The sequence below is a fragment of the Stenella coeruleoalba genome, assembly GCF_951394435.1.
Source record: "Stenella coeruleoalba genome assembly, chromosome: 2".
Taxonomy (NCBI): Eukaryota; Metazoa; Chordata; class Mammalia; order Artiodactyla; family Delphinidae; genus Stenella; species Stenella coeruleoalba.
In genome coordinates, this window is record NC_137147.1 from 10,079,550 (window position 1) to 10,209,115 (window position 129,566).

Genomic DNA, 129,566 nt, shown 5'->3' on the forward strand with positions numbered 1-129,566 from the left:
TAGGTCAATTTGTAGAGTATTGACAACTTAAAATTCAGTCTTCCAACCCATGAATATGGTTTATCTTTCCATTTTTTAGGTCCCCTTTCATTTCTCTCAGCAATATTTTCTAGTTTCAATGTACATGTCTTGCACATATTTTGTTAATATATCCCTAACTGTTTTACAATTTTGACGCTATTGTGTCATTTTGAAGATCCTTTGATGCTACTGAAGTGTCATTTTTACTTTTCTTTTTAGTATTTATAAATACAATTGATTTTTGCAATATTTTAAGTTCACTTGTTAGTTCTAGCGTTTTTTGTGTGTGCGGATTTCTTAGGACTTGCTACATAAACAATCATGTTCTGCATGAAAAAGGTTTACTTCTTCCTTTTCAATCTTCATGCCTTTCTCCCCACTCCCCCTTTTCTTCATTGCACTGGCTAGGACGTCCAAGGGCAATACTGAATAGAAGTGGTGAAAGTGGACATCCTTTCCTCCTCCCAATGAGAAGGGGAATGCACCCAGTACAGCAGCATTAAGAATGATATTTGTTGCTGATTTTTTCATAGAAAACGTTTGTAAGATTGCAAAAGTTTCTTTTTATTTCTAAATTGCTTAGAATTTTTAATCAAAGCACCTATTGAGATGAGTATGATTATTTTTTTTCCTTTATTCTGTATATGTGGTAAATTCCTTGATTAATTTTCAAATGTTGAACTAACCTTATTTGCCGGGATAAACCTCACTAGGTCATGATACAGTCTCTCTTATATATTGGTAGATTTCATTTGCTAATATTTTGTTCAGGGTATTTTCATCTAATTTTTAAGAAATATTGGTCTGTAGTTTTCTATTTCTGAAATGCTTTTGTTAGATTTTGATATTGAGGCTATACTGATCTCAGGAAGTGAGTTAGAAATATTCTCTTTTCCATTTTCTGAAAGTGTTTGTGCAAAACTGGTAGCTTTTCTTCCTTTAAACATCTGATAGACTTCATCAGTGAAGCTATCTGGGCTGGGAGTTTTCTTTGTGGGAATAATTTCAGTTATGAATTAAATTAATTTACTGTATAGAGTTTTTCAGGTTTTCTATCTCTTCTTGGGTCCGCTTGTTAATTTCTCCGGGAATGTGTCCGTCTTATTTATATTGTCAGATTTATAGGCATAAAGTTGGTTTTAGTATTTCCTTCTTATCCTTTTAATGTCGTGATAACTATTCTTTCATTCTTGATGATCGCAGTTTTTGTTTCCTCTCCTTTTTTTCTTGATCAAGGAAAACGCTAGATAGAGTTTTAAAAAATGTTTTACTAAAAAAAAGTTGGGTTTGTGCATTTTTTTCCCACTGTTTGTTTTCTATTTCATCGGTTTCTGCTATATTTCTTTCCTTCCACTTACTCTGGATTTAATTTGCTGTTATTTTAAATCTTTTTTTTCTAATATGAACATTTAAAGCTGTACAAAAAATATTTCTATGTACTAATCAGTTGCATCCCACACATTTTAGTGTTTTATCTTCATTCAATTCAAAATATTTTCTAATTTTATTTGTGATTTTTTAAATCTGTTCCATAGATTACTTAGAATTGTGTTGCTCTTTTCCCATATATTTGAGAAATTTCTAGATATCTTATTGTTATTCATTAATAATTTAACACCTTCATGGTCAGATAATGTGCTCTGAAGGTTTTCATATTTATTTTATTCATTTATTTATTTGGTTGCACTGGGTCTTAGTTGCGGCAGGCGGGCTCCTTGGTTGCAAGACGTGGGCTCCTTAGTTGCAGCACATGGGCTCCTTAGTTGTGACATGTGAACTCTTAGTTGCAGCATGCATGTGGGATCTAGTTCCCTGACGAGGGATAGAAACTGGGCCCCCTGCATTGGGAGCTCAGAGTCTTAAACACTGCACCACCAGGGAAGTCCCAGTAGGTTTTCAGTCTTTTGAAATTTATTAATATTTGCTTTATGGCCCAGTATATGGTCTATCTTGGTGAATATTCTATATGCCTTTTTATATAGTCTGACAATCTCTGTTTTTTTACATGAAGTATTTATTTCATTGATATTTAAATAATTATCAGTATGGTTGGGTTTAAGACTACCACCTTGATTTAGTTTTCCATTTGTCCCATATATTCCTTTTCCCTTCACTCATCCTTCTCTGGCTTACTTTGGATAAATTAAGTATTACTTAGGATGTCATTTTGTTATTCAATTAATTTTTAGCTAAGCCTCTGTATTGTGTCTAGGGTTTTTTCCAGAAACTAAAAATTTATTTTAGATATCTTTGTCCACAGCTCTTTGATGACTTTAAAGCAGGGGTTGGTTAACAGTCCAAATCCAGCTCACAACCTGTTTTTGTACAGATCATGAGATATAAATGGCTTTTATATTTTTAAAGTATTGTCTTAAAGAAGAAGAAGAATATGGGGCTTCCCTGGTGGCGCAGTGGTTGAGAGTCCGCCTGCCGATGCAGAGGACACGGGTTCGTGCCCCGGTCCGGGAAGATCCCACATGCCGCGGAGCGGCTGGGCCCGTGAGCCATGGTCGCTGAGCCTGCACATCCAGAGCCTGTGCTCTGCAACGGGAGAGGCCACAACAGTGAGAGGCCCGCGTACCACAAAAAAACAAAAAAAAGAAAAGAAGAAGAATATGCAACAGAGACCGTGTATAACCTAAAGTATATTCTCTCTGGCCCATTAAAGAATATTTGTGAACACCTACTTAAAAAAATATATATATATATATAGTTGTTGTTGTTGCTGTTTATCCATTGACTTCTTGTTTTTCAGCACTAGCAAAGGCTTTTCACATCCTACATCTTAGCCAGAAACAGAACTCCTTTTATTGTGGTTGTAATTTGTATTTCCTGGATTTGGGATGATGCTGCACGTCTTCTCACATATTTGCTTATTTGAACAGCCTCATTTTGTGGATTCTTTTGAAGCATCTTGCATGTGTTTCTATTTGATTGTCTGCCTTTTTATTGGTTTGTAGGTGTCACTTATCTATTCTGGATATCAGTTATTTGTTATATGTGTGGCAAATATTTTCTCCCACTGTGTGACTTGACTTCTTATTCTTCCAGTGGTGCCTTTTGTTGAATAAAGACTTTTAATTTTAATGTATTCAAATTAATAACCTATCCTATATGGTTAAGTGCTTTTAGTGTTTGGTTTAAACTATAGTCTTTTTTTTTTTCAATTTTATTTAATTTATTTTTTTATACAGCAGGTCCTTATTAGTCATCCATTTTATACACATCAGTGTATACATGTCAATCCCAATCCCCCAATTCATCCCACCTCCACCCCCACCCCCCTGTGTTTTTCCTGCCTTGGTGTCCATACGTTTGTCCTCTATATCTGTGTCTCCATTTCTGCCCTGAAAACTGGTTCATCTGTACCATTTTTCTAGGTTCCACATATATGCGTTAATATACGATATTTGTTTTTCTCTTTCTGACTTCCTTCACTCTGTATGACAGTCTCTAGATCCATCCACATCCCTACAAATGACTCAATTTCGTTCCTTTTTATGTCTGAGTAATATCCCATTGTATATATGTACCACATCTTCTTTATCCATTCATCTGTCGATGGGCATTTAGGTTGCTTCCATGTCCTGGCTATTGTAAATAGTGCTGCAATGAACAATGGGGTCCATGTGTCTTTTTGAATTATGGTTTTCTCAGGGTATATGCCCAGTAGTGGGATCGCTGGATCATATGGTAATTCTATTTTTAGTTTTTTAAGGAACCTCCATACTGTTCTCCATAGTGGCTGTATCAATTTACATTCCCACCAACAGTGCAAGAGGGTTCCCTTTTCTCCACACCCTCTCCAGCATTTGGTTAAACTATAGTCTTTTTAAACTACAGTCTTTATTTGCAAATTCCAGGAACTCAGAGAAGACCCAGTTGGCACTACTCAAAGGAGACTAAGAGGGTGACTGGTATACATTTGAGTTTTAGGTTATCCTTGAAAGCAGCTTTTGTAAACAGTAAGACTATTTGTGGCTTGGGTTTTTTAATTAATATTGAATTTATTAAAATAACAAAATTAAAAGCGAATATTCCTGTTTTTAAGGTTAATTAAAACCTTAATATTCTGTTTATGAATCTAAGAGGACCTTTACAACTTATTGATCAAATTCCCCTAAATATTTTATGTTGCCTATATACTAACATAACCAAGTTTCTTTCTAAGTTTGTGTATATTATGTAATCAATTTTCTTTTTAAACACTGCATTTGTCTCTAACAAGCATAGCTATCCCATGAACTTTGGTGAATCTTATAAATTTAATAAAATAAATTTTTACAATTTTGAACTTTAAGTTTTCCTTATAAAATTGGTTTAAAATAGAATAATTTTCATCGTTATAATCACAAGATTAAATCTCTTGCTGAAGCACACCATTAAAATTGGGATCATGGGCTTCCCTGGTGGCGCAGTGGTTGAGAGTCCGCCTGCCGATGCAGGGGACACGGGTTCGTGCCCCGGTCCGGGAAGATCCCACATGCCACCGAGCGGCTGGGCTCGTGAGCCATGGCTGCTGAGCCTGCGCGTCCGGAGCCTGTGCTCCGCAGCGGGAGAGGCCACAACAGTGAGAAGCCCACGTACTGCAAAAAAAAAAAAAAAAAAAAAACTTGGGATCATAACTCTAAAATGGCACATATACCAAATTCTTATGCACAAGTTAAATGTTCAATATGCACTAATTATTCTTAAAATGAATGCCCAAAATATGAATAACATTGGTTGTATTTATTTTATTTTCTCTTTAAATAGTTATAAACATTCCAGGTTTTTTAAGCTACTGCCTAAGATGTTAGTTTTTAACTGGGATGGTACTGCCGCCTAGGGGACATTTTGGAAAATTGCTGGCATGTTTTTAATAGTCACAGTGATGGAGGGATGTTCTAGTATTTAGCCTACCCGGACCAAGGATGCCTGACATCTGAAATACACAGGACGGAAATGCACAACTAAAAGTTATCCTTTAAAAATTTCAAAGGTCCCTTCACATAAGCAAAAAACTCGTAAGTATCTAAGCCTAGAACTTCACCATGTTTTACCTGCAAGTATTTTTTGCATAATTTTAATACAGATTGAATTTTCTAGGAATTGCAATTATCTTGCAAATCGGGGAGACATTGTACTTTGATTTGTTCTGGACTTTACCGAGAGTTATTAACCACTTCAAAAAGTTGTATCATAGTAGCAATGTCACTTCTTGACATGGTACTTGAATCAGTCTGTATGTGCAGCTGTCACATGCATGGTGATTAGATATGGATCTATGAATGTATAGGTATATGTCTTAAGCCCTTGCTTCAAAGTATCAGCTATAAAAAAAGTGTTAATAATTTTTAGTTGATTAATTATATTAACCTAAATCTAAACTTAAATGGATGCAAACAACTGATTCATTTTATCTTCTGGTATAATTGTGCTTGGTCACATACATATTGAAATATACACTTTTTAATTATAAATAGATTCCTTTTACTTCTCTTTCCTATTACTTTTTTGGCAATGTATTGTGTGTAGCTAGATGATGTTACCTATGAATTCCATTTCAGGACAGTAGAGATCATTACAAAGTATTTTTAAATGTTTACAAAAAATACATAGCACTGGTTTAACGATTCTGATACTGCTATGCTATACACTGGAACTGAACAATTAAGTAAGTGGATGACAGGTGGAGAGAGCAATGTTTTTCCCCATTGGAGTGGGAATTAAGATAAAGGAAGAGAGGTTAGAATGACCCATGAAGTGATGGATTAGACTTGGAGATATCAGTGTGAACTCATGTCTGACTCAACATCAGTACACATAGAAATATTTACGGATGTGTGTACATATATGGGTTAGTATACATACCTATATTTCTTTGACCTGCAGCTGAGAGGACGTAGAGGCAATGATACCCCAGCAGCAATGAGCACACCTAGCTTGCAGAAGTTGCTGTCTAATACCATGCTCCAATGAAAGAAACCAGGGCTCCAGTTCTAGGACTGGGCCAAGGACTATGCAAAATATTTCCTGGAGCATCTTATAGTGGCAGAAAGTAATGAAGTGCTACACACACACACACACACACACACACACACACACACACACAATGGTGAGGGCATGTCAAAGAGACACAGAAGTCAACTGAGAGACACCCAGTGGCCAAAGCTGGAAAAACTTGAGCAACCAAATAATTAAGGTAGTATTGGATTATGCACCAAAGTATAAAATAAATATTAATGAGTCCATACTGATATAAACAAATGATGAAATTAATAAGTAGGGGAGAAGAGCCAAATCTCCTGGGCATAATTCCAAATAATTCATGAAGATATGCCATCCTCAAAGAGGTGAGGCGTCAACTCCCATTCCTGAGATGTCGGCTGCAGTGATTTCCTTCCTTAGAGGATGGTTTGGAAAGGAATGGGGGAAAGTAGCTTTGTGGCGGAGACACCTGACAAACACTACCTCAGCCAGGTGATCAAACTCAACATTGTCAGTGGAAATAATCAAGAAGCAGTCTATAGTAGGAACAGAAAAGAGTTCTATTCAAGCCAAACGAAGGACTATAGTGCGGGAAATACAGATTCAAGAAGCACTTGAGTTGTGTTCTGCCGGACTACAAAATGGGGGAGGCCTATCTAGGCAAAAAGCACGACGTGACGTAAGCTGTTTGTCGAGAATTAGGATTGGGATGGACCTAGAGTCTGTCATACAGAGTGAAGTAAGTCAGAAAGAGAAAGACAAATACCGTATGCTAACACATATATATGGAATCTAAAAAAAAAAAATGGTCATGAAGAACCTAGGGGCAAGACGGGAATAAAGACACAGACCTACTAGAGAATGGACTTGAGGATATGGGGAGGAGGAAGGGTAAGTTGGGACAAAGTGAGAGAGTGACATGGACATATATACACTACCAAACATAAAATAGATAGCTAGTGGGAAGCAGCCGCATAGCACAGGGAGATCAGCTCGGTGCTTTGTGACCACCTAGAAGGGTGGGATAGGGAGGGTGGGAGGGAGGGGGACACAGGAGGGAGGAGATATGAGAACATATGTATATATATGGCTGATTCACTTTGTTATAAAGCAGAAACTAACACACCATTGTAAAGCAATTATACTCCAATAAAGATGTTAAAAAAAGAAAGAATTATGATTGGAACTGGCAAGAAGTAAGGGTGTTTCTTAAGCAAGAATTGGTTGGGGTCCAACCAATTGCATAGTTACCAGGAGAGACCTTGAGACCACAAGGTGGCAGCTGTTAGCTGTTAGCAGATACTGTTTTGAGAATGACTAGTGGTGTCCTTGAGTTGGATACACTTCAGAAAATTCAAGTTCTCAGTGATGCAGGAATGTGTCTGGAACCACATCCACAATGGCCAGCCGGATCCATGTTGGATGCCTGAACCACAGTTCAACATCTTGTCAGAACAAAGACCGAACATGAAACATGACAGGGGTGCATTCCGTCAAGGTTTCAAAAGAGACAGTCTAGCACGTGCACATGACCTTGGTGTCTAGTTGGGGGAATCTCATCTTCAAAGGAGTACTAGCATTGATGTCACGGGAAGGGGGTAGGCATCCATCCATATCTTCAAGGTGGACATTCTAAACAATCGGGTATAACTGCATTCTTTTTGTTGTGGTGGTTAAGGCAGATGTACAATGGATATTTGACAGGCCGTCCTAGTTATCATCATAAAGTTCAAGCCAAATCACATATAAGCCAAAATGACTTCCCCATACCTCAATATGTGAAAATGTCTCCCATCAACATCAACAGTTATAAGTCAAGCATGTACCTTTGATATGCTGCGATGAGAATCGCAATTTACCTCTGTGACCTTCCTCCCCAAAACTCATAACTCAACTAATCATGAGAGGGAAAATTCAGACAAATCCCAGTGAGGTAACATTCTCCAAGATACCTGACCAGTACTCCTCAAAATTATTAAGGTCATCAAAACAAAGGAAAGCATGAGAAATTGTCACAGCCAAGAAGAACCTAAGTAGACATGAAGACTAAATGTCATGTGTTATCCCGGATAGGATCCTGGAACAGAAGGACATTAGGTTAAAAATAAGGAAATCTGAATAAAGTATGACTTTGATAATAACATGCCAACATTGGTTCATTAATTGTAGCAAATGTACCCTATAATATAAGATGTTAATAATAGGGGAACTTGGGTGCAGGGTATATTTGAACTCTCTGTACTATCTTTGCAATTTTTCCTTAAATCTAAAATCTTCTTTAAAAATAAAGTTTAGGGCTTCCCTGGTGGCGCAGTGGTTGAGAGTCCGCCTGCCGATGCAGGGGACACGGGTTCGTGCCCCGGTCCGGGAGGATCCCACATGCGGCGGAGTGGCTGGGCCCGTGAGCCATGACCGCTGAGCCTGTGCGTCCGGAGCCTGTGCTCCGCAACGGGAGGGGCCACAACAGTGAGAGGCCCGCATACCGCAAAAAAAAAAAAAAAAAAATTAAAAAATAAAGTTTATTTAAAAATATGTAATCCTTGTACAAAGACAACTACAAAACCTTACACAAGGATATGGAAAAAGAATAAGTAGAAAGACTTATCATATACCTTGATAAAAAATCACTTTTGCAAAAATGTTTCTCCCGGAATATTTATTCAAAAATTTAGCTCAATTTCAATCAAAACAGCAAAAAAAATTTCATCTGAAGAACTAATAGGAAGGAAGAGCCAGAAGATTTTTTTAAACCTAAATGAAAATGAACACAGATATTAAATATTAATTATTATTATATATTATATTATATTATTTATTATATTATATTATAACATAATATAATTATATTATGTTATAATATATATAATATTATATATAATATTAATATTAAATTTATAAACATTAAAAGTGTGATCTTGTTGCCAGAAAAGATAGCTCATTGGAACAGAATACAATATTCCAAAACAGGTATACTGGCATATATACAAGTATATGAATATTGAATATAAGGTTGGAATTTCAAATCAAAGAGGAAATAGAAGATGATTTAATGAATAGTGTTGGAATTTAATAAATGGTGTTTATATCTGAGCTGGTTGTCTAAGACATACATAGATATGTAAAGTACCCTATATGTACCAAACTAGATTCCACATGGATTAAATAATTAATTTTAAAAAGTGAAAAAAAAAACCCAAAATACAGGTGATGATGTATCTGATAGCTAGCAGAAATAGCCTTTTTAGGCACACGAAGGAAAAAATAATAAAGTAAAATGTTGGCACATTTGCATAAATATTAAAAACTTTTCTGTGTTAAAAAAAAGTCCCCCTACCCCCTCAAAAAAAAAAGTGATGAACTGGAAACAAAACTTTGCAATGTCTATGAGAAAGGATTAAAGTAGTTAAATATAAATAAATTCCTATATATCTGTAAGGAAAAAAAGTAACACTGCAACGGAAGAAAGGTCCAAGAATACTAGAAGATAATTCACAAAATAAGACTGCATAAGCCTAAGTAACTTAAAAATGGTTTAGCCTGATTAGAAGTAAAAAAGAAATGTAAATTAAAGTGTCATCATCTTCCACCTTCCATCAGCAAAGGTCTTTTTTATTTTAATGACAAAGCTAACTGTTGGTTAGGAGTAGAGAAAAATAGATCCTCTCTCATACTTTTGGGGGGAGTGTAAACTGATGCAATATTTTTGGAGGACAACCTAACAATGAAGTATCAAGTGGCATAAGACTTGTACAGTTTCTGACCCAGCAATTCTTCCTCTAGGACTATATTATCAGAAAATACTTGTGAACCGTGATGTAAGCACTTCAAGCCAGGATAACTTATAGAGGAAAAATAAGAATTTAAACCCTTAAAAAGGGAGTCCTCCCTGGTGGTCCAGTGGTTAAGACCTGGCACTTCCAATGCAGGGGCACCAGTTGGATCCCTGGTAGGGGAACTAAGATCCCACATGCTGCGCTGCCAAGCCAAAACAAAAAGGCTGGGAGTGGGGGGAGGCGCGGACTGATACATTGAACTATAGTTTATCCCCAGGACAGAATGTTTGATGACAAGCAAAAATCGTGTTGAAATTATACAAAAAGGCAAATGTTTAGGGACGGAAAACTGATCATAGGCCGCTACGGCCGGAGCTCAGGGAGGGGTTGATGAGGAAGGAGCATGAGAGAATTGGGGGATGGGGGAGATGGGTGATGAAAACGTTGTGTATCTGAGCCGGTGTTTCACGACTGTGAAAGTTTGTCCAAACGCATAGAAAAGTACACTCAAAAGTTGAGCTTTGGGACTTCCGTGGCAGTCCAATGGTTAAGACTCCACCCTTCCATTGCAGGGCGTATGGGCTCCATCCCTGGTCCAGGGAAAGCAGGGCGGCCAAAAAACAGTTGAGTTTTTCTCTGTGTAAATTATACCTCAATAAATTTAACTTAAAAAAATTCTGTTGAAGGATATTAAACAGCCTGGGGAAACAAAAACGGCCGATTAAATAAAATGAGTAATTTACAAAGTAGTGTGCAAGTGTGATTGGAACTTGGAGGTGAGGTTACACATTCAGAGAGTGACGGAGATGGGGCGGTCCTAGCGAAATAGCCGGGAAATGCACCAAAATCTACGACTGTCTCCCTCCGGAAGTGAAATTAAATTTTCTTCTTACGTTCTGTTTTTTGTTTTGTTTTGTTTTGTGGCGAACAACTCTTCTGTCATCAGGGGGCAAAATGTTACAACTTGGAACCCCGGTCCGCTTGCAACGGCTTTCAGGTGCTTTAGGGCTCTTTTCCTTTCGGTGGAGCCACCAAACAAGAGAGAACCACCCGGGGGGAGCCAGCAGAGGCGGCGCCGGGAGGAGAAGGACTAGGGGGATGAAGGCGGGAGGCGGGTAAGACCGGCGAGTAGCGGTGGGAAGCGGGATGGGGGGCGGGCGAGCAGGCGCGCAGAACGTGCGTTCCTGCGTTTTGCTGAGGTCGAGATGCTGCGAGACGCCGGTCGCGTCCCTAGTGGTTCTCCAGGAAATAACAGCATCTCGTGGAGCTTAGTCATTTCCTGAGCTCAGCTGCTGCGAGGAGGGCGTCACCATGATAAGTAAGTTTCTCTTCCCCATCAGGCTGGTGGCCTGGGCAGGGGGCGGGCCTCCCAGACCCCAACCCACGGAGGGCCAGAGGACTCGCTTCTTTCCCTCACTCCCTCAATCAACTCTCTCTCTCTCTCTCTCTCTCTCTCAAGAACGGGCAGCTGCTGCTGCGATAGGAGGAGGTGACTTTCCTGGATCCCCACATCGCCAGGCCTTCAGCTGGCCTGGGTCCCAGGGTGGGAGGGAGTCCTTAGAGAGGTGGCGCTGCCGGGCGGGTGAGAGCTGGTCCGTCAGCCCCCCTCCGCTCCGGGAGCCACGCGGGTGAATCTTAGGGGCCGAGAGCCGTACTCGCTCGGAAAAGGTCACCGCGATCCCCGACGTAGCTGCAACTCTAGTCCTTATATGTAATGAGCATGTAGAGAAGATTTCATTTGAAACGGGGTTTGCTGCTAAAAACAGCAGTGGTTTGTTGGTTTATTTCACCTCTACATTTACACAGACACAAACCTGAAGCCCAGGGTGGGGTAGTGACTTCCCCGTAGTCACCCAGCAAGTTAGAGACCCAACCAGGGGCCTACTCTAACCTACTGTCCCAAGCTGGCTCCACAGCCCCATCTTCTTTACCTTGGGACCCCTCTCCAAGCGGCTGCCTCCCGTCTGCTCCCAGCAGACAGTCCCCAGAAACTGTCAAGGAATTCCTAAGGGAGTCCACTCCCCTGAGCCCACGCCCCGACCCAGCTCCTCTCCCCCTACAGCCCTGGCCGTGGGGGCTGTGCCCGTGGTGCTGGGCGCCATGGGCTTCACCGGGGCAGGAATCGCAGCCTCCTCCTTAGCGGCCAAGATGATGTCAGCGGCCGCCATTGCCAATGGGGGCGGAGTTGCCGCCGGCAGCCTGGTGGCCACTCTCCAGTCCGTGGGTAAGTGTCCGGGCGGGAGGAAGCGGGGAGGGTGTGACCCAGCAGCACAGGATTCAGGCCAGCGGCTAAGCCGGAGGGAGGGCCTGTCTGCTTCCTCCAGTTTCGTGGGCATCAATGTCCCTGGTCCTTTGCCTCTGCCGCAGTGTCCTCCCTGAGTCCTGGGTGAGGTTTGGGGTCAGGAGGGAAGCGGAGCGGTGAGGGTGTTCTGGAAAAGAGAAGGAGGGAAGGAGCCCAGGATATGTGATAGCTGGGCTCTGGGTCCAGCCCTACCCAAATCTGACACCTGGGTGGCCTAAGCAGGTCCCCTCCCCTCTCTAGGCCTCAGTGGGACCTGTAGCTCTTGGGGTCTGTGGCTGACTCTCCCTCTGTCTCTCACTTCCCATGAATTCACCCCCTCCCTCTGTCCAAAGCAGAGCCCTGGGGCATTCAGGACCCAGGGGAGGCATCCAGGTGGGATCTCTGGGCCTCAGGCCTCCTGAGGGGCCCCAGCACCCTTCCTGTGCTCACCCTCTGTCTCCCACAGGGGCAGCTGGACTCTCCACATCATCCAACATCCTCCTGGGCTCCGTCGGATCAGCTTTTGGGGCTTTGCTTGGAGGTGCAAAAGCGGCACCTTCTTCCTCTCCTCCAGGTGGGCCCAGAGCTGAAGGGGACCAGCCAGGAGAAAACGTACCCCAAGTCAAACCTCCAAAACTCCCACTCGGTTCCGAGAAGCATGAGAAATAAAGATCATCTGCAGATGCACCTGCCTGTCTTTGTTCCTTGCAGCCCTGGGGGGTTGTGAGTTGTGAATTGGAAGTTTGGAGTTCTCCCCATCCTCCCAACCTGCCTTGTGGTAGAGGGGCAGAGGGGGGTTGCAGGCTGATGGAACACAGACTCACTTGGCAAGAGGCTCCGGTTGGTCCCCATCCTACAGGGGATGGGCTGTATAACCCAGGGCCATTTGTGCACCATCGGTGGGTCTCAGTTTACCCCTCACTCAATGATGGGGTCGACAAAGCTTCCTAGGGAGGCAGAGGTGAGGGGTAGCCAGGATGCATATCGAGCCACTGACCCCAGAGCCCTCGGCCCTTGCTCATTAATGGGCACCAGACATCCAGAGGTGAGCAGGACCCTATACAAAGTGCTGTGGGGAGGCTGACATGCAGACCACCAGGGCAAGGACAGGACAGTGTGCCAGTGTTACAGTGGGGCTCTGGGCACCTCGAGAGGAGGAGATGGAATCAGGAATGGTCACTACGCTGTGTCTGGAAAATCGAAAGGCAACTGGCATTCACCAGTTCCTTCGCGGCCGACAGGCGTTCCTGGTGTCCCCTAAGACTCCATTCACCTTCAGAGTGAGGTCTCACTTCCTTCCAGAGCGGCCTCATTTTCTGGAGCCTTTCTAAAGGATGAGATATCAGTTCTAGCACTTCTGCTTACACCCCCAATAGATAGTCTTGAGGAGGCGTCCAGCGTGCAGGCGCTGCATTCTGTGGGCCACTCGCCGACCTATCAAGAAGGAAGAGCTGCTTAGGATACAGGAAGCTGGAGAGAGCGTTACTCCCACCCGACAATAAGAAAAAGCCGGAAAACCTACAAAAGTGTAACTTTCCTTGAACCCCTAAGAGAGCTGAAGAGGCAGGGCCACCAGATGGCCTGAATTCTCAGGGAAGTCAGGTGCCTCCAAGGAGAGCACTGAGCCACCTGGGGCAGAGCACAGGAGGGAGGTGCGGCCAGAGCAGGCAGTGCAAGTTCAGCTAAAAACCTTAACTGATCGCTCAAGGGCAAGGATGGGCTACCATGAGCGCAGGGAACTCTGGGAGCTACAGTCACAAGGATGGATGCTTCAGGCCAACCTTAAGGTTTTTCTCCAAGGACCCTCTGGTTGCTCCCGAGGAAGACTGGAGTCAGGAGAAACTTCCTTCACTGAGGCAAGACTGGCAGAGGGGAGCTGCAGCCCTACCCCCTAGGGAACAGAAGCCTCATGCTGCTGGGGGAAGGGCAGTAAACTCTGCAGCCTGCAGAGCACAGGTGAAGGTCAGTGTAGATGGGAAAGAAAAAGGGAAAAAAACCTCTACCTCTGAATTTGGGGTGTTAAACTTTCCGGGGCTCACACAGTAAGGATCAGTCCACTACTAGGGAAGCAGGGGGAGGGGAACGCTTCTGAGAAAATCCCGCCCCCAGGCCCAGGCCTACAGCGCCTGCGCAGACTGAGGCTGGGTGGGACCACAGAGAACCCTTTTGCCCTTGCCGCCAGGCTAGCTAGTGACAAGCAACAGATGTTTACACTGCGGGTGGAGCAGGCGTGCAGAGACCCTCTCCAAGATGCACAGACCAAACGGAAGCCTTTAGCCAAGGGTTGAGCAGACACTGAGAAAAATCAGCCTCCACCGCAAGCCCAGGGAACCCTAATTGGAAGCTGGTGGATCACAGACAGCAGCCATAGCAACAGCGAAGTCCAAACCCAGATGAACTCCTGATAAGATCGACCTCCCATGTGCAGGTCCTGGATAAATACTGTTCACCTCTGTCTCTACTGAACTTGGGCAACAGACACTGTCGGAGCCTAGCCCGTGTCCCCCGGGCATGTGTCTCCCAGTGTCCGCCTGCTGTTCCCACTGCCAGGCCCCACCCCTGAGGCCTACAAGGCTGGCTGGAGGTGTCAGGTGTTGGTCCCCCCCAGAATAGCCCTCAGCCAGTGATGGATTTTAGTTGGGGGATAAACCACCCCAGAGGTCTGCAGCAGGAGTCAGCCTCAGTTGCCCCCAGTGCAAACTTACTAATGGGCCATTTCTCAGCTGCCTGTCTTTCCCTGTCACCCCCCATTTCCCTGTTGGTGCTGTCTGGGGTCACCTCCCAAATTAACTACTTGCACTCAAATCCTTGTCTTGGGGTCTCAGCCTAAGACAGCTTCCTGCCTTCTGCTCAGGCCCCACTCAGGAGCCCAGGGGTCTGAACCCAGACAGCCACAGTGCTCTCAGATTACTCCTGAAACCTGCCTATTTTCAGCCTTCACCCATCTCCTTCCATCAGGATGAGGCACACACAGGAGGCTCCACAGTCTGTCTCATGGTGACCTACCAGGTCAGGACCCCAGACGGGCCCAGATCTGTTGGAATCCCAGCAGAGAACACAACTCAGCTTTGGGGCTGGTCCCCAGCTGGCCTACCCTGCACAAAGCCACAAGCCAAGGGCCTTGAGGGAGATCACTCAAACCAGTGGACAATCCCTAAGTCTCTGCAATTTGTCAGGGAAAGCCTGGCACAATTTCAGTTTGAAAAATGTTCCTTCTTAGTTTCCTTTTCTGCTGGAAAATCCCTGTTACCAAAGTCACTGATGCCAAAAAATATTGACTCTCTGTGCAGGACGCTGAAAAGAAATACGGAGACAGAGTTTTGGAGGAATGAGGAAAATGGCTTTAATCGTTGCCTGGCAAAGGGGGTAACATAACAGGCTAGCACCTCAAGAACTGTGCCCCCTTCCCTGGGGAATAGGGAAAGGTTATATAGCCCAGGGCTCGTGGTCTGGGGTAGGTGATAAGGCTCAAAGTAATGAAGGTCTTGCATTCCTTTTCTTCTGCAAATTCATGGCCAAAGCTGGTGTCAGCTCAGCAACCAGGTCTGGTGTCCCTGAAGTTATCGGCCCCGACCTTCTTTCTTTCTTTTTCCTTTAAATTTATTTATTTATGGCTGTGTTGGGTCTTTGTTGCTGCACGTGGGCTTTCTTTAGTTGTGGTGAGCGGGGGCTACTCTTTGTTGCGGTGTGCTGGCTTCTCATTGCTGTGGCTTCTCTTGTTGCAGAGCATGGGCTCTAGGCCCGCGGGCTTCAGTAGTTGTGGCATGTGGGCTCAGTAGTTGTGGCTCACGGGCTCTAGCGTGCAGGCTCAGTAGCCGTGGTGCACGGGCTTAGTTGCTCTGCAGCATGTGGGATCTTCCCGGACCAGGGCTCTAACCCATGTCCCCTGCATTGGCAGGAGAATTCTTAACCACTGCGCCACCAGGGAAGCCCCATGACCTTCTTTCTGATATGAAGAGTGCTTTGAGGGAGTGTAGGGGGAGAAGAAATGCCACGTGCAAAGCGTAATTCGTATGGAGTCAGAGAGTAATCAGCCTTGTGAAGGACACGTGTAGCTACAAGTGTGTGTTAGCAGTAACAGCTAAAGAATAACCAAGATTGCTTAACTCTTTCAGGCCTGTTTATGCTGTTTCCCAAGCCTGTTCACTGTTTCCTTATTTTCCTTGGCAGAAAAGCCTCTTTTCTATTTCTGCTGCAACAACATTCGAGAGAGTCTGTCCATGGCTGGCTGGACAAGAGTTGTAATTGTTGAACTACTCTATCCCCCACGCCAAATCTCATCAATTTGAAATTGATTCATTATGAAAATTATTTTATCTTCCTGAACACAGGCCGACTGCTTGAGAAGGCAGCTGGAACAGAGCGGGTGGGCAGCAAGCCAGGTAAAGACTCCAAACCTCCTGGAAATAACCCGCAAAGTAAATGCGAGTTATGGAAAGATGCCCGTCTTCAATAGCAGCAGGAGTTAGGGGCTTTGGATCATCTCTTATAGGTGCTTTCAACAACGTCTATGAAAACAGGGGCAGCAGTGTTGCCTGTCTTGAAATAGTGTGCGGATTTTATGTGGTGAGTCACGGGCAGTGTCTTAACCAGAGTAAATATATTTTTAATGTTATTTACTTTGATCCTCTTGTCCCAGGGCGTTCAGAATTGCTCTGTGGGTATTTAGGTTGCCCCAAAGGTGTCCCGGAAGTTGCTGTGGGGACTCAGGAGGACAGACGGTGGGGCTCCTGGGAAACAGAAGCCCTTTCCTCCCTCCCCCAGCCCAGGTGCCATGGATGTCCTGACACCTTGGTCTGCATCCCTTCTGGGCCCGCTGCACTCCCCCCACCTCTGTTTTCCAGCCTCAGACCAGCCATGTGGCCCCCTTGGTCCCTCGAGTCTTTCAGGGGGTGGCTAAGCCAGTGGTGAAGCTGCACTTCTGTCAGAGGGTGAGTGCCCCAGGGCCGAGGGTGAAAGGTGGGAGAGGGCCAGAGACGCGGGGGGTTAGTCTGCTTCCCATTTATGTCTGAGGTCGTCACAGATGTCCTATGACAGGCTCTGCTGCAGGAGCGGCTCTTGTCAACTTCGGGACCGTGTGTGGTCTGGATGGAACTTTCATTGGGCCTCCCCTTGCCAGGTGTCAGAACATGAGCATTTCTTTTCTTGGGCTGGTAAGATTCCCAAGAAGAATCTTCCTCCTTCTGTTTTGGATGTTATAACCTGGCTGCAGCGTTCTGGTGCCTATCAGTGAAGAAGACTGAGGGTCTCAGCGCTTGTGTGGAGACTGTCATTCTTACTGTGCAGCTCCTGGTGCCTCCTGGCCCAGAGACCAACCTCACCAAAAGTAAACCTCCAGGCGTCTGCTGGAGGGGGCTACCCGGGGGTCTGCCTGCTTCCTAAATAGACATCCAGCCAGCCCTCTTGCTGCCAGTCCACCTTAATGCCAACCTCCAGTAGCCACTCCAATGGCCGAGGTTCTGGTGGTCCTAAGGGCAAGGTTGCCTCTTTCTCCCCTTCCCCCCACTGACACCTTAAGATTCAGCTTTCTCGGGACTGCTAAGTGGAACCCCGTGTCCAGGTGATTTCTGGCTTCTAAATTGTGTTACTCTCATCTTCTCTTCCTGTCTCTTTGTTGTTGTGGATTTAAGCCTTTCTTTAGTCCTTTACTGTTATTTTAGTGGGATTTTGAGAAGGAACAGGTAAAAGCAACTCTCTTTGTTGGATTGATTCTTCTGCTGCTTGCAATCAAAAGATCCCCCCATGTTCATGAAAATCTACGTTTGCTTGTTGTAAAAGACGCCCTCTTGGCTTAAACAAGAGAAGTTTCTTCCTCTGTTACTTGGTTGTGTAAGTGTCTCAGCTGGAGGGGTGGTTCTGCTCAGGGAGGCCCAGGCTCCTGCAGTCTTGTTGCTCTGCTTCCTTAAGGTGCTGCTGTCATCTGCAGGGTGGAAGATGGTCACTCCCCCACCTGCAGCAGAGCCCATGGGAAAGGGCCAAGGGGCAAGGCGGACTCACCCACTCCCCTTACGTGCATACCCAGAGAGTTGCATACTTCAGTTCCACTCACATCCCACTGGCCAGAACCCAGTCTGGTGAGCACACCTTCCCACAAGAGGACTCGGAATGCAATCCTTGGCTGGGAATCATGCACCTGGCCAAAAATCAGGGCTCTCTTCATATGCACCAGAAGGAAAGGGTAGGCATCGGGTGACTGCTAGCAGCCTCTGCCACCCTGATGAAGACAGGAATCTATCCTAGGTTCCCCACAATGAGAATTTGCCTCTGCCTCCCCGTGTCCTACTGAAACTGCACAACTCAGATGGGACTCAAATCCAGCTACAACTGAGATTGGGACTTGAACCCACGGGCTGGGACTCTAATCCACACGATCTTAATTAAGATCGCACACCTGGTCTCAGGACTTAATGAAGCTGGGGTCCTTTATGTTTCAGCACAGAAGGAATTCAGCAAGAGGCAAAGTGATAGGCAAGAAGTGGATTTATTTAGAGAGAGACACATTCCATAGACAGAATGCGGTCTGTCTCAAAAGGCAAGAGCAGCCCTGGGAGAAGCACACTCCACAGACAGAGTGTGGGCCGTCTCAGAAGGCGAGAGGCCCGGAAATACGGGGTGGTTAGTCTTTATGGGCTGGGTAATTTCATAGTCTAATGAGTGGGAGGATCGCTCCAACTGTATTCCAACTGTTTTGAGGATTATTCCACCTATTTGGCCACTGCCCAGTATCTGCCCTTTAATGGCCTCAGAACTGTCACGGTGCCCGTATGTGTGTCACTCAGCGTGCTGATGTATCACAGCGAGCATGTAACGAGGCTCCAGGTCTACTGGAAGTCGGATCTTCCACCCTTTGGGACCTAGTAGGTGTTGGGGAAGTTAACAGGCTTGTTCAGGCTTCAGAGGCCATAATAGGCCTTTGACTAAAAGAAGACCCTGAAAGGAACTACATGCCGAACTGCTGGACTACGTGCAGGTCAACAGAAACAGCGCTAACAAGTCTTCAGAAACAACAGATAAGGAAGGGAGTAAGTCACGAAGCTCCCTCGGCCTAGGGAATCTGGCCAGTTCCCAAGGATCAGTGAATATTCTGAGACTTACACTAGAGAGCAAAACATTTCTGATAACAGCCAGAGCTGCATATTTGCACATAAGCTGGTGATTATCAGCTTGCGGCTTGGCATTAACAGCAGGACTCCTGGGCGTCCCTGGTGGTGCAGTGGTTAAGAATCCACCTGCCAATGCAGGGGACACGGGTTCGAGCCCCGGTCCGGGAAGATCCCACATGCCGCGGAGCAACTAAGCCCATGTGCCACAACTACTGATCCTGAGCTCTAGAGCCCGCGAGCCACAACTACTGAGCCTGCATGCCACAATTACTGAAGCCTGCGCGCCTAGAGCCCATGCTCTGCAGTAAGAGAAGCCACCACAATGGGAAGCCCGTGCACCGCAACGAAGTATAGCCCCTGCTCATTGCAACTAGAGAAAGCCTGTGCACAGCAACAAAGACCCAGTGCAGCCAAAAATAAATAAATAAATTTATTAAAAAAAGAAAAAAAGAGTACAGGATTCCTTTGAGCAGTACTCTGAAGCCTCACCCACGGGGTGGATGCGCTGCTTGGGACCTTCCAGCTGGGACTCCAGATCGCTGTTCCAGGGACTTCCCAGTGTTGCTTGGAGCTGGATGTAGGCGTTTCCCCACTTTGGTGATGTCTATACATTTATTTCTTGCTATGTTGCTTGTCCTTATGCTGTAACTTACTACTTCCAATCGGGACTCCGGATCGTTATTCAAGGGACTTCCCAGCCTTGCTTGGATCTAGATGTAGCTGTTTTCCCAATTTGGTGATTGTAAATTCATTTATTTCTTACTATTTTGCTTATCTTCATGCTACGATTTATAACTAGCCTAATAGACTTTCTTATCTCTTACTTAATTAAGGGTAGAGTGGTTATTTTGCCAACAATCCTCCGAACCTGAAACCTGAGAGTAAGTCTCTCAGCAAAACAGTAGGTTCTAACCAGTTTGTGTTGCATCCTCCATGGCTGTGTCATTCTTTTCAACGTTGTGCCCTGCCCCCTTCCCTCCTGTTTCACTGCCCTGCAGCACACTGGGCCCTTGTGTGCAGGAACATGGTGATCAGTGGATGTGCCTGGCTTCTGACACTGGGGACTCCTGAGAGCAGGCAGGAGTCCACAGGGGCAGGGTGGGAGCCAGCTGAAGCCAGAAGTTTCAGGAATCCTGGGGTGGCCAGAGTGTGTTCAGCCAGCTCCTGCGTGAACAACCTCAGCTGGGTAGAGAGAGAGGGGGAATCAAAGCTGTATTAATTTCCAGTCTTGTGTAATAAATTACCACGCAATCAGCAGCTTAAAATAACACGCTTTTATCATCTGATAGTTGTCAGTCAGAAGTTCAGATGGTCTTGACCTTCCAGGAAGGTGGTCTCCATCCTTCCAGATCCAAATCAGAGCAAGCGCCCTTCTTGTGGGAGACTCGGACTTGTAGCTAAGGCGGGGCTTTTGCCCTTAGCGCCAGGAGGACCCTCGGAGGCTCTAATGAAGGACTTGAAGTTAGAACATTATTTTGGGAATGTGTGCATTTTGGGGGGAAACGTTCACAGCTTTTCTTAGATTCTCCAAGACATCAAAAAAATGGCGGAAAGAAAAAGAATCAAGTGTTGAATTAATTACTCCCCTAAGGAGTTTACTCCTATGGTTGGGTACAACGATGCTTCACTGACCTCACTAGGAGCCACTTGAGCACACGGATGAGTTAACGTTTAAAAGGTCCATAAAACCAGACTCACAAGTTTGGTTCTTGTTGGAAACTGAGATCCTGCCAGGCTGCTGATGGCATCTAGGACAGGGTGTGCAGGGGTGTAGTGTTAGGGGAACCACGGACCAAAACTGCCCACCCTGGCCAGGCAAGATAGTAGCCACTTGCATGAGTTATCCTACAACAGGAGGTCCTGGTAAGGACACAGAACTAACAAGATATCACTAACCAGAAGAATTCAAGAAAGGTCAAAAGGAGAGAGGATTCGCCCGTCCATGTGTCCTGCCAACCTCCCAGAATCCTTCTCACTGGAATCCATCTTGGCTGAGCAATGCCCACGCCACCAGGAAGGACCCTGAGTCAGAATGATTGGCCAGAGACGATCCAGAAGCTAACCCCATTACCATAAAACCTGAGACTGCGAGCCACGTGGCAGAGCAGTTCTCCTGGGTTCCCTGACCCTGTTGCTCTCCACCAGGGCGCCCCTTCCCAATCAAGTCTCTTGCTTTGCCAGCACGTGTGTCTCCTTGGACAATTCATTTCCAAGTGTTAGACAAGAGCCCACTCTCGGGACCTGGAAGGGGTCCCCCTTCATGCAAAATAGGATCTGTGGTAGGGTCACGGTCATGTTGAAAACCCTTCAGTGTTTCTCCAAAACCCTCAGATAGAATCCAAGCTCTCCTTCCCCAATATGCTTGCTATGGTCTGAATGTCTGTGTCCCCCCAGAATTCAGAAGTTGAAATATTAACCCCCAAGGTGATGGTATAAGGAGGAGGAAACACTGGGAGGTGCTTAGATCATGAGGGTGGAGCCCTCATGAATGGGATTAGTGTCCTTCTAACAGAGGCCACAAAGAGCTCTCTTTCCCCTTCCATCATGTGAGGACACAGTGAAAAGACAGCCACCTAGGAACCTAAATGTGCTGCAGCCTTGATCTCTTGACTTCTCAGCCTCCAATACTGTGAGGAATAAATTTCTGTTGTTTATAAGTCACCCATTTTATGGTATTTTTGTTATAGCAGCCTGAACGGACTAAGACACTGCTGTGATGTGCCTTCCCTCTGGGCACCCCCAAAGCCCTGGTGTGGCCTCTGGTGTCATCAGAGGGCAACATCAATGGCTGTCTGCCTGTTGGTCCACCCACGCAGCAGACCAAGAGTGCTACCTAGGAAAGGCCAAGTTCCCTAGCGCACAGCCCAGTGCCTGACCCACAGCTCACGCTCAAAGAGTTCGTGGAAAGGAGGAGTGAATCAACATGTAAGCGAATTTTCTGATGTTCTGGGATAGATCCCATCCTGGCGATGAGAAGTTTCTACAAGACCTTGTACTGGGGGGAGAAGGATATTTAGGGACCATGGTCCTGAAGCAGAAAGATCAGAGCCCTTGACAAACTAGATTTTCTTTCTAGCTGTTGGGGGAAAAAGGCCAGGGCGCTGGACTTTGACTTTGGGAGGAAACAGTGACGTCCTGGGGCCGCTGCTTTCTGAGCCTCAGCCAGGCCACTTAGGAAATAGCCATTGCATATGCAGAGGGTAGGAGTGGGGTGCGTGCAAATGAGGCTCCAAACAGGATGCTCCCTCCCCTTCCATTCCTGACTCTGCACAGGAACTGAGCCAAAACACCCACCCTGGCTGGGACCTTTGAGGTCTTTCAGACCAACTCCCCATATAGAGAGGGCCGAATGCAGGCCCAGAGCGGAGGTGACCCACCCGGGGTCACACACAGAGTCTGAAGCTGGGCAAGGACAGGTTCCAGGCTTCACCGTTTGACTCAGTCCATCTCTGGGCACCCCGACACCATGTCGCTCTAAAAGAAGTGAGCCTTCCCCCACCCCGACTTCAGGCAAACAAGAAGGAAGGGATGCGGAGGGGTTGCAACAACTCATTTTTATTTCTTATTTTCCTCTGGGGGTGCAGCGTTTGGTCCCTTCCTGCATCAGGCTGGCGAGCCGGGCACTACCTGGTCCTCTTCTCTGCAAAGGGAGTGACAGGGAGCTGTCACAAGCCCACCACGAGGGACACAAGGGCAAACCCAGTGGATCCCAGGAGGACTTTGGGTGACAGGGAGAGTCCACCTGATCCTGGGGGAGAAGCAGAGGGTGAGTAGAATGGGACGGGCAGGCTGGGGCAGCTTGTGGGGCAGAACCATAGGGTCCGAGACTCCAGGGCCTGTCAGGAGAACCTCAGGCCCAGAGATCCCACCCAGAACCCTTCTCTGTTTCCCCAACCCCCAAGGATCTCTGTTTGGGCAAGGCTGCTGCAAGCAGGTACCCAAAGGCATGAACTCCGGTGGTGAAACCGAGTGCTGGGAGCTGCCTCTCTCTCTGGGGAAGAAGGCCGAACCCCAGGTGGGACAGAGACGACCCAGCTAACTCAGAAAGTCTGCTTTGGGCAGAGTCAGCCTGAGCCGAGCACACCCTAGGCCAGAGCACCTTCCCCGAGCAACGCACCTGCTTCAGAGACCCAGAGAGAGAGTGACCACGGAGGGTGAGACAAAGGCACAGGCAGACTGGGGCTCACCAGGGCTAAGGTCAGGGCTGGATGCTCTGAGGCTCTTGTCCTCCCTCACCTTCCACAGCAAGCCCCATCGGGGACACTCACCCACGGACTGGAGAGTGGCCGCCGGGCTGCTGGCGGCAACTCCGCCCCCATTGGCCATGGCGGCCGCTGACATCATCTTGGCCGCTAAGGAGGAGGCCGCGATTCCTGCCCCGGTGAAGCCCACGGCGCCCAGCACCACGGGCACAGCCCCCACGGCCAGGGCTGTAGTGGGCGAGGAGCTGGGTTGAGGGGGAGATGGACACGCTCCCACATCCCACACGCAGAGCACATCAAGCTTGGGGGACTTCAGGGAGCCTGGAGAAGGGGTAAAGCCTGAGCTTGGGAGAGATTCCAGGCCCGGCCCGCAGTCAGGAGTCGAGGGCAGCACAGCTGGTGGGGAAAGCGGAGGGGAGGGCCGCGGGGTCACCGGGGTCAGGCCTCTGATCCGCAGCAGGACCTTCCTCGGGAAAGGCCTCAGTTTCCGCCTTAGTAAAATCCTGGAACTAAGTTGGGGGCGGGGCGGAGGTTTGCAAGCTTCTTGTCTTCGCTGAGGACATCTTTAATACAAGCAAATCCTACCCAGGGCCCAGCATAAAGCAAGGAGCACGTTCTGAGCCCGGCTTGGATCCCAACTCTGGGTCTCCACGGCATCACCGCAGAGCAACTGGAAGCCAGAGTCGCTGAGCCAGTGGCTTCTCCTTAACACACCTCCTGGGTCCAGACTGTGCGCGTGTCTCATCCTACGTAACCCTCACAGTAACCCTGAATGGGCAGCCTTGGCCTGATTTTCACGAGGAAAGCTGAACCCAGAGGAGTTCAAAGCCACGGGGCGGAGGCTCGGCGAGGAGGTTGGGCCCCTGCTGGGGCTGCCTCTGCGCCACACGGAAGCTCGCCATTTCCTCACTGTAGCGCCTCCTCCGCTACAATGCACAGGAAGCCTGGGGCAGGTGCAAGGCCAGCGGCTCCCCAAGTCCCAGGGCCTGGGGATGGACGAGGCGCAGGTTTCCGCGGCAGAGACTTACCTCCTCCCGCCACAGCTGCAGCAGCCTTGGCTGGAAACCGAAAGAACATTCTGTGAGTGGATCCACACTGGCTGCCCTTCCACTCCCTGAGCCCACAGCCCACCTATGGGGGGCCTTCCCCAGGCTGGGAGACACAGGAAGGAAGGACCCCTGCCTGCTTCCTCCTGAGAAGGTGAGCCACAGCCCTGAGCTTGGCAAGGGCCGCTGGGTAAGCGGGTGACCTGTCCTGAGTGGACCTGCATGCGTTGGCCTAGAGTAATCTGGAGATGGGATTTGAGGGCCTTGTTCCAGAAAAATCCAATCATCAGACAGGGGTTTTGTTGCGTGTTTTTTAATGTCTGCGGACTGGTTGCTTGGGGGTTGTTTGTGGGAAGCACAGAAGTTCTTTTTTCTCTCTGCCTTCCTAGCCAGGTTTGGTCAAAAAAAACACAAAAAACCTTACAGATTTGGGAAGGAAGGTGTGCCGCTGCAGCCCCCTTCACAGTGAATGCGGGACTCTTGGCAAAGTAATTTAGGGCGTGGTGGTTTGACTGGGGCAGGAAGAGGCGAAGTGAGTGTCACGCCCTCTGAGCTAGGATGTTAGTTCATCTGAAATAGGGTTGGTGTTTTCGGAGTGCGTGTCTTGGGGGGTGGGGGCGGGGGCGCGTTATATAACCTTCTCCTTTCGTCCAGGGAAACCTCTTCGACAGCAGTAAATCCTTGTGGAGAGGTGTGTTTCATTTTGCAGGACCCGGCTGAAATCAGGGCAAGCACTGCTGAAGGCCTGAAGGCTGCTTGAGAACAGTGCTGGGACGCATTGAATGTTCCTGATTCTCCAAGGCCCCACCTGTTGCCCCTTCCTCTGGAAAGCTGACCCTGACCCTCCCAATCAGAACCATCCTTGATCCCCTGTGGCTGGAGCCGCTCACAACACTGGACCATAGTTGCCTGGCTCCCCAACGCTGAGAGTCCCTGGAACTCCCCGGCAGAGGTCTTGGTCTGCAGCAGCCAGTGGGGACCAGTAGTTCTAAAGCTAGCAGGGTGTGCAGGAGTGAGCTCAGCCAGCTCCCCAAGAAGAGAGCTTTGGGGTGGCAGGGAAGGAATTAAAGAGACTAAGGGGTATGAAAGCTAAGCCCTAAGTGACCAGTGGGCCACCTGGTTGGGGTATAGAACCAGAGACTCAAGAATCAGGAGCCCAGTTAAAGGGTATTTGAGGCTCAGCATTATTGTTTGGGAGGAGAGACGATGCCAGGCTGGCCAGCAGCTTGGCGCACCTGGGCCCCAACACACAGACGTCTGGCCCAGGGGAAAGGGTGCTGTCTGTCTGATGGCCTGCCTGCAGGGCTCCCCCAGTGGACATCTCCGGGTGGAGGAGCATGGCCCTTCTGGGCTGTTCAGAACCTGCCCTGCCCTGAGCCTTCCTCCCAGGCCCCGGCGCCTGCCTTTCTGTTCTACTTCCTGTCCCAGGCTCCAGAACAGCTACCCACCCCACCTCACCTCCCAGCCCAGGGCCCGTGGACAGCGCTCCCTTCATTTGTAAATAAGGGGCAATATCATCTTTCTCTGGGGTTGTTATGAGAATTAAATGAATTGATAAATGCCAACTGCTAAGCTTAGTGACTAGGATATCACAGGGTTTGATCAAATTCAGCTGTTCTGATTCTTTTCATCTTATGAATCGTTTCTCGTAAGCTGAGGAGTCCTCATATTTCTGACCATGAGGAAGACTGCCAGTTGTGGCCCAGGTCTTAACTTTCTTGTCATACTCCCATGTACTGGGTAGGCGTCCAAGGAGGGGTATCTATCACCCAGGGCCAGTTATCTCCTAGTGGGAAAGCGGTCAGGGCCGCAGCAGGGCATCCTAGCAGGTAGGAGCCATTCAGCGTCCCCAGCAAGGATCCCAGGGTAGATGTGGCCCCAGCCAGGGCAGCGTTGGATGACAGGGTGAGTCCTAAGAACAGAGGGTGATGCACAGGAGTCAGAGGTCAGAGGTTGGGCAGTGGTTGGAGGCTGTGTCACCGCCCACAGCCCCCAGCCAATTCCATCCTGTACAGTTTCTGTTGGCAGAGGTGGGAGGACCCCGGGGGTCCACCCTTGGGGCAGAAAGTTGAACGGTGGCGGATGCACACTGGAGCACTTTGCAGCGATTGAAAGCAAGGATTAGAAGCTCACCTATCGACCCTGAGGGATCTCAAAAACATAGCTGTCAAGTGTGGAATAAAAGAAATAAAATGAGATATACAGTACACTCTTCTGTATGTAAATTAAAACACATCCAAACAAACAGCGACATCCATTTTACAGAAATATATACGAAAAACAGATACACGTTCAACATGTTAGAAAGGCTGACTTTCTAATATGAGAGGGGGGAATTGCAGGCAAAAGGGAAGATAAACAGCGAGAATAAATAAATAAAGCCAGAAAGGGGGCTTTCAAGAACTAATTGAAGAAAATGGGCCTGAATTGAAGAATTTTGTTCAAATCAACGCTCTGGATCTGAGATCCATCAGGACAAACTTACGATAGGCTGGTTGACGCTTAGGTAAAAACCTAAAGGAGGAGAATTCTGGTGGTGAATCCCGGGGAAGTGAGAGCCAGAGAGTGGGCCTCAGCTGCAGGGTCCCCCCTCTCTAGGAAGGAGAGGGCAGGGGGCCCAGATCCCCTGTGCCCAGGGACCTGCCTCCCTCTGACCCCTCTCAGAAAGAAAGCCAGGGCGGACACCCAAGGGGAAGGACAGGGGAGGGAGAGAGACTGAAGGTGATGCTGTTGTCCCCTCCCATGGGTCCTTGGGCAGGACCCTGTGCCCTCCCTAGCCCCCAAGCCAGCTCCCACCAGTCCCTGCAGGAACACTTAGCCAAGGAAGTCCTGCCAAGACACCTCCAGAGGCTGCCCCGCCCACTTTGACCAGGCTCCCTGCAGACAGTATCTCGGAAGCCAGGTTAGAGGCTAAGAGGACGGCACTGGTAAATTCTATGGCATAGAAATTGACCGGCACCCAAACTGCTGAAACAGTGGAGCTTTGATGGGGAGATGAGGACACCAGAACTGGGGTCACACCCACTGCCCTTAAAAATCTCAAGGGGCTCCAAGGGGTAGAGAGGCTGCTCTAAGCTTGTGGAAGATGCAGGCCTGGGAAGGGTCCAAGATATGGTACGGGGGTTACAGAAGGACCTGTGTGAGGGGAAGGTGGGGAGGGGGCTGGAGGGAGATTTTACTTCCCGAGGTGGGCTGCTTCCCTCCTCCTGAAACATAGATTTCTAGAACTCCCTTAGATCTCCATGGAGTAATTTAAAATGTGCCAGAATTAGGAAATCAGAACGAATTACGTTTTTAAGGCCTATACCACGGTCGGGCTGTTCTGGGCTCCTGTTCTCATGCACTCTCCTCACTGACTCAGCGAGAAGGATGAGATTACTATCCCCATTTTACGATGAGGAAATACTGGCATAGAGAGGGTAAGAGATTCATCCAAGATCACAAAGCTTGGCTTGGCAAAGCGGGACTCGACCCAGGTCCAGCTGCGTCCAAAGCGTGGGCTTGAATGGCTCTGATTCGGTTCCTCCTAATGCTTGTCTCTTCCCCCTACCCAGGCTCACGGCTTGAGGGTCACCCGGGCACGGACTAGGCTCTTGGCTTCCAGAGTCCCAGAGCCCAGCTGGGGGCTTAAGTCACTTCCCTCCCAAGACCCAGCTTCTCTGCCTGCAGCCACCCAGATGAGAAACATGAGACAGTTCTTCCAGTGGCTGCAGACGGGTCTCCCCTCCACTCGCTGAGCCCCCCGCCCCCCGAGGGTAGGGGCGGCAGGAAGGAGCCGCCCCTGCCCACCCCTGCCTGTCTTACCCACAGGAGCAGACTTTCTGAAGATGTGGAACTGACCTGTGGGTCTTGAGCTTGTCTGTGTTCTGGGAGCCCTCGAGGCTAGCTGGGAGCTGTATGAGTGAACTGGGCAGCATCTGAGGGAGAGAGCCTGGTGGAGGAGGGGCCGTGAAGGAAGACGGGGGTGAAGGCCAGAGTGGGGACCTGGGCCGGGGTCCTGGAGCCAACAGGACGAGATCTGAGACTCCAGTCTAAAGTGGAAGCAGGGCTGCCAGGAACTGGGTATGGGTTATCTGCTTGGACAGACAGGCAGGTGGCAGAGGCCAGGTCAACACACATAGAATGCCCGCCACCTGACCCAGGGCCAGGCAGCCGGTGGGCCTTAGGAGACAGCTGAGCGTTCTGCACTGACGAGCCTCTTGGGAGCCCCACCAGGGGAGGGAGGCCCGTCTGTCCTTGCAGGTTCTGGCCAGTCTCCCTTGGAGCCCAAGGACCCTGAGCTCTACACCAACCGGGACAGAGCTCTCTGGAGAAATGCAAATTCTCTACCTACCTGAAGAGCTCCAAAGGCCACCAGGCCAGGCAGACAAGTGTTGCTGAGTTCCTAGACTCATGATACAGTCAGACCCAGAGTCTTGGGTGGGGAGGGGAGGGGTCAAGAATCCCTGAGGATAAAGTGTTTCATAACTGAGGGTCAATGGCTCAAACTGACCTCAGGGCCAAGCCATCCTATGTTGCTGCCTCTGGCTGACATCTTTGAAGACATGTGATCCATGATCCCATCCAAAGAGCAGCAAACTGAGGCTCAAAGGGGAGGCATGACCTTCCCAGGATCACAGCTGGGTGGCAGGACTGCAACAGACCTGGCTTCCTGTCGCAGACATCAGTGCCCATTCTTACAGACTTCCTGCTGCCCCCAACCCTGAAGCCATGACTCTGCAGATGCACTGCGCCCTGCCTGGTGGACAAGAATGCAGTGCAGACACTCGTGAAGGTCACAGCATTTCTTCTTTATTTCCTGTGCTTCTTTGAAGGATTTTAGGAGGCAGAGGACTTGTCATTTGGGGGACTGACATCCTGAGGCCCTGGAGGGTCATCTCCAGCCCGGGAGCCCCTCTCTGCTTCAGTACTGGATCCTGGTGGAGGAGAGGAAGGGGCTTTCTTTTTTCTACCCCACAGCCAGGCCCCAAGAGCTGACCCAGCCGAGCCCAGGATGATGTTGGATGACATGGAAAGTCCGGCTGCCCCTGGGAGAGAGGAGGGGGTTAGAGCACAAGGGGACAGGCAGCCCCGGCAGCTCCCGGCAAGACTGGGGAGGTCAGAGAACCCAGGACCCACAGGAGGCCCAAGACCCAGACATCCCAGTCCTGTTCCCTCCTCTACTTCCTGAAACCCCAGGAGGTCTGCTTTGGGGAGGGGCTGCTGCCCATGGCTGCCCGAAGAGGAGACACGCACTCTGGCGGTGACTCCACCAGCGACAGGACAGACCCTCTGAGAAATGGCACAGGGTCTCTGCCTCTCCCTCCCCAGCACGAGGCTGGGCCCAGCGAGGCGAGGGCCCTACGCAGGTTTGCAGGGCTGATGGGGAACGCGCACCTGCTGCGCTGCACGCCCCCAGTGCCCCCAAGCCCACCCCCAACCAGAAGAGGGGACAGTGCGGGAGACTCAAAGGACCAGGGACATTGATGCCCACGAAGCTGGAGGAAGCAGACAGGCCCTCCCTCCGGCTTAGCCTCTGGCCTGAATCCTGTGCTGCTGTGTCACACCCTCCCCGCTTCCTCCCGCCCAGACACTTACCCACGGACTGGAGAGTGGCCACGAGGCTGCCGGCGGCAACTCCGCCCCCATTGGCAATGGCGGCCGCTGACATCATCTTGGCCGCTAAGGAGGAGGCTGCGATTCCTGCCCCGGTGAAGCCCATGGCGCCCAGCACCACAGGCACAGCCCCCACGGCCACGGCTGTAGCGGGAGAGGAGCTTTAGGGTTGGCCACAGGGGACAGACTCCCCAGTTCTCCCTGATACCTTCCTGAGGGGGATGAGGTGAGGGGTGCACGTCGCTCTCGTGAGAGCCACGGGGCCTGAGGCAAAGGAAGGCTGTAGAAGTGGACACGAGTGCACGGGGCCCTGCCGAGAAGCTGGATCCCAGGCCTGTGCATTTCTCTGTTTTGCTGTGGTCCTGGAAGGCTCACCTGTCCTCCCTGTGCCTCAACCGCCCTTGTGTGAAATAAGATGAAAGGAGCAGTGGTCTTCAAGCGCCCCCTTTTGGCAGGGAAAATAGCGTCTTTCCCCCTATCACAGGGCCCACAGAATAAGGACAGAGCTGCTCTTCTGAAGAGGTGCTGGGGTGGCGGCTTCTGCCCTCTGCCCTGCAGCTGCCTGTGGGCGTCCCCCCAGGGGTCCCCTACATCTCCAGAGAGTGCAGTCATAGAACTTTCTGCAACCAGGAAACGTTCCGTATCTGCACTGTCCAACACGCTGGCCGCCTGTAGCCAATGAGCACCTGAGACTGTGGCTGGTGTGACAGAAATGTTTTCATTTTCTTGAATTCTGGCCACCGTGTTAGAGGATGCTGGCCAGGGGCACAGCTGGAAACCTCTGGGCTCACGGGATAAGCTAGAGGGTTTGTAAAGCAGTCCGAGGAATCCCTACAGCTCAGCTTACACATCCCCTACAACCCTCTGGAGGTCCCACTGGCCCTGCCTTCTGGGGAGGAATCATGGGTTGAGACAGATTTAACAACCTGCCTGGATCACACGGTTTGCACTTGGGAGAAGCTGAGATCGGACCTGGGTGCTTTGAATGGCTTTGCTTCGGTTCCTTCTTGGCAAGGTTCTTGTCACCTCGAGTGTTCCAACTCTGTCCCCTGCCCACTGCACCCTTACCCACCTATGTCCTGGGGCTCAAGGCAATCTTGGGCTTGGTCAAGGCCAGGTGGTCCCAGGGTCAGATGAGGGCTTGAGTTTCTTCCCAAAGAGACTCACCTCCTCCAATCACGGCTACAGAGGCCATACCTGGAGACAAAAAGCACCCCCATGAGTGCATGGCACTGGCCTCCCCCTGCACCCCCGCTGCTGCCACAGTGGGAGGGGGTTCCCTGGAGTTGGGATCAGAGAAGAGAGCAGCCCCTGCCTGGCCTCTTCCTGCTTTTCCTGAGAAGTCTGATTTTCTGAGAATGCAGAGGGGGATGGACGAGCGTCTGGAGCTCTGTTATGCTCCAGATGGCGAGGGGCACCTGCCTTGAAAAAGTTTCATGCTGCTCTGTGACGTCAATACATTTGGTATCATTTTCTCAAAACAAAACAAAATCAAGAAAAGCATGCTATTTTCATTTGCGATGGAATAAATTTGACTTTTCTGGTCTTTCCCTCTTCCAGACACCCTATACCCTTCTCAGGCTACAGTTGGAGTGAAAGCCCCCCGTCCTCCAGGGCTCAGCCTACTTGTCACTTTCTGCAGGAAGCATCTCTAATTCCCCCACCAGAAGGGACCCTGCTTCGGTTCCTTCTTGGCAAGGTTCTTGTCACCTCGAGTGACAAGAACCTTAAATAAGGTAAATAATTACCTTAAATGTAAATGGATTAAATGCTCCAACCAAAAGACACAGGCTCGCTGAATGGATACAAAAATAAGACCCACATATATCCTGTCTACAAGAGACCCACTTCAGACCTAGGGACACATACAGACTGAAAGTGAGGGGATGGAAAAAAATATTCCATGCAAATGAAAATGACTGCTTCCTGACAGTCATTGCCAGGAAGACACTGGAACTCACCAAAAAAGGTGCCCCACATCCAAAGACAAAGGAGAAGGTGCCCCACATCCAAAGACAAAGGAGAAGGTGCAACGAGACGGTAGGAGAGGCGCAATCACAATAAACTCAAATCCCATAACTGCTGGGTGGGTGACTCACAAACTGGAGAACAGTTGTACCACAGAAGTCCGCCCTCTGGAGTGAAGGTTCTGAACCCCACGTCAGGCTTCCCAACCTGGGGGTCTGGCAACGGGAGGAGGAATTCCTAGAGAATCACTCTGAAGGCTGGCGGGATTTCATTGCAGGACTTTGACAGGCCTGGGGGAAACAGAGACTTCGCTCTTTTTTCCTTTTTTATAAATTTATCTAGTTAGTTATTTTTGGCTGCGTTGGGTCTTCGTTGCTGCAGGCAGGCTTTCTCTAGTTGTGGCGAGCGGGGGCTACTCTTCGTTGCAGTGCGCAGGCTTCTCATTGCGGTGGCTTCTCTTGTTGTAGAGCGTGGGCTCTAGGCGTGGGCTTCAGTAGTTGTGGCACGCAGGCTCAGTAGTTGTGGCTCACAGGCTCCAGAGTGCAGGCTCAGTAGTTGTGGCACACGGGCTTGGGTGCTCCGCGGCATGTGGGATCTTCCCGGACCAGGGATGGAACCTGTGTCCCCTGCATTGGCAGGCGGATTCTTAACTGCTGCGCCACCAGGGAAGTCCCAGAGACTTCACTTTTGCAGGGCACACACAAAGTAGTGTGCATATCGGGACCCAGGGGAAGGAGCAGTGACCCCAGGGGAGACTGAACCAGACCTACCTGCAACTGTTGGAGAGTCTCCTGCAGAGGCAAGTGGTGGCTTTGGCTCACTAAGGGACAAGGACACTGGCAGCAGAAGTTCCGGGAAGTACTCCTTGGCGTGAGCCCTCCCAGAGTCTACCATTAGCCCCACCAAAGAGCCTGGGCAGGCTCCAGTTTTGGGTCACCTCAGGCCAAACAACTAACAGGGAGGGAACCCAGCCCCACCCATCAGCAGACAAGCAGAATAAAGTTTTACTGAGCCCTGCCCACCAGAGCAACACCCAGCTCTACCCACCACCAGTCCCTCCCATCAGGAACCACAATCACAGAAGCTAGACAAAATGAAAAGGCAGAGGACTTTGTACCAGATGAAGGAACAAGATAAAACCCCAGAAAAACAACTAAATGAAGTGCTTTCCAGAAAAAGAATTCGGAATAATGATAGTGAAGATATCCAGGACCCTGGAAAAAGAATAGAGGCAAAGATCGAGCAGATGCAAGAAATGTTTATCAAAGACTTAGAAGAATTAAAGAACAAACAAACAGAGATGAGCAATACAGTAACTGAAATGAAAACTACACTAGAAGGAATCAATAGCAGAATAACTGAGGCAGAAGAACGGATAAGTGACCTGGAAGACAGAATAGTGGGATTCACTGCCGCGGAACAGAATAAAGAAAAAAGAATGAAAAGAAATGAAGACAGCCTAAGAGACCTCTGGGACAACATTAAACGTGACAACATTCGCATTATAGGGGTCCCAGAAGGAGAAGACAGAGAGAAAGGACCCAAGAAAATATTCAAAGAGATTATAGTTGAAAACCTCCCTAAAATGGGAAAGGAAATAGCCACGCAAGTTCAGGAAGCACAGAGAGTCCAATACAGGATAAACCCAAGGAGAAACACGCCAAGACACATAGTAATCAAATTGGCAAAAATAAAGACAAAGAAAAATTATTGAAAGCAGCAAGGGAAGAACAACAAATAACATACAAGGGAACTCCCATAAGGTTAGCAGCTGATTTCTCAGCAGAAACTCTACAAGCCAGAAGGGAGTGGCATGATATACTTAAAATGATAAAAGGGAAGAACCTACAACCAAGATTACTCTACCTGGCAAAGATCTCATTCAGATTCGACGGAGAAATCAAAAGCTTTACAGACAAGCAAAAGCTAAGAGAATTCAGCACCACCAAACCAGCTATACAACAAATGCTAAAGGAACTTCTCTAAGTGGGAAACACAAGAGAAGGAAAAGACCTACAAAAACAAACCCAAAACAACTAAGAAAATGGTAATAGGAACATACATAGCGATAATTACCTTAAATGTAAATGGATTAAATGCTCCAACCAAAAGACACAGGCTTGCTGAATGGATACAAAAATAAGACCCACATATATCCTGTCTACAAGAGACCCACTTCAGACCTAGGGACACATACAGACTGAAAGTGAGGGGATGGAAAAAAATATTCCATGCAAATGAAAAGCAAAAGAAAGCTGGAGTAGCAATACTCATATCAGATAAAATAGACTTTAAAATAAAGAATGTTACAAGAGACAAGGAAGGACACTACATAATGATCAAGGGATCAATCCAAGAAGAAGATATAACAATTATAAATATACGTGCACCCAACATAGGAACACCTCAATTCATAAGGCAACTGCTAACAGCTATAAAACAGGAAATCGACAGTAACACAGTAATAGTGGGGGACTTTAACACCTCACTTACACCAATGGACAGATCATCCAGACAGAAAATTAATAAGGAAACACAAGCTTTAAATGATACAATAGACCAGATAGATTTAATTGATATTTATAGGACATTCCATCCAAAAACAGCAGATTACACTTTCTTCTCAAGTGCACATGGAACATTCTCCAGGATAGATCCCATCTTGGGTCACAAATCAAGCCTTGGTAAATTTAAGAAAACTGATATCATATCAAGCATCTCTTCCGACCACAATGCTATAAGATTAGAAATCAATTACAGGGAAAGAAAACGTAAGAAACACAAACACATGGAGGCTAAACAATACATTACTAAATCTCTTCACCAAGAGATCAGTGAAGAAATCAAAGAGGAAATTAAAAAATACCTAGAGACAAATTACAATGAAAACACGATGATCCAAAACCTACGGGATGTAGCAAAAGCAGTTCTAAGAGGGAAGTTAATAGAAATACAAGCCTACCTCAAGAAACAAGAAAAATATCAAATAAACAATCTAACCTTACACCTAAAGAAACTAGACAAAGAAGAACAAACAAAACCCAAAGTTAGTAGAAGTAAAGAAATCATAAAGATCAGAGCAGAAATAGATGAAATAGAAACAGAGAAAATAATAGCAAAGATCAATAAAACTAAAAGCTGGTTCTTTGAGAAGATAAACAAAATTGATTAACCTTTAGCCAGACTCATCAAGAAAAAGAGGGAGAGGACTCAAATCAATGAAATTAGAGATGAAAAAGGAGAAGTTACAACGGACACCACAGAAATACAAAGCATCATGAGAGACTACTATGAGCAACTCTATGCCAATAAAATGGACAACCTGGAAGAAATGGACAAATTCTTACGTATAACCTTCCAAGAGTGAACCAGGAAGAAACAGAAAATATGGACAGACCAATCACAAGTAATGAAATTGAAACGGTGATTAAAAATCTTCCAACAAACAAAAGTCCAGGACCAGACGGCTTCACAGATGAATTCTATTAAACATTTAGAGAAGAGCTAATACCCATCCTTCTCAAACTCTTCCAAAATATTGCAGAGGAAGGAACACTCCCAAATTCATTCTATGAGGCCACCATCACCCTGATACCAAAACCAGATAAAGATACTACAAAAAAAGAAAATTACAGACCAATATCACTGATGAATAGAGATGCAAAAATCCTCAACAAAATACTAGCAAACAGAATCCAAGAACACATTAAAAGGATCATACACCACGATCAAGTGGGATCTATCCCAGGGATGCAAGGATTCTTCAATATATCCAAATCAATCAATGTGATACACCATATTAACAAATTGAAGAAGAAAAACCATATGATCATCTCAATAGATGCAGAAAAAGCTTTTGACAAAATTCAACACCAATTTATGATAAAAACTCTCCAGAAAGTAGGCATAGAGGGAACCTACCTCAACATAATAAAGGCCATATATGACAAACCCACAGCAAACATCATTCTCAATGGTGAAAAACTGAAAGCATTTCCTCTAGGATCAGGAACAAGAAAAGGATGTCCACTCTCACCACTATTATTCAACACAGTTTTGGAAGTCCTAGCCATGGCAATCAGAGAAGAAAAAGAAATAAAAGCAATCCAAATTGGAAAAGAAGAAGTAAAACTGTTACTGTTTTCAGATGACATGACACTATACATAGAGAATCCTAAAGATGCCACCAGAAAACTACTACAGGTAATCAATGAATTTGGCAAAGTTGCAGGATACAAAATTAATGCACAGAAATTTCTTGCATTCCTATACACTAACAATGAAAGATCAGAAAGAGAAATTAAGGAAACAATCCCATTCACCATTTCAACAAAAAGAATAAAATACCTAGGAATAAACCTACCTAAGGAGGTAAAAGACCTGTACTCAGAAAACTATAAGACACTGATGAAAGAAATCAAAGATGACACAAACAGATGGAGAGATATACCATGCTCTTGGATTTGAAGAATCAATATTGTGAAAATGACTATACTACCCAAAGCAATCTACAGATTCAATGCAATCCCTGTCAAATTACCAGTGGCATTATTTACAGAACTAGAACAAAAAACCTTAAAATTTGTAGGAGACACAAAAGACCCCGAATAGCCAAAGCAGTCTTGAGGGAAAAAAAACAGAGCTGGAGGAATCAGACTCCCTGACTTCAGACTATACTACAAAGCTACAGTAATCAAGACAATATGGTACTGGCACAAAAACAGAAATATAGATCAGTGGAACAGGATAGAAAGCCCAGAGATAAACCCACATACCTATGGTCAACTAATCTATGACAAAGGAGGCAAGGATATAAAATGGAGAAAAGACAGTCTCTTCAATAAGTGGTGCTGGGAAAACTGGACAGCTACATGTAAAAGAATGAAATTAGAACACTCCCTAACACCATACACAAAAATAAACTCAAAATGGATTAGAGACCTAAATGTAAGACCGGACACTATAAAACTCTTAGAGGAGACATAGGAAGAACACTCTTTGACATAAATCACAGCAAGATCTTTTTTGATCCACCTTCTAGAGTAATGGAAATAAAAACAAAAATAAACTAATAGGACCTAATGAAAATTAAAAGCTTTTGCACAGCAAAGGAAACTACAAACAAGACGAAAAGACAACCCTCAGAATGGGAGAAAATATTTGCAAATGAATCAATGGACAAAGGATTAATCTCCAAAATATATGAACAGCTCACGCAGCTCAATATTAAAAAAACAAACAACCCAATCCAAAAATGGGCAGAAGACCTAAATAGACATTTCTCCAAAGAAGACATACAGATGGCCAAGAAGCACATGAAAAGCTGCTCAGCATCACTAATTATTAGAGACATGCAATCAAAACTACAGTGAGGTATCACCTTATGCCGGTCAGAATGGGCATCATCAGAAAATCTACAAACAACAAATGCTGGAGAGGGTGTGGAGAAAAGAGAACTCTCTTGCACTGTTGGTGGGAATGTAAACTGATACAGCCATTATGGAGAACAGTATGGAGGTTCCTTAAAAAACTAAAAATGGAATTACCACACGACCCAGCAATCCCACTACTCAGCATATACCCACAGAAAACCATAATTCAAAAAGACACATGCACCCCAATGTTCACTGCAGCAGTATTTACAATAGGCAGGATATGGAAGCAACCTAAATACCCATCAGCAGATGAATGGATAAAGAAGATGTGGCACATATATACAATGGAATATTACTCAGCCATAAAAAGGAACGAAATTGGGTCATTTGTAGTGATGTGGATGGATCTAGAGTCTATCATACAGAGTGAAGTAAGTCAGAAAGAGAAAAACAAATATCGTATATTCACGCATATATGTGGAACCTCGAAAAACCAGTTTACAGGGCAGAACTAGAGACACAGTTGTAGAGAACAAGGGGGGACAGTGGTGGGGGGTGTGCTGGTGGGATGAATTGCACGACTGGGATTGACATGTATACACTAATATGTATAAAATGGAGAACTAAGAAGAACCTGCTGTATAAAAAAATAATAAAAGAGAATTCAAAAATTCAAAAAAAAAAAAAGAGAGAAGTCACCCTGCTTCCTCTGTGTGTCCTGCCTTGTGGCTGGAGCCCCTGGCACCACGGGGCAGAGCATGCCTGGACCATGTCGAATTGCTGAGAGCTCTTGGGGCTGGCAGGGACATCTGACAGCGGCAGGGACTGGGGTGCTGGGGCAGCTGGGACAAGGAGTTCCGGAGATTTCAGGAGTTGCAGGAGTGAGCTCAGCCAGCTCCGCACGAAGAGGAGCCTTGGTCCCAGGCAAGGGAGAGAAGGTACGAAATCAGCCTCAGACCTCGTCATTTCTTGAAGGCTGCAGCTCATGGCTCACCATCACCTCTCCCTCCATCAGTACCCCTGACCTGTCTTGAGGGTTTCCGTTTCTGCACAGATGATATTTCCAACAAACTGGCCTTGAAGTTCTCACGCCTCACTTCCAAGGATCTTGAACTCTATGCCACACACACCCAAGGTCATACACTAGGCCCATGCTGCCCACTATAGGAACCACTAGCCATGTGTGCCATGTAAATCTTAATTAAAATGAAATAAAATTTAAAACTCAGTTCCTCAGTCCCACGGCCCACATTTCAGGGACATGTGGCTAGTCCACATGCGGTTCCTCTGATTCTAGAGCATCATTGATTTCATCTCTCATGTATACTGTGCCCTTTTTCTGACAATGTGAGTGTCAGAGAGATTCTATCAGGAAGGTGGGCCTGACACTGACAACTCAGAAGGCTGAACTGAGCAGTGGGGAGTTGGGTGAGGGCCCGTGGATTGATGCTCAGGGATCAGTTACCTGCGTAATGGGCGAAATTGCTTCCTCCAGCCTTGGGTGGGTCTCTGGGGTCAGAGCCAGATCCATCTGGCCCTTGGGGTGGCCCCTGTGGTGGCTTCCCAGGAGAACCATCAGAGGCCTGGTCGGTTGACTGGGAAGGTTCATCCTCCTCTGGAAAAAAAAAAAAAAAAAAGAGGAGGGGGAGCTCCCAGCGGGGTGGGCAGCTGAGGGACCAGAGGCCCCACACGGCGCCCTCGACCATCTCCCGAAACTCCCAAGAACTCTGACATTGGGAGGGGACCTCAACGGCAGCTGTGCTAAGAGGTGACAAAGATGCTTGGAGGTGAACCCAAGGAGAAGACAGAGAGAGCGAGACCCAGCACCAACGCGGAGCTGGCAGATTCCAGACTTCACAGAGCAGGAGTCTGAGGCCCACGAGGTTAACGACCTGATGGGGCACAGTGCACCTGGTGGCAGGTCCAGGCCAGAACCTAGAAGACCCCCTCTGCCCTTGTTAAGGCACCCCAAGCCCTGGGCCACCCCACCCTCTGGAGCTTCCCTAGAGCACTCACCATCAGAGGGATATTCCTGCGGGCTGAGCTCAGTGGCATCTCCTTCCCCGCTCTCTATGGCTTTAGCTGACATCTTGGAGGCAGTGTGGGAACACCAGGTGCAGAGCCAGGGACACCACTATCTTTCTGAGAAACAGAGTATGAAAATCGGAAGTGCTCTGCCTGATTTATGATGGACTGGTGGGGGGAGGGCAGGGGCACCTCTCTGTTGCCCCAGCCTTGCCCTCTGTCCTATAGGAGCCTGTGGGCACTTCCATCTCTGCCCATACTGCCTCCTTGGTTATCCATCTCTGCCCCACCCACTGCCCGGCCAGCCTAAGTCCTAGGGCTTCAGAGTGACCTGGGTTGATACAAGACTGGAGGTACCCAAAGTCTCCCGGTAAAGGTGGGCTCAAGGCCCTTCCCAGCACACTCACCTCTGGTCACAGTGACAGCTGCCCTGGATGGAAGCAGAGAAGTAAATGTAATGATAGCACCTATTTTGTGAGTGCCTATGTGCGTCCAAACTAAGGCACGTCAAGGGTAATTCACTTGCCAACGGTCACAACTAAGGATTCCAACCCACGCACTGGTCAGAAATCATGCTGTTAACCATCAACCCATACTGCCTCCTTGGTTATTACAGATATGAGATTAGGGCTCTGTGGCATTTGTCAGCCAAGGTAAAATGTTTTGGGCTATAAATTTGTAAATCATGGCAGGCAGGGGAAGGATGATCTCGTACAAAATAAAGTTCACAAGAATTGCAGTCGAGTTTTATAAAAAGGAGGACTATGGATTTCTCACATATCCAAGAAGGGATTTTGAGAGGGAAAATAATGCTCCCGCAGAATGACTCACCCACGCAGGCCTCATCCTTGCATTAGCATGCCGAGGTGAGTTCTACCTGGCACCAAACCTGGGAAGAGATAGACTCACTTCCTCCTTGGGCTTTTGGGCTTAGACGTCATGCAGCATGGAGGGGATGGAAAAAGATATTCCATGAAAATGGAAACCAAAAGAAAGCTGTAGTAGCAATTTTCATATCAGACAAAATAGATTTTAAAATAAAGACTCTTCCAAGAGACAAAGAAGGACACTACATAATGATCGAGGGATCAATCCAAGACGAAGATATAACAACTGTAAATATTTATGCACCCAACATAGGGACAACTCAATACATAAGGCAAATGCTAACAGCCATAAAAGGGGAAATTGACAGTTACACAATCATAGTAGGGGACTTTAACACCCAGCTGGTGTCCTCGGCAGCCTCACTACCTGCAGAACTTCTGACACTGCTCTTCCTTCCCAGACAGTGACCTCCCAGGGTAGGCAAGGGCATAGGAGGTGGGGAAGGGGAGAGCGCGACAGGACTCTGCTTCCAGATTAGTTCCCTAATCTCATATCTGTAATAACCAAGGAGGCAGTATGGGTTTTATTTTTTATTTTTATTATTTTATTTATTTATTTTATTTTTATTTATTTATTTATTTTACTTTTTATTTTTATTATTACATTTACTTCTTTCTGTTCTTTACCCCTAGTGGATTAAGTCTCATGAAAAGCGTAGATTTGTCTGTCTTATTCCCCTGGGTCAGGAGCTCAGTAAATATTTAAAAAAAAAATTTTTTTTGATGTGGACCATTTTTAAAGTCTTTAATGAATTTATTACAATATTTCTTGTTTTATGATTTGGTTTTCTGACCGCGAGGCATGTGGGATCTTATCTCCCCGACCAGGGATCAAACCCGCACTCCCTGCATTGGAAGGCGAAGTCCTAACCGGTGGACCGCCAGGGAAGTCCCAGTAAATGTGTTTGGAATGAAAGAATGAATAAGGAGAAAAAAGGGGGAAGTGAGAATCTCAGTGTGAAGCTGGGGGGAAAAGGAGGAGCAGGAGATGAAAGAAGGGGCAGAATCAGGGCTGGAAGAGGGCTCTGCTTGGAATATGCTTGAATGTCCTGGGAAATGAGGCTTTGTCCCTCGTGCAAGACAAGGACATGAGGGACCAGACCTAGGACCTGTCTGTTCCCCACCCCCACCCCTGCTTAGCTTTAGGACAACAGCCCCAAACAGCTCAGCAAAAACTGCTCCCGTTTTCCCTGGGATACTGGGTGGCACTGTCCATGGGACACAGAGGGGAGAGGTTTTCAGAGCAAGGTTGCAGGAGCCCCTCTTCTGTAGTGGAACAACTGAGGACATGGAAAGGAGACGTGACCCATGAGCCACCCCCCACCCCCCAGCAAACTGGGGGCTGGCGAATAAGCCAGAACTGCAAACAGTCCTGATTGCTTTGAGCCCCCCCGGCAAACCGGGGGCCTGCGAAGAAGCATTGAGTGCTTTGGGCACTGATCCATGAGATGTCCTCAGTCTAATCAGAGTGGTGGGAGCGCAAGGAAGTGTCCTTGTGCTACTTCAGTATAATCAGAATAATGGTGGGAACTCTGTGCTGCTTTGCGCTCAAGGACGAAGCACGGCAGGTTCTCACGAAAGCCAATTATTGCTTCTATAATTAATAAAAACATAGGTTGCTGCGTTGGCACTTCTGAAATGTTAAGAAAACAAGTCTTAAAGTGTAAACCTAGATAATGCTTTAATAAAAGCTACCACAGCAGGACAGACGGCGCTGTTTTGCCTGAGCGAGCGGCAGCCCTCTACTGCTGCGCTTCGGCACCATTCATCTCGTGTGATGAGCTTACTTTCGGCCCTGTCCTAAGATAAACTACAACATTCTTCCTCGTCACTTGGTATCCAATCTACTTTCCTGGCGGAATTCAAGGCATGAGAGGCAGCCCCCTCCTGGAGAAACAGGCCTGTTGGTTTCTGTGAATTTCCTGTCACTAGAAGACACATAGAAAGACAACCTATGGAACAGAAGAGACTGGTACCATCAGACCACATGTGACATTAAAAACACCACAAACAAGGGTAAGGGACACGTAATCTACTGAGGGGGGAAAATAACCCACAATACCCTTTGCATCATTAGAATCCCCAATGTAAAGAAAGTTCTTATGAAACAATTTTTCAGAAGAACTGTCTTTAAAAAGGAACTCAGACTAGAAGAGGTGGTTCCTAAAAAAAGAATTATACATGGCCAATAAATATTTGAAAATGTGTTCAATCTGCTAATACTAAAAATAATTTTTAAAAGAGAAAACTCTGTGTGTATGTGTGTGTGTGTGTTCCATGCACCTGCTAGTCAGGGTTTGGCTGCAGATAACAGAAGTCACTCCAGGTAACTTAAGCAGAACAGGTTTTTTGGGTTGTTTTGGTCGAACTCTTGGGGTTCTGGGCGCCTGGGTCCCTCAGTGATGACGGCTGGGCAGGGTTTGGGGACCTGGCCCAGAGGGCGCCACCAGCTGAGATCTGCCTCCTTAGCAGGGCCTGGGCACTCGCGGGAGAACCCTGACTGGGCGCTGGACTAAGGGTCCCGGGCAGGGTAACCTGTCTGCACAGAGACCCCCTCCTCTTAAGCACTGCCTGGACCTCGGAAGGTGAAAGTTGTGCCTTGGGACCTTGCCCTTCCTTGTCAGAACAGAGAATAACATTTGTTTGGTGGAGGTTTACAGGAACATGGTGACCGTGACCTGACCTCAAGAACAAAGGATGTGACACCCAGAAGTTTGCAAACACTAACCACGCCCCTCCCTCACCCTTCCTATAAAAGGGCTTTGCTGAAAGCTTGGGGAGTTCTGGGTTTTTAAGGCATGAGTCACCCGTCTCCTTGCAGGGCCCTGCAATATACCTTTCTCTGCTCCAAAATGACGTTTTGGTATTGTTTGGCCTCACTGTTCGTCAGGCACACAGACTTGCGTTCAGTTACATGACCTCTTCCTTGGGTTTGATAATTTGCCAAAAGGCTCACAGATCTCACGAAAGCACTTTACTCACCATTACTGATTTATTACAAAGAATATTAAAGGATACAAATGAACAGCCAGATGGTAAAGTACCTATGAGGAAGTCCGGAGCACAGGAAGTGCAGTCCCCGTGGACTTCAGGCGCCAGGTGGGCGCAGACTATGCCACCCAGGCTCTTGGGGACACACTGGCAAGTTCCTCCAAGAAATGAGTTGAGCTGTGTCCCATGGTGGCTCCGGGGTGGTGGGGAGGCTCACTCGACCTAAGCTTGGTGAATTCCCCCGTTGTCCTTTAGGACTTCCCAAAGTCACCGGACATAGAGACAGTGTATGGGAAAGGTTTCCCAGATGGTCTGGTGATGCCCACCTCGAAAAACAGAGTAACTACCGTGAAGCTGATTTCTCTGCATATAACAAAGGACCCAGTTTAGCTTGATTATTGGAGGCAGCCCGACCTTCCCCAACCATCAGTGAGCAACAGGCGAGGCATGAAAACCTAGCGAAAACAACACCTCCAATACAGGCTGGTTGAGTTGTAAATTAAATGCTAAAACTTTTGCGAGGCTCCAGGCATACAGCCAGTACGTAAACAGCCACTGCACTAAAACCGAAGCAAGAATACAAGAATTTACGTTCCCATACATGAGCTAGAACAGAGCCCCTTCAGAGGAAGTACGGCGGGCTCCACCTGTTGCTCCCGCTCCCTAAGCCCGAGAGGAGGACCTATCAGCGCGGCCCCTTGCACTCACCGTCTGCGCTCTTGGTACCCGCACTGCGGAAGCCCGCCGCGCGCAGCGAATTAAGTGCGGGGTCTAGAATGGGGGCGGGACTTCCTTCCCAATGCGCACGCGTGCGTGGGCGCAAGCCCCTCCCCGGAACTGCGGTGGACGCTGCCGAGGAGGGCTGGTGCGGCAGTGTCTGAGGCGGTTAGTCGGCGTCCCTACACGGTGAGTACCAAGGCCGGAGCCGGAGCGGGGCCGGGGCCGAACCCGGCACCCGAGAGGAGCTGGAGGCGGCCACCCAGCGCGGGTCTCTCCAGGCCGTTGGGTTCTCGGGACCAGAGAGGGCGGCCGCCGGCCTCGTCAAGCGGCCTGGCCGACCCTGCGCCGGGGTCCCCTCGGTTTCTCAGCTTCGTGAGCCGGTTCGTGCCTGACACGAGGCGCCAGCGCCGGGCGCCTGGCCGGGCGCCAGGAGGAGTGACCCCCTCCTGCTTGCTCTGCGGGTCGCAGTCCGCGTCCTCGCCCCCATGTGCCTCCCTCCTCCCCCCCCGTCGTTGATCCGGGTTGCTTGTGATCGCGGCGTAGCCGATGCTGGGGGTGAACCTTCGTTGCGCTCTGGCTTGCTTTGCCGTCGGGGTGCCATGCTGAGCGGTTCTGGACCTGCGTCATCTTTTTGTCTTCGCGTGACGTTCCAAGGAGACACAGACCCTCATCATCCCCATTTTCCAGACGAGGAACTGAGGCTCACAGTGATTAATACGTGCACCCCAGACCCAGAGCTGGCCAGTGACGGGTTCAGATTTGAACCAAGATTTCCCTTTGTCTTTCCACAGGATCTCGTTTTCTCGGCCTTTCTGAAAAGGGAGAACGTGGCTCGAGTTCCAGTCTGACGACTTGTGCATAGATCACTTGTTTTTAAATCACTTAAAAGGTAATGAAAAAGCTGGTTGGGTTTTAAGCCATTTGGCAAAGGCCAGAGTCGTGGCAAAGGCATCTGCCCTCTTGGGGCAAGGCTTAAGAAGGAAGAAAGCTCTGTGCACTCTTAATAAAGCTGCCCTCCTCACCCACCCTCCAGCGACCCCCCGCAGATACTTACTCAGCCTTCAAGATGGCTTGGGTGTGGCAGGCTTCACCCTCCGTGCTTTACATAATGTTATTTATTGCAGAGAACATTTTGGGACTTAGCTAGTAAACCCCTCCCCCCTTTTTAAAATACGAGAACACTGAGGTTCAGAGAGGATGAAGCAGGACCTGCCAAGGGCACACGAGCAGTCAGTGTTGAATCTGGAATCCAAACCAGATCTAGCTCATACGTCTTTGCTACACCTCCTGTGTCCCCTCTGTTGCAGACCAAGCTGCCCACTGTGTGAGTGCATTTCTTTCCTTCTTTGATCTTCTCTAGCTGGCGGCATCACCATTAGAGCCATCTTTGTGTGCAGGGCCTGATACTCTATAGGCTGCTTAGAAAATACTTGTTGCCTCAGAGCCCTGTGCTTCTCAGTTGCCAATCTAGTGGAACATTTCTCTCCTTTTCAGCAACCATGAAGTTGAAAGAGAAAAAATCGAGACCAAAGCCATCAAACTATGGCAGAATTCAGAGGAAGGGCATCAAAGTTGTGGGAAAATGGAAGCAGGTGAAGATTGACCCAAATATGTTTGCAGACGGACAGATGGATGACTTGGTGTGCTTTGAGGAACTGACGGATTATCAGTTGGTCTCCTCTGCGGAGAGTTCCTCCAGTCTCTTCTCAAAGGAGGAGCCCAAGAAGAGAAAGGCACAAGCTGTTTCGGAAGGAGAGTCTACCTCCTCAAAGAAAAAGATGAAGTTGAAGAAGAGTAAAGATGTGGAAACTGAAGGAACCAGTGCCCAGAAAGTGTTTGAGGGCAAAGATACTGAGCCAGGGCCCCAGGGAGATGGCACAGTTTGTCCTGATCTAGAGGTAGGGGAGATGGCATCAGAAAGCCCGGCCCAGACGGTTCCAAAAAAGAAGAACAAGAAAGGGAAAAAAACCTCAGAGCCTTCCCAGGGTACTACTCCAAAGGCGCCCAAAAAAGCAAAGACCTGGATGCCTGAAATGCATGATCACAAGGCAGATGTATCAGCTTGGAAGGATCTCTTTGTACCCAAGCCAGTTCTCCGAGCGCTCAGCTTCCTAGGCTTCTCTGCCCCCACACCAGTCCAAGCTCTGACCTTGGCACCTGCCATTCGTGACAAACTGGACATCCTTGGGGCTGCTGAGACAGGTAAGGGCATCCTTACCTGGCGGCCAGGGCAAGATTGCTTCTGGATTGAGCTTGTGGCTGCTAACAGGCTGGTTGGTTGGGAGCATGACCACAAAAGCACTGTTGAGTGAAGGTTTTTAGAAGTCAGCTAGCTCTGGGTTGAAATAGGCCATGTGCTGATTGGTGCCCTAGGCAGGTCACTTTATTTCTCTGAGCCCTGCAGACCCTATTATAAAATGGAGATAGACAACTGCAGTACCTCCTTCTTTTGCTATGTGGGTTAAATATAAATGCCTACTAAATTTCTACATTTACACAATAGTAAACTAGTAACAAAAACAATAGTAAACTAAAATTTACACATACATTGTAAGTGATCTGCGAATGGTAGTTTTTTTCCAGGTCTTGAGCCTTTTCTGAATGGCTCAGAGGTAAAGTAGGGCTAATAAGATCAGCCCTCTGGAGAGGTCGATCTTCATTAGTATCAGGAAGAAGTGCCTCGTTCGCAAGAGTTGTCCAAAGATAAAAAGGGCTGCGTTGGGAGTTGGTGGGTTTATTGGCATTGGAAGGATTTGAGTTTGTGTAACCATTGGGTGGATTTTGTAGGCAGATTGGGGCAGGAGGTGACTGTTGCGACTAGGCATTGCTTAAAGCTCCCTCATTCCTTGGGCCACCTGAGACTTTGTGAAGCAATGACAGGTACACTCACCCTGGGGAGACTAAACTACTGATGGGGGAAGGAGCAATACAAGCCTGGAGCTATTAGTCTAACTTGACCAGCAGTAGCCAATAGAAATATATACGTAACGTGAGCCACATATGTAACTTAAAATTTCCTAGGAGCCATATTAAAAAAGGTTTTTAAAAAGTGAAAATTAATTTTAACAATATATTTAACCAATTACATAACATATTTTAGTACGCAATGAACGTAAAATTATTGAGATATTTTACATTCTTATTTTTATACTGTTTTCAGACTCTGATGTGTATTTTCAAGTTGCCGCCCATCTCAGTTTAGAGTAACCACGTTTTAAGTGCTTGACAGCGGTATGTGGCTGGTAGCTACTATATTGTATGGCATAGAATTGTAACCAAAAGTGGGGTCCAGCTGCTCGCCGCTCAAAAGCCAGTAAAGAGGCCAGGTTGGTGAAAGGAAAGCTTGCTTTATTTTGGATGCCGGCAACGGAGGCGGGGGGTGGCGGGGCGGGGGGTGCTTCTGTCTGAAGGCCGACTCCCCCACCCCCCCCAACCAGTGGGCAAGAGCTTTTATAGATGGAGGGGAGGGGGCCGCAACAGAAACAGCACAGTCGGCTGTTGACAGTCACCTTGAAATTGGTCATTGATGGTCTGACCAGCATCGTCTTCATTGTTTTAAGTACAGTTGATCTTCAGTTCCAGGGTCGGTTTGTTTCCATTTTCTTGAGGCCAGTTCTCGGAATGGCAGCTTATGTCATGGCTACAGTCTGGTCATCATGTAGTTGACTTTTTCCACCTGGTGGGCGTTTTATCTGTAGATACACAGAGAGTATCTACAAGACAGCTCACAGGATATGGCTCAGAATATTATCTATAGCCCTTGAGAAGGAACTGAAGGTCCTTAGCTATGCTTATTGACTAAACTATTATTATTTAGTCTTGTCGGACTGCTTTCCTTTGCTTCTGCATTTTCTCACTTCTCTGATTAAACTTATTCTTTGGCTGAAGTTTTTCCACAGACAAAATGCAGGCAGAGGACATGGGCGGGAAGGACCATAGAGTCCTGCTCCATTTCAGAGCTGGACCATGTAGACCAGCGGTCCCCAACCATTTTGGCACAAGGGACTGGTTTTGTGGAAGACAGGTTTTCCACGGAAGGGGGTAGGTGGTGGTTTCAGGATGATTCAAGTGCATTACACTTATTGTGCACTTTATTTCTACTATTGTTAGTTACATTGTAATATATAATGAAATAATCATACAGTTCACCATAATGTTGACAGGAGGCCGAGCTCAGGGAGTAATTTGAGCGATGGGGAGCGGCTGTAAATACAGATGAAGCTTCGCTAACTGGCCGGGCCGCTCACCTCCTGCTGTGCGGCCTGGTTCCTAAGAGGCCACAGACCGCTACCGGTCCATGGCCTGGGGGTTGGGGACCCCTGATCTAGACACTTTGTGCCTTGGATTTCTGGAAGAGTGGTCAGGAAACTTGAGGTGAGGTCCTGTATAAGAGTCATGAAGATGGAAGAGGGAGGAATCCCCAGGAAAGGGGATGGAGGTAACAGTAATAGCTTAGAACATTTATTTAACATTTAAAATACGTCACGCCCTGTGTTACATGCATGAACTCAGTTTCTGAAAACCACCCTGAGGTAGATTCCTTTATTCCATCTTACTGAAGAGGAAACTAGGCCTCACAGAGGGTAGACAGTGTCCCTAAAACTGCCCCACTGAAAAGTGGTAGTGCTTGAATAGTTCTAGGCTAGGTCTATGTGCTGTTAAGCATTCTGCTACACTACTTTGGTCGGTGCAGAGAGGCCTGGAAGTCTGTTTCTGGAAGGCAGAGGAGAGACGTGAGCCACTTTGGCTAGAGATTGACATTTGGATTTATACCACAGCTCCTATCAGGCTATTTCTGTGGAATGCTGTGAATCCACAGGTCCAAGTCTCAAAGAGTTTTGGGGCTGTGGGCAAACTGCTGCCAATGCAGATAATGAATATCCATCACCCCCAAAAGATGTTTGGGCCCCTTAATAAATCCCTCCTTCCCTAGGCGCCCCTCCTTGTTCATCCCCAGGTAACCTCTGATAGTCTTCCTATCGCTATGAATTAGTTTGCATTTTCCAGAATTTTAAAATGGAATCATACAATATGTACTTTGGGGAGGGAGAGTGTCTGCTCTAGCTCAGCATACTTTGAGATTCAGCCATGTTACTGCAAATACCAATGGTCCATTTCTTTTTATTGATGAGTAGTATTCCACTGTATGGATATAGTGCAGTTTGTTTATCTTATCTATTGATGGATAGTTCTGTTCTTTTTAGTTTTTGGCATTTACAAGTAAAACTATCATAAATATTGGCGTAAAAGTCTTTGTATGGATATATGCTTTGATTTCTGTTGGGTAAATACCTAGGTGTGGAATGGCTAGGTCTTATGGTAAATGTAACTTTTTAGGAGTTTTCCAAAGTGATTGTACCATTTTACATAATCACCAGGTTATAAGAGTTCAGATTGGTCCATGTCCTTGCCAGTACTTGGTGTGGTCAGTCTTTAATTTGATTTAGACTTTAAAAATTTTAGTGATCTTTCCTTGTGGCTTTCATTGGTATTCCCCTAGTGACTCCTTGAGCAGCGTCTTTTTCCGTGCCTAATTGTATCCGTATTATCTTCTTTGGTGGTGTCTGTTTAGTTCTTTTGCCCATGTTTTAATTGGGTTGTGGTTTTCCTATTATTGAATTCATAATATATTCTAGATACACCTCCTTTATCAGATATGTGATGTGCATTTTTTTCTCCCAGTCTGTGGCTTATGTCTTCATTCTCTTTACAGTGTCTTTCGAAGAGCAGGAGTTATTTATTTTGATGAAGTTTAAATGATCATGTTTTCTTTTACAGATGTGCTTACCTAAGAATCCTTTGCCTAACACAAGATCACAAAGATTTTCTCCTGTATTTTCTTCTAAAAGTGTTACTAGTTTTAGGTTCTGTGTTTCAGTCTGATCCTTCCTGTGTTAACTTTTATGGGGAGAAATACAGATCAAAGGTTTTGTTTTGTTTTGCACGTGGCTATGTAATTATTCCAGCACCGTTTGTTGAAAAACTACTTTCTCCACTGAATTGCCTTTGCATCTTTTTTGAAAATCAGTGACCATATAGGTGTGGGTCTATTTCTGGAGTCTTTTCTTTTCCATTGATTTATTTGTCTATCTTTACTGTTTTCCCAGTACCTCACTATGCTGGATACAGTAGCTTTAAAATCAGGTAGTATAAGTCCTCCAATTTTGTTCTTTTCAAAAGTTATTTTGGCTGTTCTAGGCCCTTGGCATTTCAAGGTGAATTTTAGAGTCAGTTTTTCAATTTCAACCAAAAAGTCAGCTGGTATTTGGATTGGGATTGCCTTGGTCATAGAGCCAACTGAAGACATGACATCTGGACAATATAGAATCTTCCAGTCCATGAATGTGGTATAGCTCTTCTTTTTTTTGCGGTACACGGGCCTCTCACTGTTGTAGCCTCTCCGGTTGCGGAGCACAGGCTCCGGACGCGGCTCACGGACCCAGCTGCTCCGCGGCATGTGGGATCTTCGCGGACTGGGGCACGAACCCGTGTCCCCTGCTTCGGCAGGCGGACTCTCAAGCACTGCGCCACCAGGGAAGCCCTCCATTTTTTTTAGGTCTTCAGTTTTCCTTAGCAGCGCTTTGTAGTTTTCAGTGTATGCACATGTATTAGATTTATCCTTAAGTATTTCATATTTTTGATGCTTTTGTAAATGGTAATTTAAGATTTCCTATTTCTGATGCTAATAAATAGAAATCTGCATATTTGTATGTTGATCTTGTATCCTGCAACTTGGTACCATCAACTGGTTTCTTGAAGATTACATAGGATTTTCTTCAAAGATGATTATTCATCCAGTCTGGATGCCTTTCGTTTACTTTTGTCTTATTTATTGCACTGGCTAAAACTCCAGTACAATTGGAATTGAAGTGGTATAGTGGACATCATTGCCTCGTTCCTGATCTTTGGGGAAAGATATTCAGTGTTTCATCATTAAGTGTGATGTTAGCAGTAGGTTTTTTCCTATTTGTCCTCTATCAGGTTGAGAAAATTCTCTTCTGTTTCTAGTTTGCAGAAAGATTTGTATCAGGAATGGTTACTGTATTTTTTTAAACGCCTTTTCTGCATATATCGAGATATATGTTTTTTCCATTTTCAGTTTGTTGATAATGGTGATAAACTGAACTTAGTCGCAGTGTATTATTTGTACATTGTTGGATTTGATTTGCTAAAATTTTGTTGATGGTTTTTGAATTTCTGTTAATGGGATATTGGTTTGTAGTTTTGTCTTGTAATGTCTTTGACTGGTTTTGGAATCAGAGTAATGCAGGCCTCAGAGTGAGTTGAAGTATTCCCTTCACTTTTCTGAAAGAGTGTGTATAGAATTGGCATTTTTCTTCCTTAAGTATTTGGTAGAATTCATCTGTGCTTGCCCTTTTCTGTATAGGATGGTTTTTAATTATGAACTTAATTACTTTACCGTATTAGAAATATTTTTATTTTTTCTTGAGTGATAGTTTTCTACTTGCAGTTCAGTTAGTTTTTGTTTTGTGAATGTTGAAACCCTGTTATTAGATGCATAAATGTTTAGGACTATTGTATCCTCTAAATGAGTTCACTTTTTTCATTAAGAAATGGCCCTCTTTTTCCCTGAAGTATTCTGTGTTCTAAAATCTCCTTTGTCAGGTTATTAATGTAGCTTTTCCAGCTTTATTTTGACTAATGTTAGCATGGTGTGTCTTTTTCCATACTTTTTGTACTTTTGTCCTATTTATATCTTTATATTCAAAGTGAGTTTTTTATAGGCAGCATATAATTGGGTCTTGCTGTTTAATCCAACTATCTTGTCTTTTAATTGTGTTAAGGTCGTTTACATTTCATGTGATTATTGATAATGGTTGGGTTTTAATCTGTTTTGCTATTTGTTTTCTGTTTCTCCCAGCTATTCTTTATTCCTTTGTTCCTCTTCTACCTTCTTTTGGATTGAATATTTGTGATACCATTTTATCTTTTTTATAGTCTTATTAGCTATAACTCTTTGTTATGTCCTTTTGGAGGTTGCTTTTGGGTTCGCAGATGATGTCTTCAGTATATTATACTCTACCTTCAAATGATAATATACTACTTTATATATACTACAAGAATGTTAGAAGAGTATATTTCCATTTTTTCTTTGCTTTGTGCTTTTTGTTTTATACTTTATATGTGTTAGAAATCCCCAAACACATTTTCATTATTTTTCCTTTAAATAGTTATTTTTTAAAGAAGTTTTAATAAGAAAACGACTTTTTATATTTATCCATGTGACCGTTTCTGGTACTCTTCATTCCTTCGTGTTGATCCAGATTTTCAGCCAATATCATCTTTTCTTCTACACGAAAGACTTCCTTTACTATTTCTTGTATACCAGGTCTGCTGATGATAAATTCTTTCAGCTTTTGTATACCTACAAAAGTCTTTATTTTGCATTTTGTTTTGAAAGAGATTTTTGCTAAGTGTAGAGTTGTAGATTGTCAGATTTTTTTCCCCAGGTCTTCAGATAAAGATGTCATTGCACTATTTTATAGCATTTGTTGTTTCTGATGAAAAGTGCTGTTTTTCTTCTCTGAAGTTTTATGAGTTTGTTTTTGCTTTCTTTCTTTTTTTTTTTTTGTTATAGTTCTTGCTTATAGTACCTCGTTCCTGAGAGATGCTCATTTTCCTCTGAAAATTATCTGTGAGAGTTCTTTGAGGTCTGTGATAAAAGTTTCTTTATACAGAGATCACTTATTTGCTACTGCTTGGGGCATTTTAATTTTGGAACCACTTTAAATTCTCAGCTTGAAGTGGTTTGTTTTGTTTGTTTGTTTTTGTCCACACAGATGGTGTGAATACTTGGGCTCCATATACATTCAAAGGCTAGTTTGAAAATGTTCAAGCATAGACAAAAGTTTTAAAATTTTCTCGAAAACTACGAAAATTTTCTTTTACTCCCTCCTTCCCCACCAGAGAAAGGTTTTGGGAAAGTATTATACAGATTTCCATTCCTTACCCTTCAATTTTGTGTTCCTGTACAACAGCAACACACACACACACACGCGCGCACGCACGCACGCACGCACGCACAAAACTTGCCCATCTCTTTAGGGTTTCATTGTTTGGACATTTGTCTGTAGTTTATTGGTGACCTCAGCCCGCAATGCCAGTCTGTCAGACTTTTCCTCAGACTCCTAATTACAGGTGCCCTCTGGTTGCAGTGCTGTAGGGGTACCATACCTGTGTAGGGTAGAAGGAGCTTTGGATTGGTCAGGGTGGCACTTGGCTATTTCAGGGTCCCTTATTCGGTGTAAAGGATAGAATCAGGCAAAAGTATGTACATCTGTTGATTCACACTGTTTTTGTTTGTTTTTTGTTTTGCTTCTAAGGAAGTGGGAAAACTCTTGCCTTTGCCATTCCAGTGATTCATGCAGTGCTGCAGTGGCAGGTGAGGAAGAAGCCTATCCCAGCTCTAAGTAACACAGGAGCACCGCCTGGGGAGACCAGTAATGAGGCTGGAGTTGAGATGGGATCACCAGGCAGGGCTGGAACTGAGTCTGGAGCTCTGCCTGTTGAGATTGGAATTGAGGGTGAAGCACTGCCCAGTGAGGCTGGAGCGAAGGCTAGAGCACCACCCGGCCAGGCAAGAGCCACGATTGGAGCCACAGTCTCAAACCAGGTGCTGCCCTCCTGTGATGATGATGATGCCGGTGAAGGACCTTCTTCCCTGATCAGGGAGACGCCCATTCCCAAACAGGATGAAAACAAGGAGGAGAAGCTTGATGAAGAGCAGACTAGAAAGTTAAAACAAGAATTGGGTGGCAGAATTGCACATCCAAGGCGTCCTCTGCTTGGACTGGTTCTGACTCCCACTCGAGAGCTAGCCGTTCAAGTCAAACAACACATTGATGCTGTGGCCAAGTTTACAAGTGAGGTTTAATTCCGTTTAATAAATGTTGCCTGAAAGGATTCCAGTAGCTGGGGTGGCAGAGGTGAATCAGCTGTGCCCGCCCTCTAGAGGGAACCTTTCTCTTCTGCCAGAGAATTAAGCCCGACAGAAAACTGTTTGAGTGACACATTCTTTATTCTCCCAAGGATAACACATAGCGAATGCTATTCTAGCTGCGTAGGAAATTAGTTAACTTATTGGATACAGTAGATACTTGGGGCAGCGTTTGGCAAACCACTGTTTGGGTTTTTGTGGGTTTTTTTTTTTTTTAAATAAAGTGCTGCCACACCCACTTACTTACATACGTCTATGGTCACTTTTGCATCACCAGTGCAGAGTGGGATAGAGGTAGTAATTGTACAGAGACCATTTAGCCCACAGAGCCAGAAATGTTTACTGTTGGAAAAGTTTGCTGACTCTTGCCTTCGGGCATTAGAACTTAACTTTTTCAGGGAATTCTTTGGGAAAGGCTGCAGAGTCGGGGTTTCAATTTTATAGTAAAAGGAGCAGTTACTTGTCAAGCTCTGACTGTATCTTACAAGGCACTTTACTAAGCACTTTGCTTGCCTGACCCTTTGTGTTCCTTCCATACTGGCTACCTTGCAAAGTCCTCCACTAGAGAGGAGAAGAGAACACTAACCATCAGAGGAGATTCAGTTTAATTTTAATTGAGGGGCATGGGCAGGAACTCCTAGGGGAGGTGTGTCACAGCTACAAGTTACATCTTTCCCAGCACTGTGGTGCACCACTGCTCATTTTTTCCAGAGCTTTGGATGTCACCATGCCTGGGTTCAAATCCAGCCCTACTGGTGTGGTTGGAGGGGAAAGAGTAGAAAAAAATGAGGTTGGGGAAATAGTCAGGGCCTAGATCATAGAAGACCTGGTAAGCCCTCTAGCAATGGCATCAACAGGGCAGGCGAGCTCTTAGCACTCCCCTGGAGAGGGGAGCTGTGCTGGTGACTCGCAGCCTTTACTAATCTGGGGGCACCTGTGTCAGCGTTGGAAGAAATAAGCAATCAGTCTGAATAACAGTGTCCCTTATGTTTTGTGTACCACAGGCATTAAAACTGCTATTTTGGTTGGTGGAATGTCCACACAGAAACAGCAGAGGATGCTGAACCGTCAGCCTGAGATTGTGATTGCCACTCCAGGCCGGCTGTGGGAGCTAGTTAAAGAAAAGCACCCTCATTTGAGCAACCTTCGGCAGCTCAGGTGAGAAACAGTGCCTCCCCTTTCCCGCAGCCCCCGTTCTGAAGTGGACCTGAGGTGACATGGCACAGTGTGCAATGCCTTCTCCCTGTTACAAAGTGCCCTGGTGTGGCACTAGCCAGACTTGGGCCTTTTGAAAGCTGAGCATGTGTGAGGGGGGTTAGCTGAGGGCCCTGGGGGTGGTGGGGCGGTAGAGTATATGCCGTGGGGGACTCCTCTTACCTGCTGCTGACCAGGTGATGTGGGTCTGTCTGGATCTGTAGGTGCCTGGTGGTCGATGAGGCTGACCGCATGGTTGAGAAAGGCCACTTTGCTGAGCTCTCCCAGCTGCTAGAGATGCTCAGTGATGCCCAGTACAACCCGAAGAGACAGACGCTTGTTTTCTCGGCCACGCTGACCCTGGTACATCAAGCTCCTGCTCGAGTCCTTCACAAGAAGCACGCCAAGAAAATCGACAGGTCTGCCAAACTTGACCTCCTCATGCAGAAGATTGGCATGCGGGGCAAGCCCAAGGTCATCGACCTTACAAGAAAGGAGGCCACGGCAGAGACACTGACAGAGACCAAGATCCACTGTGAGACTGATGAGAAAGACTTATATCTGTACTACTTCCTGATGCAGTATCCAGGCCGCACCTTAGTGTTTGCCAACAGTATCTCCTGCATCAAACGCCTCTCTGGGCTCCTCAAAGTCCTGGATGTCATGCCGCTGACCCTACATGCCTGCATGCACCAGAAGCAGAGGCTCAGAAACCTGGAGCAGTTTGCCCGTCTGGAGGAGTAAGTCAGGCCTGTCCACAGATTAGCCATTGGGTCTATGTCGCCAGGATGGTGGGAAGCTACCTTCTCTCATGGGAGCCTTATCGTAGAAGGTAGCCTTTTTTTTTTTTTTTTTGCACAGCGTGAGGCAGGCTCACTCTCATCTAGTACATTTGGTTGCTGGTAATACCCAACAGAAACTTCTTTAATAATGAGTAATGGTGACAATAATACCTATTATTATTGAACACTTAACAATAGATTAAGTATTGTGCTTGCATTTTAGAGACATTATTACATTCATTCACTTCTAACATCCTCGAGAAGAATAGAATCATGGTTAAGAGCACAGACTGGAAGCGGACTGCTTGAGATCACATCCTGGCTGTGTCACTTCTAGCTGGTCAGATTACTTCTTCGTGTTTCAGTTTTCTCATAATCAGTATAATAATAAAAGTTATGGCAGAGGGTTGCTCTGAGGAGTAAGTGAATTTATGCATTTGAAGTGTTCAGAACAGTGCTTGGCACATGGTACGAGCTTGCTAAATGTTGGCTTTAATACTTAACCACTTGTCATTATTCTTATTTTATAGATAAAAAAAGTAAGGTCTAGAAAAGCACATAAGCTTGCCCAAGGTTTCTCAGCTTGGAAGTGGTAGAGCTGGGCCTCAGACCAGCCTGTCAGACTGTGGAGCTCATGCTGTCATGTCCATCTGCTTTTGGGCCAGACTGATGGTCAGGCAGGCAGCACGGTGCAGACTGTCAAAATGAGGGCCTGGGAAGCTGGACATTAAACTGGTTTCTGCCCGCATTGTTTGGTCAGGTTACCGGTTACAGATTAGTTTCAAGAACAAGTGGTTCACTTCCCTCTCAATGTTAGTAAGTAGAGTTAGTGGTTCATTGGATCAGGAGTTGGCAAACTATAGCCCATGGGCCAGATCTGGCTTGTTGCCTGTTTTTATTGGTAAAGTTTTATCGGAACACAGCGAGGCCTATTTATGTATCGTCTATAGCTGTTCTTGTGCTATAATGGCAGAGTTGAGTAGTTTCAACAGACATCACCCGTGAAGCCAAAAATAGTTTACTCTCTGGCCCTTTACAGAAGAAATTTGCTCACCTTGACTTAGAATGGTGGTTTAATATTTTACAAACTTTAGTTTGCATCATATTCCGCAGCCCTATCTCAGAGATGCAGGAAGTGGGGACCCTGAAGGGCCTAAAATCTTTAGTTTTTAAGACATACCTCAGGTGCTTTTGACTCCCCTCAAACTACACATACATTAAGAAACATCACCCAGTACATATTATTAAATGCTTGCGGTGAACCTGGCACTGTTCTAGGGGCTGGTAATAGAATAGTGAGTAGTGCAAAGTCCCTGCTCTCGTGGAGTTTACATCCCAGGGGACAGAGGTAATAAACTGAAAAGTAAGTATACAGTTTGTCAAGTGGTGCTAAGTGCTAAGAAGTAAAGTTGTATAGGGAGTTGTGCAGACTGTGGGTGTGTGGTCTGGGAGGCTTTTCTCATAAGGTGAGATTTGAGCAGAGAGTGGAAGAAAGTAAGGAGATGTGAATATCTGAGGAAGACCTTTATGGCCTAAGGTGCACTAAGTGCACAGGCTGGGAGGTAAGAGCAGGTTTGGCATGTTTGAGGAAGAGCGAGGAGAGCAAGGACGCCTGTGTGACTGGAGGGAATTAAGTGGGAGGGTGATAGGAGATGAGGTCACCGACCTAGAGTATGGCCCCATTTAATGCACTTGAGGTAGTCTTTATTATTGCGGAGTGTGGCCTGTCGATTGCGGCCAGTGAAACCCAGGTTTGGATCGTGGCTCCGCTACTGAGTAGCCATATATATACCTTGGGAAGTTAATCTCTGAGCCTCAGCTTCTTTGTCTGTCTAAGGGAGATGTGTAATAGTATCGTCTCGTAGAGTGTCCGTAAGCAGTCGTGTTTAGAGTACTCAGTTGGTGGTAAGAATTTGACTAATGACAGCCGTTAGTCGTTATTAATGAGCTTTCTCTCTCCGCCACAGTTGTGTTCTCCTGGCGACAGATGTGGCAGCTCGGGGCCTGGATATTCCTAAAGTCCAGCATGTCATCCATTACCAGGTAGGGACATTAGGGAATTTGTAGGCATCTCCCAACATTGAGTGGGGAATTTTTAAAGCAAGGGTTGAGGGAGGGAGGAGGAATTGTTGGTCCCAAGGCCTCATGCAACAGAGAATACCACGAGCGTCCGGTGACCAACTGGCTGCTGCCACTTTCAGAACACTGTGGTGAGAGTTATCCTCCAGAACCTCTCGACACTGTCTGACGTCAAATATCAGATAGCCCCTTTCTTTTTGACTTGGGCAGGCTACTTAATATGGGCAGGTTAGAGTCTTAGTTTCTTCCATGAAATGGACATAATAAGTTCAGCATGTAAAATGATTACCCTGCTTGTAGAGAATAGAAGAGTGTGGTAACTAAGTCCTGCCTGGGCTTAAATCCCAGCTGTGCAACCTTGAGCAAGTTACTTAGTCTCTTTGTGCCTCAGTTTCTTCATTTGTTAAACGGCGGTTATTACAGTATCGACTCCTCAAGTTCTTATTAAGGTGAAGTAAGTTATGCGTGAGGAGTTTCGAAAGCCAGGTGGCACTTCCTGAACGTTAGACGCTGTTGATACTGACATGAGGATCAGCGCGTGTGCCTGGTAAAGGTTAGCCTAGAGCAGCCGTCAGGCGTGCGGGCTGCAGAGCCGCGCTTCCAGCGCTCGAGTGCTTCTCGGCTGCTGCCTAGCGGGTTAGCTCTCGGCATGTTACTCCGTATCTCTGCTTTCAATGTCATCGTTTGTAAATTGGGAGTAATAATGCTACCTGCGCCATAGGGTTATCACAATTAAATGAGCTAACAAAATACCGTTCTAGCCCCCAAGAAGTATCACATCCACCAGAGGACGTGAGGTGACCTTGCCCAGAATTTAAGGCAGAAGATATTAGAAAGCTGCAGAATAAAATCGGAGAGAGAGATAACTGCTAGTTTGGGAGGTTAGGAGGTTGGAAAGTGCTTTCTAAAAGATGCTTGGCATTTACGGATGGAGAGGATTTGGGCATGTAGAGGTAGAGAAGGAAGGAGAAGGAGAAAACGTGGAAGGGGGCAGCTGACAGGGAGTGAGAAGAAGAGGATGTTATGTGTGTATGTATGTTAGAAGAGGAAAGTGAAGAAGGCATCATTTCCCACACCATTACGAACCACTGATAATCGTGCTTGGAGCACTGCATTGGAAAAGATACTGAGCCTTGTCGGGGCTCAGTGGAGGAGACTGCTCTTGGTTACTGGTGTGTGCCGTGGGTGTGGGAACGGAGGGGTTGTCGGCTGCCGTGCCACATTATCTGTGGATAATGTATCCAGATTTTATTGGAGTAGAGGCAGCAGAGCCCAGGCGTTAGCATGGTCTTTAGAGCTGGACTGCTTCATTTCGAATCCTGGCTCCACCATTTAGTTGGGTAACTTAGGGGAAATTGCTTAACATCTGTGTGTTTCAGTTTCCCGGTCTATAACATGGATAATCCTGAAAGCATCTATTTCACGTTATTGTTGTTGAGGGATAAATGGGGTAGTAATACATGCAGAGTGCTTAGAATTGCCTGGCACATTGTAATTATTTAATAAATGTTGCTTATGATTACCATCATCAACCATCCATGCAGAGTTAATGAAGAACCATTAGAGTTTCTTTAGGTAGAGGGGTTATGATGGTCAGAGCTTTGACTCAGGAAGATGACACTGGCAGCTTTGGGTTGGGTCAGGGGGGCAGTGGCAGGACTGGAGGCCAAATAAGAAGTGACTGCCATTGTCCAGTTGAATGGTCATGACGACCTGAACCAGGGCAGGGGGCACGGGAGGGCAGAGCCTGCACAGTGAATGGGCTAAACCTGGGACAGTTTGGATGTGAGACTTAGGGACAAGGGCTGGATCTGCCCACAGTGCTGGAGAGGTTTCTAGCTGCCTGGCTGAGAGGGGGGAGGGTCCAGCCTTGGGTTGTTGGCCTTGAGGGGAAGAGCCGTGCTTGGTGACAGCCACGATGACCTCCCAGTTCCTCCTTTGGCAGGTCCCTCGTACCTCGGAGATTTATGTCCACCGAAGCGGTCGAACTGCTCGTGCCACCAGTGAAGGCCTCAGCCTGATGCTGGTTGGGCCTGAGGACGTGATCAACTTTAAGAAGATCTACAGAACCCTTAAGAAAGATGAGGACATCCCGCTGTTCCCTGTGCAGACAAAGTACATGGATGCAGTCAAGGTAAAAAGAAAAGTTCGAAGCCTAGTGCTAATGAGGGGAGGGATTCGGCTGCTCCCTCACTTTGCTGTGAGATTCTTGCAGTACCACCCTTGGAAACTAGTTAGTAGTTCTGCCAACAGCTAAGCAGGGAGATTTGTAAAAAAAAAAAAAAAGAAATGGGTGGGGGGCACTGTGTCTGGCAGAAGGGGGGATAGGGCGAGTGGCCAGAGTGGGAGGAGTTTTCTTCATGAACCCTTCCTTCCCTCCGCCCCTGAAACCTCCACCACCACCACCACCCCCCCCCGCCCCCATGGACAAGGGCAGTGAGCATGGCTGTCTGGACATGCCTTTGGATGGAGGGTTATAGGGAAGTGAGGTCAGTGTGTCGTGCTGAGGCAGAAACTAAAGGTTTGTCACATCCCTGAAGCAGATGCCTGTAATTCCTACCTTCGGGGGTTTATTTTTAACTCAATAAACATTCCCTGAGTGGGTGCTGCTTATTATGGGCTGCAGCGTGTCAGGCACCAAAACAGGGTGGGTTCTCTTCCATAGAAATCCACTGGCTCGTGAGGCAGGTTGAGTCTGGCTGAAGTTCAGGTACAAATGGAGCACTGTGGACTGGTGGGTATATGGTAACATTGGTAGGAGATTTAGTTTCCTCCAAGCCTGCTGCAGGCAGAGATGTGAAGGGGTGAAGAAGGGATGGACTTCCAGGAATTGGGGGAGCAAAAAGCAAGGAATGGTTCAAGCTCTGCTGGCTCCTCTGGCTCGAAAGGACTGTTAGCTGTGCAGGGAAATAGGGCAGGAGGTGAGATGGAGCGGTGGGGAAAGCAGAGGGGATTAGGAGCCACCCTGGCTTCCCGTGGCTCTTTTCCCTATATCACAAGATCCTTCCCATTTTCCTGCTGTATCCTGTCGCTGCGGTCTGAACCCAGAACCCAGGAGAAGGAGAACGGAAATGTTTTTGGCAGAGGACAGTGTGGAAGAGGGGATGGAAGTTCTGTGACAGTTCTGTGTTGTCCCTGTGAGTGAGAGCGGGGCCCTAACTGAGGGCTCTCGGGGTGTCTCCAGGTCTCAGCTCAGCTATGGAAGCCAGCTGCGGTGTCTGCGGAAACAGTTCCCTTTGGCACGTGTAGCTCGGGAGTCTGACGGAGGTGGGCTGCCAAGAAGAGGGGCTGTTCGAGCAGGTCTGGAAAGCCAGCTCTTGTGGTTCGTGTGAACACGCTCACAAGGAGCAGTTGCCCTCTGTGCTTTCATCAGGAACCAAAGCAGATGCATTGTGATGGGAGCTGAGGTGCATCTCACTGAACACTGATCTCAAGAGCTTGTTTAAAAACACAACTTAAATGAGACTTTTCTTCCCAGAACCCTGAATCCTCTGTCAGATGAATACTTTCTGTTCCTTTCCTCTAGGAACGAATCCGTTTAGCTCGACAGATTGAAAAAGCTGAGTATCGCAACTTCCAGGCTTGTCTGCACAATTCTTGGATTGAGCAGGCGGCGGCTGCCCTTGAGATTGAGCTGGAAGAAGAAATGTATAAGGGTAAGGGGCGAGACGGACTTGAGGAAGGGTTCATTCAGCTTGTATCTTTCGTTTTTCCCTTCAGCTTCTGTCTGTTGGAACCTCCCCACCACCATGGGTCCTATCAAAATCGGCAGGGCCCCTTTTCCTTCTTCGTGACAGGCCCTAATCTCAGATGAGCCTAAAGCCCTCAGCCTTGGTCTGCTTCTGTCATCGTTTGTCCGGAGCCTATAGTTCCACCCCTCGTGTGGAGAGGCAGTGGAGTACAGTGATGTCAGGGCAGGCTCTGTGGCCAGGCTGCATGTGATTGACTGCTGCCTCATCCCTAACTAGCTGTGTGACCGGGTCAAGTTATTTAACCTCTCTGTCGTACCTAGGCTGTCCTCATTTATAAAACGCAGGTCGTAAAGTACCTACCTACCTCATGGGGTTGCAAAGATGGCTTGAGTTAATGAGTATAAAGTGCTTATAACCGTGCCTGGCAAATAGAAAGTGTTGGGTACATTTTAAGTTATTTATTGTCACCTGTCTTCCAAGCTGACAAAGCACTTCTGTCGTCATCTCATTTGATCTTCTCCAGCCTCATGATGTAAACAGAGCAGGAATTGTTATTACATTTGGGAACTAGAGGCTCACAGAAGCGATTTGTGCAGGGAAGCAGCTCCAGCACCGGGTGTTGACTGAGCCCCTGCTCCGAACCTAGGCCAGAGACTAAGGATTCAGGGATGAATCTGTGTGGTCCTTGCTCTGGGAAAGCTCCTGACTCTTAAGAAGTGGTAGAACCACATCTAGAACTAACACCAGAATTAGGTCCAGTGCCCTTTCCACCCCACAAGTGGGCAGCTCAGCTGAGGTGTTGGCATCTCGGTGCCAAAGCCAACAAATTCAGAGGCAGGCTTAACTGCTCTCTGCTCAGCATGGAAGCCAGGAACCAAATCACTAGGCTCGATGACAGTCAGTGGTCCTCCTGGTAGCTCAGGCTTGGGGCTAGGGCTGTGATGTGAGGCCCTGGCTTCCCTTCCTGAGGCCAGGCTGGCGTGGAGCCCTCTGGCCATGTCCGCCTCTGCAGGTGCAGTTACAGCGCTGGCGGGGAGATGCAGGGGGGCTGGGCTGCATAGGTGGCTTTCACTGTCTCCTGAGGGGTTTGTAGCCGTCCAGTCACCAAATTCCAGGCAACCAGTGGGTGGGTCATAGGAAGAAAAGTGATCTTCAGGTCAGGAGACTGGGGGAGTAATCTCAATTTGGCGGCTAGCTCTGTGACCTTCAGCAAGTGACCTGGATTTCCTCAACTGTAAAATAAAGGTAATTCCTGTCTTAGAGGGGTTTTTGGAGGAGTAAGGGACAGAGTGGCCCTGAGTGGTTCTCCTAAACTGTGTTGGAAGTTAGCCAACACTAGTTTCTGCAGAGAGCTTTCCTCCCCAAGAGTCCCAGAACATTTCTTATCACAAGTGTTATCCATCAGGGGACACAGAATGCTCCTACAGGTCATAGTAAACATGATCTATTTTGAATTGTGTTTCAAGGAGGAAAAGTTGACCAGCAAGAAGAGCGTCGGCGACAAAAGCAGACGAAAGTCCTGAAGAAGGAGCTGCGCCATTTACTCTCCCAACCGTTGTTTAAGGATGACCTGAAAACCAGGTATCCCACTCAGTCTGGCAAGCTGCCCGAGCTCGTGTCCGCCCCAAGAAACGGTGAGTCCGCGCTGAGCTGCCTCTCCAAACAGAAGAAGAAGAAGAAGAAGCAGCCGAAAGAGCAGCAGCAGGAACAGCCACGGCCAAGCACAAGTGCAGGCTAACTGCCCCCCAGGTCAGGGTCTGCTGGTGACCGCACGTTGTGTCTGTGTCCTCTGGTTGTACGGAAAACCTTCGCACCTTTGACTTCACGCCACTGTCAGCCCCAGTTACAAAAATCTCCCTCTTGAACACACCACCTCCCACAGCAGGAGAGACCTCATGCAGATCTGTGTTGTTTCACAGTACGAATTCTATGTACAGCAGCTTATATATTTCTGCGTTCCAGTGTTTACAGGCTCCTTGTATGGTTAACTTGATTTCCTCAATTAAAAACAGTGGTCAGAACCAGCGCATTTTCTTGAGTTTTTAGCCAGGATATGGGGACACAGTCATAGTCCTCTGGCTGCAGGATGCACGCGGGGTGTGTCTCACTCCGCTGCACGGTGTGGATAGAGCGAGAGGCTGGTGAGCTTCGCAGATCACTGTAAAGTCATTTCTGCCTGGGTCCGCAACGTGTGTTCCCGTTTTTCTCCACAGAAGAATCCTAACAGCTCCTTAGCTCTACCTCACAGCTGCTGTCTTGTCTTAGCCTCGCTGGGAGGTGGGCAGGGAAGAGATTGCCGGCTTCCAAGAGAACACAGCTTCCGTGACATCACAGAGCCACGTGTGGGGAAGCCAGGAGCAGTCTGCTGAGTCTGGCTGTGAGGCACCTGGGATCTGGCCCTGGCCAGTCTCTCCAGCCTCGTCTCTCTGCTTCCTTCCTCTGTGTGACAGAACCGGTTGCTGCCCACGGTCTCACGCCCCCATTCTTTTGCCCTGAGCCTTTGTCCAAGCTTTTCCTTGGCCTGTTTGCCTTTTCCTGCCCCTGAGCACTGCTGGCCCCTGAGACCCAGGAGGTGATGTGTTCCTCTCGTGAGCTCCCACAGTACCCAGGCTCACCCTCTTCACGGCACTTGCCACACTGGCCTCCGGCACCTTGCTGAGCTCCCTGCGGGCAGAAGCTGCTTATTACTCCTTGCAGCCCTTGCACTTAGATCAGGGCCTGGTGTAAATATGTGCTGAGGGAACCCGAGACCTCCCGGCGCCACCGCAGCTTCCTCCGGGTCAGCCTGGGTGAGTAGCCACAGTCATGGGAGAAGCACTGATTTCTGCACAGCTAAGTCTGGGCTTCTAAACAGACGTTCCCTTGGCCTCATGGTTGGCAGCTGTGTTCCCTCGGTCCCTGTGGGCAACTGCAACAGGGTAGTTGGCCTAAACTCAGATTCAGGTATCACTGAGTGTTGGTTAGGTATTTTTATCTACTTCGATTGTCATCTGGTTTTCCGTCAAGGCCCTGGGACATGAGTCTTAGAGTACCCTCTTTTGCAGTTGAGAAAGCTCACTGTGAGTGGCTAAGACTTGCTCAGGGTCACACGGCAGTCAAGTGGCAGAGCTGGGATAAGAACCTTGGGTATTTCCTTGTAGGCCCAAGGGAAGTTCAGAAAACTGCTTTGGTTTTAAAAGTCAGCAGTGTTGCCAGAGCCTGTCTCCCCAGTGTCACCAGTGACTGGGAGAGGAGAATGCAGAAGAAAACAGCCCTAGTCTGTGAAGCTCCTGAGTGACAGCTATCAGAGGATGGCAGGGGGGCTCTCCATTTTCCAAATGATACAGTGGAAGTATACGCAGGGTCAGGGTCCCTTAGCAGCACCTGGGCCATGAGAGGCCTGAGGATACTTGGCACAGGCCAAACAGAGCCACTAATGTCCTTGCCCTCTAACAGCAAATTCCTTTTTGTGGGGTAACATGTTAAAGAGCTAGGTTTTAAAAGATAGGGCCAGCCTCCCTGACAGTTTTGCTGTCTGACCTGATGAGGTGAAGCTTTGGTGAGGCCTGTGGTTCCTTTGGCACCTCCAGCCCAGCCCAAGGACAGAGTTTCCTGAGTGTCTGGACCTTTCACTAAACAAGGACACTCCTACCCGTGCTAGTCCACTCTCACGTACAAGCCCCATAGGATGGCAGTGTTGATTTTTGGTGCATACCAGGTACCAACTATTAAGAAGCCAGGACGAACAGTTGTCATGGAAACCATTTTAATGCTAGGAAAACGTTTTTACCCATTGCCCGAGGAAGCTGTGGGCCTGGCCTACGTCCCACGGGACAAGGGGCCCCTGGGGAACCATTTACTGAGCCACAGCCCCTGCCCCTATTTCCGCTCAGCACGGGAATGCGTTTGGTCCTTAGACTTCTTCCCTGTTTGGGAAACCACAGTGCCACTGCCAAGGTGGCGTGTTTTCCCATCTTGCAGTGTTCTGCCGCAGCCCGCTGGGAAGGGTCCGTGGGGGGAAGCATCCCACTTGTAGGGCGCTCGCTAGGCGCCAGGTCTTGCGATTGTTTTCACATGTAATCTTGTTCCACTTGAACCGATAATTCTGTGACGTGTTGTCTCCATTCCACTAATGTGGGAACTGGAACTTGGAGGTGAAGGGACTTGGCCAAGGTCATATAACTAGTTAGTGGCAAAGCTGAAGATCTGAACCCAGGCAGCCTGGCTGCAGAGCCACTCTGTGCTTAAAGTAGGAACCAAAAGCAAGGACAGTGGGTTTTGTTGCCAGATATTCGCACTGGTTTGTAAAGTTCCCTTTGGAAGGAAGGTAACACGTGCAGTTGTAAAGACAAACTCTGAAAGCAACCTTCCTTCCAGCTTTTGGTCTGCAAAGAGAAGGCTTTGTGGGGCGGGTGAAGAATTACCCAGGAAGTGTGATTGCGGGTGTGACTGGCTGCGGTACATAAGCAGGGCAGTGTCCACGGGTGACTGGGTTTTACATTTGTTACTTAAAGCTTCTCTGAATTCTGCCACTCCTTTCCTCCATAGTGCTTTCCCTTCAGAGACAAGATCTGAGGGCAGATGTGAAGGGAAGAGAGCAGTGGTTTGGGTTTGCCCAATGGTTTTATGAAAAACGGGAGAGCAGAGAGGAAGGTCATGAAAACAGCCTGCCTCTCTTGGGCATTCTGATTCTAAACTGATAGGATCTCTCTTGGGAAGAGGGTCCCACATGAGCACTGGCAGGCTCTCCGGCCTGGAAACACAGCACAGACACACCTCAGGGGGAATTTCTCCAGCCTGTCTGCCAAAGAGAAAGCTTTGCTTCTGTGAATGCTACACAAGCTACAAATGCAGTTAAGTGGCCGCCGGTGCTGGTTATACTGTGCTCGAGAGCCCAGCTGGAGGCCCAGGACCCATCTCACAGCTGCTCAGAGCAGCCGAGATTCAGCTCAGTGTCCTTCAGTTTGGAAACAAGGATCGTGATACTCACAAAACATGTAACATGTTACCCCACTCTTACAGTGTACTTGTCACAGCACTCCTGTCCAGTGATCAGAGATCAGGGTCAGCTTTACATTCCTGTGAAAAAGTGACAGTCACTTAGCTTGAGCCCTTGGGGTCCAAGTTCCAGCCAAGGGCAGTATGGGAACCTGGGTCCCTGCCTGGCATTAAAAGGACCCTGACATCAGTTTTCACAGAGGCGGAAGACTGATACCAATCTGACATTTGCATACAAGGGTTGGGAGCGGTCTGTCACCCAGTCCTCCTGGTGCACAGTTTGCCTGTCGGCAGACACCACAGCCTGGCACTGCAGCACCAACAGGTTCTAACAAACCCCTGCAGAATGGAACCTGTGAGGCCTTCGGTTAAGGAAGGCAGTTCCACGCCCTTGCATTCTCCATTTCTTCCCAGAGGAAGAGAGCTTGCTGGCAGCGCCCCAGCCCAGCCAGGGCTCCTCGAGATCCTGAGGCAGCAAGGTGAGGAGGTTATTAAGGGGCATACGTCCAGGTGGATGAACAGGGAGACTGGCAAGCGCCAGGGCTCTTGGCTACCAGGCGGTTTCCCCAGAGGTGATCTCCCCACGGCCAGTCTCCTCGGCTTATCTCTGTCCTTTCCCACTAACCTCTAGCCAGCCCATAAGCCAAACAGAAGCGGGGGAAGGGGAGAGGAAGCCAAAGACAGCCTCAAAACACCTTGTGTGTGCTGCTCAGCTGGCGTCTACGGCTGCACGTGCTGATCGATGTCTCCACCTGGCTGAGGATCCATGTTCTACTTCCAGGATGTGTTGGGGACGATGAGACACCTTCTTGGCCCCAGACCTTAGGCTTTCTCAGTGTCTGTCCAGGTGGGGCTGGCGGCAGAACCCTGCAGGGCTGCCCGCCAGAAAGCAGGCAGTCCTGGCCCTGAGGGAGATAGAGGGGCCCGACAACTCGGGCTTCACGCTGATGGCTACAGGCCTCTTTCTAGACTTTGGCATAAAAGTATCTTTTTCCTCAAGTTAGGGGTAAGAAAACAGTCATGAATGCTTGGAAGTACACTGAAGCCCTCGCATTCAAATTGGCCTCAATTCACCGTGTGCCCAAGTCCAGTCCAACAGCTGACTGGACTTGATTTTTTATAGAACTGGTAAGTCACTCAAGACAGCTGATCTTGGGCTTTTCTTCTCCTACAGAGAGGCACTGCCCCTGGTGAAAATAAACCAGAGGACCCCATTTTTATACCACAATGGAATGTCAACACTGGCAGGAACCTCCTCCAGATGAAGAATTGGGCCCAGAGAGAGGAGGTGTCCTATGCAAGGTCTCAGAACTGGGGTAGAGCCAGGGCATATGGCTTCCTAGCCCAGAGTTAGAAAACATTTGATCCTCCATGAAGATAAATATTAAAAATATCGCCAAGTTACCACCAGTCCATAGTGAGCAGACCTTATTCCCAGTGACTTTGCCCAAAAGGCTGCACATTTTCTAACTATAGTCTAAATCGCTTAGAAAAATTGAAAAGCTGCAATGTTCCATTCAGAATGCAGTCCCGTAGGGCTTCCCTGGTGGCGCAGTGGTTGAGAGTCCGCCTGCCGATGCAGGGGACGTGGGTTCGTGCCCCGGTCCGGGAAGATCCCACATGCCGTGGAGCGGCTGGGCCCGTGAGCCATGGCCGCTGAGCCTGCGCGTGCGGAGCCTGTACTCCGCAGCGGGAGAGGCCACAGCAGTGAGAGGCCCGCATACCACAAAAAAAAAAAAAGGAAAAAAGAAAAAACGCAGTCCCTTTAGGTGACAGGCTCCACTGCATGGTCTAAAATTAATCAACGTTTATCGGCTGTATAAAGGATGTTGTAGTGGGACGTTTTATAGAGCAGGTAAACGGAAGGGACGGCACACTCGGGGAACACGTGGTGGTTCAGGGCCGTGTCCATTTCGTCCACATACTCCACCTGCAGGGCAATGTTCAGTGCCTGGGACAGGGCCGTGATCTGGATGTGGTCACACTCCGTGGCCATGGGCTCTACTTCCTGCAAAGGTCACAATGAAAAAACAACCCAGTTGAGGATGGAGGCCTGGCAGAGGACAAGTGAGAGGTCCAACCCTGGCTTTCGTGGTCCTAGGTCAAAACCTCTGCGCTGGGAAATAATCTCCACAACAACCTGTGAGGCAGATGTTGACATCTGCATTTTCCAGAGGAGGAAACGCAGGCTCGCTGAGGAGGTAACAGATAGACATTGCCACAGTTGCAAGGCTTGAATCTAGATCTTTTTGATTCTGGACCCCCTAGTTGTGAGAAGAGGACACTACTTGGAAGAATCTGGAAAGGGGGGCAGGAGTTTTTCAGCTTGGGCTTCCTAATGCACAAAGTCAATCTCAGCAGAAAGGGACTTTATCATAAAGGGATTTCAAGCTTACGTGCTTACAGAGGGCTGGGTGAGCGAGTGGCTGAGTCAGTGGAGACACAAGCTGCCTACTGAGTCCCAATAACCAGGGCAGCTGCCACTTAGCTCCTGCTGATGACTGCCGGGCAAGAAGAAGGCCTGGGAAGGACTTCCCTGGTGGCGCAGTGCTTAAGCTCTGGGGTTGCTACTCTGTAATTTTGTGAACAGTCTAGTCCAAAGCCCTTATTCCTCAGATGAGAAATCTGAGGCCCAGAGAGGGAAAGTGACTTGCCCAAAGCCACACAGTTTGGGCAGAAGGAGGATGTGTTCCGGCTTGCTAACCTAGTGCTCTTTGAATTGCAATGTAGACATGACATCCAGGTCCCCTGGTTAGGGAATGCTGGTGCTAAAGTCTCCTACGGAGAGAGGGATGAGAGCGGAGCCCAGGGCCAGAGGCCGAGTCCCCAAAGCCTGGGCCCCGAGGACCTACATGAGTGCAGAAGTCTTTGATGTCCATCTCCTCATCGATGAAATGTCGGAAGAAGTCTCCGCGGTTCCTGATGAAGGCTGACGTGAGCAGGCGCAGGAACTGCACGATTTGGTCCGAGGAGCTCTGGTCGTTGAACACCTTCAGCAGGCTGGACACGGAGCTGTCCTTCTCCACGAGCTCTACCACACTGTAAAACTGCAGCCCTTGGGCCCTCAGCCAGGGGACGGGCAAGCCCCGCCCCTCCCTCCACGGGCATTTCCATCTTCAAATCCTCAAGTTGAGGCGCCAAAATCAATCAATCAGATCCCGCCAAAGCTCGGTAACAGGGTTAGAGAGATTCTGTAGTGAGTCCCTCAGCCCGGAGTCACGTCTAAGGAGCAGCGGTTAGTCTCCCTCCTCATTGCCGTGGTTGCAATTCTTATTTACAGATTCAGAACTGACAGTCTTCCAACCCCACCGCCTTCACTAGTGGGGTCCGGGGAATGGGGTGGAGAGGGGAGGGGCGGAAGGAGGCTGGGGGAAGTTTCCAGCCTGAGAGCTAGTGCCCCAAAGGAGGTACCTCCTCCCAGAGAGACGGCAGGGCCCTGGGCTCCCTGTTCCCTCGATGTCCCCACAAGCAGGAAGCAACCCTCAGCCCTTCCCCAGCTGGGAGGAGCCAGAGGGGCGCAACCACAGAGCCCTGGGCGGTGAGGGGACTCCGGCCAGTGCCCGCTCCTGTCTGCTCTGCCAGCGAGGGAGGACCTGGCCCCTCAGCTGTCGTGCCCAGGTTAACTCACAGCATTAAAGAAGTTTTGGAACTTGTGCTCCTCGAAGCCAGCAGCCAGAAGGTCGTTTGGGGTCTGCAGTACACGCTCTTTGAACCTGGAGGGGAAAGACTGGTACTTACAAGGAACTGCAGGGGGCGCTGCTGTGACATCAGCTGTCATCCCACTCACCCACCAACCCCATACACACCTGAGAGGGTACGTGTCATTTTTCTACTAGGACTTTTTTTCTAGTAGGACTTTTCTACTTTTCAAAGCACTTCCACGTGGACCACACACTGATTTGTTCCGTCCTCCCCTGTACAGTCATGGGAGGTGGGTAGTATACCCATTTCACAGATGAGGAAATTGAGGTAATCACCACCCACTCCCAGATACATTGATTCTACCTTTCGAAGGTCTGTTGACTCTGTCCCTCCTTCCTGTCCCCATGGTTCCTGGTGTGTCAACACCATCTCTGGCCTGGGCCACACCCAGCCTTCCCTCACTCCTGGTCCCCTCTCCACAGGGACCTTAGAGTGACCTGCCACAGCCTTCTCCCTCAGGACACAGCTCCTCAGCACAGGTGTCCTGGAAGGGCCCCTGCCGAGCTCAGCAGCCTCATCTCTGGTCAAGTCTCACAGCTTCCCTCACACCCCACAGTCACTACCCACTTGCGTTTTCACCCCTTAGCCTCCACTGTCCCCTTAGCCAGGGATGCTCTTCTCAGAGGTGTGCTAGCGCTGGTTTGTACCTGCTCACAAGAGCTAGTTGTTAAATTTACGCATTTTGCCATCCAGGTGTTAAGCAGCCATTATTTAAGAATCAAGTTATGTAAACTTAAATAACTTTAAAACACAAATTATAATCTATGCTCTCGAGGTAATCTTTGTCTACTGGGCGTGGATGGTGGCAATATGATTTGGACTACAGCATGTGTTACGTATCTCTTCCCAACTCCCTGTTCAGTGACCCCATGATGGTAGCTTGGAAAAAAAAAATCATGACAAGAGTATTTATACTACAGAAATCAACTCGCACCACAAATCAGGCCTCCCGGCCAAACAGCCACTAAACTTCTGCCAGCACTGACCATCCCTCGAGACCTGGTCCAGGGACCCCTGCTTTGTTAGTGCTCCCACTGCAGGCCCCCCACTGGCACGGCCCCATCTGGGACCTGTCCTGGTCCCCTTGGGGATGGCGAGGAGCTGCCCCAGGACACAGAGTTCAGCAGCAGAGATGAGATACAGTCCAAGTGATTGGGCCACAGAAGGGGGTACATCCCCCGCAGGAAGGACCAAGTGGAGAGGCTCTGGGGGACCAGCTGGCACGGGCGTAACCGCAGCCTGTCCCCTGGGAGGGGAGACCAGACTCTAGGGTTTTCACGAGGGACTAAAGGCACAATGAGAAAGGCCTGGGAGGCTTAGGTGACTTGTGGGACAGGGGAGGTGAGGGGAGGGTGGTGTGTGTGAAGTGGAACCATCTACCTGGAAGGTGAGGTGCTTCTGCCGAAAGGCAAACCACCAAAGGCTGGGCCGGCCGGCGTATCTGAGCCCGGTTTGGCCAGGGCAGGTGTAGGAAGGAGTGCTGTGCTGGGAGCCGCAGCCCTGCTGCTAAGTCGCTCTCCGGCTTTGGGCCATAGGCTCCCCTTTCGCATGGCAAGGGTGACGGTAACAGGCCTCCACGAGGGGTGCTGGGAGGGCCCCTCTGGCCACTGTTCTGTGAGGCTGTGAATGTGCACAGCTCTGTTCCCAGCTTTCCTACCTTCACACCCTTCCCCTCCCTGGCCACACACTCCTGAGCCCCCGCCGCATCCCCCCACTCATTCCTCACCAACGACTGCTGGCCCCGCCGTGCCAGCCCTGGGGACACAGAGACGGCGACACACAGACCCAGTCAAGCGAGGGACGAACACCCAGGGCAGGACTCCCGCCCCGACGAGGTGAGGGAGGAGAAGGACGGAGTCAGGACTTGGAGCACAGGCCCTCTCAGCCACACGCCAGCTTTAGTGGGACCTTGGGCAAGTCACTTAACCTTTCCGAAGCTCGGTTTACTCATCTGTAAAATGGGGTAACACCCTCCTGGTACTTCCCACTGGACCCCACTTGGATGGCTCATGGGGATTTCAGACTTAGCAACATGGACCTCCTGCTTTTTTAACTCTCAGGCCAAACCCCAGGCACCCATCCTCGACTCCTCTCTCTGCTCACACACCCCGCTCCAGCCACGAGTGAATCCTGTTGGCGCCCCCCTGCAGGGCTCTGCGATCGACCTCCACCTGCTCAGGCCACCGTCACCACCCCTCCTCTGGGCTCTCCCGGAGCACGTCCCCTGCTGCTCCCTGGCTGCGCGCCGCTGCACTTATCCTGCGCGCAGCAGGCCGCACATCAGGCCCCTTGCTCCCTTGAACCCTCTGCGGCTCCATGTCATTCAGGCCGACATTCAAGGTCCTTAAAAAGGCCCGTGAGGCCCCACCCCGCCTGCCCCCGCCACCTCTCCAACCCCTACTTAAAACTGCAGCCTCTACCCCTGGACAACCTGGCCTCCTGTCCTGCCTGAGTTTTCTTCCCACAACGCTTATCACCGTCTGACACATCAAGTACGCTTCGTATCCACTGTCCCTCTTTTCCGGTCAGGATGCCAGCTCCACAGGCAGGGTGTTTTGTCTCTCGTTTGCTGCTGCATCCCCAGGGCCCACAACACAGTCTGCGTGTGGCACCCAGTTGGGCGATGGCTGCAGGAGCAAGGGGGCCCCGGACGGAAGGCAGGGCAGAAACCTGCCTCGGCGAAGGAGTTCTGGTGCCGGAGTCCACGGTGCAACCACAGGGGCTCTGTGACCTGTGGCCACTCTGCACTCTTTCCCAGGGTATGTGGGGAAGGGTGTCTGACAAGGAAGCCCGGGGTCCTCATCCAATCCTGTAAGGGCTGTGAGACCTCCAAGGGCAAGAAGCAGCTCTCAGCTCCTTGCTCCCCAGCATGGTCCGAGGCCCAGCGGCAGGGGCGGCTTCTCCGGGAGCTTGTGAGAAATGCGGAATCCCCCGCCCTAGAGCTACTGAACTGGAATCTGCATCTGAAGAAGATCCCAGGGGGGTTGCACAAATGATGAAGTATGAGAAGCCTTGAGCTAAGCCAAAACCCGAGGGTCTAAGGGAGGATCGCTACGGGCAGCAGCTGCGGGACAGAGGGACCTTGGACAGCATCAACTCTGGATCCAGGCTGACCAGGTGGACCCCTGGGTTACTCAAGGTCAGCGAGATCATCCAGAACAATGGGGCAACGCTTCTTTGTGTTCTCCTTGCAGTGAGTCTTCGAGAACGCACCCAACGCGACTTGCCTAAGCGCACTGAGACCGGAGGGCTGAGAGTGCCCGCTAGGTCACTGTCCCTCCCCAGCTGGCCCCTTGGCAGCCCACCCAGCATCCCCTGTGCCCCACTCACTTGAGTATCTCCCTGCTCTTCCCCAGCAGAGATTCCAGGTAGGAGTAGCCCAAGGCCCGGTAGAAGCAGTTCCCATCCCCCTTGGTCTTGCGGATCGCAGTGAACCTTTTGCTGAGTTCCTGCGGGGGGCAGAGGAAATGTGGGTGTCTGCACCAACAGCACCCCCGTCGTGTCCCGTCAGGGCCGGGGCCCCTGCCTCCCCCACGTAACACCTGCTCCCTCCTCTCAGACTGGCTGCCCTTCACGGTGTCCCAACTCTCATCCCACAAAAATAAAACTACTCAGAGTGTGTCCTATGTCAGACACTGAGCACGAACGGGGTTGGGGGGGGGGGGGTCCCACGGCCCTGCCCTCGGGAGCCTACAGTCTGAGGTGAGATGGACAGTCAGATGATCGTGACAGGAGGACAGGGGAAGCGCCGGGGTGCCACGGAGCAGTGGCATCCACATCAGACTTCAGCAGTCCAGGAAGTCTTCCTGGAGGAATAGCACTGAGAGGAGGTGCAGCGGCGTGCATGGTGGGGCAGTGAGGGTGGGCATGCCTGTGAGGTGGGCCAGGAGGCTGCAGAGTCGGTAGGAAGGGCCTCCCCAGCCTTCTCCAAGCAGTCTGGCCAGTCCTTCAAAGGGTTTCTTGGGAGGTGTGGCCTCCCCATGCCACCCGCTCCGGCTCTGCTCCTGGCTGTCAGCTTCCCTCTGAAACGGCCCGGAGTCCCCATGGCTGCCTCCCGGGCCTGCCTACCATCAGGGTTCTGACAGCAGAGCTGGTTTTCAAGGGGTCCCACCAGAGTGGAGCTGACAGGGCCCACCAGAGGCAGGCCGTAGGGAAGGATGCGCTCCTTGAAAACTCCATCTCAGCTCCCGAGGGGGTTCCAGGGGACACGAGAGTCAGTGTGCCGCCCAGCCTTTGCTCCTGTCCCGGCGGGAAGCCGAGAGGTGGAGAGGGGGCACCAGGGGAGCGCCCAGGCTCCTTCTTGTTCTGTGACTGTCCATGCATCCTTCCAGCAACCCTACCCCCACTTTTTCATAGCCCGGCTGGAGTGGGCTTTCCCTCCTGAGAGATGCCCTTGCAGGGCGGTTACAAAGACGACTTTTATGAGGTCAGCCTGCTGGTCTAAATGCCAGCTCCTCCACGCACTAGCAGTAGGGCCGTGTGCTTGCCATTTAACTTCTGTGCCTCGTTTCCCTCAGCTGTAAAACGTGGGTAATAGAAGTTCTGACCTTGCAATGTTGTACTGAGGTCTCAGGGAGAAAGGAAACACTTAGGAGAGTGCCTAGCTTTTTAAGAACAAAAGTGCTATTTTTTTTTCTCTTTGCAGCGAAAGGATTTCTCATTAAGGCAAATGCCCAACATCACAATATTCTGGGAGCCCTTTAATTTGCCCAGGAACCTGGTCCAAATGCGAAGCCTTTTTTACCCTCAAAGTGTCACCTCTTTCTCTGCTCCCAACTCCAGCCCATTTCATCTAGGCTCCCCTTCTTCTGACCCTCTGCCTTACCTGGATTTTCCTCTGGTAAATCCTGTTTTCAGGATGATCCCGAAGAATTGACAGAGTGTCACATTTTTCTGATATTAGGTTGAAAGATGCTTCACTCTGAAAGACAGAAAAAGGAGCGAAGCTGTAACAATTTTCAAAAGCAGCTGTTGGGCTTTCACCAACAGAAAGCCTCTGAACTGCTGGCTGCAGGACACAGTGAATGTTATCTCCCCCCGACAGAAGCACCTCCGGGTGTGTGACTAGTATCCCAGACGCCATGGCCCCCGGCGGGCAGGGAGCCAGGGTCAGGCCCACCATACAGGGGTATCAACTTGTAACTTCCAAACTGATTTGTTTTATAGAACATAATACCTCAGTGCACAAAAATAAATTCAAAATGGTTTAAAGATTTAAATGTAAGGCCTGAAACCATTAAACTTTGCTAGAATAAAACATAGGCAGTAGGCTGTTTGACATTGGTCTTAGTAACATTTTTTGGATATGTCTCCTCAGGCAAGGAAAACAAAAGCAGAAACAAACAAATGAGACTACATCAAACTAAAAAGCTTTTGCACAGCAAGGGAAACTTTCAACAAAAGGAAAAGGCCATCTACTGAATGGGAGAAGATATTTGCAAATAATATATCTGAACAAGGGGTTAATATCCAAAATATATAAAGAAGATATACAACTCAACATCAAAAACACAAACAACCCAATTAAAAAACGGGCAGAGGATCTGAATAGACATTTTTCCAAAGAAGACATACAGATGACCAACAGGCCCATGAAAAGATTTTCAGCATCACTAATCATCAGGGAAGTGCTAATCAAAACCACAGTGAGGGGCCTCCCTGGTGGCGCAGTGGTTGAGAGTCCGCCTGCCGATGCAGGGGACACGGGTTCGTGCCCCGGTCCGGGAAAGATCCTACATGCCACGGAGTGGCTGGGCCCGTGAGCCATGGCCGCTGAGCCTGTGCGTCCGGAGCCTGTGCTCCGCCATGGGAGAGGCCACAACAGTGAGAGGCCCGTGTACCGCAAAAAACAAAACAAAAAAACCACAGTGAGGTATCACCTCACATCTGTCAGAAAGGCTATTATCAAAAAGACAACAAATAACAAGTATCGGTGAGGGAAAGTGAACACTTGTGCACCATTGGTGGGAATGTAAATTGGTGTAGCCATTATGGAAAACAGTATGGAGATTCCTCAGAAAAATTAAAAATAGAACTACCATATGACCCAGCAATTCCACTTCTGGGTATTTATCCAAAGAAAACAAAAGCACTAATTAGAAAAGATATATGCACCCCTATGTTCCCTGCAGCATTATTTACAATAACCAAGATATGGAAGCAACCCAAGTGCCCATCAACAGATCAATGGATAAAGAAGATGTGGTATATATATGCAACAGAAGATGTGGTATATATATGCAGTGGAAAATTATTCGGCCATAGAAAAAGAATGAAATACTGCTGTTTGCAGCAACATGGATGGACCTAGAGATTATCAAACTAAGTGAAGTGAAAACAGAGAAAGACAAATATTACATGATATCACTTATGTGTGGAATCTAAAAAAACAAATGAACAAATATAGCAGAACAGAAACAGGGTCATAGATGCACAATGTACAATACGTATTTGTCCCCAAATGCACACACATTCATAGGAAAATGACTGTTTACCTTCTACCGGCAAATCTTACCCCATTTATCTTTAGTATAAAAATATGTCCATCCACTACAATAAGATAAAAAACGTGTAGGACTTCTTGATAAATTCCCTCACACTGATGTTCCTGGAAACCGCTGTTGTCTTTGCTCCAAAACTTGCTGAATTAGGAGTTGCTGCCGTTTCTGTGAAAACTGCACCACTTCTGGACTTCTTAGTAATGACCGTCTTTTCTGATTTAACACTTGTTCTAAAACAGCAGGTCTTGCAGGTCGATCCCCCAAAGATCCTGTTCTCTGTTTAACAGTGGAGAGTGTATTACCTGCACTTTCCTCGAGTTTGACGTTTCCTGCGCCACCAGGCTGGGCGGCCCCACCGCGGTTCGGGGCCTGGTGGCTTTTCTGCTTCTTGTACTTATCCTCGTCCATCTGGTTGCGGTGCTTCTTGCACATCCACGGCTTGTGCTGCTTGGCCACCTGGCTGGGGATCTGGCTGCAGCCCTCGTAGGTGCAGGTCTTGCTCACGCTGCCCCGTCTCCGGGCTCCACCGCTGCCGCCCTCTCCCCCAGAGTGGGTCCCCTCGTCCTCCAGATCCTCCAGACTAGCCGTGCTCTCGCCTCCCCCCGGGGGGGTCCGAAGTGTCCAGCAGGTCTGCCTCATCTTCTCCCGCCTCCCCCTCGCCATCCCCCCCGCCACTTGGCACAGGTACCGATCGGGTGGCCCGGGCGCTGCCCCCCAGGGCCGGAGCCTGCCGCAGGGCGCCCTCGGCCACAGCCTCGTCCTGCCCTCCACGGGGGCGCGTCACCAACAGGGTGAACTGCGAGGCCGCGGCCGGGCCGGGGGCAGGGGCGGGGGCCCCGGGGCGGAGCGCGGCCCTCGGCGACAGCCTGCACCTCCGCGCTGCTGAGACCTGGCGGGGGTCCACGACCCCGACCCTTCAGCACCTGCCGGGCCCAGCTGCACTTAGCAAACCAACGGCCGGGAACCCACTAGAGGAAAAGTCTCCGGCCATCATTTTTGACAGCTGTCACCGGGCGGCCTCTCAGCCTCCTCACTGACTAGACAGTGGCCTCCACCTAATACCGCAGTGCTTGAAAAGGAGCCTTCGGTGTTACAAACCCCTTCCCATCTGGAGAAATGGGGTGGATTTTGATGATGAGATTCTCCAGAGCTCACCACCGGAAGCAGAGAGCTGGCCCCCAGAATCGTACAATGAGGCGTAAGGGACTTCTAGGCTTACCTGGTCTCCAGCCTGGACAGACTCTAAACTTCTGTCTGACAATGAGCTTCTTTGGCTCTGATTCCTGTACTCGGCATCCAGGCTCTGTGACTGGGAAGCGGCATTTCTGGGGGGCCTGGAAGCTCTCAGCCCTCAAAGGCTCCAAAGTCACGCGGGCCTCCCTTGCCAGCGGGCAGCTGTCAAACCATCTGAGACCTTCCATTCACTTGATTCCCCAGGGCCCCTCACAGGGCCCGAAGCAGAGCAGGGGATGAGATGTTTGTTAAATGAATGAATAAAAGCCATCTCCCCGGTGAAGCCTCCCTGGTTGCCCCACCCCATCTGAATCAGGCTTGGGCCCTCCCTTGAACTCATGCTTTGTTCCTTTTTCTCCCTTTCTGGTGGCCCCAAACATGCCCTCCCGAGATGTGGGACGCCCGGGCATCTTCCCAGACGAAAGCCAAACAGTGAGAAGATGAATGTTATCCCTAAAAACAGCAGGAAAAGTATTTCTAAAAGAAGGAAGAGAGCGTGCAAATGCTTGTGGGTGGGCGAAGGGATTCTAGGTGTTGTTTCCGGAAGCTTCTCTTCTGTACCCAATCTTTGTTGCAAAATTCAGTCAGTCTCAGGCTCCTTCCTCACTTCTGCTCTGACACCACAGCGGCAGGCTGGCAGAGCAGGGGAGAGCCATCAGGAGGAATCAAATAACCATCCTGGGGCAGATGCTACGGGCTGCTTTCCCATCAGCCATTACCCATTTCTTCCCTACAGACAGGATTCCTGTTTTACTCTGGGCAAGGTGATGGAAAATGCCTGGGCTAAGTCATGACAACCCTAACCTCCTCCTTACTGATTTCCCTAGCCTCCCTTGCAGCTGTGGGCAGCCAAGTGACCGGGGCTGGCCAACTGGACTCACAAAAAATCTGCTGGGGGCTTTGGGGAAGGCTTTTGGTTTGGGATGTAAAGAACAGAGGCAGCGCGTCCGCCTCCTCCTTCTTCCTGACTTAATACTGATGCAACGTCTGCATTCCAGCAGACATCCTGTGACCATGAGGTTGAAAGCCAACGCGTGGAGGATGGTTTGATGATCTGCTGCTACCCTAAGCCCAAGATGTATGAAATAATAATGGATGCCATTACTGTACACCAGCTGTGTGGCCAAGCTCTGGGACTGAGGCTTACATATTCCCGCTATTTCATTTAATCCCGACTGACAATTACTAAACCCACTCTACTGACAAGGTTGGGTCCCTTGTGCCAGGAAGAGGTGTGCTGCAGATCTGCCTGACTCTGAAGCCCATGGAAATTCTACCAAGCCAAACTGCTGAGCAGACAGAGCTCAGAGTCCAGAAGCTCTAGAGGGACCAAGGCTGCTAGGCCTCAAAGGAACACTGTGTGCAGGGCAGCCTGGGGCCTTCTCACCTTCAGGTTGGGCCCCTGCAGTTCCCCCTCCATCCATTACAGGCAGAGTGCTCAGCCCCGGACCTTGGTGCCTACAGCAGGATCCCCCAGTCTGAGGGCTGCTCATCACAGGTGGAGTGAGAGATCATTTATAGGTGATGTCTGGACATGGGGGTTAGAAGACATTGGCGACATTGGGAGCAAAACTTAATCTCTTTTCAACTTTCTTCAAACCTTCTAATTGTACCAAGGAGAAAGCAGGCTTCCAGTGTACCTTTAACTCCTTTCCACTGTGCTAGCCTCTTTTGAAGGGTGAGAAGGCCTCTGACTTGGAGCATAAAATCTTCCATTTTCATTTGCAATTTTTTTAACTTAAAACAAAACTTGTTAACTTTTTAAAAACTTTTTGGCCATGCCTCGCACCATGCAGGATCTTCCCCGACCAGGGATCGAACCCGCGCCCCCTGCAGTAGGAAGCAGAGTCTTAACCACTGCACCGCCAGGGAAGTCCAAAACTTATTAACTTACTAACTTCATTGGCATAGTTATAAAAAGTGAACATGTTTGGACCTATTCTAAATCATGGAAGACTCACATTATTGGCATAATAAATACCAATGGCTGGTGTACAGTTAATTTTGCACTCATACGGTGTGCTCATAAAGCGAATAGCCACGGGATCCCATGAGTTTCAGAATTTACAAATCCACCTCTGCTGACCTGAGGGTAAGGCGGGATGACAAACAGGTGCTATCCAGAAACAGCACGTGTCCCCACTCGACAATGCCCATCTCACGCACTCACCCACCCGCCGTCTCCTTTCACTCCAAAGTCCCATTATTTACCTATCTCACCAACAAAAAGTCTTGTTTTCACCCACAGCAGACTTAAAATTATGGTTTGGGTCTTTTTAAACAATGGGTGATTAAAAAGCAGCGCAGCTGTATTGAACGCTGCTCGCGCTTGGAGTGCCCCCCAAAAAAGACGGCAAATGGTGTGGGAGGATGCATAGAATCAGTTCTATTTGATGGGCAGTTTCTGAGAAGGTATCGCTGGGTGAGTGGAAAGGAGTATAAGGAATTAATCTTACATATGTAGAGATAAGTATTTAAGATGTTAGAAAGCCCGCCATCACCAGGCAAAATGAGAATGTTAAAGGTGGGTCAGGAAGGGGAAATGGGCCTCACTCAGGGAAGCCTCCCTAGCTTTTCCCCTTGCCATAGTCATATCTTAGGCTATTTAAAAGTCAACTTAAAAGAAAAATATTAAACAGCAGTTTGGGGGCGGGGGGTGGGGGACTCTGGGTCGCTGAGAGCCAAGCTCGTCACACGCAGGGTTCCAGAGACCCACTGTGAGCACCGGCCTCTGCAAGGCATTCTGTCACCTTTCCCCCCTTCATCCCTGATCGCTGTTCCCATCCCGCCATCCCCCCACCCTCTACAGGTATTCCCTATGGTACGTCTTTCCATACGTATCTGCCTTTTTAAAATTGTTGAAAAACATACATAACACAAAATATACCATCATAACCAATTTGAAGCGTGCAGTTCCGTGGTATTAAGCACATTCACATCGCTGTGCAACCACTACCGTCCTTTCCAGAACTTTTTCATCATCCCCAGCTGAAACTCTACCCGTGAAACCCTAACTCCCCATTCCCTACCCCTCATCTCCACACGGCCCGGCCCCTGGCAACCACCACTCTGCTTTCTGTCTCCATGAATGTGCCTATCCTAGGGACCTCATGTAAGTGGAATGTACGTCTTTTTTAAAATACAGAGTTGTTTTACGTATGCACGTGTTTTAAATATGCATACAAATTATTCTATAGATATCGTGGCTTTTTTTTTCCTTCACTCAATACTATTTAAGAGCCACTCCTCCTGACAAATGGCTCCCAGGTTGGTTGCCCTGCCCTGTGATGGAGCTGTGAGTTAGCTCCAGCGCCCCCTCGTGGTCCCAGGTGTGTTTACTGGCGCCACTGGGAGGGGTGAGTGGAGTGGGTTTCTGCTTTGGCGCCTTTAAGTCCCTGCCTGGCAGCCCAGAGTGACCCAAGTCAGCCCGGGTGGTCCCCGGCGCCCTCCCCATCGGCACGACCCTGGCCACACCCCTGGAAGAACAGCCTCAGTATACGGGCCCATAAAGCAGGTACAATACTCTGGGTTTGACCTTGGCTGACTCTAAGTGGTGGTTTGTTTTTTTAAATCATGGCCCCAAATTTCCAGGATGTTATGGAAAAAGGACAGGCCTCGCCTGACAACGTCCTGTCAGACCTAATCAGGTTACCTAATCCTAAAGGATTTTAGCCTTAAACTGCTGGTTTGCAAATAGATGCTAATTAACTAAGCCAGGCAGAGAGCACCTCCGCTTGGAAACAGCTTTGAGCTATTGAGTCGAGGAAGATATTTCAAAGTGAGAGAAGAATGTTTCTCCGATCATCAGAGCCAGCACGGAACCACCTACAATAGTGCTGCTGACCCCGCACTCGATCCCCATCTCTCATCCATATACCCCGCCCCCCCCACCCCCCGCCATCCATATACCCCAATCCATGGATCCTGCCCCACTGGTGCGGCATCTGAAGCCCTGAAAGCTTCCGGTAAGGAAGTGACCAAGCAGAGCCAGAGTGAGGTCCCATTGCCAGGGCGATGCAGGAGCTCCCATCCCCGAAGCTGCTGCGCCCCCTGCCCACGGGAACCCCACGTGCCCAGCACTGTGCGAGCATCTCCAGGGTCCCCCAGCAGACGGTGGGGTGGCAGGGAGCTGCAGGGTGGGGAGGGCCACACTGCAAGGACTGGGCCCTGGCAGCTTAGTCCTGTAGGCCGTAAAGGTCTGACCCATGACGTGACCTGTGACCCAAACCAAACCCCTGCCCCTCCTGTGAGTTCTCCGTGGGCCCCTCTTGGAACAGATACAGTTCACTTCAGAGTTTGAATCCAGCTTCTCTGAGCTTTCACGAGAGGCGAAACAACAGGAGAATGAAGTACCACAAGGACAGGGTCCTTTGTCACTTTTATCACAGTACTCCGAGTGCCTGGAACAGCAGCGGGCCCCCGGAAGGCACTAAGGAACCACTTGTTGAATGACTTAAGTTACCTTTGCCGGGAGGTCACCGTATGCCAGGCGCTGGGGATGATCTCACTTAGGCCTCGCAGTAGCTCTGTTTTACAAATGGAAACTGAAGCCCAGAAAGGTCAAGCTCTTTGCCCGAGGTCACACAGTGAGGCAATCCAGGGAGAAACTTCGATGCTGGTCACCCAGCACATCAAAGGTATTCAACAGACCTGGGTGCCTTTCTGCCCCAACTCTCCACAAAGAGAACCCACCTGGCCCTCGTGGGCCCTATCATCACTTCCTGATGGCTCCTTAGCAGCCCGGCCTTGGGCTCATGCGTCTGCCTACAAATCCCCCATAACGTACCCTTGGGTGCCTCTGTGTGCACCCCCAACCAAGGCTCTGAGGTGCTGGTGGGCCTCTCCTGGGCCCACCCTGGGCCCCGGCGGGCAAGGCCAGCCGTTAGCCTGCCGGACCTCCCTCTGAGGCTGCTCTGCTGGTGTGCTGACCCCGGGCCATGAGTCAGCCTCGTGAACCAGGCCCAGCCCCGAGAAGCCACAACGCACCGCGTGGCCTGACCTCAAGCTACCAACTGCTCCATGGCAGAGGCCAGAGCCTGCAGCCTCACCACCAGAGGGCCAGGGCCTAGAACGCAGCCAACCACCTCCCCTCAGAAGGTCCCTGCCACTTCTAGAGGCGCCCCGTGGCTCCAAACCTGGCCTTGCGTGCTTGGGGCTGGGGTCTCCACAGGGGGCTGTTTGCAGGGGCTGGAAGGAAATGGTTTTTTAAATGTCTCCTTCAGGGTATGATGTATAATATACCGACATACGGGATAATCAAACATTTTTATTGATGAGTGATCAAAAACATTTGGAGGCCCAAGATTCAGGGGAGACCTAGTGTCCTGAATTGCTTCCTATTGCTGCTGTACAAACAGCAACTAGTACAAACTCAGTGATTTAAAACAAGGTTTATTATCTTACATTTCACGGGGAGAAGCCACTCCCTTACCTTTTTCGGTTTCTAGAAGCTGCCTGCATTTCTTCATGATCCCTCCCTCCCACTGTCACGTCTCCTCACTCCCAGCCTCCTGCCTCTTCCTTATAAGGACCCTTGTGGTTACATCATTGGGCCCACCTGGGTACCCCAGGGTACTCTGCCCATTTCAGGACCCTTAATTCATCACAACTGCAAAGCCCCTGTTGCCACGTGAGGTACCCTAGTCACAGGTTCTGGGGATTAGGATGTGGGTGTCTTCGGGGCACTGTTACTCAGCCTACCACCCACATTCCCCCATCTCTGCAGTTCAGTTCAGGAAACAGAGAAGACTCTGCATCTGGACCCCTACCCGCCTTGGGTCACAGTTATTGGCTGGCCTTGCAGAGACCCCGAAGTCAGATGCTGGCCCTCTCTCATTTGACCCTGGACTCATACATCCTCCTAAGGGACCCTCAGATCTCCCGCCCTGACTTCTCCCTAGAGCTCCGGCCTCAAACACCACCAGCCACCAGGATGTCTGACCAAGATCCCAGAATTACTGTGCCCCTAACTGCTTTCTCTCTCCACCCCTGCATCCCCTCCAGGTGTCACCAGATCCTCAAAAGCTCCTCCATCCAGACAGAGCTCATGCCAAAGACCGGGGAGGCCTCTTCTACTCCTCCCCCTTCTTCCGTCAGCTCAGCTCCTGTGTCCGTCCAGAGCTGCCACCATCTGCCCTCAGGGAGGCTGCACCACGTGTCTGCCCAACTGACCTCCTGGCTCCCACTCCCAGCCCCCAGCCCCACCATCCTCCACAGCAGCCAGCACAGGCTCCTACCATGTGAAGCAGATGAGGACATGCCCCTTCCCAGTTCCCTCCAGTGGCTTCCTTCACATGGGAGAAGACTCAACCTCTGGATGACAACCACCCAGGTCCTACCCCATCCGGCCTTGCTCCCCTCACTCTCGTGAGCTCCAGTCACAGTGACCCTCCTTGTGTTCCCCCAAGACACCTCAGGGCCTTTGCACATGCTGTGCCTCTGCACGGAATGACTCTCGCCTCTTTACGTGACTCAGATGGCGCAACCTCCTTCCCTGACCACCCTGTGAAGGTTGCCCCTTCCCCAACCCTACTGCCTTGACTTGTTTTATGTCTGTAGAGCTCTCTGACATGTAGGTTCACTCATTTACTTGCACGCTGTCTGTCACCCTTCACGAGAATGTCAACTCCATGAGGGCAGGGACTCTGCCTGCCTGTCATGACTAGATTCCCCAGTGCCCGCCACACAATAATGCCCCCGAATGGATAACGAGCAGATGAGTGAACAGATGCATGCGCTGGCCTCCGACTCCAGCCTGGCCACTTCCAACCCTCTGTCCACTCCATTGCCAGACGGCATCCAAAGCAACCATCTCTTATTTGTCAAAAATATGTTATGGTCCTCGCCCCTCCCCAGCCACACCTGCAGAATAAAGTCCAAAGCCCACGGTGCAGCATGCGAAGCCCTTCATGGCACATTCTGACCCCACCTGCTTTTCTAAACTCATCTCTCCTCCCTCCCCCAAGCTCCCTGCATCCATACAGACCGCTCACCTCTCCCAGCATATCCCACTCTTAACCATGTTTACAGGCCTGTAAGCACACTGTCCCACCCTGACCGGAATACACTCTTCCCCAAATCCTTCCTGAAAACTCCTATACATCCTTCAATACCCCATTCAAAAGACTCCTTTGTGAAGCCTTCCTCAACACTCCCCACTCCCTCAGAGTGCATGGCTCCCTGCTGTGCTCCCCAAGCCCACGGTCAGGTGTCTTAGGTCATGACCAGTAGCTCAAGAATTGCTTGTGTCCAGCTCTGCCTTGTCCAACAGGCAGTAAGCTCCTAAGAGGGGGCAAGCCCCTTGTCTTTCTCATCAGTGCCCAGCATGGGGCTGGACTAGGGTACCTACTGGGGCTTGTTTGACAAACCAAAGAACAAAGCACAGAAGGGCCCTGTGGTTTTGCTATTCACATCCGACCCTCATTCTTCACTGAATGTTAAATGCCCTTTGAGTGAGCATGAGACCCCTCACTACCTACAACCTCTGCCAGTGGCAGCCCCAGGCTTTGTCCTCACCCTGGCCCCTGCATTCCCAAGGGGTTCTGTGTCTTCTACCTGGGACCCTTCATCAAGCTTAGCCCCGTGACTTTGAAACGAACACAGAAAGAAAACACCGTATTCTCCAAAGACATTCTCCTCTGCCCACCACACACACACTCACCTCCATCTACACCACACAGACTCAGAAAACCACCAAAGGGCCCAGCACGGTACCTGCCAAACAGTAGGTGCTCAATAAGTGCTGGGTGAACAGAAGAGAACACACCGTGCACTGCCTCTGCCGCCCCCACCCTCCCAGGATTCCCCGGCAGACGTCCTATTTTGTGAGTTAACAACTTCATCCCTCTCCAAGGCAGCCACGCCACCCCTCACAGGCTGAGGGCTGATGCTCTGACTCCATCTGCCCTCTGACTTCCAGTCTTGTGAGTCCAGGGCAGACGTGAGGATGGAGTCAGAGGCCTTACTGTGCAGCACGAAGGCCAGAAGTTCAGGTCCCAGCCCTCATCACCCCTGCAATGCTCTCAGCTACCCAGTGGTGGCTGGAAGCCCCGCCAGCCTCGGCTCCAGGGTGGCTAAACCCATTATTACCTCAGCTCTGGCCACTCCCTAGCGGGCGATGCAGAAACACCTGGGTCCTCTTCCAGGAGCAGCAGAGCCAGGTAAACCCTTAGGTACTGGGTAGAAGCAGGAAGCTGGTGCTTCCAGATGCCCCAGAAGCCCTCAGCCACACCCAGCAGCAGGCTGGTTTGTCTAGGACAGGCCAGCGCAGATGACCTGGCTGCCCACACCACAGTCAGAATGTGTCAGACCGTGAACAGTTTCTGACCTGTGCCCCAAGCCAGCGGCAGCCTGCAGTGGTGACCCATTCCTCTGCCCAGACATGGGAGGGAGGAGGCTGAGCACGAAAAACCAGGCACCCGTGCACGCGCATCTGCAGGACGCTGTTTTCACAGGGAAAGCCGTGCCCAGTTATCTGAGCCAACTGATCCACTCGCATCACCTCACGTGGTGCTCACAGCAGCCCAGTATACAGACGTGAAAAATAGTGCCGGGGATGGGAAGCGACCAACCAAAGCCTCTTGGCCTTCCAAGGGATGGAGGTGAGATTTGAACTCAGGGCTGTGTGACCACAAGCCAGGCCACCAGTCCTTATACTCTACAAGCTCCCTGGAGCAGGGGGGCTCCGAGTTGAAGAGTTTTAGGCACTCATTACACCCAGTCCTCTGCAGAGTGCCTGTCCCCCGCCTCCCCTTGCCCCCAAGATGGACTGATGTAGAGCACTGGACTGGGAGTCCAGAGGCTTGGGTTCAGGTCCAAGTCTACCACGATCAGTCCCGGCCCCCTCCCTGTCTGGGCCTCAGTGGCCCCAGTTGACCAAGACCCGGTTGGCCTGGCTCAGAGGGTCTCTAGGGCCCTTTCTGCCTTCTAAATCAGGGGTTCCTCTAGTCTTTGCTTTGCCGGGACCCCTAATTCACGTGTCTCACAACCTGAGACAGCCTCTCCACGTGGGTCCTAACTCCAAAGACCTTCTGTTGACGTGTAGGTCGGAGAGGATGTCGGACACCCTTGCACTCCCCAGGTCCACTCTTGGGGCTTGGGAGTGGGAGGTCTCTCATGGCTGAGCCCTCGGATGGCTGGGGCCGTGAGCTGCCGACTGGAGGTCTACTTAACAAAAGGGAAGCGACCCTTAGCCCTGGAGCCTCCGGGTGCCCACCGTCGAGCGGCACTCGGGGACAGCCGGGACGAACGCGCCGGGGCGGGAGGCCTGGGAGCCGGGCTGGGTCTCCGTCGCTGGCCGTCCACGGGGTCCTTCCAAGGAAGGACTGGGCCCCCCGTATTCCTGGGGTGTCCGAACGCGTCAGGTCTGACGGCGGCGGCCGAGCCTCGCTCCCGACCCCCAGTCCCGCGAGTGCACATGCGCCCAGGCGGCGACCCCGCCTACCGAGCCCCCCTTCCCACTCCTCCTTCCCCGCTTCCCCGTTACGACCACTGACCATAGTGACCGGAGCCGTCGGGCCAGGTCCCGCCCCAGAGAGGAGGGATCGGTGCGGGAGGGCGCCCCGGGAACCACTGGCGGGCTCCGCCGTTGGGTCGGGCGGCGGGGTCCTCGAAGGCGTGGGGGCGAGCGGAGAATACACCCGACCGCTCCGCAAACCAGAGGTTAGACCACCACTGTGTCCCAGCAAGACACACGCCCCTCGATTGACGTCTGAGGCGGACAATCAGAAGCCAGGTCACAGGACGTCACAGAAAGCGGGTGGAACTTCACGAGCCTCCAGCCTATCCTTTGGGGCACACTTGACAGGGTACCGCCTCCTTTTAAAGACACAGAAACCTTTTAACTGGCAAAGGAGTTAGCCCAACCCAGGAAGACAGGTTGTAAAGGCTGAAGGGCTTTTGACCAAAACCGCAAATTGAATTCTGAAAGATTAGCTGGCCCTCATTAATTCATAAACCAGGTCATATAAGTATAGTTTGCTCAAGACCAGAGGACAGGCGCTTAGGGAACACGTGTCCAATAACATGAAGTTACCTGCCTGCATGTGTAGCTTCAAAATAATATTTTACACCCTTCCAACTCCTGAATCAGTAGGTTGCCATGCACGCACCCAATTAATGTTTGTGGAATGAATGAATTTCCAGGATCTTTGATTCTGTGCCTGTGGAATTGTACGGCTATATACAAGGCACAGACCGTGAACCACGCTTGGTGACTCACCCTGCATACGAGCTCATTATTGCTGAACGTCAAACAGAGGAATATGTATCGTTCAGAGATTCATTCATTCACCAGCCCTTGACCGCTGGAAGGCGGTGCTCTGGGTGAATTGTATGCGGCCCTTTTATAAGTATTAATACTTCCTGGAGCATGTATTAAGTAATTCCACACCACACTCTCACCCCCCTGCCCCAGGCACCAGGCTAGGCTCTTGAATAGACAAACATCTGTATCTTTCAAGTGCATATCATTTACTAGTTGGGGAGTTTGGGGTCAATCAAGACTCAAAGAGCCATAATAATAAAAGCTAATTTTTACTGAGTACTTACTGTGTATCCAGCATCATCCAAAACTCTCAAACTGGGCTTCCCTGGTGGCGCAGTGGTTGAGAGTCCGCCTGCCAATGCAGGGGACACGGGTTCGTGACCCGGTCCGGGAAGATCCCACATGCCGCGGAGCGGCTGGGCCTGTGAGCCATGGCCGCTGAGCCTGTGCTTCCGGAGCCTGTGCTCTGCAACGGGAGAGGCCACAGCAGTGAGAGGCCCGCGTACCGCAAAAAAAACAAAACAAAACTCTCAAACTATATTATCTTAATTTTCTCGCAACTAGTTTATGGCGGTAGGTCCTATTATCCTTGTTTTACAGACAAGGAAACTGGGACACAGGGAAATTAAGCTACTTGCCCACATTGACCCAGCACACAGTGGGATTCAATCCCAGGCGGCCTGACTCCAGAGCTGGGTTTGAATTTGCTCTGCTGAGGAACAATGCCCGTGTTTGCAGGGCTTGTGTACTCCCAGTGCCTCTTTTTGCACTTGGAGAGTTTCTGCTCTGTGTTTTTACAGCCAAGGAAGCTAGAGAGGTGACAGGCACAGCGCAGTGCTACTCAGCTAGGAAGAGGCTCAGCTGGGGTGGATCCCAGACTTCTGACTCCTCATCCAGTGCTTGGTCCAGACTGTGTTAGGTAGGCTTCACTCGCTGGAGGAATGACTGAGCCAGGTGTGGCCCCTGCAGGTGTGGGCGAGGTGTCTTTGCTGAGGAGAGCCGGGAAGGGCCTGCGAGGGCATTGCCTGGGGCCTGGTCTCAGGCTTAACCCTGGTCAAGCCCACATCTGAGGCATCTGGGGCTTCCAGAAGGAGGGCTTCTAGGAACCCTCATGCTGGGCCATACTAAGCCCTGGGCCTTTGGCCCATCTCCTTCTCTCCCCAGGCCACAGCATCTCCAACCCAAGCCAGCGCTGGCATGTGCAAGGAGCGCTGAGCTGGAGTTCACAGGCAACCCTGAGCCCCAGGCTGGCTCTAGACTCTGCCGCTCACTGCTGTGTGGCCTCAGGTGACATCCAGGCCCTCTCTAGGCCACTGATTCCTCACTCAACGAAGAGATTGGACAATGTAGGCCATTAAAAGAAGATTTTAAAATATATTTTTACTATTGAAACTTTTAAACAAAAACACAATCTTACCCAGAATCTCAGTATATGGAAACTTTCCTCAACTGGGGCTCAAATGAGCAGGGAAAATGTGATCTCTTTAGTCTGTAACTAATCAGACATCTTCCTGAGCTCCCTAAAGTCTAGTTAGAAGAGAAAGAAAGCTTCCAAAGAGTTCAGCCAGTTTTCAAGCTGAGATGGAGCTGCAAATGTGAACAGTCACTGTAGGGGCCGCGCCCTGGCTGGGTGTAAGCGTGTTCTTTCTGGAATGAGTCTGCTCTCCTCTACCTGCTCCGCCTCTGCCTGGCCTCCAGGTGTCTGGGTTGGGGGGGGCGGGTGGGTCGGGGGATGGCTGTTATGACTTCACAGGTTTGGAGAGGGGTGTCTTGTCCTCCAGGAAAGGACCTGGGCACCTGGGTGCTGGACACCCCCAGACTTTGGGGCTGGGCTCTGTGGCCCCTGTGACTCATGGCCTGGCCTTTCTCAGGCTGGTCAGACCCAGAGAGCTCTCGCAGGTTGACCCCATTTTACTCTCTACAATGTGCCCACCTTTCTCATCCCCTCTCTCCCTCACTTCCCCACTTCCCCAGTACATGAGCATAAGAGGCTGGCTCCAAGGGCCCAGAACCTTCCCCATTTTTCCCACCTCTAAGCCTCTGCTCCTCCTGGAATGTCCTTTTCACGGGCTTCACTTGTCAAAGTCCCCCATCCTTCAAATTCTGGCTCCTCCTCCATGAAGCTATCCCAGATTGCCAGGCTGGTCATGAATTCCTCTGAATTTCCACTACATCATCTCCGGCCTTCTGTGGTGCTGATCCTTTGCAGCTGTGATTTGGAGGGGGCAGTAGGACCTGGTAATTACAAGTAGGAGCAATGGCATGAGGTATTTATTTGTGTTGTGATTGCATGGCAATGCTCCTTGAGAAAGGCATACCTCTGTTTCCTCATCTGTAAAGTGAAGGTATTCATACCCACCTCAAAGGGCATTCGGGAGGACTCAAAGAGACGATCATGAAAAGCACCTGACACTGTACTTGGTATCCAGTAAATGCCCAATACAGGTGAGCTTTGCCTGGTACTTACTGGGGCCAGAGTCTTGTTCATCTTGTGTGGCGAAGCCTAAAGAGGACAGGCAGGGATTCGCATGTGGCAGGAAGGAGCGCCAAGGAGGTTTGTGTCTTTGCCGGAAAGGAGGGTCATCTGTCCTCTCCCAAATCTATGTCCGGAGACTATGATGGGAGGATCTCATGCAGCTGTACCCCTGTTGGCAGGAGCAGTCTTAGTGCAGACCCACCTTCTAGTGTTCTTTACGTCGTGCTATTTCACGCACTTGACCTTCTCTGCTCTGCGAGCTTCAGGGCGGGGTGCTCTGCAGGACCCCCGGGTTGTAAGTTGGTTCACCTCCTCACAGGGTGTCAATGCCGTCCTCCTGGCTGCCCCCTGCCCCTACCCTTCGCATCAGAGCCTGCACCTTTGAGCTGAAAACTTTGTTGAGATACAACGTGTGTGCTGTTTCACTGCTGGGAAGAATGAGATAGAATCAGATTCCCCCTCCCCCTCCCTCACTCCGGGGTCGCAGAGCTGTGGGCCAGCCCTGGAGTCAGTGGTCTACCCTGGCTCCCACTCCTAGGGGCATTGTTGAGAAAGAGGCTTTTATTTTTAAGAAAAGTTCTTTCCGGAAAGAACAATGGAACTTGGGGGATTAGGGAATTGGGAGTTGGGGCTGACTGAATAGGGAGAACTTTCTGGAATTAGGGAAGGGGTGGAAGCAGGTGTCCCAGAACAAGAGGAAAGGCCTGTGTTCCCTGGGGGAACGCTGGACGCTGGCCTGGCTGGCCAAGACCCCTTTTGTCCCTCCATCCAAGGCGCATGTATGTTTGGGCAAAGACTGTGGCCACGGAACAAAAGACCCCTCACTCAACCTTCAGCAAAGACTTGTTGCACATCCACTGTGTGCTGGGCACCGACCGTGCACATCTGTGCACAAAACTGACAGAAGTCGCTGGCCTCGCTCAGCTCCTGTTCTGCTGGGGTGGCGACCTCCGGCTCTCTGCACTGAATCTGTGGTCCAGACCACACAACCCCTATAGGGTGCGGGCAGGACAGGAGGGAGCCCCTTGGATGACTGAGATTTAATTTTCCACCAGGAGACGCAGTGAGAGTTAATTTGTGGGGGGCGGGGGGGGGGGAGAAACAAAAGGAATGTACCTGCCAGGCTGCTGTGGCTTTTCAAATGAGGCAAGAAAATCTGGAAGAGAAATAACCTTACAAGGCCCAGTTATACCACATCACAGCTCACTTTTCAGTTTAAACATAACCCACAGCCCTAGGAGGCTAATAGATAGGCCAGTTTTCCAGCCAGCTGCCCATTTGTGGGTTCCTCCCAGGCCTGGGTTTTGAAAGCTAACGTTTCTCCAGTCTGGGTAGCAAATGCTCATAGCCCACACAGCCTCCTGGGCTGGGCAGGGAATACTCCCAGCTTCCATGGGAGGAGAAAGCGTTGGGTGTGGTTGACAGAAAGCCAAGGCCACTGGGGGGTCCTGGGCTTGGCAAAAGCTCCTGTCCCCGCCCCATCCTCACCTCCTTGAGGCGGGACAGAGAGCCTTGCCCCTGAAGGAGGCTGGAACATGTCCTAGCTAAAAGATCTGGGGCAGGTACATGACCTCTGTGATGGGCAGCCTCTAATGGCCTCCAACAACCCCGCCTCCTGTGTTCATGCCCTCGTGTAATTCCCTCCCCTGGAGCATGGGCTGGACCTAATGACTTGCTTGTGACAGAGTACAAGAGTGATGGAGTGTCATTTCTGAGACTAGGTTACCCAAAGACAGTGGCTTCTGTCTGGCTCACTGTCTCTTCTCTCTTACTTGCCATGCTGTAAACTGCCCTATGAGGAGGTCCGCAGGACAAGGAGCTGAGGGAGGCCTTCAGCCAACAGCCAATGAAAAGTTGAGGGCCTTAGTCCAACAGGCTATGGGAACTTCATCTGCCAACAGCCACCTGAGTGAGCTTGGAAACCAATTCTCCTCCGGTTGAGCCTTCAGATGAAACCACAGCCCTGGCTGACAGCTTGATTGAAGCCTTGTGGAGAGATGCTGAGCCAGAGGACCCAGCTAAGCCATGCCCAGATTCCTGACCCACAAGAATAATGAGGTAGTTAATGTTCATTGTTTTAAGCTAAGTTTTGGGGTGATTTGTTACGCAGCATTAGATGACTGATACAGCCTCTCTTGCTCTCAACCTCAGTCTGCTCCTCTAGGAAGTGGTGTTAATGATACTCACATCTCTGGGTAATGGTGTGGGTGAAGCCAGCTCTGGGGTTACTTCCTCAAGCCTCCACTGGATGCAGAGTGGACACTCCACAGCACATTCCTCACTACCGCTTTAGTCACAGGAATCAATGTCTAACTGCAAACTCTGCAAGTGCCGGGAAGGAAGAGAACAGGGTGCTGTGGGACCAGTAACCCAGGGCTCTGGCCTTGTTCACGGGGAGAGAGAAGTCTTCTCAGAGGAGGCGAATTTTGACTGAGGTCTGAAGGCTGAGTTGGAGGAGGGTTCATTTGTCCTTCTTTTCCCTGTCCCCAGCCTGTTAGTCTCTTCTTTAGCACTTTGTGATTTCCTGTCCTAGTATTTATCACAGTTCATCACTGTTAATGTGTGTCTGCCTTGGGGAAGCTCCAGGAGGGTGGGGACCAGGTCACCACAGCACACCAAGTACATGACAGGGTGCCTGGCACGTCGTAGGTGCTCCAGAAAACTGAACTGAATGAATGAGTAGGCACAAGCAGAGACCAAGGGACAAAGCACTAGAGACAGAGGGAATGGCATAGGTGAGGATCCAGGGAGAGGAGCTGGTGAATTCTAGGAACTGGGAGAGGCCCGTCAGGCTGGTGCAAGTCAAGAAGGGGAGAGTGGTTCACATCAGCCTGGAGAGGGGGTCAGGACCAGGTCATGCAGGCCTTGAGGCCTCAGGTAGGGGTTTGTCTTGAGGGCAATAGGGAGCCTTGGAAGGGGCAGGAGGGAGGGTGGACACAATCAGATGTGCTTTTTTGAGAGATGGTTGTGGCTGCTATGAGGAGAATGGGTTTCGAGAGGGTGGGGGTGGAAGCAGAAGACCTGAAGGCCAGAGATGAGAAGGCTAGGGCCTAGGGTGGGGCACAGAGATGGGGGAAGTGGACAGTACCCAGGGGCAGACGGTAACATGGACAGGACCTGCAGTGGCTGGACGTGGGGCAGCAGGAGAGAGAGGGTCTGGGGCGATGCCACAAGAGCACAGCCTCTGTTAGATTCAGCGGATCTCAGAGCCTGAGCGAATCCCCAAACTGCCATCCCCCAGGACGTGAAAAATGGAGAAGTTCAGGGCTGTGATCCCTGGAAACTCTCTAGACCCCTGGAGAGCAAAGCTCAGAAGAGCTTCGCCTTGGAGGTGTTGGTAAAGCTTCTTGAAACTTGAGCTTTTGTTTACAGATGATGGAGGTTGTGTGGGGTAAGTGCTGGCTCCCCAGCCCAGGTCCCTGGGGCCCCCAGCTCTGCCAGGCAAAGCTTGAAGTGCTGCATAAACACTGAGCAGCTTCCTGGATCATCTGTTTTCCTCAAAGATTTTTACAGGGAAGAAAACATGATTTTTTTGGTATAAGAACAAAGTATTATGAAATAGAAGGTAAATTGACTAACATGAAATTTTCAGATGAAAATGCAAAAGTGCAAAAATATTTGGTCTCCCTCATGTCTGAGTACCAGGCCCCTGAACGTCTGAGTAAACTCTTCTCTGCCACTGGACATATTTGGCGGGAGGGGGGTGGGGGAAGTTCTAGGCTTTGATCAGGACAAGTGCTCTAACTTTGAGGTCAGCCAGACTTGGGCTCTGCCACCTGATTGCTGTGTGACCTTGAGTGAGTTACTGCACCTCTCTGAGCCCAGGTATCAGTTTCAGTTGCCCACGAAAGACCCTGCCACTCCCATACTTCAAGCAGTTGTTCCTCGCAGACTAGCTTTCCAACTCTCACAATTCTCACCTTTTTGCCAGTTGCTGAAGGAGAATTAAAATTTGTTCATCTTCTAAGTGGCAGCATTTTGCCTAGAATAATTTCTTATATGAGATCACAGGAAATAGACAAATGAAATCAATCATTGCAGGAATAAAAAACTGTAGGTATTCCCACTCCCCCGACTATATCTTATGCAAAACTTTATGGTAAAATCCAAACTGTATAAAGGTCTTAGATCAACTTTTTGAAATCTTTTAAAATGATGTGCTACACTATTCGGTATGAAAGAAAAAAAAGAAACTTTGAAAATTCCCAGCCTTTGGATCAGCCATCTTTATAGATACCATGTGATCTTATTTTTAGTCAGAACTTCCCAAGTCCATCCTCCAGAGCTGGTGATAATCTATCCAGCCATTATGTATAAACTAGTAATAGACAGAAATACACACACACACACACACACACACACAGGGGTCAATCATGTTTTTCTATTCTCTTCCATTTCATCCATCCCAACTCCACATGTTAAAGGCCAGTGAGGACTGAAAAAGCCCTGTGGGCCTGTGTGGCTTCACTCACCCCAGAGCAAGTCTCTGCTGGCTCCAAAGAGGTGGACACTGTCTGTCACACGCTCCAATGTGGGCACTGGCTGTCCTGAGGCCCCCTCCTTCCTCATTCCTTGGAACAGCCCAGGTGACTGGCTACAGCATTCCTATGATTTATGATGTTATGGAGAGGGGAGAGAGGGAGCTCTTCCCCTAATAATTCCCTTGGAGGACTCATTAAACCCTTGCCTGGCTTAGCAAGGCTCACCCTACGTGACTGCTGGGGAGACAGCTCATCCTGGAAAGTGGCATGGCCCCAGGTATCCATCGGCATCGATGCATGGGACATGCATGACCCTGAGGGCCAAGTGGTAGCCAAGATTCCTCTGTCCCCGCAAATATCCCTCACTTTGGACTCCTACATGGTCCTTAAAATTTTTCACTTAGAGATTCACTCCTTTGCTTAAGACTTTTGTTCGTTCGTTCATTCCTTCCTTCCTTCATTCTTCATTTGCTCAGAGGATATAAGGATGCAATCATTCAACACATATTTCTTGAGGGCCTATTCCACAATGGGTACTGGAATATGTGGCTAAGACATAGTTTTTCTTCTTGAGAACTTCTCCTTCCAGTGGGGGAGATACAAATGTAAACAATTAAGTGACACCTATAAGGAGGTAATTACTCTTGAGAGCCTTTTACAAGGGGGTGGCAGCCAGAGGCGGGCTCTGCTCACTCTGCCTGGGGCAGAGGCAGCTGGGGAGGCTTCATGAAGGAGGTGAGGCTGGAAGTGGATAGGGAAGGGACGGGCAGGGAAAGAAAGTCAGGGCAGAAGGAACCTCCCTCGAAGCACATACGGACCGTGTGCAGCTCTCAGTGGGAGCCCAGGTGGCTGATTGGCGGGCTAGAGACATCGCCCCTCCCAGTTCACAGACAGACACCCCTCCCAGACCCCAGCAGAACCCTGATGATGAGAGCTGGTGCTGTCCTCGGGAGTTCCGCCTTCACCTGAGGGTAAGGCCAGGCTTGCCTCAGAGCAAATCAGACCAGCGCTTTGCTGTGCACGTGGATCCCCAGAGGATCTTGTTAAAAGGCAGGTTCTGCCTTTCTCACAAACTCCCAGGTGATGCCCACGACGCAGGTCCCCGGACCACACTTTGAGCAGCAGGGATCTATAGTCGCGCACTCTCCCTTGATCCCACCTGGATTTGGACTTAAGCCATTGACTCCTGACTCTAGTTCATGATTCATACCCATGTCCCCTTCAGCCCACAACATCAGCTCTGAAAGGAGACAGATGTGGGGCCTGCGCCCTGGGCTGTGTGACCTCGGGCAAGCCTTCAACCTCTCTGAGCCGCCATTTCCTCATCTGCAAAATGGGATAGTCATTCTCACAGGGTGGGCATGAAGGCTGCAGGAACAATGACGAGCTTAGCAGAGTACATGGCACACAGCAAGCATCCAGTGCATGTCAGTGCTTGTTCTTAGAGTTCTTTTTGCTACCAAACTGTTTCCAGTTACATTGTTCCATCTGGAGCCCGATGGACTTGAGATAAATGTCCCGGCTCAAGCACTGAGCGGCTGTGTGACCCCAAGGTCACAGAACTGCACTGAGCTGCAGCTGCCCCTTCTGTAGAATGGAACTGGGAAACTGCCACTTTCTAGATCACGGGTTGTGGGGAGGACCCAGTGAGGTACAGTGGCCCAAAGCAGCATCCTAGTACCACATCAGGAAGTTCTCACTAGGAGGAGAGTCATCGGGAGCCTAGCTCTCTTGACTCACACATCGCCCCTTGTCCAACACTGAACACCTGCTCTGTGCCAGGTCCTGACTAGGCTTGGAGATTTAGGGGTGAGGGAGGTGCAGCTCCGGGCCTCACATCTCCCCTTGCGCAGTGCTGGAGAGCAGCTTGGAGACCCAGGGCTGGGCATCCTGGTAGCTGGCAGCCGGGATGAGCGAGCTGCAGCATCACAGGGCAGGGAAACAGTGCAGCATCTTCTGAAGGTGCCTAGTAAGAAACAGGGACATACTGGTGCCAGGTGGGCTCGGGTTTGAAGACGTTTGAGATGTTCCCATGGGCTGGCCAGCACTTACAGTCTCGGGCACAAGCCTCGAAGTAGCCAGGCCGTTCCTGGGCCAAGAAGAGGGATGGGCAGAGCCTGATGCCCCAGGGTGCTGGGCTGGGATGTGAAGGCAGGAACGCCCAGTGCCTTTGCAGGTGGAACCATGGCAAGGAAGCCTCTTCCAGACGTATCCTGTTATCCCTGTCTGGCCAACTTCCTTACCTGGAGAATGGAACTCAGATTGGGACACCACATTTTAAGGCTAGAAACCAGTGGCGTCCATTCAGAGAGTGGAGACACATTCAAGAAATCAGAATTGCTGAACTTGGAGAAAAGACAGCGTGCAGGGGCCAAGAACCCTGTCTTCAGAGACTTGAAGAGAGTCATGTGGGTGAAGGACTTGACGGTTAGCTTTGTTCTTGGAGACGCCAAAGGTTAGGATCAGTGAGATGCAAAGAAGAGTTGGTTTCCAATTAATTTTTCCAATTTTTGAATAAAGTTGTTTTCCCCCTCTGGTTATAAAAGTTAACCACGCTTATTGCAGAAACTTTGGAAAATATGCAAAAGTAAAAAGAAGAAAATTAAAAATTAGAATCCTCCAATCCAGAGGATGGGTTGATGAACATGACAGAACAGAGTTCCTAATCCTTTTTCGACACCTCAGCATTCCTCAGGAACCCAATTCCCGCCCAGCAGGTGGATTGGCTCCCCACACGCTGGTGATTCTTGGGTTGGAGAGAGCATGGAATCTGAAGAAGTGTGAGGGTGTATCTGACAGCTCTTGCTGTAATACTGTGTAACAAACAACCTCCAACTTCACTGGCTTACAATTACAAGCGTTTATTTCTCACTCCGCGGTCCGTGGATTTAGTAAGGATTGAATGGTGTCGGTGGATCTGAGCTGCAGGTTGGTCTATGTCAGCTCCCTGTGGTTCTCATCCCCCTGCAACCAGGAGGCTCCCAGAGGCACACAAGCCCCACTGCACAATAAGTCTTAAGCCTTTGCTTGTGTCATAACCCACTGACATCCCATTGGCCAAAGCAAGTCACAGGGCCGACCCAAAGCCAAGAAGTGAATACTGAGCCTGTGGCAGGAGCGCCGATGTAGGCGCCACCACAGGGGGTGGAGACTAGGGACCACTTACTCAATCGACCGCACCCGGTGGGTATAATACTTCCCACTCCACCCCAGGGTCAGGATCCTCCCACTTAGAAGCACCGCTTTAGTCTATTTCCTTCTTTTACATATATAATTTTTACTAAATTGAGTTTATATTCAACTTAAAAAAAATGCTTGCTTTTTTCACTTAACGTTACACCCTCTAGATAATTTTCCTTACATTATTTTTGAAAACATGGAATTTAATGGCTGCAGAATTATAAAATCATGAAGTTTTGCATCATTGACTGAACTCTTCCTCTGAGATATTGAGTTTGTATCCAGTTTGGCTACTGTAAGTGACAGCGTTTCTGTATCGTAACGGGCATTTCTGGCTTGTGCCTGCCCAGCGCCAGGCCTCACCTCCCTGTGATAACAACTGCCTGATTTCCCTTTGGGGAACCCTTCTTTCAGTTCATATGGTTGGTCCCCAGCCATGAAAGATACTCCACCTCACAAAAACTCAAACAAAAATTTGATCAAGTCCTGGAAATCAGAGCATGGAATCTCCCCTAGTTACAGAGATTCATTCAGGACGCACAGGGAGCCTAGGCCTAGCCAATCAGAGATTTGTTTAGAGCGACACCTGACTCGAGGTGATCCAATTAGAGTAAATCCTGGGACTTGCCAGGGTTTACTGGGAAGAGACATTCTCTCTTTTCCTCTGACTTCCACTTTAAAGGATGCGGGGCCGAGGTTGTTGCCAGCCATCTTGTTTATGCTGAGCCTGAAAATGAAGCCAAGCTGCGGCAGAGCAGAGCCCACAGACAGACTGAATTCTGTTGCCACTGAGTTCCTGATCGAGCTGTTCCTGAAGCTCTACGATCCCTGGTCTTCTCATTTCATAAGCCAATACCTTCTCTTTTTTGGCTTAAGCCAGGTTGAGTTGGGCTTTCTGTCATTTTGAACCAAATAGCTCTGGTTTTATTAACTTAAATTTCTTGACCTAGAATTGCTGAGCCAAAGGACATAAACATTTTGTAAGCCTCTTAAGATCTCTTCTCAAATTGCTTTCCAGAGAGTTTATGCAAACAGCCTCGCAGTGTTGGAGAGCCTATCTTATATGCATTAGTGTATTAACTAAACATGTTTTGATGGGCAGAAGTTATGAGGTGTAATTTTATTTTTAGTGAAGTGAAATACCTTCCACGTTTATAGGCCATTTTTATTTATTTTGTGATTTGCTGAAATGAACAATTGATGTCATTTTTTTTTTTTTACTGTGTAAGCGTTCTTTAAATATCAAAAACATTGATTCTTTTTCAAATTTCTCACCATTTCCCCCCAGTTTATTGTCTTTAGATATTTGGCTGTGTTCTGAGGTGGATGCATTTTTCATTTTTACATGGTCAAATTATTTTCAGGTGTCACTTCTGTTGCTTTCATGCTTCCAAAGTTCTTCCTGACTAAAGACCAGGTAAATGTGGAGCAGATTTTCTTCTTTTTGACATTGAGATATTCAGTGTTTCTCACCCTGTGACTAGAGACCAGTCTGCACTGGAACCATCTGGGATGCTTGTTTAAAATCCAGATTTTGGGGGCCTCGTGCCAGAATCAGAATTTCTGAGAATGAGCCCTGTTTAGCAAGTCATAGGTGGGTTTTTTTGTTTGTTTGTTTCTTGTTTTTTTTTTTGCGGTACGCGGGCCTCTCACTGCTGTGGCCTCTCCCGTTGCGGAGCACAGGCTCCGGACGCGCAGGCTCAGCGGCCATGGCTCACGGGCCCAGCCGCTCCACGGCATGTGGGATCCTCCCGGATCGGGGCACGAACCCATGTCCCCTGCATCGGCAGGCGGACTCTCAACCACTGCACCACCAGGGAAGCCCCACAGGTGGTTTTAATGAACATTAAAGTTGGAAAACCATCATTCAAAGGAACTGGAATATACTACAGTATGTGGTGTGGAAAAAGGACATAATTTGATTTTCCTGCCAAATAGCCAATTTTCTCAGCACCAGCCAGTAGCTAATAGTCCAACTCTTCCTGGATGGTCTGTAGAGAGAATGTCCTCACACTTGAAGAAAATTAAAGCTGGAATTCGACGTCAGGTAACGAGCTCTCAGTCTCAGAAAATGTCCAAGCCCTGGGCCTCCTAGTGTCTTGGGGTCTCAGGATCTGGATGGGCAGTCAGATGAAATGATATTTCATAAGGGACCTGAACCACTGTGGTTTTCTCCAAATGCCCTTGAAGGCCTTTCTCCAGCTAATATGGAACCCAGGAGGAAAGTGCTTTAAAGGTACAGGGTCAGGGCTGAGAGAGCTTTCTGTCTGACAAGAAAGCCCAGCAAGGATAAGCCCCAGCGTTCTAGTACGTGCCAGCAGCCTGAGAGATCAGGGCCCCTAAGCGCAGTGCCCAGTTGTCAATTTCATGACCCAAGCTCTGCCCAGAGGAGGCTGGGAGCTCCTAAAAGACTCAGGTGCCCACTGCAAACTTAGACTAATGGCCAGGTCACTGCCACCCCAGGTATCTGTTCTGATGGCCCTCCTCCCCAGGGAGCGTGCCAAACATCTGAACTAGACCTGCAAACATACACACAACATGTGCACAGCAGGCAGATGGCAGAGGACAGAAAGACAACAGCTCTTCACAGAGCCTCTGTGGGCAAAGTGAGAGGACTGTTCCCTGGGCCCCTAACAGGGTGTCATGTTCAGCACCTCCCAGGAGGTCAGACGGGGTGGGGATGGCCCTCCCAGGATGCCAGGTCCCCATGACGCTAGCCCCATTGTGCAGATGGGGACTGCAGGCCAGGCAGGGGGCGTTGGTACTCCAGGAGAAGCAGAGCCCAGCTTAGGCGTTTGGGATTTGCCATTACTCCCAAGCAGCGGTTCTCAAAGTGTGGGCCTGAGACCAGCAGCATCAGCATCACCTGGGAACTTGTCAGAAATGCAGATTCTAAGGCCTGGCCACCCTAGGCCTGCTGGATCAGAAGCTCTGGGGGTAGACCTACACTCTGTTGTGACAAGCCCTCCTGAGGAATGCTCAAATCTAAGAATTGTTGGCCTAACATGTGCCCACATTACAGGGAGGCTAATGAGACACTTCAGATCTCTTAGGAACGTGGATGTTGGGTGGAGAGAAAGTAAGCAGTGAGGTATGGATGTGAGATGCTCCCTGCAATGGACTGAATGTACCTGCTCCCTAAATTTCTATGTTGAAATCCTAACCCCCGTGTGATGGTGTTAGGAGGTGGGGCCTTTGGGAGGCGATTAGGTCATGAGGGTGGGGCCCTCATGAATGGGATTTGTGTCCTTAAGAAAGGGACCCCGGGAGCTCCATCACCCCTTCCACCACCTGAACCAGGAAGTGGGCTCTCACCAGACACCAAACCTGCCAATGCCGTCATCTTCGACTTCCAGCCTCCAGAACTGTGAGAAATAAACGTCTGTTGTTTAAGCCACCTGGTGTGTGGTATTTTGCTATGGCAGCCAGAATGGTCTAAGACACCCCCAGGTATGGCCTCCAAACCTCGTAGTCTGGCCTCTGGGACCCCACGGTGGCTCCCCAGCCCACCATCTCAGACTGCCCGTCGGGTTCTTTGTGCTCCAGCCGAACTGGAAGCCCTACCCTGTGTTCCCTTCGGTTTCTTCAGCCCTCCCCCAACCTCTGCCTTCTGAAATCTGACTCAAGCCCTACCTGGGATGCTCTCTTTGCCCCAAAGCCCTGAGAGTCAGAAACTCAAAATGATGCTTTCTCTGCAGCTCCCCCCGGCCTTTTAAAAAAAACTGCTCTTAAGACCTGACCCGACATAACCTTCTTTCTTATATTTAGCTCCCCTAAACATTTCAGTGCCCAAGTCCTACCCAGCCTCCCACCCCCTCCCTCCGAGCCTCCCGTCCCCTCTCCCAACAGCACCTGGAAAACAGCAGACCCTCGGTGCTTGTTGAAGGAATAGCAGCGTCTTTTCTGAAACTCCCCTTTGAAAGGTAATTTGCTGATGCCCCACCATTTGCTGCAAATCAGATGCTCCGAACTTGCAAAGTTAACCTAAATCAGTTAACATCAGCAGACCCGCAGGAGTGAATCCTTTTTGGGGCTGCGGTGGCTGCCAGGGTGATTTCATCTCCGTGGCTCAATAACACCAAGCCAGTGCCATCCACGCAGAGGCCTTTCCAACCTTGACCTAAGAACGTCAGACTGGAGAGAGGATTCCCTTAGACATCCTCGCACCCAATTTCACACGTGGGAAAACCAGCCCAGAGAGGGGCTTTGCCCTGCCCCCAGTCCCCCTGAGAGTAGCACTCATTCCAGGCAGCTCAGGGACCCTCAGGTGGGCAGAAGGCACCAAACTGGTATCCAGCTTCTGGGAACCAGTGATGAGATGTTCTCCTACAAGCTGAGTACCCTCGGTCTGCTGTGGGCCAGGCCAGCTCCCACGCATCCTATAGCTCAGGGTGGCTCTCTGCGAGAGTTCCTATGACTGCAGCGTTCCCAACAGTCGGGCGTCCATTCAAGCTCCTTGGCCCCAGACAGACCCACCAATTACAGCGAGAAATGCATCCCCGGCTTCTGGGTGCAGGTCTCCAACCTGGGACTTCCCACCTGGCTGCTGCCTCTGACTCGGGAACCTCCCTCTGTCTCGCCCACGGTCCCAGGCAGGCCTCACCCCGATCCCTGCCAATCCCCCAATGCAGGGAACAGTGCCCCCTCAACCCCACCTGGCCCTAGCTGCCCCACCTCTCACTGACCTCCGCCTCCCCTGGCTCCCACCCACTCAGGAGCTCTGGTGGTGAAAAAAGGAGGCCAAGCAGGTAAAGAGATGGTCGTGATGCTGGCAGGGCTGGTGGCCCTGGGTTGTGTCAGTACAGGCTGGGGACTCTGAAGTCTGGGTGCTAGGAAAGGGGGTCCTGGGGATCGAATCTTGACTCTTTGAATGTTTCCTGAATGGTCTGGGGTACCTTCTGAGGCCCCGGTCCTTGGGGTTGTCTGCTGTCCAGCACACTCTGGGTCCCCTGAGCAGTGAGATGAATCTCACAGTCTCCATTGTGTCCAACATAAATTGCTAGGAGAAAAAAGAAATCTCTCTCACTTGACTGTACTCTGGCCCCTGGACACCACTTCCCAGGGACCAAAGCAACATCAAGGTTGACCTGCGTCTCCTTTAGTCTTCACAAGGGCGCTGCCAAAGATGTGGTATCAAGGCCAATTGGCAAATGAGCAAACTGCAGCTCAGAGAGGTTAAGTGACTTGTCTGAAGCGACACAGCCCAGCAGTGGCAGGGCTGGATGGCTCCAAGCCCAGGTCCTTGTGCAGCTTCCTGAATGTGGTTGCCTGCCTCGTCTCACTGCTTCCTCCGAGAAGCCCACCCTGACTGCCCCCAGCCTCCCTCTCTGAGCGGCACTCATTTCTTAAGGGCCAGGTGACCTTTATCTCCCTCCACCTCTCTTTCCCTAGTACCATGCCGAGCGCATGTGGGTGACTCTGAGACTTGACTGAGTGATTGCTGAGGGAGCTCTTTGGGACACCCTGACATCACTGGGTAATTTCTTCCTTTTTGTGGGGGAAGAAGATGAAATTAATACACTGTGACTGTAGGGCAAATGTGCCCGTACTTAAATGCTCATTCATATATCATGATGTGAAGGATCTATGCCTCAGGGGATGCCAGTTATGCAGCCTTCATTGTGAACGGTGCCCCAAGAGCTGTGCCATGGAGCAGAGAGGCCCTGACAACTGCCTGTGAAATTCTCCTGAGCTCTTCTCAACCAAGACGCAGGCTCGCTCACTGTGGACTCTTGCTGCTAGAAAACATTGGCCGTGGGACTCGCCCCCAGTGTCCCAGAGGCGCTAAGAATCCCGAGTTCAAACAACTCCACTGAACTTGCCTCGAAAGAGAAAAGCAAGTTATGACTTAGGATGAAACCAATGCCGAAGCTGGCAGACAAAGGAGGGTGGAAAGGACGGGCCCTCGTGGTGTCACTGAGCCTTGGGTCACACCAGACCTGAAACCCACCCAGACACGGCACTTCCACGCACGATGCAAGACATGCAGTTACAAGAGTAAAACAACCTCAAAAAGGAAAAGTGAGGCTGGAGGACTCACTTCCCAATTACAAAACTTACTACAAAGCTGCAGTGATCCAGACAGTGCTAAGGACAGACGTAAGGACCAATGGAATAGGATTCAGAGTCCAGAAATAAACCTTCACATTTACAGCCGATTGATTTTTGACAAGAATGAGGAGACAATTCAATGAGGAAAGAGCAGGTTTTTTAGCAAATGGTATCGGGACAACTGAATATCCTTATGCAAAATAATGAAAGCGAACCCCTATCTCATACCATATACAAAAATTAACTAAAAACACATCATAAACCTAAATATTGGAGCTAAAACTATAAACTTCTTACAAGACAACTTAGGTGTAAATCTTCATGACCCTGGATTAGGCAATAGTTACTTAGATATGATGTCTAAAGCACAAGTGACTAAAATGAAAATATATAAATTGGGTTTCATCAAAATTGAAATCTTTGCGCTTTAAAGGACACCATCAAAGTGAAAAGACAGCCCATAGGATGAGAGAAAATATTTTCAAATCGTATATTTGATAAGGAACTTTTATCCAGAATATACAAAAAATATTTACAACTCAATAAAAAGACAAAGAAGCCAGTTAAAAATTGGTCAAAGGATCTGAATAGACATTTCTCCGAAGAAGATATACAAACGGCCAATAAACACGTGAAAGAATGTTCAACATTATTAATCATCAGGGAAATGCAAATCGAAACCACAATGAGATACCACTTCACACCCATTAGGATGGCTAAATTATAAAAGAGAGACCACCAAGTGTTAACAAGGATATGGAGAAACTGGCATCCTCATATTGTGATCATAGGATTGTAAAATTTCACAGCCACTTTGGAAAACAGTTCAGCAGTTCCTCGCTGAGTTACCTCGTGAGTTACCACAAGACTCAGAAATTCCACTCCTAAGTATATACCCAAGATAACTGAAAAGATATGTCTATGCAAGAACATGGGCATGAATGTTCATAGCAGCATTATTCATAATAGCCCCCAAATGAAAACAACCCAAATGTCCATCAAGTAATGGATAGATAAACAAAGTGTGGTCTATCCATGCAGCAAAATATTTTTCAGCCATAAAAAGGAATGATTTGGGCTTCCCTGGCGGCGCAGTGGTTGAGAGTCCGCCTGCCGATGCAGGGGACACGGGTTCGTGACCCGGTCCGGGAAGATCCCACATGCTGTGGAGCGGCTGTGCCCGTGAGCCATGGCCGCTGAGCCTGCGCGTCCGGAGTCTGTGCTCTGCAACGGGAGAGGCCACAGCAGTGAGAGGCCCGCGTACCGCAAAAAAAAAAAAAAAAAAAGGAATGATTTGTGCTGCCATGTGGATGAAACTTGAAGACATCATGCGAAGTGGAAGCAGCCAGATACAAAATGTATTTTGGGGAGGTGATGACAAGATTCAGGAATTAGATACTAATGATAGTTGCGCAATTCTGCAACTGTACTGAAAACACTGAAGTGTGCACTTTAGAAGGGTAAATCTTAGGGTACTAGAATTATATCTCAATAAAGCTGTTATTAAAAAGAAAACAAGATATGTTGCTGTGGGTGGAAGCCAACCTGATCACATGACCTCCATGACTGCAGCATCAGCATTATGACTGGCGGGAGTTTGGTCCTGGTGGGGACCCTCCGACTGAGAAAGGAAATCTCAGTGGACTTGACGAGAGTCTGAAGTTTAAAATGAGGACCCTGCACAGAGGCTCCGTCGGTCATTGAAATGTGCCTCCCCGTGTAAACGTGACTACATCTGTGTGCACCTTGGTGTGTTTGTTTGCAGTGTGTCAGCGTATGTTTTGTGTATATTGCAGGGTGTGTGGAGAGCCCATAGGAGTGTCTGTGTGAGTGTGTACCCCGTGCGTGTGTATGTGTGTGATGTGCCGGGGTGGGGCTCCACATTAAGACCAGGCAGGGCAGGAGTTCCTTTACAACCCTCTGACCCTGCACCAATGAGCGTTCATTACAAGTCTGTTGAGAGCCTAAAAGAGACCCTGAGACCCTACCGCACCTGTGCAGGAGCCATGCAGCCGTGGAGGAATAGGGCAGCTCACCACCCATGCCCCATGAGCCAGGGCCGAGGACAGGCTCAGGCCGGAGGCCAGCCCGGGCACGAGAGTCCTCACCCGGATGAGGTCAAGCTTGGAGAAGAGATCCGTGCCCTTGGGCGTGCCGTGGGCAGAGGCGCAGCACTGCTGGGCCGTGCTGTTGATGACCATTTGCATGCAGTTTAGCAGCCGGCTCTGCAGACTCGGGCCCCTCCCAGAATTCCCTGCCCCCTGCCTCCAGCTCACTCAGGCCAGAGACGTGTCCTGAAGCCAAGAGCCGCCTCCTCCTGCTGGTCTGGGCTCTACAACCAAAGGGGCTTGGACGAGTCCCTCCCCACCTCGGGGCCAGAGCATCTGCCTCTGCAAAGAGGGACACCGGACCGACTAACTTCCAAGAGGGTCCTCCCGGCTGGGCACATCTGTGGTCCACACCCAGGGGAGGGGCCAGGAGGGGACATGGGGGAACCCAGGGCTCCTCACTCTGGGAAGCTCCAGAGGTGTGGACTTCAGGCTTTCAGGGTTGTGATCAGCAACCTTACTTCTCACCTTCAAGAGGAAGACCCATAACAGACTCTATAAACTGTGGCCAATCCAGTTCCCCATCAAAGCTCCTTGGTTGGAAGTCAGCAGCCCACAGACCCCAACCCTCATGTCTTCCAAACTAGAGCCTGAGAAGGTCCCACATTTGCTGACTGCGCCCTGCCCAGGTGGAGTGTGCCTGGCACAGCCCTGTGCCCCAGCCTTTGCTCCCCCGTGTCCTCCAGGCAGCCCCCAAGGCCAGAAGGGCACAGGCTCTGCTATGGGGAGGACCCGGGGGTCCGGAGAATAACTAGTCCACATTCTCCAGGCCAGGAAGGAGTAGCTCAAGGGATTAAACCCAGAAATCCTGGCCCTGGACTTTAGCCCTGACTTCCTCTTTCCAAGCTTCGTTCTTCTCATCTGTGAATAGATATGAGTAAGAATCAACCAATATTTAGGAGTGCAGATGCTAGGCCCTGGGACTGTACGGGGGCATCCCAGCTGGTCCTTAACTATCTGTGGCTTCAGTTCTCCCACCTGTCACATGACATCTGGCTCGTCTTAGAGAAGCCCTTTGAAAGCTAACAGTCACCAAGGAGAGGTAAGTGGGTAAGTGGTGTGCGTGTGCGTGCGCATGTGTGTGCGTGTGTGTGTGTGTGTTGGGGGCCGATCATTATCCAGGAGACAGCAGCCCCCGGCCCCTGCGCTGCCCGCCCCCCACCCCAGCCAGTGGACTGGACTCACATCACAGCTGCCTGTGTCTTTCTGGTAGGTGACACCGTGTTCCAGCTGCCGCCACTGCTCCTGCTTGCGGTGACACTTCTTCTGCAGCTGGAAGAGCCGGATCTTGAGGCTCTGTGGTAGGGTGGCTGGTCAATTCGGTGCAGCTGACCTCCCGGGGCACCTGCCCTGGGCCTGGTCCCGAGGAGCTCACGGCTCAGGGGTCTGAGTGATGATGGGGGTGGAGGAGGGGAAAGTTCTGGGTGGTCAGGGCCCTTTAAGGCACCAGGAGATGAAGGAAAATGGACGTGTAGGATGACTAGGGTTCGAATCCCAGCTCAGCTCCTGGAGCCCGTTTTTCTCACCATAAGCAGAACCACCTGTCTGGGCCCTTCCGGCTGCAGGAACGGCTGGGAGGACACCAGGGGGCAAGGCTGTGACAGCCTCTGCGGCCCAGGCCTGCGGGGCACAGGATGTGCTGGGTGCACTCCCACGCCAGGCCCCGCGGAGATGTGTTTGGAGGACACAGGATATACATGTGTCCACACTTTTCTGAGGCCTAGTTTTCTTACTTTGAAAATGAGAAAAATGGCATGCCTGGGACTAGGGTGCAACATTTAACTCAGAATTAATATAAATAATATTTGAATGCAATTTTTTGGTTTGGTTTTGGTTTTGGCCGTACTGCACAGCTTGCAGGATCTTAGTTCCCCAACCAGGGATCGAACCTGTGCCCCTGCAGTAGAAGCGCAGAGTCCTAACCACTGGACCACCAGGGAATTCCCAAATGCAGTGTTTTTCAAAAACAAAGTTAATGCAAAAAAAAAAATCCATGATGAACAAAGTATTAAAATTCTCAATAAAGTTGGGATCCAACCTTCTACTTGTATGCTCACCTCACTCCTCTCCTCTAGTCTCAGCTCTAGGAATAGAAGCACCTGCCTCCGGGTGCTGGGGTGAGGTTTAAATGAGATAAAGCTTGTTAAGTGCTTCTCACAGTGCCCCGCCCACGAAGGAAAAAAACCGTACAAAATGGTGTAGGTTTTCAGTGCTACCACTAGGGGGCAGAGACTGGCTGCAAATGCCATGCCACTGTCCTTTGCAAGAATCAGCCCACTCACCAGCCTCCCTTTCCCTGTTCCCTTCCTCTCCGTGTCTCCATCCTCTGTCTTCTCCGTGTCCCCAGGCCCCAGCTGCAGCACAAAATTTCATCATGCCATGCCTTTGCCAGGGCAGTTTCTTCCGGATGGAATGCCCATCCCTTGGGGTGAAAGTTCAATTTATTAGAAGATGAACCAACTATGAGGGAGATGGCCTCTTGGGGCACTTAACTCTGAGACAGTTTGTGTTCAGTGTCTCACAACAGCCTACCAACTAGGTTGAATTGCCCCCACGTCACAGATGAGGAAACTGAGGCTCAGAGGGGGTCTAAACGTGCCCAGGGCCATGCAGCTAGTCAGAGGCTGAGTTGGAATTTGAACCCCAGTCTGTCTGAATCTAGAACTCCTGGGTTTTCTACCACGAAGAATACCTTTTAAGTATAAGCTGAGTCTTCCTCAGGAGAAACCCGGCAGAAAGGGAGGGAAAGGGGTACAGAACAAGGCTCTGGAGTGAGCGCCCCACTCAGACCCTCTCAGGAGCCCGCCCCTGCCTCAGGCCTTCTCTGGGGGTGCAGAGGGAAGGGGGTCCCTACGTCCCAGTTCTCTGGGCCAAGGAGGATGAGCCGGGCTTCAGGCAGCTGTTACCGGGATAAGAGCCCTATGGCCTCCCTCTAGAGACTCCCTCCAGGCTTTGGTGGACGGCCTGGCTCATCTTGAAGAAGGCCTCCAGAAGCTTCTGGATGTCCTGGCTGACTGCGAAGAGCTTCCCATAGTGCCCCACCATGGCCTCCACCGGGGCCTCCTCTGGCTCCTCCCCTTGGTTGTAGCCTATAGAGACAGTGCATGGCAGGAGGGGTGGGCATAGAATGCCCAGCCCTCACCTGCCCCCTGCAGTGATACTAATAATGTAGGTGGGACTTCTGCTGTCCACTGGAGCCCCGAAGTTGAGAGCGCCCCATCACTGACCTCCCACCTCTTCAAGAGAAGAATCTGCATTTGAAAGGCCACCGCGGGCTGAGAGCAAGCATTCTGGATCAAGCCTGCCCAGTGAGGCAGGAGAACCCCCCACCGCCACCCCGGCAGGGGCTGCTGACTGGGGGAGCCTGCAGGAAGAGGACAGGCATTGTTGCTGTCCCGCGTGACGGGGTCCCCAGCTTTGCTCATTCTGGATGGGTTGAACAGGGTTGAACTGCTGAATTAGGAAGGTCCCAAACTAGGAGGCTTCTAGAAGCAGCGCTGGGTGCTGGGTCTGCTTCACACCCCTTGGTGCTCAAGGCTCTTTGGTGCTGCTCAACCTTCCAATCACATCTCCCAGCGACCCCTGGCGGATAATGGCGCTCCAGCACGCTGGAACTCAACCCCAAACCCACTGCACAGGGCCTGGCTCCAGCCTGCATCTGTGCTGTTCTTCTGCCTGCAGTGCTGTTCCCCTCTGCTGAACGCATGTGAGCCCCATGAATGGCCCCCTCCTCCATGAAGCCTTCCCTGACCTCCAGGGCAGAGTCCTTGGGGCTCCTGCAGCTCCAGAGCACTTAGCACAGTGACTCTGAAATCAGGTAGACCAGAGTCTGAGACCCAGCCCCACCACTTCCTGTCTGGGAGACCTTGGTCAAGTCCCTTAACCTCACTGAGCCTGGGTAACACAGTTCTCAGCAGCTCCTAAAGAGGGGTAAAAACGATTGACTAAAGAGCTTAGCGCAGAGTAAATATTTCGTAAACAGTAAGAGTTATTTTTATTATTGGTGATGTAAAGACAATGACGATAATAAAATTATGTATGTTTGTCTCCCCTTCTCTTTCCTATCAAGTTTTCAGCACTGATAACAGTGGATTCTGGTGCAAATCATGGTAAAACAGAACACAAAACTCATTTCAGATGCCTGTGTAATTTTAGTTCCTAAGAGCAAAATCAAAGACAGATGAGGTAATAATAACAGCTGACACTTACTGGGTGCTATAGCTAGACAGCGGGCTCCAGGCTACGTGCTCATAAAGGATCCAGCCCACGGAACTGTTGCTGTTCCCACTGAAGAGAGACGTTGAGCACTTGCTGCAGGCCACGTGGCTGGTGCCCTGGCTGGCTCGACCGCGGTGGCACCGGCCTGTGGATCCCCACTCTGCAGGAGAGCTCAGTGCTCAGCGAGCTCACACGCGCCCAGGTTCCCAGGCTGGGAGGTGCCTGCTGAGGAAGCTGCGTACCCTTGGGGACTTTCTCAAGGACCTTGATCAGATAGTCTTCAAAAACCTTATGACCTCTCTCCTCAGCCTCCTCTGTCTGTAGAGACATTTCAGTGCCGGCGAGAGAGCCAGACGTGAGAAGACGGTTTGGGGACTTCCAGGTTGTGGCCCCTGGCAAGGGCCAGCCTCTGTGGATCTGCACGGATCCGGGCTGGGCTGGTCACTGACCCCATCAATGGGCCGCTGACTTGAGTCTCTCCACCCCCATTTCACTGCTGAGTAAACTGAGCCACAAAGAGGTCAAAGAGATGCCTGTGGTCAGGCTATGAGGAAGGGGCCTGGGGGCCAGCGAGGCCGGGCCTTTGTGGCATGGGGTCTATGGAGCCCCTCCTGCAGGCTGAGCTGGTGGCAGATGGTCTGAGCCCCCAGTAGCTGGTGATCCGGCCACAGGCTTTGCCTCTCTGTGCCTGGCTGGCCCGTCCGTAACAGGGGTGACCAGACCCCACCCTCATAGGCCGGTGGGGACCGGGTCTGGGGCTCCCAGCACATCATAAGCACTCAGTCTGTGGTCGGGGCCCCGGCAGCCCCCAGAGGGGTGACAGCCACGTGCTGCTGCCCAGCCATCAGGGGGCATCACCAAGCAAGATGAGTCTCCAATAGCTTGCCCACCCTGGTCGCCTTCAAGGTCAGTGGTCAAGGGCAGAGGGCAGAGCAGGAAAGGCTGTGGTGGGTATCTCTGAGTGACTGCTGACTTCCCCAGGGCAAGCCACTCTGCCTCTCAGGCCCGATTTTCTCATCCATACAGTCCTGAAAAATGCAGGAAAAAATTGTCTTCCCCCTGCAAATACCACGTGGGGCCCTGTGAGCTACAGTGCTAAACCTTTCGGTGGGGAGGTTGGGAAGCCCCATGAGAATCCGATGGACCGGTTGGGACTTTTCTCCATAAAATCACTCACAGATATCAATCCATCCTTTTGCATATAACTCAGGCTTTCGTGGGCAGCCTGAAATTGAGAGTCACCAAGGGGCAAGGATTCAGGGGGTCTGCTTGGAGGCACAGCAGCAACCTCGCAGGCTGATTTTAGAGGGGCCGAGCTGACAGAGGCGTAGGGATGGTCACCCACAGCCCTGCCTTCGTGGAGGGAGACTAAGCTTGCACAGGGCCTGGGACTGGCCCAAGGTCTGAGTTCAAAGGGCGGGAGCCAAGCCCCCCACCTCCCCACCACTCGCCAATCAGCTGCCCCTGCTGACTTACTCCCGGGCCTCAGTCCCCTCCCCGTGCATTTCCTGGCCTGGCCTCCTCAGGCATTTTTGCTCAGTCCCAGCTGCTTAGCCCACCGCAGGTGGCCCTGGGGCTGAGGCAGGGGGCACGGCGGGGCTTGGGACAGCTCGTACTTTGCCTGGAGTTGGCAGAGTTCCTGGAACAGCACCTGCAGGTCCCTGTCCTTGTCACCGGTATTGCTCAGGCCAGCCTCCTGGCCTGTGTCCACGGTCGCCGACATTGCCCCTCACCACCTCAGGCTACACTGGAGGATGAGGGCCACGTGGGCCAGGCAGGAAGAAGATGGATGGCCACAGCAACAGTCAAGACAGCAGCTTTCTCTTCTGATTCTCCTGACGGTCCTCAGAAGCCAGTTCACATTCCCACTTCATAGAAAAGGAAACAGAGGTTCAGAGAGGCCCCTGTGACCAGCTTGAGGATGTACAACAGGGCTGGATTTGGACTCGGCTTTCATTAAGTTCAAAGTCTGAGGTCTTTGAGCTGTGCCCCCCAGCTCTGGAGGGACCAAATGTGCCATTCTGCAGTGGCATTATTGCCTTTGTCACCCCATAACTGGGACAGCTCCGTCACCGTCAAGTCCCATGGGTGCCAAGATGCCTGGGGCTTCCAACAGGTGCTAGCTTCCAAGAGCATTCAGGAAAGACTCCGAGGGTCAGAGCTGGGGACAGGTGAGAGGGCAGCCCACATAGGAAGGAGATACCTTTGTCCTCTATCTCTACCCACCCGTCCCTCCAGCCATTTATGCATTTAACTGACATCATATACTCTGAGCTTCTACAGAGCTAGACTGGGGACCGGGATAGACCCTTTGAATGAGCTCACGGTCAAGCTGGGAAGGTGGCCTAGTTGACAGGTGGTTTCAACACAGCCTTGCAAAGAGTTCCTGGGCCGCTCACCTAAGACTGGTCGCTAGTTATGGCCAAAAGAAGACAGTCTCCCTAAGCGTGCTGTTCATTGGCCATCTGCTGGGCCCGCCCCAGCACGTGGGAGGAGCAGGGAGAGAAGGGGTGGGGCTACACAGTCAACCTGTCCAGCCCTGAGCATCGGACACAGGTACATGAGCACGGGAAGGAGGAAGGGGCCCAGCTGACTCACTGGACAGCTCCAGGAGCACAAAGCCGCAGCTGAGCTGTGACATCACAGTGCTGGCTTCTGTCCTCATGATGTGTCCATTGCAGGATCCACCTGTGGGTGGAGCGGACGGCCTGATTCCCCGAGGTCCTGTGGCCCTCCCCACCCCTGCTGCCCTGGTTCAGTTCCCAAGGAGAAGGGGTGGAGACGCGTTGGTGACCTCAGGGGAGACTTGGGCTGTTTTTGCCTTTCTTTCAAGGATGGTCATCTGTGGTGGTCTTTACTGATACCCCAACCTTGCAAGCTTCCCCAAGCCTACCGGCTTGTCCTGGGACTCCCCCTTTTGCCTCCTTTTACCTGATTTTGGGTGGCTATAGCTCGGGCACTTCCCCAGCTGGGGCACTCAGCAACCATGGAGGGTTCAGCCCTGTCCACGGCTCAGGACATAGTCTGGCCCAGGGCAGGGGAGGTGAGGAACAGAAGGAACCTTCAGGACCTAAACCTGGTCCTGCCCTGCCCCTGCCTAAGGCTCGGCTCTGTCACCTACTGTTGGAGCTGCAGGTCTTGTGCCACTGAGGGGAGTTGGGCGCGGCACCTACCTCTGATATACCTGCTCTATTCACCGCCCAATTAACTGGCCAGTCCTTCCCCACCGAAAGCCCCATTCGATCAGAGGCAGGGCCTCTACGGAGGGCAGCCTGGGTGGGTCTCACTGGGAAGGATGCTGGGGGTCTGCAGTGAGGGCAGAGGTGGGGGGAAGGGCCTATGCAGGGGCAGAGACAGGGCTGGGGCCGAGGGTGGGGTGTGAGGTCAGGTCTGTGGCTTGAGCTGGGGCAGCGGCTGGGGCTATGACAAAGGCTGGCACAGGCTCTGGATCAAAGGCTAGGGCTGGAGCAATGGCCAACCCGGAGGAGTCAGGCTCATTGTTATTCTGGGACGATTCCCAATCTCGCAGTCCTCAGCAATTCCCCTCATGACCCCTCAGCAGCAGGCAGTGGATTTGGTCCTAGCTGGCGGAGGAATCCCTGAGCAGGTCCCCAGGGAGCTGCCTGTATGACCCTCCATGGTTCTGGAGCCCAAAAAACATTTGTTGTGGCCAACTGAGAAATGGAGGTGGGTGGGCCTGCATCTGGTCTTGGGTTCAGACGAGGAAATGCTGCTGCTGAGGGAGAGAAGCCCAGGGCCTAGGGCTGCCCAGAGGGTCAGAGCCAGCCTGGAGGCGGGGGTGTGGTATAGAGGAGGATTGGAGGAAGTCCCCCCAGAGTTGACAATGTCTGAGGTGGTTCTTGGGATAAGAATGAATGAGGAGAATAAGGTGGGAAAGACATTCCCGGCAGAAGGAACAGCAGGGACAAAGGTTCAGAGGCACAAAGTAGCATGCATGGACTGAGAAATGCAGGCAGATACTTAAAAGCAGAAGGTGAAGGTCAAAGTTGAGATGTGTCTGGAGCCAGAGTGTATCCACCAGGATCTCTGAATGCCTGCAACAGAAACTGACAGGGCTACTCTGGACAAAGAGAGCATCAACGGAAGGCTGTGAGACATTGCAAAGAATCGGAAGAAAGGCTAAAAACCCAGGCCCAAAGAGGACCGGGGCCTAGGGCAGCCTTGGAGATCCAGGCAGCAGGAACTCAGGGGGATAACCTCCCAAATGAACCCTCCCAACCCCTTTCCATAAGCTTCTCCATCCTTAAGAATCAGAGTCCTGGGACTTCCCTGGTGGCGCAGTGGTTAAAAATCCTCCTGCCAATGCAGGGGACACAGGTTCGAACCCTGGCCCAGGAAAATCCCACATGCCAGGGAGCAACTAAGCCTGTGCGCCACAACTACCGAAGCCTGCATACCTAGAGCCCGTGCTCCGAAACAAGAGAAGCCACCGCGATGAGAAGCCCGCGCACCTCAACGAAGACCCAATGCAGCCAAAAATAAATTTATTTAAAATAATAATAATAATCAAAGTCCTTACAGAAGGTGCCCAGCTGGCTGAGCCTGGGTCATGTGCCCGCCTCTTGGCTTGACTGACAGCCACATCATAGGCTCTGCCTTGGGGGCCGGAGGTTTCCCTGAGCAGATCCTGAGGCTGTGGACTCTAAAAGGGGAAATGGCCCCTGAACTGGGCCTTACCACATGGAGGCTCAGAGGAGCCGGAACAAGGAGTCTGGGCTTCATCCTGAAGGCAACGAGCGGCTGAAGGAGAGGCGTGGTCAGACTGGCATTTCGGATCCCGCTGTCGGGCTCAGCGCGGAGTGGAAGCAGGCAGGCCAGCCGTTGCAGCAGCTGACGTTGTCTGCATGCTTGTAAGCACTTTTCATGCGGGCGTTGATTTACTACGACACGTCCACGAGGTCAAACCTGTTAGTGTTTCGCAGATGGGGAAACTGAGGCCTAGAGAGGTTGAGTAACTTGCTCCAGGTCTCACCGTTGGGAAATTGCTGAGCTATGAATCCAGGAAGTCGGGACTCTGGAAACATCTGGGAGGTTGAGGTGCTGGGACAACACCTTGGGGGTCCTACAAGCCAAGACATAGAGTGAAGGAGGCGGCCCTTGGGGAGATTCCATCAGCACCTCTAGGCGTCAGGCCTTCATTTATGAAGGTCACGTGACTGACCCTCTTCTGGCTGAAAGCAGGTGCCGGAGCAGCCTCACCAGACCCTCATCTCTCCCCAGGCTCAAACCCCACAGCACCTGATCTCCCAGAAACTTAGGGCCCTAAACCACTTGACCCAGTATAGCCACAGGCAGGTGTTGCTGTGCGCACGGTGGCACCATTCGCTTCCCAGTGAGGATTTTATTTTATTTTATTTTTTGTTGTTGTTTTTGTGTTTTTTTGCGGTACGCGGGCCTCTCACTGTTGTGGCCCCTCCCGTTGCGGAGCACAGACTCCGGACGCGCAGGCTCAGCGGCCATGGCTCACGGGCCCAGCCGCTCCGCAGCATGTGGGATCTTCCCGGACCGGGGCACGAACCCGTGTCCTCTGCATCAGCAGGCGGACTCTCAACTACTGCGCCACCAGGGAAGCCCGAGGATTTTATTTTTGGCCTGAAATGTGCCCCCTGCCTGCCCCCGTGGACAAGGCTGGGAGAGAGACTGCGGCTCCGGAGATATTTCTCCCTGTCAGGCCCTACAGAGCCCTACAGAAAGATGGCCACAATTACCAGGGCTTGACACGGGTTATGGACTTACTGCTGCCTGGCTCTTTACCAGGCACCTCTCTTTGAATTCTCAGAACAATCCTCCCAGGGGGTGTAAGCATCACTCCGTTTTGCAGATAAGAAAAGTCAGGATCGATGAGGTGAAATCACTTGCCAAGGGCACACGGCTCATACGCGGTAGCGGGGCTGGCTGTGCAATCTGTGGGACCCAGCGTAACAGGAAAATGCTGGGCTCCTTACTCAGAAAGTTAAGAATTTCAAGACAGCAATGACAGAACGTAAAACCAAGTAGGGAATCTTTTTTTTTTTTTTTTTGCGGTACGCGGGCCTCTCACTGTTGTGGCCTCTCCCGTTGCGGAGCACAGGCTCTGGACGCGCAGGCTCACCGGCCATGGTCACGGGCCCAGCCCCTCCGCAGCATGTGGGATCTCCCCGGACCGGGGGCTCTCAACCACTGCGCCACCAGGGAAGCCCCGGGAATCTTTTGAGCCTGGGCCTTGTACAACTGCATAGGTCCTGCCCTGGGACTTGGACCCAGGTCTAGGGATTCCAGAACCTGTTCTTAAACACCCACTCCCTTCCAAACCCACTAAGCTGCCCCCAGCCCTCCTCTCTGCTCTGGTTCGTCCTCTTCCTCCCCCTCTTCTCTCCAGCAAGCTGCAGTGACTAGGGGTGGAGTCATGGGCTTACCTTGGGGCTGAAAGGAACTTTGAAAAGAGGACATCAAGGCGAGAGAGGCAGGAACTGCCAAGGTTCCACAGCTGGTGAGTGGCCCAGGTCGCAGACCTCCCAGTGCAGCCTCTATCCCCTGGGCTTTGGGAGAGAGAAATCCAAGGCCAAGCTGTCTGTTACAGACAACTGGGAGTCTGCTTCAAGGGCAGAGCCGCAATTAAATGGCAATAGAATCCCCTTTTAAAAATCATTAACAAGGACTCAGTGGGGCTGGAATTTGACCCCAGGGCTTGAGTCTCACAGCACAGCAGAAGGGAAGGCCGGATCAGGCCTCTGCCCAGAATTCCAGCCCCACCTGCTCTGCAGCCCCAAATTCCCCCCAACAGGAACAAGGCTGGCCTTCTGCACCCATAGGTGATGCCCAAGATGCAGAGAGTGAGGCTGTGGGGCCAGGCAGTTCTACCAGCTGTGTGACCTTAGAAAAGGTACATAACCTCTCTGAGCGTCAGTTTCCTGAAATGCAAAGTAGAGATCATAACAACCTAGGATTAAATGAAATAATCCACATAGAACAGTAACATTATCTCAGTTTTTAAAAAAATAGCCTGTGTGTGTGTGTACAAAGAAGAAAGTCTAGAAGGATAAGAGTAAACTGTTTAGAGCCTTATTTTAGGGGCTGAGTATGAGGGGAAACCTTTCTGTAATTTTAAGTCTTTGAGGAAAGCAAGCAGCTCTGCCTGACACCTGGTAGGTATTTGATTAGTTTTGTTTTCTGTTCCTCCCTTCTCGCTTCTTGCAGAAGGTCACAGTGACAGTGATCCCCCAGTACAGGACCCTTTTCTGAGAGTGAGTTTTGACACAGGGAGGGGCTGGAGCAGATGAGCCCTGTTGCTGGGACTGGTGCCAAAGGCGGCTTCAGGGAAGGGACTGGGAGTGTGTGAAGCCTGTGGGGGGCGAGGGGGCGGGGGCAGGTGCAGGCAGACAAGCGGGGCCTAGTGATTCTGCCGGCATCTCACTAAGACCGGGCGCTGCTTCGATCCCCCGCTCCCACTGAGCTAGGCTCTCAGATCTGTCCCTATCCCCTCCCTCCCACCCCAGCAAAAACCAGAGCAGCCCCGGCCCCCGGGAAGCCGTGCTGTGGCAGCTCCTCCTCTGAGGTCCTAGACTGGTTCCAGCCCTGGTCCTTGCCCTGCCCCAGGGGAGGTCCCGCATCCCAGAGCTGGGAATCTCCCAAGCAGGTCGTAGGACCCTCCAAGACCATCTCTGGGGCAGCCCTCCTGGGGCCCTCCTGGGAGGGAGGACAGACGCCATGGCCCCAGTGTCCACCAGTGGGAGCTGGGCCTCCCAGTGTCTATGACGGTGACATCTTGGCTCCTTCCACGCCCCACCCCCAACCGCAGCTCAGAGGACCCACCCTCCTGGGAAGCGGTGTCGGAAAGGGGTGCTCTGACCACAGGCAGCCAGGGACATCATTATTTCCTCTTCATCCTAGACCATAAGCTTCCCAGGAAGAATCTTCATGGCAACTTAGGGAAACACTGAAGTATAGGGAACAGAAAGGGTTTAGGGGCCTGGCAGGCCTGGGCTCAATCACACCTCTTCCATATTCCAGACGTGTAACGTTGGGCAGGTCACCTCCCTGCTCTGAGCTTCAGTAATGGGGTCATCTCAGCAAGGCCCACTGGTTCTGCCTTCAAAATCACTCAGATCCATCCACTGGCCCATCCTGGTCCAAACCCCCATCTCTCCAACATGGACCAAGGTAATGGCCTTCCCTGTGGGGCATCCCTGCAATGACATACCCTGCAGGGCGTCCCTGCTTCTCTGTCCCCTGCAGGCCATTCTCCCCCCTGCAGCCAGAGGGCGCTCCTTCAGGCTCAGATCCACTCTCCCCACTTCCCTGTCTAAAACCAGTGTGAGGCAGATAAATGTTTACCCACCTGCTGCCCATTTCCATGGTGTAAATACTCCCACCATGGCTGATTTCAAGCTACTAATAGTTTAACAACAGCAAAAATCCTGAAGATTTAACAGGTGGTTCTCATGTGCGGGCATGAGTGGGCTGCAGCACTCCACTGTTTAAATAACCCTCTAATAACTACAAATGAAGCTTAAACCCTGGATGACCAGGCCCCCAGTGATCTGGCCCCCAGCTTGGCCATGCTTCCCACATTGTTCTTCTCCTGCCCCACTCAGAGCCTTTGCACCCGTGGTTGCCTCTGCCCAGAGCACCATTCTCCCAGTTCTTCATAATACTTTTTCTTCTTTCCTTTCCGATCTCAGCTCAGATGCACCACTCAGAGTGGCCTCCCCTGACCATCTTGAACCCCCCTGACTCCTGCTTACCTTTGGTCTTGCCTCATTCTCGTTGAGGTCTATTTTGGTCTCATTACTCTGGGCTGTCTCTCTCCCTACTGGAATCTGATCTCCATCAGGGCAAGGATTGGGACTAAACTGTCCCTGCTGGGTCTTAGCGTCTAGAAGTATAGTACCAGACACACAGCAGGCGTTCGATAGTTGTATGGGTACAAGCACAGCTTTGGAGATACACAGCTTTGGGTTTGAGTCACGGCTCCCCCACCAACCCTCTACATAACCATCACTGAGTCACTTAACCTCATTGGGCTTCAGTTTCCTCATCTGTAAATCGGGGACAGCAGCGCCTATGTGATGGAGCAGTGAGAACCTAAAGATGACATGTGTAGGATGTTCAGTACAGTATCTGTTGTTACCAGGGCCCCAGAAAATGGAAACAGCCTCTTCACTTGCATATATCCAGCAACAGGGACCTCATTCCCTCCCAAAGTAGCCGTGTCCACCTCTGGGCCACTCTGACCGCCAGAACATCTGCCCTTCCTTACACTGAAGCCAAATATGTTTCCTCATCGTGTCCCTCGTTAAGTCCCAGTTCAACTGCTTCCCCGTAGAAAGTCTTGTGTCGTCATAACCACGTTGTTAATGTTGAGCACAGATTTATGTCACATTTCGGCACGGCAGTGAAGGCAGATGTGACAACCTCAGCAGCTCTGCTCTAGTCATGAGCTGTGTGGTCTTGGCACGTCTCCTGACCTGGCTGAGCCTCAGTTTCTTTCTCTGGGAAATGGGGGTTAACATAGTACCTACCTCGTACGTAGCCGTGGGGATTAAATTAGCTGATATACACACACACTTAGCAGCTGGCACGTAGTAAGTGCCCCCCGACACAAAAAAGCTGATATTATCGCTCTTACCCTGCCTGATGTTAGTCCAGCATTTGTGCCATTTTCGGGTCCACAGCCATTTCTGGTTAAGGCCAGACCCTCTCTTGAAGCTCTGTAGCCAAGCTGGAAAAAGAGCCAGTTCTGTCTGGGTCACCCACCCCACGTGCACCCCCAGCTGCCAGAGCTGCCCCCTCACCGTGGACCCCTCACCGTGGAGTCTCAGCACTTCCCAAACTCTCCTGGGGTATTACCTGACCCTGGGAGGTCACTCCACCACTGAGCTTGGAGGCAAGGCCCCCAAACCCCAGGCCACGAGCTTCCCCGAGTAGGGGCTGAATCCCCAGCTGGGGTGGCTTCTGCCAGCTCCCTAGATGCTCTGGGCATCCCGATGTTCCTAAAAATGCTGGTGCTGGTGGGTGAACGGGGCGAAGGAGACCAAGCAGGAGCCGCAGTGAGGAAGGAGGACCAGGGCGCTGTGGAGTTCGGAAGGCCAGGAGGAAGGGGACAGAGGTGAACCAAGTTCTCACCTGGCTCCAGGGTTCCCCAGGCCCCGGCACTGTGAATACGACGAGCCATCACACTCGTGATTACATCACCTGTGCAGGTGTAATTAAGGTTCTGCATCAGTGGACTGAGAAGTGGGAGATCGCCAGGTGGGTCTGATGTAATCACAGGAGCCCTGAAAAGGCAGCGCGTCTTCTCCCGCTGGTGGCAGAGGGGCGAGTCTAAGACTCCAAGTCCATCTGACACCCTGCCCTCTCTCTCCAAACATCCTTGTCCTGGATGCCACCCCCCTCGGGGCTCTGCTGTGAGCTCAAAGCTGAGGCTGAGAATTCGGCCACGTCTCTGCTGATGGCCAGGACCTGCTCATGGGAACAGGGACTGGGGCCGTTTCTGCCCATGGCCCTGGGGGCATTTTAGGGATGATGCCACGCAACTGCAGAGATGTCTGGGCCAGTCTCCTCATCTTTAGACTATGTTCCTGCCCCCAGGGAAGCCTCCCACTGCCCCAATAGGAGAAAGAAGCAGCCTGTATGTAGCTCCGTCTCGGCAGGGCAGAGTATAAGAGCTTGAAACCCACCTATTCCTCTAGTCAGGGGTGGCTGGAAATGCCCATGACCTGAGGGATGTGTTAGTGTATCAGTCAGGGACCCTGCAGGTGGAATCGCCAGGTTTAGAAAGAAAAATACAGGACACCCAGTTAAATTTGAATTTCAGATAAACAGCAAGGAATTGTTTAGCATAAGTATACCCCACACAATTTGGGGGACATACTTAGACTGAAGGACAATTTATTGTGTCTGAAAGTCAAGTTTAACTGGATATCTTATATTTTATCTAATACAAGACACAGCAGGCACATGCAAAAGGTTAAATGAAGAGTTGATGAAGTTGATGAGGGGACAGAGGGGTGGGCAGGGTCAAGGGCATTAAGGCAGACTGAGACACCTGATCCAGGAGCCATGGGAAGCTGTTACCATCCCAGGGAGGAAATGATGCTCTGGAGCCTGGTGAGAAGCCACCTGAAGAGCTGCAGCCATGGAGGATGGAGCCCCTGGGAACCCAGGCCCAAAGCAGAGGGGGAGCTGGAGAAATGAACACCCCCGACGGCTCTCTTGTCCCGCCCACCTGGCTTCCCATTGGCTGGACCCAGTCAAAAGCCAGAGGGCAGGGACCTTGGTGATGCTCTGGTCAGCCTGCGGGGCACAGAAGGGCAGAGCAGGGATCTGACAGCAAAGGGGCAGCCAGCACAGTGTGGAGAAGGAAACCAGGGCTTCTTAATCCCCCTTAGGCTCTGTCCCCTTGACGAGACTACAGAGGACTTTCCCAGAAGGCTGGGCGGGGATGGGGCAGAGTCACAGATGCTACACATAGGCCCCCAGTCCTCCAGGAAGAGGCTCCGGGTGCAGGCCAAGCAGATGTGGCCAGATGTCCGCAGGGGCCTTTCACCCCTCAAAGCATGGCTCCAACTGGCTCCAAGCTCATTAGGGTCTCTGGCCCTTTGAATCCAAAACCTCTCCCAAGACTTCTACCAGTTCCAGGGCTTCTGTTCTCTTGCCCCACAAGGCCCCTGCTCCAGGCTGGCCATCTCCACCCAGACTGGACCCCTCCCCCTGTAGGCTCACTGTCTACAGCATCCACCCTTCAGGAGCCTGACTGACCTTCCTGGGAAATTCAGGCAGGTGGGAGGGTGCTACCCCTCCCCCCTCCGCCACTGCCCCTGGGTGCAGGGCTGGTCCTCCACATCGCCCTCCCCCACTGCCTCCTTCCTGGGGCCGCAATCTTCTCTCTCTGCTGTGCGGAGCTTCTCCCCTTCCTCTGAAGGCCCAGAATGGGGTGGGAGTCACATCCACCCCAAACTTATATCCGAGTATCTCCCAGAAAAGACCCTCTCTCCCTCTGTCTCTCTCCCTCCCTCCCTCCCTCCATCCCTCCCCCCACCCGTGTACCTTGCACCAGGCTGTAGAAATGAAAGGACCCTCTCCAGGCTGCTCTTTGCCATGTGAGGATACAACGAAAAGACAGCCGGCTACCTACAAGCCAGGGTCTGTCAGCACATTGAGCTCGGTCTTCCCAGCCTCCAGAATTCTGGAGCCGGAGGCAACCCTGCCTCAAACATACAGATGATGCCAGGCCTTAAGGGATGTCAGTGCAACGTGAGAATTCGGGTCACCGACTGAGAAGCCAGCTACCTACCCACCTGGAACGCTGACCTTGGACTGATCCGCGAGAGGAGTAAAGGTCTGTCTTTGGTAGCCCCGAAGGAAACCAGAGCACCTCTCCATCATCTCCCCCACAGGCCAGGCCCTCAGTGAGGCTTGCAGAGCTCTCCTGGTCCAGCGTCTGCCGACTCCTCCAGCCCACGGCTGCCCTTCCCCACACGCTGCACTCCGGCCAGGCCCACCTCCTGTGGTTGCCCACCTGGCCGCGGGCTCCAAGGCCACGGACCTTGGCTTATGCTGTGCCCTCTGCCTGCGATGCCCTGCGCCCACCTGTGCACCGAGACAACCTTCACCTGCTGAGACTCAGGGTGGCCTGTTCCTCCTTTGTTGGAAGGTCTCCCGGCCCCACACCCCCCGCCCCCCGCACTAACCCCTCCCCTCCCCTTCCCTCCCCCTCCCCTCCCCTTCCCTCCCCCTCCCCCTCTTCCTGGCCCCTGCTCCCTGCCCCGCAGGCTGTGCCTCCCTGGGGCTGGGATGTAGGGTTTCTACATCCCAGCGGCCGACACTGCTTCTGGCTCTTAGTAGGGCTCCTGGCATTTCATTTGTGCCTCGAGGATAAAAATAGTGATAGTTACAGTTATCGAGCCTCAAGCAGCCACTGCCCTAGACCTTCTCATTGAAACCCTGTATCGGCCCCAGGAGGAAGGTGCTAGTTATGGCTCCTGACTTACAGGGGAGAACCTGGGGCCCCGAGAAGGCTGAGTAAGCCGCCCAGCAGAGGGAGAGGGGACATTCAGCAGACCACCCAAGCCGCATCTACTCCAGTCCTGCACCAGCCACTGTGCAGAACCTGCCCAAAGGGTGGAGGGAGAGGGCATTGCCGCTCCAAGAGGGCCCAGTGCAGCCACGTGCAGATGGATGGAGCAAGGTTGGGGGCACTGAGGGAACGAGGCTGCAGAAGGCGGGGATGATCTCTGGGGGAATGACCGCAGAGGCCTCGGAGATCCCACCAAGACCGCCTGGGCAGCACGCGTCAGATGCAGCCTGTTTTGATTCTCTCAGCATCCACGTGCCCTCTGGGGACGCAGCAGCCCTCACCCCGACGGGCACCAGACTGCGTGGGTCAGAAACCAGAGGCCACTGGGCACCGCAGCCTGGAGATTATCTTCAGGCCCCAATGGTCCTTATCCCAGGACATGTGGCACAGCAGACACCTGATCCCGTTTGGTCAGGCTAAATAGAGACCTAGAGGCCTGGAGAGAAGGATAAGACTGAGGGGCCAGCTGGCCATCTGGGGCCACCTGTTGGCCCTGCATCAACAAGAAGAGGAGCCCAGGGGCTGGCAGTCATCCCCCACAGCACAGCCCTGACTGCTGGCAGCACCGGTGTGCACCCAGGTCACACGCTTCTCGGCGGCCAGGCCAGGAGCGATGACAGTGCAGTTTGGAGGCGATGCTGGCTGGCTTCAGTGGCACCAGGAAAATTGGGAAGTAAGAGAGGAAGGGAAAGAACAGAGAGAGACAGAGAGAATTTTAAATCCAGCCCCTGTATTGACCGAGTGAACTTGGAAATGTATCTTAAAGCCTCCATCTCCTCATCTGTGAAATGGTGACTGCCACATCCGCCCCTCAGGACAGCGCGAGGCTGACCACAAGTGCCCATGCTTTCCAAGCTCTCGGCCACCACATTCCAGTGTCCGCTCACCCCAGGGCCTCCTGGAGGGTCAGCCTCACTGGGGCGTGTACAAGCCCGTGTGTGCATGGGTGTGGGAGAGAGTGACCTGTGCAAACACATGTATTGACTGAATTCTGCCCAACAGCTAGTTACTTTGCAGTTATGTGTAATGGGAGGTTGAATCCCAGGATTCAGATACTCGTCCAAAGCCATTGTTGTCCCATTTTTAATTTCTGATTTTGAAATAGTTACATAGGCTTGATTTGAATTCAGCTGACTTACAATTAGAATTTTTATTCTCAGAGAGCAAAGAGATGTGGGTACCCCAACTGACAGCTGCTCACTCTGGTTTCAGAGGCGCTCAGAGTCTGGAGGTGCCAGTGTTCTTAACAGCTCTCAGGGCCGTGTTTTCCTTCTTTTCTCAGGGCTCCAGAGAGGGGAAAGACTTGCATAGGGTCACACAGAACTTTCCAGAAGGGCCAAGACCAGCACCCTAGAGGCCAGGCCTGAGCTCTTCCCAAGGTGCCAGGTGCCTCTTACCACACACATGCGCCAAGAAAGACAGATCTATCTATCTATCTATCTATCTATCTATCTATCTATCTATCTATATATATATATATATTTTTTTTTTTTTTTTGCGGTACCTGGGTCTCTCACTGTTGTGGCCTCTCCCGCTGCGGAGCACAGGCTCCGGACGCGCAGGCTCAGCGGCCACGGCTCACGGGCCCAGCCGCTCCGCGGCATGTGGGATCCTCCTGGACCGGGGCACGAACCCGCGTCCCCTGCATCGGCAGGCGGACTCTCATCCACTGCGCCACCAGGGAAGCCCCAGATCTATATTTTTAGGAAACAAGAGACATCAACAGTTACTTAATATATTTATAAGACTAGTTCATTTGCTAACTGCCCTGCCAACTGGTAGATTAAATTCACCTCTTTTCTTCACTGAAAGAAGGTAAGCTGTGTGTGTAGAGTGTGTGTGATCTAAGCATCAACAGCACGTGTGTGTGTGTGTGTGTGTGTGTGTGTGTGTGTGTGTGTGTGTGTGCGCCTGTGTCTATTCTGTGTGTCTGTCTGTCTGAATGCACCAGCTACCAGCGGGGACGCCCGGCACTAGCAGGGCTGAGTCCCCCCCTTTCCTGCTTAATGGAGAACCCCAAGCTTCATGGTGACCCCTGAAGCTATTGGTTCTGCTTTGCTTGAACTACGGCTGCATTTCTCTCTGCTGGTGACCTTCAGGGCTGTTTATGAGCCCCTTTCCGTGAGCCATCCCTATACCAATCACAAGGTATTTGAAATCCAAACACCTGGCCCTCCTGACGGCAGCTATTCCTGAAATCCAAAGCCATCCTTGGGGAGCCTCTCTCCCTCCTAGAAGACCTCTTCCTCCCTTCGCACGCCCTCTTCCCACTGCACCGCCTCACCGTGCACATTTTGACCGTTAATTCTATGTTGGGGAAACTGTCCTGTGCATTGTAGGATGTTTAGCAGCGTCCCTGACCTCTACCCACTAGATGCAGTAGCACCTAGTAGGAAACCCACCTCCCTCTGTTGTGGCTACCAAAAATGTTTCCAGGAATTGTCAAATGTCCCCTGGGGGGAAACTGTCCCCAGCTAAGAACCACTGTTTCAACCAACCACCATCCCCTCTGTCTCTATCAGGAAGTTTAAACGAATAACAACATCTAACATTTATTGACGTAAGTTTTTATTCTAAGAAATGTATATATACGGTAGTTCTCCCTTATCCATGGAGGATACGTTCCAAGGCCCTCAGTGGATGCCTGAAATGATGGATAGCACCAAACCCTATATATACTGTTTTTTCCTATACATACATACCTATGATAAAGTTTAATTTATAAATTAGGAATGGTAAGAGATTACCAACAATAACTAATAATAAAACTGAACAGTTATAAAAGATATGTGAGTGTGATCCCTCTCTCTTTCTCTCTCAAAATACCTATTGTACAAATTCAGTGCCTTTTCCATCTTAACTAAGTGCTCATCACACGCTGTGCCTGTAACTCTTGCAGTTTAAAGTTCAACAGCAAAACTGGCACAAATTTCTTTCCTTCTTCACAATTTCACAGATAGAAGATTTATTCTCACCCTAGATCTTATCAACCTCAGCATACGATTTTTCCCTTTTCTTATTAATTTGTGAGCTCCCACCTTTTCACTTAAAAGAAGCACTTCACGGCTTCCCTTCGGCACATCCGAATTCTCAGCATCAGTGCTCTTGCGCTTTAGACCCATTATTGAGTGAAATGGTTACCTGAGCACAAGCACTGTGGTACCGCAACGGTCGATCTGATAACTGAGAGGGCCACTAAGTGACTAATGCCGGGACAAAGGGATGATTCGTGTCCCAGGCAGGATGGAGCAGGATGGTGTGAGATTTTGTCATGCTACTCAGAACCGCCTGCAATTTAAAACGTATGAATTGTTTATTTCTGGAATTTTCCATTTAATATTTTCAGACTGCGGTTGACCGAGGGTAACTGAAACCATGGAAAGTGAAACCGAGGGTAAGGTGGGGGCGACTACTATATATAAAATTTAATCCTTGCAACCTTCCTATGAGGCATAGGTACTATCATTTTTTCCCCACTTTGTAGATCAGAAAGCCAAAGCTCAGAGAGGTTAAGTAAGTTGTCCAAGGTCACACAGCTAACAAGTAGTGGAGCTGGTAGATGACTCGAGTCTTGGTTCTTAGCCACTTGGCTCTGCAAGGGAGATCTGGGGCAGTCAACTTACAAGCAATTCTGTGCTGGGAGTGGCCCCTGCCTGACCCCCTGGAGTGGGAACAAGGAAGCACGATGACATTGACACTCAAATTGCCTGTGCTTAAGCCCCCAGCTGGTCACTGGGGCTTGTGGTCTATTGCAAACCACAACCTCCCTGCCTCGAAGCATCTCTGGGAGTCTCCAGGGGGTAACAGGTATCGTACATGTGCCCATGAGGATGTCTGGCCTACTTTCTGGGCCCATCCCCCTCTGACATGGTGGGATTCCTGCCAATCTGCCCAGCAACTGGGGTTTTAGGGTTCAGGGCATGATGTGATTATCAACCACTATGATCACACCGTAAGCTTGGGAGGGAGCTGCGGAAAGCAGAATGGATTTCTGGAAGCTGCGGCTTCTGCCTTGGTGAGCCCCTCTCACCCTCCAGCCTCAAATTCCCTTTTCTCAGAAGAAGGACAATGGAGCAGACGAGCCCCAGGACCTTCTGGTTCTAACATTTCTTCATCTTCTGATCTTTCAGTTCTCTGTGGGACCGAGGCTATGTGGACAGAGGTGTCACCATCACCAAGTGCAGGCGAGTCCCAGGAGGGCCTTGGTTCCTCCATCAGGATGATAACACTTACCTCCCGGGATGGCCATGCAGGTGCCTGGACCCCTGCAGGGGCTGCTAAACGGGGGCATCTGCATCTCTTCCCACCCCCAGGATGTCGGGGCGCCTGGTCCACTGCCTGCCTCTTCCTCAGCCCTGCCTCCCACCCAGAACACAGGCCCTCCTTGTTGCAGCAAGCCCGGGAGCGCCAGATCTGGCTGACGTCTCTGCAGTGTCACATGGCCACTTTGGATTCCCCGAGGAGTAAGGCCAAGGTGAAGCAGTCAGCTGCCTTTCAGCTGGCTGCCCTGCAGAGATGCCAGACGGGTGAGAGCTGCATTTCTGGAGTTGTCACTTTGCTCCCCGCAAGCTCTGCCTCCAGAGCGGCTGGCCAGGGCTGAAGACGAAAGGCTCCTGCCCTCACTGCTCCACTGCAGTTATGGAGGGATGGCGCTGGGCCGGCAAGGAGCTGCTGGGTCCAGCAGGAAATGCAGCATCTGACACAGCCTGGCCCATCCCGGGGCAGGAGGGAGGGCCTGCTCCATGCTAGTCTTGGTTGGGAGATGAGATGCCTTTCCCTCTTGCCAAAGGGCAATAGAGAGTTCCCAGACCTGCTTGAAACATGTTTATGTTCATGGATAATCTGTTCCCAGCAGCTAACAGAGCTAACTCGAGTTCCCAACAGTGACTTAGGCATGGTGACTCAGGTTGGCCCACAGGCTCAGCAGCCTCCAGGATGGCTCAGTCCAAGGCCCACCCACTGGTCACCTGAGCCTGCCTGACCCATGGGAGATGCCCTCCCCTCCTGCACACACCTTCCCCCTGCAGGTGGCAGGTGGGAAGGAAGAAGTACCATGGATGAACGTCTCCTGAGTGCTGGGCCCTGGGTGGGCTGTTTGAGCCCTGGGACCTCATTTAACCCCTAAACAGCCATGGGAGAGAAGACTCATCACTCTCCTATTCTCAGATGATGAAACTGAGATTCAGAGGGGTGCAGGGCTGTAGCCAGGTCCCACAGCAAGCGAGGGTTGGGCTGGGATTAGCCGGCACCAATGCCCGTGCTGGAAACAGGACAGGGCGGTGCTAACTGGGATTGCATGTGGGTGGTGTCTCCGCAAAAGGAAGATGTTGTCTGCACAGGGCTGACCACGCGTGTCCCCACCAGGCCCAGGACCACCCCCTACTGGGACCTCCTCCAAGGGCAAGACACTCCTCGGAGAAAGAGCTTACAGACAGTTGGTGCTGGGGCTACAGTGCTTCTGCTGCAGACGTCCCACATTCGAGGGCTGAAGCCCAGGAGGCGAGGTAGACGGCCTTACTCTGCGTCTCTGGGCAGGGATAACTCGGCGCTTCCAGCCGAGGATGGCGGGCGATCTGCATGACGGGGGATGCGGTATAGAGCAGGGAACTGTGAGGCTGGCTGCGGCCGTGGCTCTG

At 50.3% G+C, this 129,566-nt stretch overlaps 5 protein-coding genes and 1 pseudogene across 21 annotated transcripts; 2 read left to right on the forward strand and 4 right to left on the reverse strand.

Moving 5' to 3' along the window:
- Positions 1-10,910: 10,910 nt before the first annotated feature.
- On the forward strand, positions 10,911-12,909 carry LOC307181828 (interferon alpha-inducible protein 27-like protein 2). Of its 3 annotated transcripts, none has more exons than XM_079912739.1 (4): positions 10,911-11,082; positions 11,224-11,346; positions 11,827-11,988; positions 12,512-12,909. In XM_079912739.1, the coding sequence occupies exons 1-4, from the start codon at positions 11,076-11,078 to the stop codon at positions 12,712-12,714; spliced, it is 495 nt and encodes a 164-aa protein (XP_079768865.1). In that variant the 5' UTR covers positions 10,911-11,075; the 3' UTR covers positions 12,715-12,909. The 3 variants fall into 3 exon arrangements, with proteins under 3 accessions (XP_079768865.1, XP_079768866.1, XP_079768867.1); XM_079912740.1 differs by having other exon boundaries at positions 10,918-11,082; positions 11,224-11,253; positions 12,512-12,890; XM_079912741.1 differs by lacking the exon at positions 11,224-11,346 and having other exon boundaries at positions 10,918-11,082; positions 12,512-12,890.
- A 14,402-nt stretch (positions 12,910-27,311) lies between these two features.
- Positions 27,312-44,013, reverse strand: LOC307181662 (interferon alpha-inducible protein 27-like protein 2). Of its 10 annotated transcripts, none has more exons than XM_079912334.1 (8): positions 43,946-43,986; positions 43,291-43,600; positions 39,767-40,288; positions 39,351-39,476; positions 38,800-38,949; positions 31,159-31,188; positions 29,974-30,135; positions 27,312-29,423 (listed from the first exon to the last, which is right to left on the reverse strand). In XM_079912334.1, the coding sequence occupies exons 4-8, from the start codon at positions 39,421-39,423 to the stop codon at positions 29,215-29,217; spliced, it is 624 nt and encodes a 207-aa protein (XP_079768460.1). In that variant the 5' UTR covers positions 39,424-39,476; positions 39,767-40,288; positions 43,291-43,600; positions 43,946-43,986; the 3' UTR covers positions 27,312-29,214. The 10 variants fall into 10 exon arrangements, with proteins under 10 accessions (XP_079768460.1, XP_079768463.1, XP_079768457.1 ...); XM_079912337.1 differs by having other exon boundaries at positions 43,291-43,563; positions 43,946-43,965; XM_079912331.1 differs by lacking the exon at positions 43,946-43,986 and having other exon boundaries at positions 39,767-39,789; positions 40,191-40,288; positions 43,291-43,936.
- Positions 44,014-44,023: 10 nt separating this feature from the next.
- On the forward strand, positions 44,024-63,837 carry DDX24 (DEAD-box helicase 24). Of its 2 annotated transcripts, none has more exons than XM_079912328.1 (10): positions 44,024-44,143; positions 44,749-44,846; positions 45,452-46,159; positions 53,335-53,841; positions 54,920-55,073; positions 55,334-55,849; positions 57,859-57,934; positions 59,916-60,104; positions 61,497-61,626; positions 63,129-63,837. In XM_079912328.1, the coding sequence occupies exons 3-10, from the start codon at positions 45,457-45,459 to the stop codon at positions 63,398-63,400; spliced, it is 2,547 nt and encodes an 848-aa protein (XP_079768454.1). In that variant the 5' UTR covers positions 44,024-44,143; positions 44,749-44,846; positions 45,452-45,456; the 3' UTR covers positions 63,401-63,837. The 2 variants fall into 2 exon arrangements, with proteins under 2 accessions (XP_079768454.1, XP_079768453.1); XM_079912327.1 differs by having other exon boundaries at positions 53,302-53,841; positions 63,129-63,826.
- Positions 63,838-65,049: 1,212 nt separating this feature from the next.
- Positions 65,050-87,740, reverse strand: OTUB2 (OTU deubiquitinase, ubiquitin aldehyde binding 2). Of its 4 annotated transcripts, none has more exons than XR_013827157.1 (6): positions 75,167-75,570; positions 73,672-73,790; positions 70,268-70,352; positions 69,492-69,686; positions 67,335-68,647; positions 65,050-66,720 (listed from the first exon to the last, which is right to left on the reverse strand). XR_013827157.1 is itself a non-coding variant. In XM_079913475.1 (6 exons), exons 1-6 carry the CDS (start codon positions 87,569-87,571, stop codon positions 68,441-68,443), a joined length of 705 nt encoding a protein of 234 aa, XP_079769601.1. In that variant the 5' UTR covers positions 87,572-87,740; the 3' UTR covers positions 65,050-68,440. The 4 variants fall into 4 exon arrangements, 3 of the variants coding, with proteins under 3 accessions (XP_079769601.1, XP_079769599.1, XP_079769600.1); XM_079913475.1 differs by adding an exon at positions 87,569-87,740 and having other exon boundaries at positions 65,050-68,647; positions 75,167-75,262; XM_079913473.1 differs by having other exon boundaries at positions 65,050-68,647.
- On the reverse strand, positions 76,935-79,494 carry LOC307181834 (regulatory factor X-associated protein-like; annotated as a pseudogene). The gene is made up of 2 exons: positions 79,462-79,494; positions 76,935-77,730 (listed from the first exon to the last, which is right to left on the reverse strand). The product of its transcript is annotated as a regulatory factor X-associated protein-like (transcript).
- Positions 87,741-97,128: 9,388 nt separating the features above from the next.
- CCDC197 (coiled-coil domain containing 197) lies at positions 97,129-112,575 on the reverse strand (the record flags this gene model as incomplete). The annotated part of the gene is given in 9 exon segments (XM_079912793.1): positions 97,129-97,213; positions 97,284-97,384; positions 103,448-103,474; positions 106,635-106,751; positions 107,820-107,930; positions 109,541-109,576; positions 109,578-109,771; positions 110,386-110,441; positions 112,412-112,575. Coding segments are annotated over 9 exon segments (891 nt in total).
- Positions 112,576-129,566: the final 16,991 nt, after the last annotated feature.

What these genes read in the sequence shown, in the direction of transcription:
- LOC307181828 (XM_079912739.1), top strand. An exon ending in GAGGTGGCGCTGCCGGGCGG is followed by an intron (nt 11,347 to 11,826) that starts GTGAGAGCTGGT and finishes CTCCCCCTACAG; the next exon opens with CCCTGGCCGTGGGGGCTGTG. An exon ending in GGCCACTCTCCAGTCCGTGG is followed by an intron (nt 11,989 to 12,511) that starts GTAAGTGTCCGG and finishes TGTCTCCCACAG; the next exon opens with GGGCAGCTGGACTCTCCACA.
- LOC307181662 (XM_079912335.1), bottom strand. Translation starts at nt 39,423, where the DNA reads ATGTCAGCTAAAGCCATAGAGAGCGGGGAAGGAGATGCCACTGAGCTC. An exon ending in GCAGGAATATCCCTCTGATG is followed by an intron (nt 38,950 to 39,350) that starts GTGAGTGCTCTA and finishes TTTTTTTTCCAG; the next exon opens with AGGAGGATGAACCTTCCCAG. An exon ending in TGTAGCCGTGATTGGAGGAG is followed by an intron (nt 30,136 to 31,158) that starts GTGAGTCTCTTT and finishes CTCCCGCTACAG; the next exon opens with CCGTGGCCGTGGGGGCTGTG.
- DDX24 (XM_079912327.1), top strand. Translation starts at nt 45,457, where the DNA reads ATGAAGTTGAAAGAGAAAAAATCGAGACCAAAGCCATCAAACTATGGC. An exon ending in CCTTGGGGCTGCTGAGACAG is followed by an intron (nt 46,160 to 53,301) that starts GTAAGGGCATCC and finishes TTTGCTTCTAAG; the next exon opens with GAAGTGGGAAAACTCTTGCC. An exon ending in AGTACATGGATGCAGTCAAG is followed by an intron (nt 60,105 to 61,496) that starts GTAAAAAGAAAA and finishes CCTTTCCTCTAG; the next exon opens with GAACGAATCCGTTTAGCTCG.
- OTUB2 (XM_079913473.1), bottom strand. Translation starts at nt 75,463, where the DNA reads ATGGTGGGCCTGACCCTGGCTCCCTGCCCGCCGGGGGCCATGGCGTCT. An exon ending in TTTACCAGAGGAAAATCCAG is followed by an intron (nt 73,791 to 75,166) that starts GTAAGGCAGAGG and finishes TGCCCCCCGCAG; the next exon opens with GAACTCAGCAAAAGGTTCAC. An exon ending in TCAAAGACTTCTGCACTCAT is followed by an intron (nt 68,648 to 69,491) that starts GTAGGTCCTCGG and finishes TGACCTTTGCAG; the next exon opens with GAAGTAGAGCCCATGGCCAC.